This window comes from Eumetopias jubatus, unplaced genomic scaffold (genome assembly GCF_037043125.1).
Source record: "Eumetopias jubatus isolate StellerSeaLion01/CBP00866 unplaced genomic scaffold, mEumJub1_p1.0 scaffold_8, whole genome shotgun sequence".
NCBI lineage: Eukaryota > Metazoa > Chordata > Mammalia > Carnivora > Otariidae > Eumetopias > Eumetopias jubatus.
In genome coordinates this window covers 82,817,067-82,927,156 of record NW_028274814.1, presented here as the reverse complement: position 1 = coordinate 82,927,156, position 110,090 = coordinate 82,817,067, and the positions used below count along the sequence as shown (strand labels likewise).

Sequence of the window (110,090 nt, the reverse complement as noted above, 5' to 3'; positions counted from 1 at the left end):
CGTTTCACCGCGGTCTAGTACTAGGGAAAAGGTAAAGAATCGCCTGTTAACAGTTTGGTACGAAGGAGACTTCAGTGGACATGGCTGAATGATGAAGCTATGGATTCCAGTGTTCTAAATCTACTGTAATTAATCTTTTTGCCCCCAGAGTTTAGGGTGGCTTTCCATAAGTTGCTGAATCTGGCGCTGATTGTTTCTCTAAGCACCCTAAAATCAAGGAACATAATACTTGGTTCTTCCTTCCAAAAGTCTTATTTTTTATTAAAAAAAAGTGTGAAGTAACTATGTATACGTAAAACTTGTCAAAAGGAAGGTCAGAATTTCTTAATCCAGATATGAAAAAAATTTTTTTACAAGTTTCGTTAGTAAATGTCATTAACAAATGGGCTGTGGAGCAAATTACCAAACTAGAGTTCCAGCTGATCACTTGTGTTTCTTACCATAGATTCCAAGGCTGCTTATGTCATAGAATGGGGGGAAGGGGTGTGGAACTGTATGAAGGGCCAAAGGAAAGCTTGCTTTAGAGGCAACACCTGTAAATCTAGCTAATTGTCAGAAGTTTCCTATGAGAATGGTTTCATATAAATTTATTTTCCCATAATGATTAGTTTATTTAATCACAGTGTTAAATAGGGAGAGATCTTTGGTAGAAGAGGATTCAAACCACAGAATCATTTCTTGTTTTAATCTTCCACATTTCTGTTGTTCTTTTTTTACTGTGTTATCCATAAAATGGATATTTCTTAAATCCTAACAATCAGAAGTTTTCCCTCAGTGCTTAGAGGGAGTGAGTACTAACTAGAGAGACTTAACCGAGTCTATCCATTTTAGTATAGGGGATTGGTGGAGGAGAGGGGAGGTGAAGCATCACTGGACTAAGTGTGACACTTCCTGATCATGTTTAGAAAAGTCATAGAAATAGTAAGCTAGGGGCCCCTGGGTGGCTCAGTCAGGCGACTGCCTTCGGCCCAGGTTATGATCTAAGAGTCCTGGGATGGGGCCCTGCATCAGGCTCCCTGCTCAGCTGGGAGTCTGCTTCTCCCTCTCCCTCTGCCTCCTCCCCCCTGCTCATGCTCTCACTCGCTCTCAAATAAATAAATAAAATCTTTTTTTAAAAAAATAGTAAGCTAGAATGTCTCTAGGCTTATGGGATGGATTAAGTGCATACTGGTGGACCTAGACTTTCAGTATTCCCAGGTCCCAGGGGAGAGCAAGACTGGCAGCCTGCCCATCCTGTATTTTTAAGAACTTGAGAGCTTTAAAATAGTACCCTATTCTTATGTTTATCCTAAAGTTTAAATAGTAGTACTCTTGTGGTCTTGACTTGCCCCCTTTAATGTTAAATAGCATCGAACCCTAATGGATGGTAAACAGTGACAGGTTGTTGAAATGGCACTTAAAGTAGACTATCTTATCACCTGAATACACTTTAAATTAGTAGTCCTGTTTACTGAACCACTGCTTTTTTTCCCCCCCCTCAGCGCTTGGATTCAGCTGCTTCATTTCCAACATGGAAGAAACTTACAGTACGTATTTCTTACTGCTTTTAGAGAATAAGTTAAATTCTTTACATATAGTTTTATGTCTGACAAGACCTTTAGTGTTTTGGGAAAGATTCACATTTCTCCCTCAACTGCTGAGGATGTCTGTGTGGTAGTAGAGAAGTTCCCAAATTTGAAATAAGACACTTGAAATTTATCAAGCTTTGAAAAGGCTACAGTTGGGACATCTGTGTTAAACTATATTTTTATTAAATGAAACATAATTTCGCAGGACTTCAGTTTCTCCTATTAAGGACAAGGGGATAGTAACCTCTGTTTTCTATTTTGAGAGACAATATGATATTCATAATAATGCTGATATACATTGAGTTCTTGGGGTTAAAGAAATCCTAGGAAGAATTCTTATTTCTCAAGTGATCCAGGAATATTTAATGGCCCAAGAAGTCGGAACGGAGCTAGCATCTAGAATCATAGAAATGTAGAAACAAAAGAAACCCCAAAAATCATTTCATTTAACGTTTGGATTTTACATGGTAGAAAATAGAACCTAGATTAACTGATTTGCCCAAGGTTACATAGTTACAGAGTCATATGTTGTTCGTATGTAATGCCACACTTGATACCATAAGGCACTATGGTTTTTAGGCCCTGACCAAGTTTAAGGAACATCTGCATCAATGAGTGGATGAAACTTATCAACAGGGCCTACTTTGTTTCTTACTTTGCTATATTGTTCAGAGTCTCTTTGGAGTTAATTCCAACTAAAGGATATTTTTTGTCCCATTCTACCTTCAAGGGAGGGTCCAATAGAATCTTAATCACCGATATATAGAAACTACATGGAAATAGTTTCATTAAATATCTATATCAGAGGTTCTCAAACTTGAGCATGCAGCAGGATCACCCAGGGAGCTCATTAAAATTCAGGTTGCTGGACTTACCCCAGAATTTCTTTTTGTTTGTTTGGTTTGGGGGGGGGCTTTTTTGTGTTTTGTTGTTGTTGTTTACCCCCAGAATTTCTGATTCAGAAGGTCTGGGACCCAAGAATTTGCAATTCTAATATGTTCTCAGTTGAGGCTGCTGATCTGAGGACCACACTTTGAGAATCATTGATCTAGAAGACTGATTCCCCTTGGTCTTCCTTAGGGCTCTCTCCCCTACTTCCTTAATTTTTTTTTTTAAGATAATGTAGGAGTGCCTGGGTGGCTCAGTTGTTTAGGTATCTGCCTTCAGCTCAGGTCATGATCCCCGAGGATCCCCTGGGATTGAGCCCCACGTTGGGTTCTCTGCTTGGTGGAGAGCCTGCTTCTCCCTCTCCGTCTGCCCCTCTGTGTGCTCTCTCTCTCAAATAAATAAATAAAATATTTTTTTAAGATTATTTATTTGAGAGAGAGAGAATGAGAGACAGAGAGCATGAGAGGGAGGAAGGTCAGAGGGAGAAGCAGACTCCCTGCCGAGCAGGGAGCCCGATGTAGGACTCGATCCCAGGACTCCAGGATCATGACCTGAGCCACCCAGGCGCCCAATAAAATATTTTTTTAAAAGATATTTTAATGTAAATCTGGAATTCCATGTGAAATAGGTAGATTTATATTGATTCTTGGAAGCTTACTACTCTCTATTAAATTAGAAAGCAACAACTCCTGTATATGTCTCTCATTCTTTACTTTTTTCAGCCATAATTTTTTGCTTAGAAAAAAAAATCACCTGGGAGTTGTTATAAATGCACAATCTCTGGGCCCCATCCCAGACCTATTGAATCAGAATCTGCATTTTAACACGGTCCCCAAGTAATTTAACACTGCCTTAGGATATACTTGACCTTCTTCCCAAATTGGCCTTAAACTATAACCTTAATCTGATCTAAAGATCTCCAGCTTCTGTTTGGGGCTGTACCTCTTAACTGATGATACTTTTGTCAGGTCTAGTTCCCTATTTCTATGAAGTTTCCTCCATTTCTCACCATGGGTTTCAGTACCCAGGCGTGAGAAACATCTGGGTGTTATGCTAAACGAAATAAGTCAATCAGAGAAAGACACGTATCATATGATCTCACTGATATGAGGAATTCTTAATCTCAGGAAACAAACTGAGGGTTGCTGGAATGGTGGGGGTTGGGAGAGATGGGGTGGCTGGGTGATAGACATTGGGGAGGGTATGTGCTATGGTGAGCTCTGTGAGTTGTGTAAGACTGTTGAATCACAAACCTGTACCTCTGAAACAAATAATACATTATATGTTAAAAAAAAAAAGAAGATAGCAGTAAGGGAAGAATGAAGGGAGGGAAATCGGAGGGGGAGATGAACCATGAGAGACTATGGACTCTGAGAAACAAACTGAGGGTTCTAGAGGGGAGGGGGGTGGGGGGATGGGTTAACCTGGTGATGGGTATTAAAGAGGGCACGTACTGCGTGGAGCACGGGGTGTTATACGCAAACAATGAATCATGGAACACTACATCAAAAACTAATGATGTAATGTACGGTGATTAACATAACATAATAAAAAAGAATAGTTTGGAAAAAAAAAAAAGAAACATCCAAGTCTATGGTTTTGGAGAGAGCTTGTCCACAGGGCCTACTCTGTTTTCCAAACTAAGTTATATTCCCAAAAAGCCAGATAGAATTTTTGATGAGCAGTTTGATAGTATTTATTACAAGTGTAAAGTATTTGTTACTTTAAATGTGCATATACTTCAATGCAGCACTTAGGTATCTGCCCAAGTGAAATACTCCTCGTACACAAAGAAGTATATACCAGATTGTTAGTCACAGCATTTTATATAATAATAAAAAACTGGAGATGACCTAAACGTCCATCAGTAAGAGAAATGATTAAGAATCTGTGGCAGGGCATTAGCTCGGGCGGCAGGAGGAGCGGTAGCGGCCAGGCAGCCCAGCTTCGCGAAGGGTCTCGGCGTGCCGCGCGCGGCCCGCAGGCACCCGGCACGCGCCCGCCCCGCCGCCACCATGCCCAAGAGGAAGGTCAGCTCCGCCGAGGGGGCGTCGAAGGAGGAGCCCAAGAGGAGGTCGGCGAGGTTGTCAGCTAAACCTGCTCCTGCAAAAGTGGAAACGAAGCCAAAAAAGGCGGCAGGAAAGGATAAATCTTCAGACAAAAAAGTGCAAACAAAGGGGAAAAGGGGAGCAAGGGGAAAACAGGCTGAAGTGGCTAACCAAGAAACGAAAGAAGACTTACCTGCAGAAAACGGAGAAACTAAAAATGAGGAGAGTCCAGCCTCCGATGAAGCAGGAGAGAAAGAAGCCAAGTCTGATTAATACCATAAACCATGTCTTATCAGTGGTCCCTGTTGCCCTTCTTGTACAATCCAGAGGAATATTTTTATCAACTATTTTGTAAATGCAAGTTTTTTAGTAGCTCTAGAAACATTTTTAAGAAGGAGGGAATCCCACCTCATCCCATTTTTTAAGTGTAAATGCTTTTTTTTAAGAGGTGAAATCATTTGCTGGTTGTTTATTTTTTGGTACAACCAGGAAATAGTGGGATATTGAATGTGGGAGGCTTTGATTGTCTTGGGTGTCAGCTCAACATTCCATAGCTGGGGTAGTTTTTATATTTTATAATAATACCAAGCACACTAAATGGCAATTTGGAGTCGGTCGTGCATTTACTATGTCTTGAATATTTTAAATTACTTCTATTCCCATGTTGTTTTTGGTAGAATTGTTTCCTAAAGAAAACCACTCCTAGATCTTGGCTCTCCCGGTCAGAGTTCTGGTGCACTCTGTAACATCTTGGTCGTGGTAGTCCGGTTTTCCTAGTAACTCTGTTAATGTGCTGTGCAAGATTGAGAATTTGAGTATGTAGTATATATGATATTAAATTGTGAATTAATGGGACTTAACAATGTAACAGTGTATCAGCATTTGAAGATCTTGGTACTTGATAATACTGTTAAGGAAAATTTGCCTCCAAATTTTAAGCTGGAAGGTCACTGGAATAACTTTTAGAAAAGAATCACAACTACGTGGTTTTTTTAGATTTTCGGTACATATGTTAAGAATTGTGTACAAATTGAAACGTCTGTACTGATCCTCAAAACAACCAATAAAAAATTAAGAATTTTGTGAAGCACATAAAAAAAAAAAAAACCTATGGCAGGGGTGCCTGGGTGGCTCAGATGGTTAAGTGTCTGCCTTCAGCTCAGGTCATGATCCCCCCTGGGATCGAGCCCCACGTCGGGCTCCCTGCTTCTCCTCCTCCCTCTGCTTCTCCCCCTGCTCATGCTCTCTCTCTCTCTCTCTCTGTACCTCTGTGTCTCAAATGAATAAATTTAAAAAAAACTTAAAGGGCGCTGGGTGACTCAGTTGGTTAAGCGACTGCCTTCAGCTCAGGTCATGATCCTGGAGTCCCGGGATCGAGTTCCGCATCGGGGTCCCTGCTCCACGAGGAGCCTGCTTCTCCCTCTGACCCTCTCCCCTCTCATGTACTCTCTCTCTTTCTCACTCTCTCAAATAAATCTTTAAAAAAAAATTAAATAAATAAATAAAATCTATGGCAAATCCGTATGCAGCACTGAAATATTCCTATTTGGGTTTGATTTGCTTTTATTTTGTTTGTTTTTATATTCTTTTTATATCCTGACATAGAAGGAGCTCCAGGATATATTAAGTTAAAAAAAAGAAAAAACAAGTGGGGCACCTGCCTGGCTCAGGTGGAAGAGCATACAACTCTTGATCTTAGGGTCATGAGTTCAAGCCTCACATTGGGGGTAGAGATTACTAAAAAATATAAATAAAAACTTAAATAGCAAAATAGGCACAGGAAATCCTGTCACATGCTACAATATGGATGAACCTTGAGAACATTATGCTAAATGAAATGTCAGTCAAAAAAAGACTATGATTTTACTTATATGAAGTATCTGGAATAGTCAGACTCATAGAAACAAGAAGTAGAATTAGTGATTGCCAGGGATTGGGAAGAGGAGAGAATGGGGAATTATTGCTTAATGGGTATCGAGTTTCAGTTTTGCAAGATGAAAAATTCTGGAAACTGGTTGCATAACAATGTGAATATACTTAACACTACCTAACTATACACTTAAAATTGGTTAAGGTGGTAAATTTTATGTTATATATTTTTATCACCATTAGAACTTTTTTAATTAAAAGTAAAATAAAAATTTTTAAATCTAGAAAACCAGTTTAGAGCTAACCTAAGTTACCAGAGGCCAGGAAGTAAAACATTGTGATAGGAAGTCATTATCAACTCTGATATATGTCACTGTATAGGCAGTGTAATGTGTATGAATCATAAGGTATGTCTAGTCTGTCAGCTGCTGACATGGCCTAACATTTGCTTCATTTAATAATGAAGGGAAGCTAATAAGAATTTTATCTGTAAACCCTGGGTGTCCTGAAGCTTCAGAAATATGAAAAGATGCTGGTCAGGATGAGCCTGGTTGGCATAATAAACTTGCCTGTCCTCTAAGACTTTTCCTTCCTATTCATTCTGTCCTTCAAGTCACCTTTCTGGCTCATTTGCATCACGATCATGGTTAGCAATTTTTTCCATGTTTACCACTCTTCCAGTGAAACTGTCTGTTTCAATTCCCCACTGGCTTCTGATTTTCATAGCAGTCTCCTGGTTTATAAGCTCCTTATCAAATGTGAATTGTTTATCTTATTTCACTTTTATCATCGCCTTCAGTGATGGTAACAGCATTTTATTAGGTTGCCCCTTGTCCTCCTTATAATACACTCAGAATGTGCTTAACCCTTTTAGTTTCCCTTCATTAACCAAGCTTGCTAAAATTTGTAAAGCCTACAGGTAGCTTTACACATTTAGAGAAACTTCTTTAGTAACTATGTAGAGATGATTCCTTAAAGTATAGTCTTTTTTTTTTTTTTTTTTTAATTTGACAGCGAGCACAAGCAGGGGAAGTGGCAGAGGGAAGGGGAGAAGCAGACTCCTCACGGAGCAGGGGGAGCCCGATGTGGGACTCGATCTCAGGACTCCGGGATCATGACCTGAGCCGAAAGTAGTCGCTTAACCGACTGAGCCACCCAGGCGCCTGAAAATACAGTCTTCTAAGAGAAATTTTAAATGGCATGATCTAGGGCGCCTGGGTGGCTCAGTCGGTTAAGCGACTGCCTTCGGCTCAGGTCATGATCCTGGAGTCCCGGGATCGAGTCCCACATCGGGCTCCCTGCTCAGCAGGGAGTCTGCTTCTCCCTCTGACCCTCTTCCCTCTCGTGCTCTCTATCTCTCATTCTCTCTCTCTCTCAAATAAATAAATAAATAAATAATCTTTAAATAGCATGATCTAGGGTAGGGGCTTTCTTTCACAGAGTAGCTCCATATGTCTGCAGTTGTCTTAAATTTAGGACATTCTGTTTTTGCAGATTATTTTTTTTATCTGCCCAATTTGATAATCACTAGATTAAAGAATTCTCTGATTTTTTTTCATCTGTGTGTCAAACTATGAAAAGTAAAACCACCTATCTGATAAAGATACTGGTTTCTTTTGAGAGGTATCTAGAGTAACCAAGATCAGGAACTACTTATAGTAGTAAGTCCAAGGAGACAGATGAAAAAGAAATCATCTATCAAGCTTCCATAGAGCTTATAACTGATCTAGAGCAGTCCTTATGAACTTTTTTCATGTCATAACATACTAGTAAATAGGCAAGAATGCTGGCAAAGGGGAGTAACTGCCCTCAACTTGCCCTAGAAGTGACTGGTAGGGGATGGGGGGGCATGTGCAGAAGTACCCCGCACCAGAATATTGGCACACCATCCATTTTAACTTTAGCATACTGGTTGAGAGGCTTTGCTTAGGTTAGCTAGAGATAAGAATGACCCTGAATTAGCACGTCTAGAAGGGAAAAGAGGGTATCGTTTCATTTAACTTTATTGTTGTTTTCATTGTTGGTTACCCTTAGTATAAAACAAATTTTAAATGTTTAGTCACCCTTTTTTTTTTAATTCCAAGTTCTTGTTAGACTGTCACATTCTATTCTTATAGATTCTGTTTAAAAATCCAGTGTGCCTGGACTACTGTAGTTTTACAAAGGCTTAAAGCTTAAGCTTTATATTTATCCTACTCTTCTCTCTTTCAGTCGATTCCCTGGACCCTGAAAAGCTATTACAATGCCCCTATGATAAAAACCACCAGATCAGGGCCTGCAGGTTTCCTTATCATCTTATCAAGTGCAGAAAGGTAAGGCATTATTTTCATAATTTGCCTTGTAATGACCTCTTGAGTTCTTTTAAAAAGCCAAATTTTGTAAATATCATATAATTTTAGCAAAAATGTTTTAATTTAATGCCAGACTTGTTTTAGTAATCTGCTTTTGTGTTAAATACCAACATTTATAGAAAGGAGTTTACTTCTTGAGTACATAGCTTTTTCTTGTTTTTTTTTCTTCTCCCTAACTAGTGACAAAGCGCCCTCTATCTACTCTTCTCACACTTCATAAAACAGAGGAAAAACTAATTTTTGCTAGCAATGCGAAATTCCTCTTGCCTTGTGAATTTGATGTGTTCATTGTCCTGATAAGGATTGAGTGCCATAATACTTAATTCTGATTTCTTTTTGTTTGGAAATTTTAGAGAAGTTAAACAGCTAGAGGTTAGCCTAAGAAAAGATTATTCCTAAAAATAACGGTTTCTGCAAGTTTCAGTCTTTGGTTGAAGCATCTTTTGGTGGGGGACAACTTACCAGAGTTTGAGTTTTTTTCTCTGGTCACTTTTTTGTAGTCTTAGATATAAACTACTTTAATGCTGGCATACTAATTGAGGCACTTTGAAAGGATTGTTAGAATACAGTTGTCGGATACAAAGGCCAAAGGTCTTTGGGATTCATGCTTGGACAGCATTTTTGGTATTTAATCCAAACTGCACACAATTCATGTATGCATTAACATCCTTTAAAGGGTGTTTCTGTTGCAGTCCTCATGGCATGATTATCATGCCTTTGTTGATCATTTCTGCAGCTCTTTTAAATCTCTAGAGCAAAGGGGCGCCTGGGTGGCTCAGATGGTTAAGCGTCTGCCTTCGGCTCAGGTCATGATCCTGGGGTCCTGGGATCAAGCCCTGCATCGGGCTCCCTGCTCGGCGGGGAGTCTGCTTCTCCCCCTGCTCATGCTCTCTCTCTATCTCTGTGTCTCGAATGAATACATAAAAAAAAAAAATCTTTAAATCTCTAGATTTAAAGTTGACTTGGATAATGTGGACCAGCAGATACTACCACGACTTCCTTCCCTAGGATTGCAAACATGTCCCTAAGGATAAAGGTTGGGAAAGGAAACTAAGCAATAAAAAGACATTGTCTTTAACTCCCTTTTTTTTTTTTTAAGAGAGTGAGAAAGCACCTGCACTAGGGGAAGAGGGGGGGGCGGGGGCGGGGGGGGGGAGGGGGAGAGAGATAATCTTAAGCAGTCTCCATGCCCAGGTCAGAGCCCAACCCAGGGCTCCATCTCACGACCCTGAGATCCTGACCTGAGCTGAAATCAGGAGTCAGACGTTTAACCAACTGAGCCACCCAAGCACCCCTTTAACTCCCCTCTTCTAATGCTCTTAATCTTTGACCACAGAAATCTTTGCATTGGAATGCTCAGTATCCCTTATGAAAATCATGGAGATAATTGCCCTCATAATTTTCTTCATCCTCTATTTTTTCTTAGCATCCTTCCACTTCACATTATTTTTACTTTTTTGAATATTATTTGTGATAAATTTTTTGCTTCTAATAAATCAGCTTCTTAATTCCTGGTATGCTAACTATAGGATTTGATATATGATAAACACTTTGGGTTTTTTGTTTTGTTTTAAAATAAAAAACTTGATCAGCAGAGTAGACTCTCTCATTTAGACTTTTCCATAGTGAAATAGCTGAAATAAAGGCCCAATTGTTCACAGCCTCATTTCAGGCATCGTTACTTGAAATAAGCGCTCCTGTGTTAATCTGAAAACTCACTGGTCAGCTTCTTCTGCGGCTCCCTCCCCGCCGCTGTTTTCCAGCACTACTGCATGGCAATAGCAGGCGCACTACTGCAGTGCAGACTAAGAGTATGTTTTCGTGTTACTGTTTCCTGAATATCACCCTTCAGAGACATCCAGAGAGCTCCACCATTACAGGCTGTGCTGCCAGTCTTGGGACCCTGAGAAATATGGTTCAAATACCCAATCCTAAATTCACTGTTTACTCCCCTATAAGCCACTGTAAACCCAGTATCTGTGTTGTCAGCCTCTACGAGCATAAGAAAGCAGCTTACATTTTGATGAGTTTGAGGTCATCTGTACAGTCTGTGTGAGTGAGAAATAATTCATTCCCTCTTAATTTTCTACCATGAGTTTACCTACCATAGTTAAGCCACAAGTTTATTGAGAGATTTTAGAGGAGTCATTTATAGAATAAGGCTAAGCCACTCCCTTTGAACCTGAAGAGAATCAAAGAATTGATAGACCTCTTAATTTTTGTTCCACAGAATCATCCTGATGTCGCAAACAAATTGGCTACTTGTCCCTTCAATGCTCGCCACCAGGTTCCTCGGGCTGAAATCAGTCATCATATCTCAAGCTGTGATGATAAAAGTTGTATTGAGCAGGATGTTGGTAAGACTAGCTAAAAGGTTTCAGTCCTAGAGGTTAGTCCCTTCAGATTTGTATTATGCCCCATTGTCACCTTGATATTTGGCTTTCATCATTTCAGAAGAATAGTACCTTTCTGCCCTTGAGTATTTTATCTCATCAATAAAAGGTTGTCAGGCTGTGTTTATCAGACTGCTTTCTCTTCTGAACAACCTGATCCATCTTACCAATAATTCATCTAAAAATAAAAAGCCTTTTATTGTCATAAATATGGTAAACATCTTTGTTTCAGCTTCTTTTTCTTCTGCAAGGGGATAAGACCTCTGCTTAGCTTTCGTAGCATCTGTTTTTCAAAAACAAAGATGTATTAGGCTACCCTGAAACATTTTTTTTTTAAAGATTTTATTTATTCAGAAGAGACAAAGAGAGACAGGCAGAAGGAGAAGCAGGCTCCCCGCTGAGCAGGGAGCCTGATGCGGGACTCGATCCCAGGCCCGTGGGATCATGACCTGAGCCAAAGGCAGACGCTCAACGACTGAGCCACCCAGGCGCCCTACCCTGAAACATTTTTAAGCCACTTAACCCCTTTAAACATAATAACCTGATGATGTCCCCTTTTTACATCAGAATCTTTGTTATCTTGCAGTCAACCAAGGCAGGAACCTTGGACAAGAGACTCTGGCTGAGAGCACATGGCAGTGCCCTCCTTGCGATGAGGACTGGGATAAAGGTGAAGTGTCTGTACCTCTTTCTTCACAATGTCTAAATCACAAGTCATTTGCTTTAGACAGAAGGAAGGTTTTCCTTTTTTAGGAACATACCATGTTGTTCGGAACGCCTTATTATTTTTATTGGGCCCCAAAATGAATACATTTGTATCACTGTGCAGACACATGGAACAGCCTATCCCTCTTGATTGGAAAAAGCACTTCTTTACATCTGTTTTTTTCCATAAATTATGTTGTACCATCTGTGTTTGGTTGTTACTGGGCACGTTTATTATTATTTATATTGCTTGTGTTTATATCCTTCAATTAAATTCCCGCTACTGTGTCACTTCAGCAGGGTACTTGATCAATTTTTAAATTTCTCTAAACTTAGGTGTATTATTTCCCACCTTACAGATTCAGCTAGCCTAAACTGGTGTTTTACCTAGGAGTGTCACAAACCGTGTTCTTTCTTTGGCAGATCTATGGGAACAGACCAGCACCCCATTTGTCTGGGGCACAGCCAACTACTGTGGCAACAACAGGTAAATGAAATGGGCTCATTCCCAGCACTGCCTCCCAAAATCCAGGTGACCTGTTACCAAAAGAAGCCACCAAAGCATGATTTGATCTCTTTCCTTAATGATGTTACTTGGTGGTAACTTAGTCTAGATAGTTTTGATGGGTTATTTTCCTTATTTATTCCTCGATTCATAAAAAGGTCACATGCTTTGTGTTAATCACTATGGAAACACAAAAATACTAGCTTATAGTCTAGCAAGAGAGACAGTGATACCAGACATTCTTATGTCTAAGTTGGGGTTTTTTGCTGAGCTGGCATTATTTTAATACTTTGAAAAAATTCACCAGCGACACCACTCTGGGTAATTAGTGTCTAAGGAAAAATAATCCTGAAAGTTCTTGATTTGAAAATGGGCAAGCCAGAGTACCTATTGGGTAGGGAAGAAAATGCACCTCTTCTTTCCACTGATTTTGTATCTAATTTGTATCTAAGTGTGGGGCTTGAACTCATAACCCTGAGATCAAAACCTGAGCTGAGATCAAGAGTCAGATGCTTAACCACTTAACCGACCAAGCCACCCAGGCACCCCTTTATCTAATTTAAATCTATGAGATTTCTCATTACTGCTTCATCTTCAAACCTTACAAGATCAAGTTTCAGATATTCAGCAATAAGAATATTTATGGATTAGAAAATGAAGGAATGAGATGCCAGACTTCATTTTTCCCCAAATAGAACGCTTATCAATTTTTCTTAGCTCCTAAGATAAGTTAGTAATTGTACATGTACCTTATTTTGTGTGTGCACTAAAATAGAAAAACTTAAAAGATGAATTTTAAGAGTACAATTTTAATTTTACCTTAGTTCTATGAGATATGTTGCCTTTGGTTTGGTTGTCTTGGCATTTTATTTTATCTCTTAACATTTATTGAGTGAGTTGATGAGCCTGTCATATAACTGAATAGTAGATGGCATTGCTGTTTATCTCAATTTCTGGAAAATGAAAATGGTTAGTCCCATCTTAATGCTTGTACAGAACAGTGAGCTTTTCAGAGAAGTAGTAATCATTCTAATTGCAAGAATGTTTTGATGGAAATGTGTTTACATTTCAGAATGTAGTTTGCTGTTTTCCCCCAAATTACAAAAAACACATTTTGATTGTCTTGTGTGTGCCTGCCTGAAGAATACAGATATGCTGGCATAGGCAAATTTGTCTTTGTTTTTGCAGCCCTGCAAGCAATATAGTTATGGAACATAAGAGTAACCTGGCTTCAGGCATGCGTGTTCCCAAGTCTCTGCCGTATGTTCTGCCATGGAAAAACAGTAAGTGAAATAAAGGCAAAATGCTTTTACTCTTTTCATTGTGCTAAATACAGTTGGTCTTGATTATTCAAAGACATAGTCAGTGTGAACACATTGCACTCACATGACCCTGAGAGTGAGTGCCTCCTTAAATTTTGCATTCTGAGCACCTCGGGCGGCCCTGGTTAGTAACAGGTGTAACAGGAAATTATGAATAAGAAAATAGAAGATCGCAGAAACAAAAGAATATTTTCACGTTGGGATGACCACTGACATCAAATACCTTGGGTAAATTTGGAGACCAATAAAAAGGCTACTGATAACTGGGTAGGAGGAAGTCATCCCTGACACTCAAGGCATAATATCAGTAGAAATTGGGATTAGAAATTGGATTGCAGAGACCTAAAAGGAAATGAGTAGAAAGAAAATGAAAGTAATAAGTTATAGGAACTAGCAGAAGAATAGTATTCTGATGTCTTCCCTAGACATCAGAAGCTGTGCCAAGTAAATAGGTACTAAATTCATATCATATCACCCTGATAAATTCCCACATATGGAACACCCAAGATACTATCATTTTTATTTAATACAAACTTTCCTAATGTTGCCCCCAAATTCAGATTCCCTTGATGTCAGTCTTTGCTACTATTTGAGCTAATTTTTTAGGTGGCTAGAGGATTCCCTTTAAAACATTTCCCTTTGGATACTTGCATTTCCCCAAAAAAATGAGTTCACCACATCATATGCCTAACGGCTAGAAAGGTAATATACTATTCTTTTCCCATGCTCTTGAATAGAATCCGATCACTAATTTTAAATTCTTCCACTTTTATATTGTAATTCAGTATACCCCAAGAATAAGTCATTTGTGTTTAGTAAGAATAGGGGAAGGAGTGAATTTCAATTGTCATGGTGTATTTATTTTGAAATATTTCTACTCTATAGATGGAAATGCACAGTAACTGAATATCTCATCAAGTAAGTGTTTCAGTTTTATTTCACTATCTCTTCAGATGGTAGCAAGATTTAACTGGACATAAAGCAATTTGGGTCCAATTTTCTTTCAGATTATGGTACCAAATTAAAGCTTTGTGTGTGCCTGTGTTTTTTAAGTATATAGCTTCTGTTATGGCTCTACACGCTAATGAATAGGCATTTACTAGTTAAATTAGAATTCTGTTAACATGCCATGTTGCTTTCCCTAACGTTACTACACATTGCCTTTTTCCTTTTCCTTTTTCTTTTTTTTTTTTTATCAAAGTTGCATTCTAGATCTATCATGTCTTTTTAATGGACTGAGATTAATCAGACAGCTGTGCTTCACTGCTCTGCAATTCTTTCCCTGTGCAGTACAGTTTAACACTCAGCAAAAAATTCATACTCTTTTTAATGAGCAGTTAAAAGTTTGGGGTCTCTAAGAAGCTTGCACTGTTGATCTTATCTGAATATATGATTTACCAGAATCTCAGAAAATCTCTATGAAGAGACTAAAATATTTTACTTTTTACAGATGAAGCCTTTCCTGAGGTAACCCTATATGCCTATGGCAGAGCCAAATTTGATTTTTTTTTTTTTTAAGATTTTATTTATTTGACAGAGAGAGACACAGCGAGAGAGGGAACACAAGCAGGGGGAGTAGGAGAGGGAGAAGCAGGCTTCCCACCGAGCAGGGAGCCCGATATGGGGCTTGAACCCAGGACCCTGGAATCATGACCTGTGCTGAAGGCAGACGCTTAACGACTGAGCCACCCAGGTGCCCCGCCAAATTTGATTCTTCAAATGCTGTTTTGGCTGAGGTTGCCCAGTTCCTGCCAAAAGGAATATTATTAGGCTAGGAATGAGACTATATCCCCACTGTCTTGCAGATAGTAGGCCCTCTGTGAATATTTATTTAAGAGTGAGTAATTGGCCTTTTGCCTTCCAGTTCATTCACTTCCTCTGGACAGTGAAGCAGATGGATCTCCTGTGAGTTAGGGTTCATTTTGTGCCAAAACTGATGTTTTTTCTGGTCAGCAGCAGAAAAGAAATTCCAAAAGCAAATACCCCTTAGCTATGGACGATAATATTTATGTGTTGCTTCTAGGTGCTAGCCATTTTTCTTGGTAAGTTTTTGCTTTGTTTTTTTTTTTTAAGATTTTATTTATTTATTTGACAGAGAGAGACACAGTGAGAGAGGGAACACAAGCAGGGGGAGTGGGAGAGGGAGAAGCAGGCTTCCCACCGAGCAGGGAGCCCGATATGGGGCTTGAACTCAGGGTCCTGGGATCATGACCTGAGCCGAAGGCAGACGCTTAACGACTGAGCCACCCAGGCGCCCCTCTTGGTAGGTTTTGATGTCAAATTGTTAAATACATGTGGAAACGAGAAAATTGGATTTGGCCTCAGAAGAGAATGAGACACAACAGCACTGGGGTGTGTCAGGAAAACACGCACCACCTGGATGAATGGTGAACTCGAATCCTTCTCTGACACACTGCGCAAGATGCTTGGTTCTCATATAGTACGGACTGCTACATAATAAAAATGGTCCAGGGGCATCTGGCTGGCTCAGTTGGGAGAGCATGCGACTCTTGAACTTGGGATCATGAGTTTGAGCCCCACATTGGGTGTAGAGATTACAAGAAAAAAAAAAAGTTACTCTAGGTGGCTCAGTCAATTAAACAGCCAGCTCTTGATTTTGGCTCAGGTCATGGTCTCAGAGTCCTGGGATCACCCCGCTTCAGGCTCCCTGCTCAGCGGGGAGTCAGCTTCCCTCTCCCTCTGCCGCTCGCATGTGTGTGCATGGTCTCTCTTTCTCTCTCTCTCTCTCAAATAAATAAATATTTTTTAAAAAATTAAGGTGAAAACCTAGGAGAAGCTTCTATCTCTAACACCTAAGACTAGATACCTTCTCTCCTTGGGAACTTAACTCTTTGCTATTAAACCCCTTACATGCTAAAAATGTATTTTTCTTTATAACCCCTGAGGAATCAGGAGAGAAAAATTATCCTAGGTTAGGTAACAATCCTTAAACAGCCACAAACCTTTTTATCTTCTTAATAAAGTATCATTTTATGAATGCTGGTTGTTACAGAATTCTCTAGCTTCTTTGGAAAGAAACAAAAGAAATAGAAGATAGGACTTATCCCCTTAAGGAACTTAAGTATGGGTGGAGATTTTCTTTTTTTCTTTTTAAGATTTTATTTATTTATTTGAGAGAGAATGAGAGATAGCACGAGAGGGAAGAGGGTCAGAGGGAGAAGCAGACTCCCTGCTGAGCAGGGAGCCCGATGCGGGACTCGATCCAGGGACTCCAAGATCATGACCTGAGCCGAAGGCAGTCGCTTAACCAACTGAGTGGGTGGAGATTTTCTTGAATGCACATACATGAAGAGGGTTTGTTCACCTTGCACTTGATATGCTTTATCTCGTGTTTTTATCAACAAATCTACTTTTTACTAGATAAGTGTCTCAGAGCAGGTGATATCATATTAATTTTTATTCCCCTAATGTATGTTGTAACAGCTCAAAAAATATTACTGAATTAATGGATAGAACATATGAGAAGAGAAAAAGATCAATATAAGTTAATTGAAATTAATCCAGAATTGTCTGGAGATGTCAATTGTATGGATAGTCAATTCTGATTTTCTTCTCATTCATGAAACTGTTGACACAAGCAGTGTACAGTGATCTCTGTGTAGAATGTTTTTGATTCAATTAACAAGTTTCTGTGTGCTTAGTGGTACTAAAGAGCTAAGGGTCAGAAGGTACTTGGTGTTCTACTATTGACAATATCAGATTCTTCCAGCTGACCAAGAGATGTTAATCGGGTTGTAGTTGTGTGGCCTATTATCAGATGTAGTTGGTGTTTTTATCAGTGAAAGGAACTAAGAACTCTTTTTTTTCTCTCATTTCCTTGCAGATGCCAGACCCTAGAAGACTCTTGCTTCTTCCTGCTACCGATGGGTTCTTCGTGGTTTTTTCCTCCTAATCTAATTATAGAAAGATAAACTGTGACTTTCAAACTGACAAGTACCTTTTTTTTTTTCCTCCCTGCTCTGAGTTTTCACTCATTTGATGCAAGAAAGAACCGTCAAACTCAGAACTGTTTCAAATAAAGCATCAACGTAGATAGCTTGATAGTTTGGTTAAGTACCTGCAGCCCCAAGATCAGAAATCACATCCCATTTCACATAATGAAACATAATTATTTAAAGTTATCTTAAAGGATCCAGCTAAAGCAGGCAAGAAACTTGGGTTGGAAAAAGTAACTGTGTTTTTGTGTTCTCTGATACACATAGATCAGATTCCTTTTAAAATTTATAGGAATGTCCTTTTTTGATCAGTGCATCTCCTTATCCAGAGTCTTAAAGACATTGATAGCATTTAGATAGCAAAACACCCCATTCTTGTTTAGAATCTGTAGAACACCTTGCTCCCTGAATATTTCCAACCTAGAGTAGGTTTCTTTTGTTTCTCTCCCACATTCCAGCTAGAAATTGTACTAGCTGTCAAACCAGGTGTAGATTATGTAGGAGTGAAGATTGGAATGGAGAGGAACAATTGTATGTGTGGAGAAGAGATAGGCTTTCCACCTATGTGAAATTTGATTAAGCTTCAAAGCTTAAATGTGTGATGGCCCTGCTGACTCTCCTGGAATGTGTATATAAGAAGTTAGATTTCTGAAACACCCAAGGCTCTGGCTAGCCTAGCATTTTGTTGGCCCTTACAAGGAAACTTCATAATCTCCCCAGGCCAGTTTTTTGTTTATTTGGATTATCTGTGTGTTTTTTTGTGTGTTTTTGTTGGTTGGTTGGTTTTTTTCAGGTTTGGTTTGGTTTGGTTCTAAATCTGTCTGGCAGGGAGAGGGATTGGGGATCTGGTATAGATAAGGACTTGGATGAAGCATAGTGATAATTTCAAAAATGATCTATCTAGCATTTTTTGTGAGTAACAGATAAGGAAGAGTGGGCTCTTGTGGAATGCCTTCTTTCATGATATTTACACAAAACAGGATTCTCTCCTAATAGAAGCAGAGCTGTTTATTTAGTTGCAGTCCCTAAAAATGGGTCCAGGATAGCCCCAGTACAATGGTATTTCTGCTTCTAGCTGTGTGATCTTAAGAGAATAACTAGACCATTTCCTCTGGAGAGGGTGATAATGTATTGAAGGGGGGAAAACACCCATTATGCCACTAATTCTGGTTATTTGTGTATCAATCAATACCTCACACCAACTTAAGGTTATTTAATAGTCTTATTACTAGAAAATACAAAACCCTTTTGATTTCATTTGGGTGATAACAGAACAAAACTGTTATACTACACTTGTAACCCAGAACTCCTACCTAGTTTAGGGAAAACAAGCAAGATTGTGAGTCTCATTGCAAAGAATTAGCTGCTTGAATACAACTCAAAGAAATCAAATAGAAACCACAAAAATCACAAAACATCTGACCATTTTGAGTATGAATAAGAGAATGCCTGCCTGTGTTAATTTTGTTAGCTCACAAAATAAATCCTGTGGTTTCTTCAGTAAACTAATGATTAAAGCAGCCAATTTGTCTGGTCCAAGAGCTTTGTGAGACTACTTAGGGTGTTTATTGGGCCTAGAATTCACTAGTCTGGATTTAGTTTGCTGGTGATTTTTGGAGATTCCCAAAAACTAGAATAAAAAAGTGACTATTTATAGGTCCGTCAGAATTGGGGAGGAGAAGCTTACCTGTGAGACCCTTTTTTTCAGAGAATGCCCTCCCTTTGGAATGCGGATAGGTAAGCAGCTGAATATTCTGCTTTAATTTCACTTAAAGTCAAGTGTTAATGGTAAAGGTTAAAAGCAGAGGTGTTTCAAAGCTTAGCCCAGAGAGCCTTTGAGGCCTGCATTTCCATCTTATCCAGGGCCTCCCTACTCTACCCCAAGGAGAGGATTTGCCTTTTTGGAAGATTGCCTTTCTCTGTAGGGGTTCTGGAAGTGCCATTGTGATTTGCAAATATTCTCACCAGGAATAAACACATGTAGATTAAAATGATGCTGAGCTCTCCTGGTAGCTGTACCTGAGCTAAACACGGAGAGTATCTGGATTTAATTTCAAATAATGCACTGCAGTATTCTTTCATTGTGGAGGCAGAGTGGTAGCTTCTTGTGTTAGTCCTAATGTCAAACAAAATGGATATACATATATTGGCATTCTTGGGGTCCTGTAGTTTTTACTGTGCCCAGCTCATATTAAGCTCCAAAGTAGGCAGAAACTGGGGAGATAACATTATGCTTATTATTGCCATTTTTAAAGAGGCAGGTTATAAAAATCAAGGTGATTTGTATACCAAATTTTAAATGATTGAAGCAGGACTGGCCTTGGAAAGGAAACCTTTAAGAAAATATTTGTTTTCTTGTGCCAATTCCGTGGGTAGAATAAGGAAAACTACCTATATACCATGAGAAAAATACTGTAGTGACTGCTTATTCTTTTGATCACGGTCTTCCTGGTACCATTAAGGTTCAGAACATATTCACATCCTACTTTACAGCCATGGCCTCTTGAGAGGCCACTGAAGACACATGAACCTGTTACCCATACCCACAGCCTTAGGTGACTTGTTATTCCAGCCATACCGAGGTCTGATAAATGCAGACCTGTGTATGAACAGGGCATTTGCTCTTTACACAGCAGTTCCACTGCCTGGTCCAACTCACTTATAAACTTGGTAACTGGTGAAACAAATATAAAAGTTCAAATTGTTTATAGCTAGGAAAAATAGCATCCTAAGGCCGACAGTAACCCTGGAGATCAACCATATGGTCAGCAGGTTTGCATTTGTGTTTACCTCATTTAAAGATTGTTTTATAGGGGCGCCTGGGTGGCTCAGTCGTTAAGCGTCTGCCTTCGGCTCAGGTCATGATCCCAGGGTCCTGGGATCGAGCCCCAGGGCTCCCTGTTCGGCGGGAGGCCTGCTTCTCCCTCTCCCACTCTGCCTGCTTGTGTTCCCTCTCTCACTGTGTCTCTCTCTGTCAAATAAATAAATAAAATCTTTAAAAAAAAGATTGTTTTATATAAAAACAAATAGCGAAAGAATCTTTGAGGAAACATGAAGAAGACAAGTTTAGTTTTATTTTATACATGCACACACACAATTGTATGGAGGAAATAAATCCAGGTTGTATGAAAAATTGCATATGAACCCAGCTGTGCCTCCTCATTTTTATTAAAATACTTGTCACTGAAATAAATATGTTTTCCTAGTTCAACTGTTTCAGATCTATTTCCTCAGGCTTGGGTTTCAGGTTTTCACTGGACAGGGTCAGGGGCTTAGCTTATTTAGCTCCTTGTGTTGGTTTTCTCCAGAGTAGAACTTTCTAGCAGAGGTGCAAATTGAAAGTGATGGAAAGTCTTGATCTTGAGATTAGAAACTCCATTGAGATACCCTTTTGTTGAATTGGAGATTTCAACAGAAGAGTGAGTGTTTTAGCTCTATAAAACCCTTGAAAAATAAGCATTTATTATATGGTTCCACTAGGTATGTAACTTTGATGCCCATCATATCTCATATACCTTTGGAGCTGAAAGGGAGCTTAGAGAGCACATGATCCAAAGCTTCATCTTAACATATGAAGAAACAGGCCCTACTCTGGAAAACATTATGGAGGTTCCTTAAAAAGTTGAAAATAGAACTACCCTACAACACAGCAAGTGCACTACTGGGTATTTACCCCAAAGATACAAATGTAGTGATCCGAAGGGGCACGTGCACCCCAATATTTATAACAGCAATGTCCACAACAGCCAAACTATGGAAAGAGCCTAGATGTCCATCAGCAGATGAATGGAGAAAGAAGATGTGATATATACATACAATGGAATATTATGCAGCCATCAAAAAATGAAATCTTGCCATTTGCAACGACATGGATGGAACTAGAAGGTATTATGCTAAGCGAAATAAGTCAATCAGAGAAAGACAAGTATCATATGATCTCACTGATTTGAGGAATTTGAGAAACAAGACAGAGGATCATAGGGGAAGGGAGGGAAAAATGAAACAAGATGAAACCAGAGAGGGAGACAAACCATAAGAGGCTCTTAACCTCAAGAAACAAAACTGAGGGTTGCTGGAGTGGAGGGGGGTGGGAGGGATGGGGTGGCTGGGTGATAGACATTGGGGAGGGTATGTACTATGGTAAGCACTGTGAATTGTGTAAGACTGATGAATCACAGACCTGTAGCCTTGAAACAAATAATACATTATATGTTAAAAAAAAATTAGAAGAAAAACAGGCCCTGTACAAATGTGAGACATAACATTAAAAAAAAAGAAAATCATAAACGCAAAATTCAAGACAGTGGTTACCTTCAGGGGAGAAGCCGGGGGGATGGGACCAGGAAAAAACATAGTGTATTAATATTCTGTTCAGTAAGTTGGATGGTAGCTTTCATGGTATTTATCCTTTTTTTTAAAGATTTTATTTGACAGCACACAAGCAGGCAGAGGGAGAGGGAGAAGCAGGCTCCCTGCTGAGCAGAGAGCCCAGCACGGAGACCCAATCCCAGGACCCTGGGATCATGACCCAAGCTGAAAGCAGTCGCTTAACTGACTAAGCCACCCAGGCGCCCCTCCTGGTATTTATCTTATTATGCTTCATATGTGTGTATTAAATAGTATATAATTTTAAAACAGCAACAATTATTATATAGTTACAGAGTGCTTACTGTATGCAAGCCACTGTTCTTACTTGGCATTTTACATACTTTAACAAATTTTTTTTTTTAAGATTTTTTTTATTTATTTGAGAGAGAGAGAATGAGAGAGAGAGAGCACAAGAGGGGAGAGGGTCAGAGGGAGAAGCAGACTCCCTGCTGAGCAGGGAGCCCGATGCGGGACTCGATCCCGGGACTCCAGGATCATGACCTGAGCCGAAGGCAGTCGCTTAACCAACTGAGCCACCCAGGCGCCCCGGCATTTTACATACTTTAACCCAGGGTGGAGGAAAGAGGCCTCAAAAATGTTATCTTTGCTGAGGATCCATGGCTTGTTAATATTGGCTGTGGCCTTATCCTGGGACTTCTAATTTCTAATTTACTGCTTTTGGCTTCTAGACCCATCCTGCTTCCCTAAATGGTAATTTGCACTCTCTCTCTCATTCTCCCAGGCTATGAGTTTCCTCCTGAACTCATTTCCATGTCTGTCAGCTTAGACTTCATGGTCAGTCACTTCAGTGGCCTAAATCAGCACCCTGAGTTTTCTTGACCCCATTGTTCTTTTACTATCTCTGCTTCACCAATTCCCAAGTCAAGTGAAATCCACCATCTCTTATACTCGAATTCTTCTAGGTTGTTGAGCGTGGTGGTAGAAAATCACATAAGTATGCCAACTGACTCCACTGCAGATGTATGATTTCTTAACTCAGATACTCCTTCCTGTTTGGCTTTTTCAGATTTACCTGAGGTGCAGATGACCACTGTACCCTTTTTATTATTCTCAACTTTATAGTCCCTACTTCCCATCCTTACTTTCAGCAGATAGCTTTGTCTCTTATTCTCTAGGGAAAATACTGGTCATCAAACTTAACTTCCTCTTTTTCCCATCCCTAGACTAAGTTCTTAGAGCATCCACTTTCTCTTTATTTCAGGGGTACGCTTCCTCTCCAAGGCTACCCTCATCCTCATTACCTGTGCTGTACCCCAGTGTACTAGTTATCTGTTGATGCATAACAAATTTCCCCAAAGCCTAGTGGATTAAAACAATAATAAACATCTGTTACCCTGACAGTTTCTGTGGGTAAGGAATTCGGGAGTGACTTAGGTGGGTAATCCTGGCTTGGGGTTTTCATGTGATTGCAGTCAAAATGTCAGCTAGTGCTGCAGTTTTCTGTAGACTTGCCTGAGGCTGGAGGATTTGCTTCTAAGGTGGCTCACTTGCTTGGCCTATCAGTGTTGGTTGTTGGCAGAAATTCCAGTGTCTTCACAACATGTCAACTGCCTTCCTCCAGAGTAAGTTAAGAGCAAGATGGAAACTGTAAATTCTTTTGTGACCTAACTTCAGAAGTCATATGACATCATTTCCACAATATGCTTTTGGTTACACAGCTGAGCCCTTTTCAGTGTGGGAGGGGATTTCACAGGAGCGTGAATACCGGGAGGCAAGGATCACTGGGGGGCTATCTTGGAGGCTGGCTATCACACCACTTCTAACCTCCACTATCTTCCATAAGTTATTTGCTCTTTTCTCTTTACCTTAATTTTATTTCTCCTTACTCTTCTATGTGTTATACTTTTCATTAATAGTCTTTAATCTTGAACTGTTTAAGCTACAAAAATAAGGTTACATTTGTTCTTTAAAACATATACCCTTTCCTAGCCCCATGCACCAAATAAATGAATAAATTTAAAAATAGGGGTGTCTGGCTGGCTCAGTCAGTGGAGCATGCGACTCTTGATCACGGGGTTGTGGGTTTGAGCCCCACACTGGGTGTAGAGATTACTTAAAATCTTTAAAAATATATCAATAAAAATAAACACACACTCTGTCCCCCCATATTGATCCAGGCTTGGTTGTAGAAAATACCCACTGAGCTAGTCTAAGCAGGAAGGGACTTATTTCGGATCACAGAGTCATTGGGAAGGCTAAAGAAACAAACTCTAGACTGGACTTCCAGAAGTGGCTCCCAAAGACTACTCCGAAGTCTTTGCTGCTTCTGCAGTCATTAGGAAGCCGCCAGTACAGCTGCTGCCAGTTCAAGAAGTAACACTGTTATGGCTCCTACACACACGCATCACAAGAAACAACCCACTGCTCCCTGAATGAGTAAGGGAGTAGAATTAAAGAATTATTAAGGCCACTTTCCTCAGACAGGCCTTGGACTTGGAGATGCTGAGAGCCTTGAGCTTCAGCTACCACCTAGACCCGTTCTTCCTCATACGTGACTAATCTAGGTTAATGATCTTTTCAGGACTCCTCAAATTCAGTTAGTCCCCAAATCCCGGCATTTCAGTACCAGAGATGACTTCTGACACCCACCAGTTCCTTGTCTCTCCACCACCACTGCCTCATTTCCCGTTCTCATCCGTGCCTGGACTTTCACAGCAGCCTCTTAGTCGTCTTAGTATACTTAGCCAGGGGGCTTTCTCCATTTCAGTCTATCCTCCACCTGCCTTAGCACAGCATTCAAGATATTTAGTAATCTGTTCCCAGTTTACCTACTGATAATAGCAAAAGCTTTTTGAGCACTTGATACATGCCAAATGCTGGACAAAAAGTACATTATATGCATTCTCATACTTAATTCCACATAACCCCATGAAGTAGATATTATTAGGTCCCCATTTGGTAGATAAAGAAACTGAGAATCATAGAATATATGAGATTTGACCAGAGTTACTTAACTGCTATGCGGAGGAGCCAGAATTGGAGTCAGGTCTGCTACCCCTACAGGCAGTATTCCTAATCCTACTGCATTTTACACTTGTTCCAGCCCCGCTCCCTGCTGACCCTGCTCAGAATTGAGCCATAGTGATCTCACCATCTCTCTAACACCATGCTCTTTCACTGTACCTTGGTACATCTTGTTTTCTAAAATACACTTGTTTCCTCCCTGTCCCAACACTCTTCTGCTTAGCATATTCCACCTTCAACTTCCAATTCAAATGTTAGCTCCTTGGGTAACTACTCCAGGCTCTCTGATCTAGGCTCCTACTGTCCTCTGTTCATACTATTTTTAATCGCATTTATTGAGTTCTGTTGTAATTATCTTCTAAATGCCTGTATCAGTAAAGGTCTAGAACAGGATACAAACCACTCTCAATATTTTTAAGCAAAAGAAACCATATGGAGCATTATTAAGTACTTACAAAATCATTTGAATTGCTGGAGAAGCAGACAAATGTGGCACCTCTAGGAATGATTCACAGAACACTACTGAACTAACCCACCAAGGGAACTGCAGTCTCTGATGGCCTCTGGAATACTGAGTTTGAGAACATAGCGTGGTAGCTACAATCCAGGAATCAGGAAGCTGCCACAAACAATCCCACAATATATATAGTATCAGATTTTTACAGAGCTACTGACCAATGTAAATATCCAAATGCATGGTCAGCAGTGGTAGGAAAAAGTAAACTAGATAATCAGTACCTGAAGTATTGAGAGTTTGCTCTAGGGTGTGTTGAAGTTTTGAATAAGATTAGGTCAATCTTTTTTTTTTTTTTTTAAGGAAATCAGTTACTTTCAAGTTTAAAGAAAAAATTTCCACATGCCAACCTGCCCCCTCTTAAAAAAAAATAGTTAAAATGTGTTGCTATGGTATTGAGTACTAAGTGGGCAGGGGCAGGCAAAAACTCCTTGAGAACAGTGGCTGTGAAAGCAGTTGAGAGAGGTAACGTTGACCTAAGAGTCAGTACAAACTTATCTTCCATCTAAGACCAGCCCTGCAACCTTGGACACATCAGTTAAACTTTCTGGGCCTCATTCCTGTCTCCCATAAAGTAAAATTGAACTAGATGACCTCCAAGTTTCGGTCCAACCCTACAGTTTTTTTTCTTTGTTATTCAGTTGAAAAACATGTTTAAAGAGGAAGATTATACAAGCATTTCTAGGGCTTGCTTTACTTTTGATTATTCTCTAAAATGTTCCTGTCAACCTTAAAATATTCTCTGAGGCCATCTAGCTGAGGCTAGAGAAGCAGTGGGAAGAAAGTAACATAAAAAGTGAAGCCTTTTTCCCTTCACCATACTGAATCACATATAGTGTGTAAAAACCACACCAGAGGGGCACCTGGGTGGCTCAGTCGTGAAGCATCTGCCTTTGGCTCAGGTCATGATCCCAGGGTCCTGGGATGGAGCCCCGCATCGGACTCCCTGCTCAGCGGGAAGCCTGCTTCTCCCTCTCCCACTCCCCCTGCTTGTGTTCCCTCTCTTGCTGTGTCTTTCTCTGTCAAATAAATAAATAAAATCTTAAAAAAAAAAAAAAAAAAACACCAGAGCAACTCGGGAGTTCCCTAATTTCCCAATTTGGAGTTTGGGTTAATCTGCCCCCAGGTGTCAAGGGGAAAAGAAATTATTTTTTTCTAACCTTGAACATCATCTCTTTATTTCTTTTTTTTAATTCAATTAGCCAACATATAGTACATCATTAGTTTTTGATGTAGTGTTCATTTGGCGTTTGATTAGTTGCGTATAACACCCAGTGCTCATCACATCACGTGCCCTCCTTAATGCCCATCATGCAGTTACCCCATCCCCCACCCACCTCCCCTCCAGCAACCCTCAGTTTAAGTCAGTCAGAGAAAGACAATTATATGATTTCACTCATATGTGGAAGATAAGAAATAGTGCAGAGAATCATAGGGGAAGGGAGGGAAAACTGAATGGGAAGGAATCAGAGAGGGAGACAAACCATGACAGACTCATGACTCTGGGAAAAGAAATTCTTTAAAGAAACATCATTCATTCTAGGAGCTAGAAAGAGTCATCACAACCTCCAAAACCAGGCTTGTTATAAAAAGGGTTTGAAAAGCGGCCTCTAGGCTGCGTCAGGTAGGCCAGAGATTAAATAGAGCTTTCCCCACGTCCCTGCAACCTCCTTGGGGCTATTTGAGGAGCTTGCTGTCGTTTTTGGCCTACTTTTTTTTACTTTAAGACTTGCCCTTCATTCTCTTGCTTCTCTGATGTAAACTTCTTTTCAGAACACAATTTCCAGGCAAACCTTCAGATGGTAGCCAAGGGTGGGTTTGCCAGTACTGTTTTTAGTTACTTCCTTCAAAATAGGAGACACCCGGCAGCGACTGGTGCTGTCTTTCTTCAGAGAATGCTGTGTTGTTACAGGCTCCGCGTGCAGCCCTTCATTTCTCCCCTGCTAATGTGCTTTCTTAGTTTGCTTCAAAGCTTGTTTACCAACCCAGCTTAGTCCCTGGGCTCTCCTCCCTTCACCCCGCTCCCCTGCGTTGTGCATTTCAAAATGTAGAGAAAAATGACAGCTTCTTCTCAGGCCTCTCAAGTGAAGACTGCAGAATCACCAGGGCCAGTATGTCAAAGTATACAGCCTTCACCAAACCTCTGCCCAGAGAGATTTCAGATAAGCAAAAGAAAAAGCCTCTTAACGTATAACACAGCCTCTTTTCCAAGGGCATCCAACAGGGAGGCTGCAGGGCTGCCTCTCCTTGGAGCAGAAAATAAGTGAGATGAGCATGAGTGAGCAGAGTTTAGTCCATAGCCAAGGATGATACAAACTTCCATGTCACATCTATTGCTACATGCAGCAAATTAAATGGGATGTACACATGAAGATTTGTTATAGTTACAGCCCTATCCTCGAGCCATTTATAGTCAAAGGCACTGTTTCTCAAAGCATAATCCAAATATCACCTACATCATAATTACTTGGGTGCTTATTTTAAAATGCAGATTCCTGGGCTTTGGTCCAGACTTCCTGAATCAGAATATCTGGAAGGAGCACTCAGGAACCTATTTTTCACAATACACCTCATATCATTCTTAAGTACAATAAAGTTTCTCAAACCACATAGTGCCTTGAATAAAGGCTTTTTAGGAATTTACAAGGAAGATAATGACACTATTTGAGTTTTTAAGGACCCAGGTCCTTAATGGATCCTTAAAACTCCACACGCTAATCACAAAGTAAAGAGTATAGCATGGTAACGATTAAGAATATGAAGATAGTAAAGGAACAGCACCTGAATCATAAGATCATCTAAAGGTATAAATGGGGAAAAATGCACTAAAGTTTTTAGCAGTGTTAACAGTAAGCACTTAATGCATTTTAGCTGTAATAACTAAACTGAGGGTACCTAATACACAGATGACATGAAGTACAGGCAGCACAAGATTATCTCCATACATTGTGTTTTCTCCTTGATTTCTTCCTTTTAAATGTTTTTTAAAGATTTTATTTATTGGGGTGCCTAGGTGGTTCGGTAGGTTAAGCATCTGCCTTCGGCTCAGGTCATGGTCCCAGGGTCCTGGGATCGAGTCCCGCATCGGGCTCCCTGCTCAGCAGGGAGTCTGCTTCTCCCTCTCCCTCTGCCTGCCGCTCCCCCTCCTTGTGCTCCCGCTTTGTCAAATAAATAATTTTTATTTATTTGGCAAAGAGAGAACACGGGGCAGTGGGAGGAGGTGCAAAAGGGGAAGGAGAGGGAGAGAAACTCAAGCAGACTCTGTGCTGAGCGTGGAACCCAATGGGGGGCTCATCACATGACCCTGAGACCAGGACCTGAGCTGAAACCAAGAGTCCCACACTTAACCAACTATGCCACCCAGGTGCCCTGATTTCTAACTTTTAATAAATTTGAGGGGTGCCTGAGTGGCTCAGTTGGTTAAGCATTGGACTCTTGGTTTCAGCTCAGGTCATGATATCAAAGTCATATGATGAGACCTCCATCAGGCTCCATGCTCAGTGCAGAGCCTACTTGAGATTCTTTCCCTCTGCCCCTCTCCCATCACCACCCCCACCAGCTCATGCGCACCCACACACACTCTTTCTCTAAAAAAAAAAAATCTGAAAGACAAAGGGCACCCTTTCAGTCAAGGTCAGACATCCAAAAAATGAAAAAGAAATGACTGCTTTTTACTTAATCTGGGTAGAGCACAATGTAGTTAGGAAAGGAGAGTAGATTTCTGGATCTGATGTCGTTTGTTTTCCTAGCCCTATACCCTCCATGGATTGATATTATTATTGTATGTCCTAATCAGTTTTAAGGGTATTTATTGACATTGTCCCATTTCACCAATAAAGGAACCATTTGAGAGCCGTCACTACTTATAAATGACCTTCACTTCTGAAGATATAGCCCAGGTACTCCAACACGGACTGAAGGATCACTAATGGGTTTGAAAGGAGTTGTCTTTGCTAGTGAGCATGGGAAGAAGAGAACAGCCATGAGTATGAAGAGAACAGTAGAGAGGAAACACACAGACACACACATCCATATCTCAATCAGGTAGAGGACATGGAGACAAATAAGGGCAGTTCTTTATATTTCCTTCTCCCTGCCCCTAAGGCCTAACAGGGACCGTGTGATCTTGGCCTAAGTATAACCCCACCTATCTACTGCTTTCTGTTTGTGGGCATAGTTAACAGGTGTGAAGAAGAGCATAGATTTCAACCACCCCACACCTAGGACAACTGATGCAAGGAGGGGATGCTCTTCATCCAGCCTCTGAGAGATTTTTTGATAGGGAGAGGACAGCGAATGGGGGAAATTGTACCCAGCTCTCCCTAGAATCCAGTCTTCTGAAAAGACAGTCTTCCAAGAGAGAAAAATGTGGCCTCAACAGATTCTGAGAAGGAAGAATTTTTTTTTAAGATTTTATTTATCTATTTGAGAGAGAGAATGAGAGATAGAGAGCACGAGAGGGAAGAGGGTCAGAGGGAGAAGCAGACTCCCAGGCGCCCGAGAAGGAAGAATTTAATCTTGGAATAAAAGTGGAGTATTAGTGAAGTTTTAGTATGTTGTAAAGAAAAAGCTGAGACAGGGTTGTTGATCTCCTTGGTGTCCAGCAGGTGGGGATACAGTCTAAGGCTCTCTGGGACCGCAGTGGAAAATACTGGGCAATAGGTAGCTTCCAGAGTCTTCTGAAGCCTGAGGGAGAGAATAAGTAAGGTACCTTTGCTGCTTCCCAGTCCCCACCTACCCTAACCTATTTACACCCCCTTTTTCTTCCTTCCCTTTCTTGGAGACTTTGACTTCAGACCTGTCGGCTTCTTTTTTTTTTTTTAAGTTTGTTTGGTTGTTTGTTTATTTTTAAAGATTTTATTTATTTATTTGAGAGAGAGAGAGTGAGGGAGGGAGTGGAGGGAGGGGCAGAGGGGGAGGGAGAAAGAGAAGAGGGAGAGAGAGAGAGAATCCTGAGCATGGAGCCCAACTCAGGGCTTGATCCCAGGACCCTGAGGTCATGACCTGAGCTGGTACAAAACCAAGAGTATTGGGGCGCCTGGGTGGCTCAGTTGGTTGAGCGACTGCCTTCGGCTCAGGTCATGATCCCGGAGTCCCGGGATCGAGTCCCACATCGGGCTCCCTGCTCGGCAGGGAGTCTGCTCCTCCCTCTGACCCTCTTCCCTCTCGTGCTCTCTATCTCTCATTCTCTCTCTCTCAAATAAATAAATAAAATCTTTAAAAAAAAAAAAAAACCAAGAGTATTGGCTGAGCCAGCCAGGCACCCCTTATTTACTTATTTTATGTAATCTCTACATCCAACATGAGGCTTGGACTCACAATCCTGAGATCAAGAGTAGCACACTCATCTCACTGAGCCAGCCAGGCCCCCAAGAGCTATCAGCTTCTGATACGAGGCTAGGAAGGGGGGATACAAAAAACTCTACGGTGGAGGAAAGATAGGAAAAGGTGAATCACAGAGACATTTGAAGGAGTTTTCTGAAGTCCAGGTCTGTGCTGTTTAGCTCAGATTCTAGGTTGGCGGTGAGGTGTCCTTCCTGCCAATCTGGAGATGCCAGTATCTTAAATCCATAGAGAGACCACCCTTGTAAAATTCCCACACATCTACAAATCTAAAAATGACACAAACCAGGACCAGCAGACCACGGAAGATGCAACATAGGTATCCAGCTAGCCATCTGGCGTCTCTGGATGCCAGGCACCAAGTTAATGTATGGGTGGGCACCCTCCCTGCCAGTGGGCACTAGGCCATGACCACCAGTTGGATACAATCAGCCTGCCAAGGTAGAGGGCATCCCAGGGCATTATGCCCATCAGCTTCCCTTGCCACAAACTGAATGGAGCCCAGAACTTCTGAGAGCCCTCCTGGATATGGAGAAATAGACTCAGTTCCTCACTGAAAGCAACAGGAGAAAGGGAGACAGGGAAAAGGGATAAGACTCTAAGAGCAGTAGCAGAAGCTCTTCATCTTCACCCCTCCACTGGAAAAAAAAAAAAGTATGGAAGTGGACCTTTCCGAATATGACCCAGCACTTGCAGTTGGGAGTTAGTAGGATAAATGGGAATTAGCAGAGTGAAGGCCAATGTGGCATGATGGAAAGACCGTAGTATAAAGATACCTGGATTCTATCCCACATTAGCTGTATGACCTTGGGCAAATCATTTCATATCTCTGGGCCTCAGTTTCCTTATCTGTAAAATAAGGACATTGGGCTAGATGGTATCTAGAATATCTTCCTCCTTCAGTATCTGCTCTTTAATTTTGAGAAGTGATTGACTTTCCCTTGTTGAGGGTGACCAGTATCGCACCCACAGAACCCTGTGTGATCCCAGGCATAAGCTTTGTCTAAACAAGGGAACCATGTACTAGAAGAGGTGGGGAAGTGAAAGTTCTGAGTTCCCAGTGTCCCTACTCCTGCTAACTCTATTCCCACACTGGGCATCCACCACCACAGGGATTTGAAGATCATAGGTCCAGAAATCCTAATCTGTGTACCTAGAAGGCTGGAGGCTCTAGTCAACCTTGTAACTAAAAGAATCTAAAACTATTGTGTCAAAAATAAAGTGATGCTCATGTGGGGGACATATATTGTACAGTAGCCCCTCCCCCACCCCTGCTTGTCTGCAGTTTCACTTTCAGCAGTTTGAGTTATTTGCGGTCAACCACGGTCCAGAAGCAGATGAGTGTCTCACAATATGTCAGGAGGTCAGTAGTAACATATGTCATTCACCTCACTTCATCTCATCATGGAGGCATTTTATTGCCTCACATCATCATAAGAAGGGTGAGTATGGTACAGTAAGATATTTTGAGAGAGAGGCCACACTTATAACCTTTATTACAGTATATTGTTATAATTGTCCTATTTTAAGACTGTTGTTAATCTCTTACTGTGCCTAATTTTTTTTTAAGATTTTATTTATTTATTTATTTATTTATTTGACAGAGACACAGCGAGAGAGGGAACACAAGCACGGGGGAGAGGGAGAAGCAGGCTTCCCACCCAGTAGAGAGCCTGATGCGGAGCTTGATCCCAGGACCATGGGATCATGACCTGAGCCAAAGGCAGACGCCTAATGACTGAGCCACCCAGTCGCCCCTTACTGTGCCTAATTTAAAAGTTCAACTTTATCGTTGGTGTGTATGTATAGGAAAAAATACAGTATATAGGGCTCAGTACCATCTTGGTTTCAGGTATCCAGTGGGGGTTCTTGGAATGTGTCTCCCACAGATGAAGGGGGACTACTGTATTAAACACATTGAGTTTGGGTCTAATGCAGATCTGTCTCCGATCGATTGCTGTATTGCCCACAGAGCTGCCCTTCCTCACTCAGGCCCACTCCTGCCCATTCAGATTCACAGTGGGCTGAGTCTGTTGGTTCTGGCTATCTGTGCAGTGTTCCCCTGGTTCCTGGGAAAGAATCTGTGCCTGAATTTATCCTGTGAAGAGAGGCAACCCTTTCCTTTCCCTCCAGGCATTGTCTTACTTCCTTTGTCCAGGTGAGTTTCCACAAGATACTGGAAACTCCCCATTTACCAAAGCCTCCCTATATACCCAGGCATAAGAACATATTCCACTTAAGAATTGAGAACAGAGGGGCACCTGGGTGGCTCAGTTGGTTAAGCGACTGCCTTCGGCTCGGGTCATGATCCTGGAGTCCCGGGATCGAGTCCTGCCCGCATCGGGCTCCCTGCTCGGCGGGGAGTCTGCTTCTCCCTCTCCCGCTCCCCGCTCTTGTGCGCTTTCTCTCTCTCAAATGAATAAATAAAATCTTTAAAAGTTTTTATTTATTCGTTTGAGACACAGAGATACAGAGAGAGAGAGAGAGCATGAGCAGGGAGAGAGGCAGAGGGAGAGGGAGAAGCAGACTCCCTGCTGAGCCAGGAGCCCGAAGTGGGGCTTGATCCCAGGACCCTGGGATCATGACCTGAGCCGAAGGCAGATGCTTAACCATCTGAGCCACCCAGGCGCCCCTGAATAAATAAAATCTTAAAAAAAAAAAATTGAGAACAGAGAATCTGGGGAGATTCCAGAATGACAAATACCAATACTCGCCCTGAGACCTGAGTTCTACTCCTTTGTCCTCACCTCCACTCTGGGGGATCCTAAATACCCTCAGAAAATTAAAAATGGTCAAAATAGATTGACTAACATCTTGTTTTTCCTCATTCAAATTTATTATGCTGAGTTTCAAGGGGAATGTCATTTCACCTCTCACATTTCACCAGATATTTTAGTATGCTCTAATCTCCAAGGTGGAAGTAGGGAGGTAGTTCATGCAGTAACTTGAAGTAAAATAGGTTTAACTCATAAATCCGACTTTCCAGGAATTTATAATCTACATTGGATGTCTATTATAACAAATTATACCTAACAAATTATATCTATTATAACAAATTGTCCCCAAAATGTAATGACTTAAATAAACATTTATTGTCTCACGGTTTCTGTGGGTCAGGAACTCAAGAGCAGCTCAGACAGATGGCTCTGGCTTGATGTCTCTCTTGAAGTTGCAGTCAAGATGCCAACTGGGACTGCAGTTTTCTAAAAGCTTGGCTCTGCTTGGCCACCTTGTACTGGGAGGTGACTCACATGAATGAACTCAAAGTCTGGCAAGTCAATGCTGGCTTTTGGGGAGGGCCCAAGTTAATCACCACAGAGCTGCTTGGAGTATCCCCATGACCTGCAACTGGCTTCCCTCAGAGCAAGTGATCCAAGAGATAGACCAAGTTGGAAACTGCAACGTCTTTTTATGACTTAGCCTTGGAGGTTACACACGTCACTTCTGCAGTACTGTGTTGCTCACACAGGCCAGCCATGATTTATGTAGGAAGGGGACACAGCATGGGCCTGAACACCGTGAGATGAAGATCACTACACCATCTCGGAGGCTGACTACCCCATAATCCATCTAGGATTTCAAAGTTATCATAAATAATATATTATGCGAAATAGAAGACGTAGGATGTTTATACACCTGCAAGAAATTTGAATATGCTCATGATAGAGCAAATTCCATAGTTTTTCACAAAATGCCATTAAATAAACTAGATGTCAGCAGATTCTATTTTCTTTGAAATTGGTTCAATTTTATTTTGGAACTTCTTGAAAACATTCTTCAACGTAGGCTGAGATTTCATGATTTCATGGTGATCTTAATCTTTTTTCTTTTTTCTTTAAAGATTTAATTCATTTATTTGAAAGACAGTGTACCAGCTGGGGGGCAGGGCAGAAGGAGAGGGAAAAGCAGACTCCCCACTGAGCAGGGAGCCCAACGTGGAGCTCGATCCCAGGACCCTGAGATCATGACCTGAGCCGAAGGCAACCCCTTAACCGACTGAGCCACCCAGACACCCTTAATCTTTTTTCAAAGAATGTAGGCCATGCTGCTATAACAAAGACACCCACAAACAGAATAGTTCAAATAAAGGAATAGACCAGAAGGACATGTATAGACAGTCCTTGACTGATGGAGAAGGCTTGTATGGCTTGGTCAAAAGTAGCTGTTTGGTTTGTCACCATGTCCCAGCAAGCAAAAGGAAGAAGGAGGAAGTAGAGGGCAATCAGCTTTCCTTTTTAAGAACATGACCCGGAAGTTACACACATTGCTTCATTCATATTCCATTAAACAGAACTCAGTTATGTGGCCACCACTACTATAAGAGAGGCTGGACAGAGTAGTATCTAGCTGGCAGCCGTGTACTGTGCTAAAATTCAGTGTGTGGGTGGCAGGGGGAGGGGTCATATTACTAAAAGAAAGAAGAGGAAAGTGGATGCTGAGCGACAGTGGTCTCTGCCACACCTACAAAATATGGTTCTGTCAGGTGAACAAAGTTAACCAGCAGTAGGACCATGTCTCCAGATACATTTCAAGATTTGCATGTACATCGGGGCACCTGGGTGACTCAAGTCATTAAGCGTCTGCCTTCAGCTCCAGTCATGATCCCAGGGTCCTGGGATCGAGTCCCATATTGGGCTCCCTGCTCAGCGGGAAGCCTGCTTCTCCCTCTCCCACTCCCCCTGCTTGTGTTCCCTCTCTAGCTGTGTTTCTCTCTGTCAAATAAATAAATAAAAACTTAAAAAAAAAAAGAATTGCATGTACATCAAAAGCACGATAGCAAAAAGTGTTATCTTGCTATAAGATTATCTTTTTTTTTAAAGATTTTATTTATTTGAGAGGGAGAGAATGAGAGATAGAGAGCACGAGAGGGAAGAGGGTCAGAGGGAGAAGCAGACTCCCTGCTGAGCAAGGAGCCTGATGTGGGACTCGATCCCGGGACTCCAGGATCACGACCCGAGCCGAAGGCAGTCGCTTAACCAACTGAGCCACCCAGGCACCCTTGCTATAAGATTATCTTATTAAAAAAATTGTCAGAGACTTCAGAAATTAATTATGTTTACTATTGCTCTTTTTTTTTTTTTAAATAAACTCTACCTCCAGTGTGGGACTCAACTCACTCCACTGAGCTCAAGAGTCATATGCTCTACCTACTGAGCCAGCCAGGTGCCCCCACCATTGATTTTTTTTAAAAGGCTTAATTTATTCCAATAATATTTAAATGTGCTAGGCGATGGAAAAACTGACGTTAACAAGACCTTTATCTCACAGAGCTGAGCCTAGTGCAGGAGACAATTAAACAAGAAGATACAGTGCAGTGACTAGACCTGAGAAACTGGGTGGGGAATTAAGGAAAGCTTCTTGGAAATAGAGCTACCCTACGACCCAGCAATTGTACTACTGGGTATTTACCCCAAAGATAGAAATGTAGTGATCCAAAGGGGCACATGCACCCCAATATTTACAGCAGCAATGTCCACAATAGCCAAACTATGGAAAGAGCCTGGATGTCCATCAACAGATGAATGGAGAAAGAAGATGTGGTATATATTTACACACACACACACACACACACACACACACACACACACACACACACACTGGACTATTATGCAGCCATCAAAAAAAAAGGAATCTTGCCATTTGCAACGATGTGGATGGAACTAGAGGGTATTAATTATGCTAAGCAAAATAAGTCAATCAGAGAAAGATAAGTATCTTATGATCTCACTGATAGGAGGAATTTGAGGAACAAGACAGAGGATCATAGGGGAAGAGAGGGAACAATGAAACAAGATGAAACCAGAGAGAGAGACAAACCATAAGAGACTTTTTTTTTTTTTTTTAGATTTTATTTATTTGACAGAGAGAGACACAGCGAGAGAGGGAACACAAGCAAGGGGAGTGGGAGAGGGAGAAGCAGGCTTCCTGCTGAGCTGGGAGCCCCATGCAGGGCTCGATCCCAGGACCCTGGGATCATGACCTGAGCTGAAGGCAGATGCTTAACGACTGAGCCACCCAGGCACCCCAACATAAGAGACTCTTAATCTCAGGAAACAAACTGAGGGTTGCTGAAGGGGAGGGGAGTGGGGGGATGGGGTGGCTGGGTGATGGACATTGGGGAGGGTATGTGCTATGGTGAGCACTGTGAATTGTGTAAGACTGATGAATTACAGACATGGACCCCTGAAATAAAAAATACATTTTATGTGAATAAAAAATAAATACAATTACAAGAAAAAAAGGGAAAGTTTCTTGGAGGAAGTAACGTCTGTGCTGAGAACTGACCAATAAAATACATTCCGTTTCATTCAAAGAGCTTATCAGACTGAATAGATTTCAGATTCATCAGCTGGACTGAATGGAGTTTTACTATTTGCAGTCAAGCACTGTGGCAGGTAATTGTACAAACACTGTATTCATTTCATTCTCCCAACAAATCAAGGAAGGTATGAACTCTGCTTTACGGATGAAGGTACTGGGACTCAGGGATGTTAAGGAACTTGCCAAGGTCACATAACTGTTACGTGAGAGAGGCAGCATTCAAACCCAGGTCATCTTTCCAGTATAACATATACCTTTCCTGTGCAGATTAGAAGGACATTAACAAAAAGCAAACATTAGCATTAAAAATTCTATGGAATATGCTTTCATAAGATATTTACAGTTGCTTCTATCATATATACATCCAAATATATTCACTCTCTAAACTGCACAAGGGCTTTATAAATGCCCTGCATCATTAAGTGCTAGACTGTGTAAGTTCATACTGTGAGTGCAAGAATTCAGAAGAGTGGGGCATTGCTGAGAGTTAGAATAAGCTGGGGGAAGTGCATGCAGGCCTTGACGAATGATACAGAGGACAGTGCATCCCAAACCCTAAAATCACAGGAAAAAAAACTAAAGATAAATTGGGCACATAGTGAAACAACACTGAATCACTGAGCTTCAAGTGACTGACAGAGGTTGTATTGGGAAGAGGCTTTTTCTGCTCCTCACAGGTCAGGGAGGAAGGAAGCTTTAATGTCAATTTATCCCTCATTTAAGTGCCCTGGTAGCTGTGGCCTCACCCCATCCCCTTTTCTAGGAAAAAATATATTCCAGGGGCACCTGGGTGGCTCAGTCTGTTGAGCATCTGCAGTTGGCTCAGGTCATGATCCCCGGGTCCTGGGATCAAGCCCCATGACCACTCTCTGCTCAGCAGGGAGTCTGCTTCTCCCTCTCCCTCTGCCTGCCGCTCCCCCTGCTTGTGCTCTCTCTCTCTCTCTCTGACAAATAAATAAATAAATAATCTTTAAAAAGAAAGAAAATGTTGCATGCTCTACTGACTGAGCCAGCTAGGCACCTCATAATAGTTCCCCTTAGATGTATGCTACACCATAGAGGGGTAATGGCAAACTCCTTTACATGGAAGAGAACACCAGGCATGGATGGGAAGGTCCCAGGCTGGACAAGGTTACTTATACCCCCAAATCCCTCATCAATCCAGTACAGTCACCTGGAAAAGGGCTGACAGAAGGGAAAAGGCCCTTCCTCTCATGGAACTCTGCCTCTCCTATCTCCCCCCACAAATGAGCACTGTGTGGAAAGCTGACCAAAGGAAGAGGTAGGAGGTGCTCTTAGAGTCAGAAAGAACCCAGCAACCTGGCCCCCATCCAGTGGAAAACATCATTGTCTCAGTTACTTTCTCAACTTCCTGCCCTCAAACATCTACCTCACCTAAGAGGCATACTCAGGGTCAGGTCTCCTGCTCTACCTCCTGGTTTGGAGGCACTGCATACCAAGAGGACAAGAGACCCCAAGGTTCTCCTAAAGTGAGAGGGAAGATCAGCCAGACCTGTCCCCTGTGGGGAAGGGCCAAAGAGATGAGAAACACAGGCCTTTGAATCACTAGAGGAGGATGTTTCCAGATCTTAATGAAGATCTAGGATACTCTTATCTCTCTCACCCCCTACTTCTTTCTCCTAGTGCAGTTCACCGGAAGATCTGGGGTTTTCTGACAAAAGTGAGAAACAGCTGGATGGGAAAAGAGTGGGGGTGGGTCTAAGTAGGTGTCTGTGCCTTGAGCCACGTCACAATTTTTGGTTTGTGGGAGAGGAGAATTCAGAAGATTGGGTGTGGCTGTGGGTGTGTCCCAAGTAGAATGAGGGTTCTACAACCCAGTTCTGTTAAAGTCTCCAGGCTCCCTGCCCTACCAGCCCTCACGATGAGACCAGATGCTCATTCCCAGCTGACTCCCATTCCCAGCCACTGACTCCCAGCTCCGTGGTCCCTCCCCCATCCCCACACTCCATCTCCTCTGGCAGGATAGCTGGGCTTTTGGCTGGGAACCGAGCTCAAAGCGGAAATGGGCAGTTGGGAGGTGTGATTTATGTCTCTGAGTTCACCCCAGGCTGGAGCCCAACACATGGACCCTCCCCTCAAAGTGCCCTTTTGGCAAATTTCCTCCTCTTCCTCAGAAATCTCAGGCTCTTCTAACTGGTCAGAGGTCATCTAGGGGAACCACTCCATCTCCACTACCATCCCCCCCCTTCTCCACCACCACTACCACTCATACCCCCACCTCCTGCTGACTGGTGATGGAAGAATCTATTAACTTTACAATCACCCACAGGAGGCAAGATTCCGCCATCAACCCAAACAATAGGGAAGTCCCTCTGTATATCTAATTTCCTTCTATCCTGCTATTGAGGCAGTAGCTGGTCAAACAAAGGGCAGCTACTTTACTCAGAATTCAGCCTCTGGCCTCTCAAGCTCCTTTGCCAGATTTAAAGTAATTCCCCAACTCTATGATTGTTTCTATCTCTAAAGACTTCTTAAGAACAAATCTAAGGTATCAGGGTGCAATTTTCTCATTCCTAACCAGTAACATATCAGGTGACATTGGTGCATAACCCCATCTCCTGCCTGTCAAGGACTGGAAAGTGCACCCCACCTTCTTTCAGCTAAATCAATCCTGAAACCCAGAGTAGAAAAGATCTTCACAGGAAGTGAGAATCCCCATAACTCCTTCCAGGGTGTCCCACCTTTACCAGTTAGAAAAGTCCTATTAGAAATCTCATTTCGCCTTTTCCTGCTTTTTCAGATTCCTCATCAGTCAAATGGCTTTGTAAACTTTAGAGGGTTATTAGGAAGATGAAATAGGGAAAGGGATTTGAAAGATATAAAGTGCTGCCTCTTCAGATTATTTTGAGGTTAAATGAGGTAATATATACATAATGCTTAGATCTGTACCTGGTACTTGGTAACTTAGCCAATTTTTCCCACGATACCTCAAAAATTGGGGAGGAACCTGAAAGTTTGCCCTTCCCGGACATTTAGAGCTCCTAGTCTCATTATAGCCTCCTTGGATGGGAAGCTCAGATTCCTAGGTTTTAATTTCTGAAGGTACATGGTTGAATGAATGAGTGAGTCCATTTTCCATTCACTTTTCTGGGGTCTGGCCTTGCCTGGCCTGGCTTCCTTCCCATCACCCCCTGCAGAGCCTTTCCCTCAGAGCCCTGAGCTCATCCTAGTTACCAAGTGTTTGTTTTGTCCTGCCCACCCCCCACCCACACACACAGAAGGACTCCAGCCCCCACGCTGGTTTTCCCCAGTGAGTTCTTTTTTTTCCCCCACTGAGTTCTTACATAGGAATCTGAATGTGTTGGAGATGGAAACTCAGGGACCATCTCATTCAATTCCTTCTGTTTGGGAAAGACAAAACTGAGAGCCAGAGAAGGGCAGGGTCGTACTCAAGCCGGAACTTACAAGTCAAATACCTGGATCCATCCCAGGGGGTCCCCTGTCTGCTGTCAGGGCTAGAAGAATTCTCAGCCTCCTCTTCTTTTCACCACCTCAGTAGGTAGAATAATTCACTATTTTTAAATGCCTGGAACATAAGCAAGGGCTGGAAAAGGGCTCAAGAAGGTCCCTCCACACACACCCTGTGGCTTCCTCTTCATTACTCCATCTTAACCCTAGCTCTTATTTCCGGCCCCTTTTTGCATCCCCACCACCACCATCCCCCCAACCCTTCAGTTACACTTATTTGGCTTCTGTGCTAACCCGCATATCATTTGTGTGTCACTCAACAAATACATTTTTTGGGTTTTGGTTTTTGGGTTTTTTTAATGGACCAGTGGCTCTCTGGGAGTGTTTAGTCTGAATCCATGCAAATACCCAAGGGTCCATAACGGGTCACATTTGACTGGCAGCTTCTGTGAGCATCACCACCCCAGAAGCCACTTGGGCATTCCTTATGCCCCTGCCAGTGAGGCTCAAGTATTCCACGGACAAAGCCAGTGGGTTGGTTTCTCCTAAAGTGAAGCCAGATTGCTTGAATTTGAATCCCAGCTCTTCCAGGGACATTGGAACTAGTGACTTAAACTCTCTGTGCCTCAGTTCCCTCATCTTTTTTAAAAAATTTTTTATTGTTATGTTAATCACCATACATTACATCATTAGTTTTGGTGTAGTGTTCCATGATTCATTGTTCGTGCATAACACCCAGTGCTCCACGCAGAACGTGCCCTCTTTAATACCCATCACCAGGCTAACCCATCCCCCCACCCTCCTCCCCTAGTTTGTTTTTCAGAGTCCATCGTCTCTCATGGTTCGTCTCCCCCTCCGATTTACTCCCCTTCATTCTTCCCCTCCTGCTATCTTCTTCTTTCTTTTTTTTAACATATATTGCATTATTTGTTTCAGAGGTACAGATCTGTGATTCAAGTCTTGCACAATTCACAGCGCTCACCATAGCACATACCCTACCCAATGTCTATCACGTAGCCACCCCATCCCTCCCACCCCCCACCACTCCAGTAACACTCAGTTTGTTCCTGAGATTAAGAATTCCTCGTATCAGTGAGATCATATGATACATGTCTTTCTCTGATTGTTAGTTCCCTCATCTTAACAGATAGATCTACAGCAGCTCCCTCATATGGTGCAGTACCAAGTAAATGAATTCATACATGTAAAGCTCTCAGAATACATAGTGTGTATTATGATATGTATAATCGTATATAGTATATATAATAATACCATAGGCTATTATTATAAGAAAAGACAACTCCAGGAAGCTGCGTCTCTACCCCCACCCTCTGTATATACCTGGGTCATGTGGCCTGATTCCGCTCTTTTCCTGCAATCCCATTACCCTTCTCCAAAACTGTTCGCCTGGCCCCCAGGCAGTCCTTACCCTTCCCTAGCCCCCTCCTCTCCCCTGGGGCCCAAACCTGGATGGAGGGGGGAGGGAAGGAGGAAAGGAGAGAAAAACGTGGCCATTTTAGGGCAGAGGAGCTGTTAGAGGGGAGAGGGAGTGGGGGCAGCAAGGGAGTAGACCCAGAGTTGGGAGGTTCCTTATTGGGAAAGGCCCCTGTCTGATTCTGGGTGACAGAGGCCAGGCCTGGGCACTCGGCCAAGTCCAAAGAGCGGGCCCCAGGCCCTCTCCTGGCCCCGAAGCCAGCACCGGTGAAGAGACTAGATGCTCAGTTGCTTTGGGCCCTTCTCCACACAGTCACAGCACACAGGCCCCTACCCCCAGCCTACCCCTTCTGCCTAAACCCCCGTGGCCATTAAAGTGACCAGAGCCAGGAGGATGACCTCCCTGCACGTGTGTGTTGGGGAGAGGGAGAGGCTCCTGCTTTGGCCGTCTCTAGGACACTGCACTGCCCACCACCCACCACCCCCCACCCCCACTGCCTCCGTTCCTTGTCCAACACTGTGAGCTCCTCCTACAGGAATTCAGCCAGTTCTGGGGAGACCACTGCCAGTGAGGGGGGGCCCAAGGGTGAGTAACGGTTCCCGCGGGGATCGGGGTGCCCATGACTAATCAATGAGAGAGTGAGAGAGGAAACTTACATTCCTTGACTTGTAGGGCAGTGGATGGAGGTGGGAGGTGGGGCAGGGCAGACTGAGGCAAGGACAGCCAAGTAGGGACACAGAGAAGGAAGCTAGGCTGCAGTGGGGGTGGGGTGTCTCTTCATCCCTGCTCTCTCCACATCCCAGGTTACAGGAGGGGCAGGCCCCAGGTAACCAAATACCTGGGTCCCTGCTCTGTTCAGAGGCTCCCCATCTTCTGGCCAATGAGCCCCTCCCACCGTTCATTCACGTGGGGCTACTGACCTTGAACGTGTTGAGAGAGGGACAGACTGGCACCCCATTTGCATTCCTTAGCCCCTATTCCACTTATCTAGGGGTTCCCATTCCCAGAAGTCTCCACTTGGAAAAACTCCACTGGGCCAGGCTGAGAGCTAAGGCATAAGAGAGGAAATGAGCTGGGAGCCAAGGTGCCCCGGTGAGGAAGGAAGCCAGTCTGCCGCCACAAAGGAGTCCGGAAAGAGAGGGAACAAACAGCCAAGTTCTTCCTGCCCACTCTCTTTCCTACCTCCCCACCAGCCTCCTCCAGACGGTCCTAACATCCCAGGGCCTGAGGGAGAAGGAGGAAAGGGGTGCGGAGACCTACGCTGGATGCCACCTACTGCTTCCAGCTCAGCAGCCTTCATGGCAGGGGCGCCAGGGGCTACTCTCATGGCAACCTCCACATCCACTGCTGAACGATCACCCCCACCTCAGCCAGTCCCTGAAGCTCCTCGCCCCAATTTCTTTCACTGGGGAAGAAAGTGACCCGTTCCTCTTTCTGTTTTATGGCTTGCTTTCTCTGGCCCTCCAGTTATCTGTGATTGAAAGAGAAGTCCGTTGGCTAGAGAAGGGATGGAATGGTGGGGAAAGCAGGCAGCCCTCATTCCTCAAGCCCCTAGCTCACCAGCCCCCAACCCCGCAGTGGCAAGAGATCACGCCCCAACTGTGGCCTGTTGACCACTCAGGACACAGATGCCCACCCCCGCCCTTGCATCTGTGCACACCGACACAAGCACGTTCAGGTGCTCAGACCACACACACACATACACACACACACACACACCCACACACACAGAGGTTTTCACCTCCCATAAACATTCACAGCACACAGGACCTTTTCCCAGCCCAACCGGCACAAATGGTGAACACTCATGCAGGGATACAAAAACCTGGGCCAACTTGGGCCCAAAATCTATCCCAGCTTTGACTCTTCTCCAGGCCGATTTCTCCTCTGGTCTTGGTTCTCCCCCAGGTCTTTCCCTACAGAGCACAGCAGAAGTGGGGTGGAGGCACCTGAGGGTGCTCTGTCCCCAAGTCTGCCTGTTGTGAAACTCAGTCAGCTCTGTCTGGGTTTCTGGAACCCAGCCCCCATCCCTGAGGTGATCACATGGAAAACGTCCAGCTGTGGTTGCTTGGAGAGATGAGCTCAGCCCGTCTGAGTGGGGCTGGGGGCCTGGACTCAGCGTCAGACTTTCCATCTCGGACCTTACCCCTCCTCCTACCCCCAAATACCACTCCAGGGATTCAGGAGCAGGAAAGGGGCCAAAGGGACTTCTGACACAAATGTCTCAGGCCAGGACAGATTTGGCAGAGGAGGGGAGACACTGAGTGGAAAGCAGACCAGAGCTGGAAGCACCTCTGGGTCTGCTTTACCCCTGCCCACCCACTTCAGGGAAAGAAACCCAGAGAAGAGGGACACAGGAGACTGGCCTGCTGTGTGATGAGTGCAGAGGAAGTTGACTTCAGAAATCAGTACCCAAGAGGTAGGGGTGAGGAGGACAGGGAGCCAGTGAAAGAATAGTCAATTCAAGGACCCCAAAATGGCAAGGGACAGAGAAAGCTTGGTCCTAAATGGGAAGCAGGTGAGGAGCAGACCAGGCAGCCTGCGGGCTTCCTGCCCACTCCAAAGTGCCTCTTGGGGGCCAGCAGAGTTCCCGACCCAGCAGGAGGAAAGGATAGCCCCCCAGTTCTATCATCTCCTACTTACCATGCCTCCATATGCCTCCCTCCACATCCTCCCTCCTCCCCCTGCTTCCTTCCTTCCTGGTCCTTTCCCCTCCCCTCCCTCTCACCCATCTCTCCAGGACCCTCCCTCCTGCTGCCTCCACCCCTTCCCTTTCATCCTCCTGGCTCTGCCTCCTGAATCACTCCGCCTTTTCTCTCTTTATGTGGCCTCTCTGTCCACCCCTTTGCTCCTTTCTATCCCCATCATAGCCCGATGCCCCCTCCTTCTTCTCCCTTCTTATTCCTCCCAGCATGGCCCACTGAACTTTGTACATAGTTAGCACTCAAAATGTACACTGATGTGGGTCAACCATACTTCTGTGTGTCTTGCATGGTTCTCAGCACTTTTCGAGTAGACAGATCTCTACTGGTTAAAAGGCTGGAGCCATGGAAGGTTTTGAGGGAGGGGCGAAGTAGCATCATGAGAGCTTCGGTTTAAGATTAATTTGCCTGCAGTGGGTAGGGCAAATTGCAGGGGGAATGAGACCCTCTTTTCTCCTTTCCCCTCTCCCTCTCCAACTGTTTCCTTCTGACTTCCTCATCTTCACAGGCTTCCCCATGTGACCACAATGTCTCCCTCTCTCCCTTCCAAGAATCTCCCCTCCTTTCTTCAGTTTTCCTTCTCTGCACCCCCATCCACCCAAGCTCCTTCCAACCCCCCCCCTTTTCGTGGCACATCTGTAAGCAATTGGCTTGTGGAGGGGGGTAGGGTTGTGATCTCTTCCCCGCCAGCTGTGGGGGTGTGGCCAGCTGTGCCACGGCAGGCTGGGTGTGAGGGTGTGGTCTGAAGGAAGGGTTGATCTCCCTGAGGTGAAAGCTTAGAGCTTCGTCCCACCTTTTCCTCCCCCAGCCATTCAGCCACCTACCAAACCCCATTTCCCTTCTTCCCAGGTCAATCTCCATCACATATCCCTCTATCTTAAAGACCTGAGGGCCTTAGCCCCCCACCCCACAGTTCTGTCTGCTGGGACCCCCTAGCCAAGCCTAGATCAGAGATGGGGACAGGGAGGTCTCTGGTGCCCAGCCTCTGAGCTGCTGGATAGCTATTGAAAGGGATCTGAGCCAAGAGGTCAGGGAACACCTCCTCTTGGCTTCTCCCCTGGGGCTTTGAAGTCCAGTCAAGGGTTGAGGCCAGAGGTGAGAAGGGGTGGAGGCTCAAAGGGCAAAGCCCATTCAATCTTTGCTGCAGGTAAGTCAGGAAGACCCCCATATATTTTTGCACTCAAAAATTGTATACAACACTACATTAGTAGCCCTCTCTCAGTAAGCCACAACCTTGGAGTCCAGAGGCTGTTTAAGAATCTTTCCAGGTTTGGTTCCCCATCAAGCTGTAGGAGAAAGGGAGAGGGCTCTACTCCCCAGGAGTGCTCCGTATCACTGAACTCCTGAGTCTTGGCCCCAGAGACTTTCCATTTTACCCTTAGGGGCTGGCTGCTGGCAATACCTGGACCCCTTGCAGGGGTCACTGTACACCCCATTTACCTCCAAATTCAACCCTGACAGGTTAGATTTCCCCGAGGGGAAGGGCAAGGGGATAGACCTATTCTTAGCCCTGTACATGGTCCCTGGAAAACAAATGTGCTCATTACAAGGTGACGATGGACAGGGAGGAATTTGCAGCCAAGGACGGAGTGTGTGTGCGTTTGTTTGAGGGTGGAGAGGTGAGGAGTGCAAAAGGTCCAGAGACTCATGGGCAGGACTTCTGTCCTTTCATGAGAAGCAAGCAGGGGGGACATGCTGACCCCCATCCCTAATCTCATGCCAGGGCAAATTTATTATTTTGTTAAGAACAAATGGCATACCTATGCTATACACACAGACACACACACAAACCCTGATTCCCTCCTGATCAGAGATGTCATCTCTATACAGCCAGAAGGAGCTGAAGCTAATGAAACCGTCTGTCTGGGTTTGGGTGCAATCCCTGTGATCTCTTGCCCTGCTCCCAGCCCCTTCCAATGCCCTAACTTCCTGTCTGGGATTGGTAATCCTTCCCAGGAGAGGGCTAGAAATGGCAGGCAAATTTATGGGGGTGGGAGGGAATGCCTGGCTCATCTTCAGCCCCTCACAGCCCCAGTCGGATGTGTATTGGGAATCCTGGTGTTCCAGGTCCCTCCCTGATGGGCTCCAGATGTGCTTACATCTGGGAAGGCCATCCCAGGAAACTGATGCTCCCGCCCACAGCTCCCACCCCGGATGGATCTCTCCTCCAGCCCCCAGGTTTTTGAGCACAGAAGCTTCAGGCACTCCTTTGCTCTCCAGAGGTAGTTCCAAGGCAGCAAGGGGGAGAAAAAGGATGGAAAGTAATGGGGGTGGGGTGGGTGAGCAAATAAAATGAGGTCAACGTTTAGAACACCCCAGAGAATCATATTTCCCTTTTAACTTCCTATCTGGGGTTGTTACATTTTGCTGTAGAATTCTGTTCCAGAAAAAAAGAACAGAAAAACTGAAGAGGTTTTGGAAGCAAAGACTCTAGCTGGGATGGAGGAAATTCCTTCCCATTGATCTGCTTGTTTTGCACCCCTGGGTCTTATATTTTTTTCACCCTAGCGTCTCCTTAGCCCTGCCCCTCTCCCATCAGTGTCCTTCCCCTGATTCCTGTCCCTCTGTCTCTCCCTTACCTAGCCCAGCTTGGGAAATCTCCCAGGTTTGGTTCCTTACAGAGCTATCTGGTCACAGTCTCAACCCCTAGGTTCAGAGCCCTGGAGCACCAAGAGAACTCAAGCATCCTATCCCCCAGGACTGGTCTTGTCACCCTAGCAAACGTCATCCACCCCTTCTGTGCTCTGAGCAAAGTGGGTGGGGAAAGGGGAGGGTAGTCTGGGTTTACTTTAGGTCTAGGGCATGGGGGAGGGGGTTCTTCCCACCAGACGGGGAGTGGGGGTGGTGGGTGGTGACTCACAGATGATGGAGCCATCAGTTCCTCTAGGCTGAGACCTGAGTCAGGGCAGTGACAGAGCCCAAGGGTTCAGATGGCTTGCTCCTGTACTTTCCAATTACTCTTTCTTAGACACACACACTCAGAGCCATGTCTCAGCGTTACCAGGCTCTGGACCCAGACTCCTGGGATAACCGGGCTCTTACTCTGTTTCCAGAGATCCACCCCCCACCCCACCGCAGCTCCATAAGTTTCCTAAGTATATCCCTCCTTCTTTCCCTCTCTGAGGAGGACTCCCACTCATCACCCCACCACAGGGCAGAGGGAGTGGGACCCCCAGGCCAAAGCCAGGAGCCACAGACCACCTAACCCCTCTGGCCCCTTTGTCCAGCAAGCTCTTCCCAGTCTTGTTTGTATCAAGTGACATTAAGAACATGGTATTTGCACAGTCCCCCACAGTAAGCAAGAGCCACCAGCCTGGGGTTTCTGGCAGTTCCAGGTGTCTCTAGACGACAAGGGTTGAGGGGATCGGTAACTGTCTCAGCACACCTACAACCACCAGTGAGGAAGTTTTATTTCATGAAGACCTCACTCAGCCCAAACCACCCAACCAGGCTTCTTACAGACCTGACAAGGCTTGAGTCTATTCCTTGAAATCAGGACATCCAGCCTCAATGTTCGTAGAATTTCCAGGCATTTGAGACTCTAAAAGAAACAACCGGGTCTCACCCCAGAGGAATCACATGCATACACACAAGAACTTCCATCCAGTTTCAGAGGACTAATGGATTGTGCACCCAGTGTTCGCACCACCCCACCCTGAGGACAGTGGACCTAGGTTAAAGATCCCTGCTCCAGAATCTTCCCCCTATAGAAACCCAGCCCAGTTTAGAGGGCTAAACTGACAGTACAGTGGGAAAAGCAATGACTTTGTTATCAGTTGGGATTGAATTTGGATTCTACCTCAGCCCCTTTCTTTCTCTCTTTCTTTTTTTAAAGATTTTACTTATTTATTTGACAGAGACACAGCGAGAGAGGGAACACAAGCAGGGAGAGTGGGAGAGGGAGAAGCAGGCTTCCCACTGAGCAGGGAGCCCCACGCGGGGCTCAATCCTGAGATCATGACATGAGCCGAAGGCAGATGCTTACCGGCTGAGCCACCCAGGTGCCCCTCAGCCCCTTTCTTTCTGTTGCTCTTGGCTCAGTCGCTTCACTCGTTGGGCCTCAGTTTCTTGACAGTAAAATGAAGAATATGGTACATTCAAATGCTGGATAGTTGGGAAGATTAAATGGGATAAAGGCAGGTTAAAAGTCAAGTGCAGGACCAGACACATAGCACATGGGAAATAAACCATTAATACTGCTCATCCCTCTCCCACCCTATTGAAACTAAGCGTGGTCCCTGGCTTTAGAACTTACACCTCTACCCTGACCATCTCTGAAAATTTCCTCTTCTTGTTTTAAGGCTCCAGCCTTCAGGGCGGGCAGGCTGGTGACAGCAGGAGCCTGGTGAGTGTCCTGCCCTTGCCCTTCACTCCTGCCCCTCCGTCAAGCGGACTGTGATTCATAATAGTCAGTCATCACAGCAAATCATTCCTGCTGAGCATTGAAGGGACAGAGAGTACCAGAGAGGTCAGATCTGAGAGACAAAACAGAGACACTTGGAGACATACAGGCTGGGCCAGAGACAAGCTGAGAGATACACAGAAGAGAGAAAGCTGAGAGAAGACAGAGCATTTAGAGGTCAGCTGGCTAAGAAGAAAGGGCATTGGGTTTAGAGTCAAAACACCACTGACTGCCTAGCCCTGTGACCTTGGATAAGTCACTTCATCTGTCTACACCCATTTCCTCTTCTGAAAGAGAGGGTTGGCTGATAACCTCTAGGTTAACCCCCTCCTGGCAGACCTTTTAGGCCCCTCCTAGGCTGACCTTCCAGACCTGGAGGGCTGTACAGAAGCAGCTCCAACTAGGAGGGAACCCTAAGCCAGGCCTGACCCGGAAGCAGAGGAAAGCAGAGCCAAGCAAAGGCAGACATGGTGAGAGGAAAGGCAGGAGGAGGTGTTGGGGCCACTGGGAGAGGACTTATAAGGGCAGAGAGAGCCAAGAGAGGAGGGATATTGGGGAGAGTAGAAAAGCCAGCCAGAGAATGACTAAGGGGCTCCCGGTATAAACAGGAGCGGGGAATGGACAGGGAGGGGGCCTGTTTGAGTTGGCCAAGGCTGGGGGTGTGGAGTGAGGAGGAGGACTGGGGCAGGACACTCTGTCCCCTGTCCCCCACCAAAGCTCCTGGGAGGAGCTGAGTCACACACCTCCCTCCCTATGCCCCTCCCCACCCCCACCCCAAGCTCCCAAATCCTGGGAAAATCTAAGAGTTTATGCCTGGGCTGAAAAAAACGAGAGAGCTGGGTTCATACACTTGTGCTTTGCTGGGCTACACAGCAGTCAGGCCACAGCCCCTCTCCTGCCAAAAGGGGTTCTCAGCCCTTGGCTTGAGCAGTTTTCACCTAGAGGTTACCTTTGAGGCAGTGGCATGCTTAGATTCTGACCCAGAGATTCCTTGGGTTCCTCACCTAAGAAAGGCTCAGGACCTACAGATGTGAGAGTGGGATGGGGGCCAGCATCACCCCACAGTCTGACCAGCTGGCCTCTCCCTTGGGCTGCACTGGCTCTGGAGAGGGGCTTTTTAAAAAACAGCTGGGTGATTTGGGACAGGAAGGAGAGTAGCAGAATGAGGAGGAAGACTCCGTGTGGAAGGAAAAAGCATTGATTCTGGGGCACTTTCATTCTGAGTACCCCAGGCCAGAGTGGGGCAGGGGCCTGGGGAAGAGAAGGGGCGGGGTTTGATTTGGGGGATTATTATTCTGGAAGGGGGAGAAGTCCTGGGGGAAAAAAGGCAGGAAGGGGGCTGGGAAGGAAAGGTTAGGAGAGAATCTAGGCCCCTTGGTCCCCCTCCCCCAGACTAAGATAAAGACTAGAATCCTGAAAGGTGATCTCATCACACAGAGCCAGGGCTGGGGGAAGGGGTGGGCAGGGGGTCACTGCCTTCCCTTGCTAAAGAGTCCTTTCCTCTACATCCACAGGGGATCAGGGGATAGTGGGGTCCTGGGTTCCAGCTCCCAGACCCAACCTAAAGGTTGGGTCCCTTTGCAAGACACCACCACCACCCTACCCCACTCTACAAATCTTCAAGTTTGTAGGAATCTGGCCAGTTTGATCAAGAAGACACTGAGGGGCCAAAGCACCCCCCCTCCCAACCACTCCCAGGCTCTTGGTCAACTGCCAGATTCTAGGGAGGGTCTCAACAGAGGTTTCCATACCCTACAACCAAGAAGGGGGTGACCTGGAACAGAATCACCTGGTGAGTGATCCCAAACTCCTGGGTTTTCAATTCTAGCAGCTTGGAGGGAGGGGGTGAGGGGGCAGGAGAACTAGAGGAGCCGCAGGCAGATCTTCCATCAGATCAGGCTGCCTGGGCGGGCTCTGTACCTGAACTCCTGAATCCCAAATCCAGCTGGCCGGAACCCAGGCACCCGGTGGCCCCGGAAGGCAAGGGGGAATCCCAGTTGGCTAGATGCCAGAGGTGTCTCCTATCTCTTTAGACCCCAAAGTCTCCTTCCCGAAGGAATGAGGGAGACCCCCACACCCATATACAGGCTCCCTCCTCCTTCCAGAGGTGATTCCTTTCCTCATTAGGAAATTCTCCGCTCCCTTTTTCCGACTCCTTTTCCGAGCGTTTACGTTGTACATCTGGAAAGGAGGGGGAGGAAGGAGGCGAAAGCAGAGAGGAGGGGGAAGAGCCCAAACCCGCTCAGTCTGACCCAGTCCAGACAACCGGCCTCCAGCTGGGGCTAGGGAGAGGGGAGTGGAGAGGTGCGGGGGCCCCCCCCACGCCCCTTCGGGGTGGGGGGCACGGGCTCAGCGTTCCAAGGACCCAGGAATGCCCCCCCGCCCGCCCCCCCGGCAGGCGGGGCGAGGGCTCAGCCGGGAGTTTGGCAAACTCCTCCCCGCGTTGAGTCATTCGCCTCTGGGAGGTTTAGGAAGCGGCTCCGGGTCGGTGGCCCCAGGACAGGGAAGAGCGGGCGCTATGGGGAGCCGGGCACCAGGGTTCCCTCTCCACGCCGTGCAGCTGCGCTGGGGCCCCCGGCGCCGACCCCCGCTGCTGCTGCTGCTGCTGCTGCCGCCGCTGCTGCTGCTGCAGCCGCCACCCAGGGTCGGGGGCTTCAACTTAGACGCCGAGGCCCCAGCTGTGCTCTCTGGGCCCCCGGGCTCCTTCTTCGGCTTCTCGGTGGAGTTTTACCGGCCGGGATCAGACGGGTGAGTAAGGAGAGTTGGCGGCGGGATGGGGGGTGGGGGGTTGGAGACTGGGGGCGCGGCTGGAGTATGGAGGGGACCAAGGCTTGAGTTTGGGAGGCGGAGTTTGGAAGGACTAGGGCTGGAGTTGGGGGCCCGCGCGGGAGTAGGGAGGGGACAGTGGCCGGCGCGGAGTGGGCGCCTGGAGTTTGAGATCAGTGGGGAGACATGTGTGGGGTGGGGAGAGCACACGAAGCTGGAAGCTGGAGAGGTCTGGGCAAGGGTCTCGGGGCAAAGGGAAAGGAGGACGCGCGAACCGAGAGCAGCGGGTCTCTGGCTGAGATCTGTGAGCTGCCGGGACCCGAGGCGGATGCTGGCGAGAGGGGGCGCGGAGGCCGGGAAGGGCTTTTTGGAGCCCTGGGGGACCTTGGGACCCCTGAGGGCCATTGTGCGGAAGGAAGACGGGTCGAAGCAGAATGAGCTGTGTGTAGCAAGAGGGAAGTCGGGGACTGAGGGGGTCCGGAGGTTAAATGGGGACCAGCTTCATCCTCCCCTCCCCCCCTCCGCTCAGACTGGGTAAGACCCGGGAGGGGGATGGCGGCTCCCTCCCCTTTCTCCTCGGGCTCCTACTCCGCCCTCCACCCCCAATCTCCGTTCGGACGAGGGGACCCGAGAAGTTGGGGAGAGTCCCGGGACCCGGGCCCTGGGGGCGCCAGCGCTGGGGCGGGCTTGGCCAAGGGCGGGTGCTCGGATGTGTCGGGAGGGGTGTGTGTGTGCGCGCGTGAAGGGGGGTGGGCGGTTTCCCTCTTCCTCTAGCTCTTGGGAGGAAGAGAAATGCCGATTTCCTGTAGCTTGTAGGCTGGAGCTGAACTGAGACCGGACTCCAGGGCTGGGGTCGGAAGCTGGGGAGACGCGGGCTCGCTGGGCCCAAGAGCGTCATAACACAGGACATCAAGGACTGGGGAAGTCTCAAAGGAGGGTCCTCATTCCCAGCTCAGCAGGGTGACAAGCAGACCGGACCCTGAGTGCCTGGATAGTGGGGATCCCACAGACTTGGGAAACCGGAGTTAGAGCTGAGGCAACATTGGAACAAGGGTATTTGTTTAAATGTGGGGGGTTGGGAAGCAAGAGAAGGTAGCTGCTCCTGGGCCAAGCCAGGGACTCCCAGTTTCAGATTCCTGATCCTCCACAATAACTGGGAAATCCTCCTTCTCCTCGTCTCTGGGCACTGGGCTTCCCACTGGTGCCGACCACCACCACCCCAACCCCTAGTGTCTCGGGGTTTGATAGGACCTCTGTCAGAGGTGAGCTGTTTTTATACATGATACATTTAACTTAGCTCTACTCATTTTCTTTAGTTTTTGGAGAAAAGGGGTTAATCTAGCTAATTCATTGGGGGGGGGGCAGCAAATTTCTCCTTTGTCTGAAATGGGAAAAAAGAAAGATGGTTAGGCCCCAGCTGTTGGTTCTGCGCTATTCAAGGTCCCCACCCAACCCCCACCCCACCCCCCTGGCCTCCTGCCCAAACCCCATTGCATCACCCTGGCCTGGAGCCTCTGCCAGGCCTGGCCTCCCCCAGGCCCCCTCAAACTGCTTACCACAACCCTAATGGAGTAGAGAAGAGGGAGGCAGGGAGGGGATGGGATCTGGCCCCGTATCAGGGTAAATCCAGTGGTCTGGCTCTTAACCTTCCTCACAGCCCACCCCCACGCCCACCTAGCCAAAGTGTCATCTCCCTTTTAAAAGACTCCTTTAAAACATCTGGACTTTCACACACTCCCATTCCCTAGGTGTCTGGCCCCTGGGCTGATCCTATAGTCCCTAAAGCAGTCTTCTCAACCAGGACCCAACCTTCTCATGCCTCCTCCACCCCCTCTGCTCGTCACTCCTCCCAAGAGAACCCAGGTGTCCAACTTGCACTCCCCCCCTCTCATTTTCTCTTACGATACACCCTTAGAGTAGGGCTCTGAACAGTCCACCTCCCCAGTGACCTCCCTCCCACCACAGCTGGGCCTTCAACCCCCTCCTGCCCACAGGGGACAAAAGTCGCTCCCAACCTGGGGCCATCGCTGGAGAGGGCAGGCCTCAGTGTTCGTGTTGTCCCTGAAACATCTCTCACAGGGGCACTGAGACAGCATCAAAGGGCAGGGTGAGGCCGAGAGCGGTTACATGGTAAGAAAGGGCCATGCTTGGAGTCAGACAGTGCTGGGGGTGCATCCTGGCCCCACCACTTTGTTCTTTGTGTGACCTGGGGCGAGTTACTTTTGCTCCGTGTTTCCTGGTGTTTCATGAAAATCAGACACCTAATGGATGAGGCTGTTCTGAGGACTGAGTGAGACAATAGATACAAAACCACCTGGTCCAGAGAGGGTGATCAGTACATGGGAGGCAGGATTTTTCCAGGGTAGCTGTTTTCTATCTCTGGTTTTCTCCTCCCTGGATTATCACCTGGTTCTTTGTCTAACTTTTTCCCCATTTCTTACTTTGCTTCTAGTAGTGATAGTAATAATGGTCCTTCACATTCCTTAGCACTGTCCTATCAATTTTTCCATTGGATTGTTAACAAAAACCCTTGCATTAGGTATAGGAAACACTACTGTGTCGTTTTATATATACATATAAACGGAAACTTCAGGAATCATAGAAATTGGCTTAGGGACCATTCAAGGGCAACCCGTCATTTTATGGGGAGAGAATCCAGAGCTTTGGAGAGAAGTGACTTGGCCCAGGTCACAAGCTGGAAAGGCATCCAGACTTCTTAGCCCGGCTCCTTCTTCCGTTCTGGTACCGGGCGCTGCCACAAGTGGAGGCGACTCTTCCCCGCCAGCCAGCCGGGCATTTCTCTTGGGAATACACTGGGGGATCTAGAATGTCTTCCTCTGACCTGGCCAGGGCAGCGGTAGGACCTGCAGGAGCTGGGCCCTGGTCCACTTGCTACTCCCCACCCCCGACCTTGCCAGGCCAACAGAGTCAAACAGTAACCATGTATTGAACAGGAACTTGGTTAATCAGAAGCCTGGCTGGGGAGATAGTAGAGGGGAGAGAAGGGGATAAGTTGGCAGCAGGGTAGACCAGAACACTGGCCTAGGAAAGAGGGTTCTTAGCTTCTGGTCCTTGTGTCAGGAAGGATTCTGAGTGACCTTGGACATGTTACTTAACCTCTCTGGGACTTAGTTTTCCCATCTGTAAAATGAGAACATGGGACTAGGTCAGCAATTTTTTAAGTAAAACTTTTTCTTTATTTCCTTTATTTTTGTTTAAATTCAAACGATGGCTTACCAGAGCATTCTATATAAAACCGGGAAAAAAGGTTGCTCTAAAAGAAGATGGGGAGGACTGTCAGGACCAAACGGGCCTCCCCAAACTTCCATGTGGCTGGCCTGAGGCATCTACAGGACAGTCTTCAAACTAGTGGCACCTCGAAGCTGTGGTAGCCTGTGTCTCCACGAGCCAACTCTAGAATTTCGGGGAGCTGAGGCTTCAAAAGTAATTATGGCAATTATTTCTTCCCGTGAACTCCACATTTTAGAAGAGTTTATCTACCAAACTGCATTTAGTAAGGCATAATTAATTCCTTTTTCCTGTTTTTTATCAACTAGAAGTTAGAACAAGAAGACAGCTATAGCTGCCAATCAGAGCTTCTGACCAATACGTGATAACCAGCTTCCCCAAATGTTGATATAATTTTAGCCAAAAGCAAATACACTTGAGGTTTTAATTAGCCCAGCCACCTTATCAGGTGAATGCATGATTTCCATTAGGCTTTCTGAAATATTGAAAATAGCCCAAGGTCCCTCCATTGTTACCTTCGTGGACCCCTAAGAGGGCCCAACTGCTGCAGGATTTAGGAAGCAAGAACTAGGAGTGGGGGAACAAGGATAGACTATGTGATGGGGCTACCCTGACACCAGGCACTTTGCTTGGCACCTGGGGAAGGGCGCTATTTATTGGGATGCAAGGGCCACTGCAACCGCAGGTATCAGTCACGGGGTGGGGGTCTGGGTCTGTGTCCCTTGCCTGCTTGCCAGATCTCCTGATCTCTCGCACAGCCACAACGTATATGCCCCCCAGCCCATGAGCCTGTGGGCTTCACAGGCTTTGTGAGGCCTCACTCACCTTCCAACCCTGCCAAACTCCAAGCTTCTTCTCCAAGCCATCCTAAGAGCCCTTGGGCTCAGTTCATCATCAAGAGCAGGGGTTGTTGGAAAACTCGGAGTGGGAGCAGGGTCTCTTGGCTGCCGCCTTGTGCCCTCCTGGAAATGGAGAGCTCCAGGAGACTCTCAGGTAAACTATTCAACCTCTTCACCTAGAGAGAGAGGGAAACGGTATCGCCCAAGTCCACACTGAGCTAGAGCCTGACCCAGAGCTCCTGACTCCTAGTCCAGTGCTCTTTTCACTGCCTCCTGTACCACAGCTATTCTCTGGAGCTGCGCCTGCTAAAGGAGGCTTGCACCCCTCTCTCCTCACCCAGTCCTGGGACAGTGCAGCCTCTGCCCCCCACCAGCCTCACCTACTGGGCCTGGCAACTGACTGGATCACTGTGCCTTCCAAGTAGCCAGCTCCCACCCCCCAACTGGATGTAATGCCTGAGTGAGAGGGGTGGGGCCCCGGGCCAGGCCAGCGGGTGGGAGACAAACGGAGAAGTGAGAGGTTGGAAACAGACAGGAAGCCACAGGCAGTAAACATTTCCTGTCCCCAGGGTAACCAGGGCTCACACCCCACCCCCCTTCACTCCAGGAACTCTCCCTCCCTGGCCCCCTCCTATTCCTCTGGACCCTGCCTTCTCCCTCCTCTGTTCTCATCCTCCAGCCCTCCCTGCCCACTCCACACTCCCCACTTCAGTCCCGTGGCCCTGCCGCCTTATTCTCCCCATCCCCTGTTCTTCTTGAACCCCACCCCTCTCACCCCTGCCCCACCTGGTCCTCTTGGAAGACACCCTTAGCTTTTGGGACCTCTACCATACTTACCCACTTGGGCTCTTTCCTGGTAAGGAAGGCTAGGGAACATACCCAAATATCAGGGAAAAGATGGTACAGGGAATGTTGAAAGCTAAAAGAGGCCAGAAACCAGTAGAGATGGAAGAACCCAAGATCTGAGATGGAGAGAGGGACAGATGACTCAAAAAACCGAAACGAAGAAGGCAAGTAGTCACAGGGGCAAAGAGACAGAGAGACTGAGAAGCAGTGCCAGAGCAGATATGGGAGGAGAATAGAGGCCAGCCTGGCAGGGACACTGGCCCAGGGGCTGGGTCCAGTTGCCCCAGGCTGCCAGATGCAGTCCTTGTGGGAGACCCTGGAGGAGAAAACCAACAGGGCTGATGGCTACACAGAGGCCTTGGAGCCAAGGGACCTCAAAGACTGTGGTAGAGGCAGAGCCGAAGGCAGGAAAGATTGTCCAGGACCTTAACCATGACCCCACCCCGTTACATAGGACCCCCCAGCAAAGGCAACTTTCCTCCTCATTGTCTCAAAGCACCATGTTCAGAATCAAGACCCAGTAGAGCAAGATCTGAATTCAGACTCCTAGGGATGGTGTGTGGGGAAGGGGTTCAGGGCTGAGCAGAAACCTAGCCAAGATGGGGAGGTCTACCCCAGAGCCCAGGGGCAGGCAGGCCCAAGCCCAAGGGAATCTGTCTTCACCATCCTCCAAGCTCCTCTCTCCACTTCTACTGACTGATTTCCAAGACTCACATTTTCCTCCTACACGCCCCAAGGCTGGGCAGCCGGATGCCTGGGTCTTGGCCCAGAGAAGGGCTTTGGCTTGGGACAAGAGGGTAGAGGTTAGGTGAGAGGACCCTGGAGCTCCAGGGGCTGCGTGTCCAATCCTGGCAATCCACAGGGGAGACGGAGAAGCTGGGGTCCAGGCCCTCTGGCTCCTGTTCCCTTCCCAGAACTGACTCTCGTCCTCCTCTCTAATAACAAGGGAAGATGGTGAAGGGGGGTGGTTGTGTTAGTGACAGCGGCACATGGGGACCACCTGACTCCAGCCTGTGCCTCTGGCATCTGTGGCATCTTCTGGGATCTAAATACAACCCAGGGGGCATCTACCCCACCCCACCCCCACCCCCCGCCAGCCCCTGGCCCAGAAGGCTGGGGGAGACTGGAGGAGAGCTAGCAGTCATTCTGAACCACCTCTCCTTTCCCCTCCACAGGGTCAGCGTGCTGGTGGGAGCGCCCAAGGCTAACACCAGCCAGCCGGGAGTGCTGCAGGGTGGTGCTGTCTACCTCTGTCCCTGGGGCGCCAGCCCGGTACAGTGCACACCCATTGAATTTGACAGTAAAGGTAACCCCCTTGGATAGGCTGGGAAGCTCAGAAAGTGACTGGGGGTGGTGCGACAGTGTGGGGGCGGGCCCTGCGGCGCCCAGAGCGAGGGGTGGAGCCGGCCCCCGTTCTGTGGCCACGTGCCGTGCTCCGGCGCTCTGAGCTCCAGCGCCGTGGGGCAGCGGCGCAGCGGCTCCCCGTGGCACTCATACCACGTTCCCAGTCCAGCCCAGCCCAAGGAGGGCGGGCATGATTCAGAAACATGTGGCTCTCATTTCCCCTGAATCACCCACAACTCTGGGAGGCCGGGGCAGTAACACAGACAAAGACAGGGAGAGTCACACAGACTTTTCAGTGCATCCAACTAAGCACTGACTAAGTGACAGTGCATGGCAGGCACTGTGCCGGTGCTGCGGGGACTGGTGCGTGATGAAACCACTGCGGGCAAGGAGCTCCAGGTCTGGAGTAGATGCAGAGGTGAATGGGAGCGAGGCACCGGGAGACAGACCGAGAGATAGACAGATAGACAGAAGTAACGGCTGACACATTCAGAGCACTTGCTCACTGTTGCGAGCACTTTGCATACCTTAACTTGCTTAATCTTTTCAACCCCAGGGTGAGGTATTATTCCCATCTCATAGATGAGAAAACGGAGGTCAAGTAACTTGTCCAAGGTCATGCAGCTAGTAGTATATGGTGGATAAGGGACATGAACTTGAACAGTCTGACTCCAGAGATAAAGACTGGGGTGAGGGGACAAAAAGAGGAGAGATAAAAAGATGGAGACAATGGCAGGGGCAGGGAGAAGATCATGAAACAGACTGACTTTTTTTTTTTTTTTTAACTTGAAAGACATGAGAATCAAAGGAAAGAAAAAAACCGTCCTATAGAGGGCAGAGATAAGACTTAGACAGACAAATGAAGGGAGAGAGAGAGAGAGAGAGACATAAGGGGACAGAAACCCAGATAAGAAAGGGGATGGAACAAGGTGCTGTTAGAGACACAGACCCAGGTACAGAGAAGTGGAGCCAGAGGACCACCCTCGAGGGAAATAGCCTTTCTTCCCCACCACCCTCCTGCCTCCCCCTTATCGCAGGCATCCCTGTCCCAGCCAGGTGAGGAGGCATGGGGATGAGGAGAAGGCAGCTCTAGAAAGCCTAGGTTCTGTGCGTGTGCATGTGCGTGTGTGTGTGTGCGCACACGCATACGTGTGTCTGGGGAAGGGGTGAGTCAGGCTGCACAAAGCAGACCCTAAAGACCCTTTCCCACTCGTCCGAGTGAGTCATGGAGCTCGAGGTTTGCAAGTGCCTGGGCGCTCCCAGGCCGGGGGTGAGGTCCGCTCGAGGGATCAGCCATCCACAGCCCAGCATGACTGCCTTTCTCACTTCTCCAAGGCTCTCGGATCCTGGAGTCCTTAGTGTCCAGCCCAGAGGGACAGGAGCCTGTGGAGTACAAGTCCTTGCAGTGGTTCGGAGCAACAGTTCGAGCCCACGGCTCCTCCATCTTGGTGAGGGCCCGGCAGGCTCAGTGGTGTGGCGACTAGGGGATGGGCAGTGGTTGAATATAGTGCAGCACAGGCCCTCTCCCACGGAGGGAGAGAGGAGAGGCCCCGTCGGACTGACCTGAAGCCCCCTCCTCCCGGGCCCTGCCAGGCCTGTGCTCCTCTATACAGCTGGCGCACAGAGAAGGAGCCGCTGAGCGACCCCGTGGGCACCTGCTACCTCTCCACAGGCAATTTCACCCGAATTCTGGAGTATGCACCTTGCCGCTCAGGTAGGGCAAGAGGGGGCATGTGCCCCACGTCTGCCCTCACTCTTTGAGTCCTCACCCCACCCCAGTTAGCCTTTCTGATCACTGTCAGGTCCAGGGAGGTCCTTTCTCTGATGCCCCCTCCCCCCCCTCCCCAAGCTCTCTCTCCTTTCCTGCGAGACCCATCTGTGCTGGGCTCCTTCCCACCACCTTCTCCCCCTCACAGATTTCAGCTGGGCAGCAGGACAGGGTTACTGCCAAGGGGGCTTCAGTGCTGAGTTCACCAAGGTGAGAGGGTGGTCTGGGAGGGAAGTGGCTGTGGGTGGCGTCACACGGGAGTCAGGACCAGATGTGGACTCCTCTCCTTCCCCCTATAGACTGGGCGTGTGGTCCTGGGTGGACCAGGGAGCTATTTCTGGCAAGGTAAGTCCTTCCTCTGCTGTCTCTTTGTCCCCTGGCACACAGCCTCTCGTCCCTCTTCCTGCCTGACATCACCATCCTTCCCTCTTCTGCCCCCATCCCGATTCTCCTCTCCCTTCCTTGAGATGTATGTATCCTTTTCCTCCACCCTCCACACGCTTCTCTTCCCTGAACCAGACTTCTGCAATGCCACCCCGTCGGCTCCCAGTGCCCCCCTCCTTGCCACCTCCTCCTCCGTCCATCCAACTCCTCGTCCCCTTCCCCAGGCCAGATCCTGTCTGCCACCCAGGAACAGATTGCAGAATCCTATTACCCTGAGTACCTGATCAACCTGGTGCAGGGGCAGCTGCAGACCCGCCAGGCCAGTTCCATTTACGATGACAGTTACCTGGGTGAGTGAGCGATGGGGGGGGATCTACAGGGAGAGAACCTCAGGTGCTCTTGCCCCAACTCCCCCCACTTCTCTTCTCCCACTCAGGCATCCCCAGTCCCTCTGCCATACTTGTGTGCAGGCTGCATATGAAGGCCCAGTAGGGGTGGGGAAGAAACTGGAGGATGGGCCACAGCAGAGGGGTCCCCACAGAAGTACTAATATCCACTCACCCTGTCCCCAGGATACTCTGTGGCTGTGGGTGAATTCAGTGGTGACGACACAGAAGGTGAGTGTGTCCCCCAGGCTGGGTCCAAGGGAGAGGGATGGATGGAGGAGACCCAGGACCTGGGGCTACAGGAACCGAGACCCCATTCTGGTCTGATGCCCCTTTCCCCACGCTTAACCCACAACCTTCTCTTCACTTTGCAGACTTTATTGCTGGCGTGCCCAAAGGGAACCTCACCTATGGTTATGTAAGACGAAGCTTGACCCTCCCTCCCTCCCTCCCTCCCTCCCTTCCCTTCCCCTCCCCTGGCTAATCACAAAGAACCATATGCACAGCAGTTTGTGAGGGTTCAAAAAGTGGATCAGAACACGGGCTTGGGAGGCAGACCTGGGTTCAAGTACTGGCGCTTACTCTGGATGAATCATTCTGTTATTTATTCATACCCCACTTCATTCCATAAAATCCTTAAACCTACTTAGCCTCTCTGAGCCTCATTCTTCTCTGTATAATGGGATAATAATAGTTCTGACCTCACAAGGCTCTTGTAAGGATGAAATGAGATAATGCCAGTGAAAGTACTTAGTGAACTCTTAGGCAGTGTACAACTGGTAGCTGTTATTATTAGACCGTGACAAGTGCTTTAAAAAGGACATAGATAAGAATGCCACAAGAGTTCATTCAATTGACAGCATTTATTAGGGCAAGGTAAGAGATGAGAAGATGAATAAGACACTGTACCCCATCTCATAAGGTGCTTCTAATCGAAGATGTAAGATAAGACACAGGTACAGTTATAATCTCGGGTGCAGCAACTTCCTGCACCCCTCGGTGCAGCAGGCTCTGCCCACTCATGATCCCAGGGTCCTGGGATCAAGCCCCACATCGGGTTCCCTGCTCGGCGGGGAGCCTGCTTCTCCCTCTCCCTCTGCTGCTCCCCCTGCTTGTGCGCTCTCTCTCAAATAAATAAATAAATAAATAAAATCTTAAAAAAAAAAAAGGATATAGCAGTTTAGTTGAGGAACGAACGGATCAGAGAAGGTTCTGTGAAGGATCCTTGGAGATGAGGCAAGAGGGCATCTGGGACAGGAGCATGAAAAGCATGGAAGAAGAGGAAAAGAAAGTCAGGCCATTGTAGCAGACTCGTGGGCTGATTGAAGATGAGGAGAATAAGGAAAGGTTGAAGAAAAACAGATAGGTTGGGGCCAGATTCTCCAGGGCCTCAGAAGAGGCCAAGAAGTTGAGAATTTGGGCAATGGCTCCAGGGAATCCCTGTGGATTTCCAAGCCAGAAGTGTCCCTCCTGGATCCGCTCTGGGACCATCAGTCCATCTGCTGCAGCAGAGGCAGGGTGCCAAGAGGCGGCGGGGGGTGGGAGCGGGGGCAGCCAGGGGGCCGTCCCGCAGTCCTGGGAGAGGACTCACACCAGAGGAATAGCAGTGAGAGTGAGGAAGAGGGCAAGGAGTCAAGGGCCAGTGGCTAAGCGCGGACAGAGGGGAGCCAGGAGTGCTGGTGGTTTGGGAGGGCTGGGGGATGAGGAATGACTGAGGTCTCAGCTTGCATTCATCATTCAACTAATGATTATGGTCTGCTGCACTATTGAAGCACTACTTCAGGCTTCGGGGAGAAAGCAAAGAACAAACCCAAACTCCTGCCCTCACTGATCTTACATTCTAGTGGGTAGAGATGGACAACGGACAGATAAATATAAAGTCCGTCAGTAGTTGATCAGTGATACGGAGAAAACTAGTGACGTTGCCATGTAGTGGAGCCACCTGGCATAGAGATGGGAACACGAAAGCAAAGCCTGGAGGGAATTAGGAGACAAGTGGTCTGTGTCTCTAACAAATGCCTCCCCCCGGGGAATCCCATACCCATTTGTCCTCCACCCATGGGATGGTCTGGGAATCCACGACCAATGGGTGTATCTCGTCATCCCCAGGTCACCATCCTTAATGGCTCAGATGTCCAATCCCTCTACAACTTCTCAGGGGAACAGGTGAGGACACCCCCACACACGACCCAGCTTGGCCCTCTGCCAACCAAGTCCCAGCCCTAACCCAGTAAGCTCAGCCCAACTTTTCAGGCTCCCTGGAGTCTCTGACCTCCCCCAACAGTTCCTGTTGATCTTGTCGAGTGACCCCCCTAGTTCTGACCCAGTGCTGACTTTTGTCGACCCCTACCTCAGATGGCCTCCTACTTCGGCTATGCAGTGGCTGCCACAGACATCAACGGGGACGGGTGAGTAGTGGTAAAGGGGCCCAGCACGATGCCCTTCCCAGATCCAGGACTGAAGAGTGGGAGTGGGACAGATAAATACAAGGAAGATTTTTCTCCAGGCTTTTTCTCTGGATTCTCCCCCAGTGCCTGCCTTCCCCTTGCTCAGAAGCAAGGAGAGAGCTGAGAGCTAAAGACCTCAAGTCTTCTGGGTTGGGTGGGAGGGAGCCTGGGATCCAGGATGCCTGGGATTTCCTGGCAGTGGGCCTGGGGAGGGGAAGTGGCAAGGCAGGGTATCAGGACACCTAGGTTTTCCCCCCTCCCCTCAGGCTGGATGACTTGCTGGTGGGGGCACCTCTGCTCATGGAGCGGACCGCTGATGGGCAGCCTCAGGAGGTGGGCAGGGTCTATGTCTACCTGCAGCACCCAACTGGCATGGAGGCCACACCTGCCCTGACCCTCACCGGCCATGATGAGTTTGGCCGATTTGGCAGCTCCTTGACGCCCCTGGGGGACCTGGACCAGGATGGCTACAATGGTAAGTGCCATGGGCCCCAGGAGCTGAGGCGTCTGGGACCTGAGTCAGAAGGAATTTGGGGAGACGGTGGCTGTCAGCGAAGATACTCAGACCCCCAGTGACTCCCCAAGGAGGTGGTGTAAACTTTAATCCTGATGTCTAGGTCTTGGGACTTGAAGAGATTAGAAAACTGGGAATGACAGATGGGAAAGAGAGGATCCTGGGTTCTGGGATCTGGTGGTAAGAGATTCAGACTCCTGCCTTCCCGGTCCTCTGACTGGTGTGTGTTGTGTGTCTTGCAGATGTAGCCATTGGAGCTCCCTTTGGTGGAGAGACCCAGCAGGGAGTAGTGTTTATATTCCCTGGGGGTCCAGGGGGGCTGGGCTCTAAGCCATCCCAGGTTCTGCTGCCCCTGTGGGCAGCTGGCCACACGCCGGACTTCTTTGGTTCTGCGCTTCGAGGAGGCCGAGACCTGGATGGCAACGGATACCCTGGTGAGTAGTGGCTGAGGCCCCTTTCACCTTAGAATTCTCCAGGTCACAGACCTCTCCCCCTCCTCCTCCGCACTTTCCTGAGCTCCTGGGTACAGTTCTAGAATAATGCCACCAGATGGCGCTGTTCCCTCACTCTTGCCTCCTTGGAGCAATGCCCTAGAAGAGGATTAGGAAGGAAGGATCTTGATTTGGGGCTTGCTGTAAGGGGTAGTTTCTTGACTTCTTGCAGATCTGATTGTGGGGTCCTTCGGTGTGGACAAGGCTGTGGTGTACAGGTATGAATTCGAGGGGGGCAGCCTGGGAAAAGAAAAGTAGGAACTGGGGAATTTCTCATTAGGGCTGAGGTTGGGAAAGTGTGCAAAGGACACCGGCTACCTGGGGCTTGCACATCAGCTTCCTGTGCCCAGATTCCAGCAAAGTCTTAGTTCTATTGACCCCATATCCACTCTTGGCAGGGGCCGCCCCATTGTCTCTACCAGTGCCTCCCTCACCATCTTCCCTGCCATGTTCAACCCAGAGGAGCGCAGCTGCAGCTTGGAGGGGAACCCTGTGGCTTGGTGAGCTGGGGCCCAGGAGTTGACAGGGAAGGTGTCTGAAATACCTCAGTCTGTGCCTGGGAGTGGGCAGAGAAACCAAGTCTGTGGTAGGGGACAAATGCAGGTGTCCCAGTCCGGGTCTGTCTGGGAGGTAGGTGGAGGATGGGATGCCTGTTCATTGGATACACCAGCTTTCCTCTTGGTCTTCCTCCAGCATCAACCTTAGCTTCTGCCTCAATGCTTCTGGAAAACATGTTCCTGACTCCATTGGTGAGGGAAACTGCCTGAATCTCGTAGGCCTTGGGATAGGGGATGGAGGGGCCGGGGACTTTGGCACCTCCCTTCTCTCTGAATAGGTTAGGAGGGAGAGACAGATTCTCCTGAACATATGTCCCTGGCTGCAGGCTTCACAGTGGAGCTCCAGTTGGACTGGCAGAAGCAGAAGGGGGGCGTACGGCGGGCACTGTTCCTGGCCTCCAGACAGGCAACCCTGACCCAGACGCTGCTCATCCAGAATGGGGCTCGGGAGGACTGCAGAGAGATGAAGATCTACCTCAGGGTATGGCCCCAAGGGCGGAGAACAGACTGGCCTAGGGAGGGTGTCACATAGAACTGGGGCCCGTCTTGAAAGAAAAGAGATTGGGGGCGCCTGGGTGGCTCAGATGGTTGGGCGTCTGCCTTCGGCTCAGGTCATGATCCCAGGTCCTGGGATCGAGTCCCGCATCGGGCTTCCTGCTCCTTGGGAGCCTGTTTCTCCCTCTGCTTCTCTCTCTGTCTCTCATGAATAAGTAAATAAAATCTAAAAAAAAAAAAAAAAAAGAAAAAAAAAAAAGAAAAGAGATTGGGAGATCCCAGAGAGAGGCTTGGGACTTTGTGGGCTGAGGAAAGGGGTCCTTCTGTCTGAGGAACTGGGAACCAGGCTGTTGGGGCCTCGGAAGTAAAGAGAATGGTCAAATTTGGACACCTGGATTCTTGAGCGCCCTGAGTGGACAAAGAGAGATGTGTCCCCTGACACAGTGAACTCTCTCCTCCCCCACCCCCCCCAGAATGAGTCAGAGTTCCGAGACAAGCTCTCCCCGATTCATATCGCCCTCAACTTCTCCCTGGACCCCCAATCCCCTGTGGACAGCCATGGCCTCCGGCCAGTCTTACATTACCAGAGCAAGAGCCGCATAGAGGACAAGGTGAGGAGAGGGGTGAGAGATGAGACCCGGGAGAAGAGAACCCTGGGCACCCGGGGCAGGGCCCTGGAGGGGGGAGCCTTCAGCCCAGGAGGAGGTCTAAACTCCCCCTCTCAATGCTATCCTGATCCGCAGGCTCAGATCTTGCTGGACTGTGGAGAAGACAACATCTGTGTGCCGGACCTACAGCTGGAAGTGTTTGGGTAAGTGAAGGCCAACGTCAAGCTGGGGGATTCCAGATGCTAAGATCTCATAGCAGGACATGTGGAGTTTGGAAGCACCTGGCACCTGAAAAGATAGACTAGGGACATACTAGCAAGCTGTGTGACCTTAGGAAGTTATTCAGCTTCTCTGAGCTTCAGCTTCATCTGTAGAGTAGGAATGATAGCATCAATTTCTCAGCCTTTTTGGAAGGACTAAGTGAAATAATCTACATAAAGCATCTGGTTAGGAGGACGCCTGGGTGGCTCAGTTGGTTAAGCATCTGCCTTCGGCTCAGTTCGCGATCCTAGGGTCCTAGACTCAAGCCCCACCTCGGGCTCCTTGCTCAGCGGGGAGCCTGCTTCTCCCTCTGCCTGCTGCACCCTCTGCTTGTGCTCTCTCTCTCTCTCTCTCTCTAACAAATAAATTAAAATCTTAAAAAATAAAAATAAAAAATAAAATAAAAATTTGGGGCGCCTGGATGGCTCAGTTGGTTAAGCATCTGCCTTCGGCTCAGGTCATGATCCCAGGGTCCTAGAATCAAGTCCCACATCAGGCTCCTTCCTCAGCAGGGAGCCTGCTTCTCCCTCTGCCTGCCCCTCCCCCTGCTTGTGCTCTCTCTCTCTCTCTGACAAATAAACAAATAAAATATTAAAAAAAAAAATAAATCATCTGGCCTAGTTATCCATAGAGTTGGAACTCAGTAAATGGTACCTATTATTATTGTATTATTATTATGGCTCATTGTCCTAGTTTGGGGATTAATTTCCCAGTGTCCCTTACCCTGTGTTTCCCCTCCAGGGAGCAGAACCACGTGTACCTGGGCGACAAGAATTCCCTGAACCTAACTTTCCACGCCCAGAATGTGGGTGAGGGCGGTGCCTATGAGGCCGAGCTTCGGGTCACAGCCCCTCCAGAGGCCGAGTACTCCGGACTCGTCAGAAACCCAGGGGTGAGAGGGGACTCTCGGGCTTGGCTTGGGAGGGGTCTGCCAGAGGGGCACCAAAACCTTACCCATACCCACCCCACCTCCAGAACTTCTCCAGCCTGAGTTGTGACTACTCTGCTGTCAACCAGAGCCGCCTGCTGGTGTGTGACCTGGGCAACCCCATGAAGGCAGGAGCGAGTGTAAGTCTGGCACAGGAGAGAGGAGCCGAGAGGGCAGTGACCAGCTTATCCAGAGCACAGCTGTGGAATAGGGAAGGGGGCTGGAATTGGGGTGAGGCAAATGCCCAATCTAACAGGATCCTTTGTCCTCCCTCCTTGCCCCACAGATCTGGGGTGGACTTCGGTTCACAGTCCCTCACCTCCGGGACACAAAGAAAACCATCCAGTTTGACTTCCAGATTCTCAGGTAGGGAGTTGCAGGGGGTGGAGCCTGGTGCAGGGGGGCATTCTCCCTGGCTGGGCTCCAGCACTGCCTCAGTCTCTCCTCCATCCTGCAGCAAGAATCTCAACAACTCACAAAGCGAAGTGGTTTCCTTCCGGCTCTCGGTGGAGGCTCACGCCCAGGTCTCCCTTAACGGGTAAGTGCCCAGGCACACTGGGGCCTTTCTGGGAGGGGGGACACTTCTAGGAAAGGATGCATAGAGGATCCCTTCCACTGTCCTCTAAACCACCCTCCTCCTTAGTGTCTCCAAACCTGAGGCAGTGCTATTCCCAGTGAGTGACTGGCATCCCCGAGACGAACCTCAGGAGGAGGGAGACGTGGGCCCTGCTGTCCACCATGTCTATGAGGTGAGGAATGGTAGAGGGGCTAGGTTCAGGGCAGGCTGCTGGGAGTGGAGGGGCTAGAAAGTATTTCATCTGCACCTATTGATTTCCTCCTTCACCTCTGAGATAGGAGACATGCAGCAGGGGATACTGGGCCATGGTGACCCACGGTCTCAGGAGGGCAGAAGCCCTCCCTACTTCTCAGGATGGTTGTGTTCCCCTCTCCTCAGCTCATCAACCAAGGCCCCAGCTCCATTAGCCAGGGCATGCTGGAGCTCAGCTGTCCCCGGACTCTGGAAGGTCAGCAGCTTTTCTACATGACCAGGGTGACAGGACTTGGCAACTGCACCACCAGTCACCCCTCCAACCCACAGAACCTGGAGGTGAGAGGCCTGGAGACTGATATGGGAGGAGGGCCCACGGCTGGGGAGGTTAGGGAAGGTCACTGGAGGCCTGGAAGACCCCAAAGGAGTGCCTGAAGCTAAGACTGGAAGAGGGGCAGAAGAACCATAGACACCTCAAGGCCGTGGAGGGAGAAAAACTCTTTTATACACTGCCTGAAATATCCTTCCCTTACTCGCCCTGGCATACTTCTAGGGCCCATCTCTGTCCCACCTTCTCTGGGAAGCCATCTTCAGACCTGTTTCCCTGGGCCCTAATGCCTGGTTTAAAGTTTGTTTACTCATTGGCAACATTTAAGCAAATGAATGTCCTATACTGAACACTGTTATAGGCTCAGGAAATATCTCACTCAACCAAACTAACAAGGTCCCCACTCTCATGGAGCTTACGTTTTAGTAGAGAATAATAGACAATTAAAATTGAAAGGGGAGGGGCGCCTGGGTAGCTCAAGTCAGTTAAGCGTCTGCCTTTAGTTTAGGTCATGATCCCAGGTCCTGGGATCTAGCCCCAGAGCCCCACATCGGGCTCCCTGCTCAGCGGGGAGCCTGCTTCTCCCTCTCGCTCTGCGCCACTCCCCCTGCTTGTGCTCTCTCTCTCTCTGTCAAATAAATAAATAAAATCTTTAGAAAAAAGAGAAAGAGAGAGAGAGGGAGCAGGTTGGAGCTGCTCTGGAACCCAGTTGCTGGCTGACTTGGATGCTGTGATGAGGTGGAAGAGGCAGCTAACGGTCTCTTCCTTCTTCCAGTTGGATCCAGAGGGTTCCCAGCACCACCGGCTACAAAGACGGGAAGCTCCAGGCCGGAGTCCGGCCTCCTCAGGACCTCAGATCCTGGTAAGTCATACTGGGACTTGGGTTCTTAGAGCCTCCGGAAGGGCAGAACTCTGGATTCAAGCCTCTTCTTTCTTCCCAGAAATGCCCCGAGGTGGAGTGTTTCAGGCTGCGTTGTGAGCTCGGGCCACTGCACCGACAAGAAAGCCGAAGTCTGCAACTGCATTTCCGAGTCTGGGCCAAGACCTTCCTGCAAGTGAGGGAGCCTTACCTCCACCCTGACCCTTGACTTTCAGGCCGGCCTGATCATACCCTCCCTTTCCCTACTGCCCCAGCCACCTCCTTTGGTGAAGGGGACCCAGACACTCCAGCTCCCCTCCCTCACCCTTGTTTAGACCAGGCTGTGTGTCCTTTGTGCCACCTAGTGGCCACTCTGGGAGTGACAGCTTCCCTCTCCAGGCCCATGCAGAGAAGGGAGAACTGGAGGGAGACCAGCATGCAGAGAATGATAAAAAAAACAGATGGAAGATGAATCCATAGTGGAGAGGCAAGCAGATGTAGGAATAGTAAAGAGCAGTCATTTATTGAGCAAACGCTGTGGGCCAGGCGGTGTCCTGGGTGCTTGACCCACATTAATGACTCAAAAAATTTTTTTTACTGAACATGTAGCCATCTAATCATACATTATTTAGTTATAAGTATTTAATTGCACATTTGTTATCTCATATAAGGAACACAGATATTCAGGAGAGAATGAGTCCAGAATAGGGAAAGATCACAACCTGAGCCAGATCGTGGGAAGCCCTCTGTCCTCTAGATCCCAAGAGGGGCTGCCCTGAGCACCTCTTCCCCACCCACAGCGGGAACACCAGCCATTTAGCCTGCAGTGTGACGCTGTATATGAAGCCTTGAAGATGCCCTACCGAATCCTGCCCCAGCAGCTTCCCCGAAAGGAACTTCAGGTGAACCTGGGCCAGAGGTCTGGGCCAAGGAAGCTAAGGCTCAGAGTACTGGGCCTGGCACAAGGACGGGGATGGGGGTGGGGGCTGGCCTTGTTATTGTAAAAAATATGTCTTGAGCATTCCTGTGTGCCAGGGCCTGTGCTGGGTCCTGGGGATATAACAATGAGCAAGATGAACAGAGTCTCTTCACTCTTGTAGTTCACAGGCTAGCGGGCAATGAGAACACAGTGTGACAAGTGCCAGGATATTTATGGGAACACATCAGAGGGACACTTAAACTCAGTCTTGCAGTGTAGGAAAGGCTGCCTGGAAGAAGTAATGTTTCAGCTGAGACCTGAAGAATAAATAGGAACTATGGGGCTAATCAGTCAGGAAAGGTATATTCTCTGGGGAGAGGAAATTAGCAGGTGTGAAGACTCAAAAGTACAAGATAATAATGCACATCTTGGGTATTTAAATTTTGAAGTTCAGAATTCTGTTAGCCCAACCTGGGAGGTGAGAGGTGGTCTAGGTCCGATAGCCAGTGGGAGCCAAGTGGTGGGTGGGGAGAACTAATGGCTTTTCAGTGACCTCTCCTGACTTGCTCCCTAGGTGGCCACGGCTGTGCAGTGGACCAAGGCAGAAGGCAGCCACAGCGTCCCACTGTGGATCATTATCCTAGCCATCCTCATTGGCCTCCTGCTCCTAGGGCTGCTCATCTATATCCTCTACAAGGTCAGCCACATCCTACCTGTGACTTGGCCACTCCCTCATCAGGTTCTGCCCTTAACCCAACATAGTCCCAAGCATCTACCTCCAGACCAGGTCTCCAGCCACATGCCCCCTCCTCTGCCCTGGCCACGTGCATGCTATCCTGACCCTGCCTGTAGGATCCTTCCCTTCATTCCACAGCCCCTAGCTTAGAAAGAGTCTCTTGACTCAAGCTGAGAAGTTTGCCTAGACTTGCAAAATCAGTGACACTCACAAGTGGCAAATATGTGGCATTTGTGTTATTATCACTTCCCCCCAAAACTAATGGCAGCCGTCACTAATTGGCCGTACCCTGGAAGTGGTCTCAGAATCCTTCTCAAGAGGCAGCCACTACTAAGCATTCAGACGTAGAACTTGAATTCAAATCTGATTGCCATCCCTGGCCTAACTGGGGGCAATTTTACAGCACTGATGAAAGAACCCCTTATACCAAAAGCACTCCCAGCTTTAGCCCTCCTGGCCCATTGGACCTATTGGAGAGGTAGTCTTAACAGCCAGGATTTAGGCCACTTTTGCAAAATGCGGAGATTGGAAGTACTAGAATCCTCTTCATTTCCTCTTGGGATAAGATATGGGGAGAAATGGAAGCCAGAATATCTAAACTCTCCCTCCTTACCCCCTCAATTAGCTCGGATTCTTCAAACGCTCCCTCCCATACGGCACCGCCATGGAAAAAGCTCAACTCAAGCCACCAGCCACCTCTGATGCTTGACTCCTCCCGATTCCAGACTCCCAATCCTCAAGGCTCAGTCCCCCCACCCTCAGTCTACTGACAGGGAGGGGGCTGGGCACTTCCTGAAGGTGCTGAGGGCCAGGGAGAAGCTCCTCTCCCCAGCCTAGAGACATACTTGAAGGGCCAGAGCCGGGAGTTGAGGAGCTGGGGATCCCCTCCCCCCATGCACTGTGAAGGACCCTCGTTTACACATGCCCTCCTCATGGATAGGGGAACTCAGATCCAGGGATAGAGGCCCCAGCCTCCCTGTAGCCTTTGCATTTTGGAGAAAGTTTCCTGAAAACAACTTGGAACCAGCCCTGGGAAATCCGATCCCAGTTCTCTGGGCCAGATGTGCCACCAGGACTTCCTGTCCAGCTCCAGCCTGCAAAGATCTATCCTCAGTCTTGCCAGAGATCCACAGGAAGCCCCCAGCTAAGAACCTGGAACCCGGGGAGTGAGACCTGGAAGCTCTGGACAGCCCTCACCCTGGTGGGCCAACAAGGAACACTAACTGTGGATGGTGCCCCAGGCCCAGCTCAGGACAGATCCCAAACAAGGATCATGCTGGCTCAGAACCAGCTCCAAGGGGATTCAGAACTCTAATGGGGCCAGATCGAACCTGGGGCCTGGGGTTGATCTGGGACCCAGACTCAGACGTTGGTAAACTAACCAGGCAGATCCAGGACTACATTTGAGCCTGTTCCAGACCTGAGCCTGGAGGCCCAATCCACCTCTGACTCGGGAGAAGTCAGGAATTGCCCAGGACCCTGAAGGGGCCATGATGGTAACAGATCTGGAACCTCAGCCTGGCCAGGAGCAGGCCCTCCCAGTCCCCCAGAAAAAGGGGAGCCCACTGTCCTGGGCCTGCGGGATTTGGGTTCTGCCCACTAGCTGCACTGACGCTGCCCCTTTCTCCCTTCCCAACCTCCCCTCACCTCAGCTCCGGACATCCGGGACTTATTTAAACTCTGTTGCAAGTGCAATAAACCCGGCCCGGTGCCCCCACTGACCAGAGCTGGAATTTGTGTCCTAACCTACTCTTTCCAAACCCATCCTGGAACCAGATGGCTTGATGCATAGGAAATGTCTGTTCACTCTTGGAGTCAAGAGTATGACCCCCAGGAACTATGGAACTACTTTTTGGGTTTTAGATGAAAGAGATGAAGGAAGGGGTGAAAAGAAGACTTGACTCCTCCCCATCACCCAGCCCCACCAGATCTGGTTCCCAGCACCTCCCAGAGAGAAGAAAAAGAATCCCCCTTCTCCTTGGGTTTAAGCATTAAGGGAAGAATGCAAAGCAGGAGGTCCAAGTTGAAGGTGGGGGAAGATGGTCCGGAAGACTCACCTGGCCTTGTCTAAATCAGAATAATGAAATGGCTTGAGAGAAAAAGCCACAAAATGAAATCAGAAGAAAGCCAGTTAGGTTTTTGTTTTGTTTTTATTGCTCATTATACACTGGTAGTTAGAGAGGGTGTTAAATAGTTTACATACGTTATCTCATTTAATTTCTCTATCAATAATCCTGTGAAGTAGGTACAATTAACCCCATTGACACAAGGGAAGATTGAGGTCCAGAAAGGTTATATAACTTGCCCAAGGTCACCCAGTGAGTGCCAGAGCAGAGTCGAATCCAGCCTTGTCTGACCGTGAAAGCCCTCATTCTTAACCAACATACCCCTAGGGTTTAGGTCTTTGAAGAGAAATCTAAGTGAGGGAGCCCCTCGGGGTCCTCTGTCTTTCCAAGGCCAGTCCTAATGCGGCGCCACAAGAGGAAGGAGAGGGTGCTGAAATTCTAATGTTGGAGGTAAAGATGGCCATGTCATGCTAGACCAGAATTCAGCCACCAGAGGGCACCATAGCCACAAATTTATGGGAATTTTGGGCGGGGGAATGCCTGAAGTCCATCTCCTCTTTCCTCCGCCACCCAGGCTATTCTTATTAACTTAGGCTTCTGCCTAGCAGTTCCTGCATCACCTTAAACATATCTCTCCTGGGAGATCAAAGCTGCTGCACACTCCCATCTGTGACTTCTTGATAATTGTACCTCAGAACTTCTTTCCAGAACCTGTAAATGAAGAGGGACCGATAAGGAGGAAGAGACCTAGTAAGGCCAAGAGCCACCCAGTATTTCCAAGGATGGCAGCTGATGCATAACAAGGCACTGGGAATTCTCAAGGAAGGAAATCTCATATTCCCCTCCTTGGGGAAGGGGTGGGATTGGCCTCAGCCAAATTCCAGGGGCCAGATCTGAGATTTCTTACAGGGACAGGAGGAAATGAGGAAGGGAAGTGAGCTGTGTGGGGTATTGGGCTGGTGTCATGGGTGTGTCTATATAGTGCCTGTAACTGATTTTCAGAGTGACAAGGTCTCTTCTGAGGGTATACAATATGAGAAAGGAATTCCTTGGCCTCAGAAAGGCCACGGTTGCATCTAGCACCTGCCTTCCTGCCCCTGAACTGTACTTCTCAGGCTCTGGTCTGTTTCCCCTTCCAAATCTCCCAGCCCCTCCAGAGGATGTCTGCCTCTCATCCTGAGACTTGAGCCATCCAGAGGGACAGGAGGGTAGAGGGCTAGGAGGCCTGAGCCCTTTCCTCATCTGTTTGTGCAGAGATGGGAAGGAGGCCCAGAGAAGGGAACAGAGCAGCTGGGGGTGCAGGGAGGGGGAGGGGGCTCAGAAGAGGCAGCTGGCAGGCGGGAAGCTGATCTGGGGGTCTCAAGTTTCTTGACATCAATTAGAGCAACCGGCCTGGGCTCATTAGTAGCCTGGGGTGCAGGACTCATCAATAATGAATTCACCCCGCACACTGCCCCCCCACCCCCCACCCCTAGCTGCCTGCAAGGTCACCCCGCCCTCCAGCCAGCTACCTCACCTTGGTAAGTTAAGCAACCCCTCTTCCGAGACCTCCCTAACTCAGAGTCCCGGGGGCAGTGTGGGAGGGTTGACAAGGCGGAGGGCAAAGGGGTCTCTATCACCAATCAACCACACCTACTGTTGATTCTTGTTTGTTCTGAGTCCACCAAGGAGGGGAAAAAATGGGAAGAGGCCAAAAAGTTGAGGGTGGGGGGCAGTGCAGGAGGTAGGATGGATAACAGGGCCTGGGGAGAAGCAGGCTTTGTGATACTAGGGTTGAACAACATGGTAGCAGTGTGGAGCTGGAGTAAGAGGACCTCCTCTGACTGGCAAGGAGGATCCCCTACATTCTCTCCCAAGGCCAGATTTGGGCAGCAAGGTCACAGTCCCCTGAGATCTCTGGGCCTCTGGATCAGAACAAGACCAAGGTATTGGAACCCCCAGCATTCTCTTGCCATTGAGCTGGGACATCTTTTCTTCAAGCCAGATCAGTGGGGTAAAGGCAAGAGATTGCTGAAGTCCAGAATCAGGAACTTGAACTTCTGGTACCTTAATTAGCCATCTAGTCCCACTTCCCTGCTGAACCCAGGAATGCCAGTCCTCAATCCCCCTTCCCCGACTGTTCCAAGACTCCAGTCCCGCCACCCTTCACCAACCTCTTCCTCCCTGCCTCCACCCTCCTTAAATCCCAAGTGTTCTAGTTCCCAGTCACACCTCCTTTCCCTCTGGCTGGGACTGGCCTGAAGCTGGCTGCGTGGCATTCTGGGAAGTCCTCCTGCCGCCCTCCCTCTTGGGGCAGGTATAGACAGGTCCAGGCTGTAGCAGCTGCATCTTCCCCAGACCCTTCACAGACTCCCAGACTCCAGCCTCATGCTGGGGTCCCAGTTGCTCATCTCTAATCAAGTCCCCCTGTTAGTCCTTAAAATACATCCAATGTCCTGCACAGCCCCCTGACGCTCCCCGCAGCCCATACATTCTGACCTATTCCCCATCTTCCCTGCACCTCACCAAACACCCCCACTAGTCCTCTTCAATCCAAGGTCACCTTAATGGGGAAGGCCCCAGGTTTGGGCCCCGACGCCTGATGGATGCTCCTATCCCCACCCCAATTCAGGTCATCTGTATAGGATTGAGCCTCAGTTCTGGATTTTGTATCATCTTCTGGTTGCCCTAATGATCACAGTTGCAAGCTTCTTTTTCCACCTCATTGATTGCAATCTCTTCACTCAGAACTTCCCTAAGGACCTAGGCATTTGAACCCCAGCCAGAGATCAACCTGGGATCCATCTTCAGCCCCACATTTCACCTCTGAAACCCAGCCCCCAAACATCTTGCTCCAAAGTCAGAGAAACAAAGGACCTTAACATTCTCTGCACTCCCCCACACGGACCCTGCCCAGCCTATCACTCTGAAGAGGACCCAGGTGTCCCACCCAACCCAGGCCCCATCCCTCCCCAGAGTACTTAGGCATCCCTCACCCCATATCAGCTCATGACCAGACTTCCTGCCCTCAGACTCAGCCCTTCCCGGGAACCCAGGCATCTTAGTTCCCAGCTTCCTCCATCACTTCACACCGCCTTGTAGATGTGTTCCCCCAGCCCTGGCTGCAGTGACACCGTAAATCCAGGAGACCCGGGGCAGCAAGTGGGAGAGAAAGCGGGAGGGGCAAGGAGCCGCCAAGACGTCCCCTCATTGAGCCCAGGGTGCCCGGGTTCCCCCTCCTCCCGTCTTCACCTGCTGCGGGCTCCGCCCCCGCTCCGCCTGGGCCGGCCTCTGCTCCTCCCCCGACTCCTCCCCCCGTACCCCCAGCCCGGCCAGAACGGCCCCCGGGACAGAGCGACGCGGAACCCCGGGCGCCTGGGTCCCCAGCATGATCCTCGGTGAGTGGGCTCTGCGGCTCTGGGCTCCGGGGCTCCTGGGTCCCTCTCAGTAGGTCACCCCCCCAACCTCCCGGCACCGCGGTGACTGCGGCCGCCAGTCAGCAACCGGTTCCCCCTCCCCCTTCATCTGGCTTCACATCTGGGGGTCTCCTCTTCCCCTTTTCCCCAAGCTGCCGCTTCTCTGGGTAATTTAGGGATCAGTGAAGGGGAAAGCAGAGCCGAGTGAGACCCCCGCCCCATAATGAGGACATTGCGTATTCATGAGGCTCATGAATATTATATGACGGTCTACGAGAGGTTGGGGGAGAGGGCTGATCTTGGCCTGGTGGAGTTGAGGGAAAGGTTCTGACCCGTCCCCCCCCACACACACACACGCCCTCCCCCACCCTTAGCTCAGACACTCCGACGTCCTTCTGGGCCCAGGATAAGAGGGAAAGGAGGAAGTGGGGGGCGGGCGGGGAAAAGATGGTGGGTGTAGCTTCGAGGTGTGTGTGGTGGGAGGTGGGAACCTGAGGGCCGGAGATAAGGGGGCTGGGGAGAAGCAGGGGTGGGAAGCTGTCCATCCCAGGGCCCCTGCGGCTCCGATCCTGCCTCCGCAGCCATCCTGCCCCAACACGCCGGGACCTGCCCCGCTCTCTCCTTGCTCTGGCTGCCTGGGCCCTTCCTTCCTGGCTTCCTTCTTTCTTCCCCCACCCCCACCCCTGCCTTGGGCCGGGGGCACCAGGGGACAAGGGGCAATGGAGAGAGTAAGGAGGGGGAGGGGAGCCCCCGCGGGGCTCTGACAACCCTTCAGCCACAGCCACCCCATCCTCATGACCTACATCGGAAGGGAGCCCCGGGTTGGGGGAGGAGAGGGACTAGCTGTGCGCCTGGACTCCTCCTCAGCTCCAAGGGCTCCAGGCCCCTGCCTCCACAATAGGCTCAGTTCTGCTCTGTCCTCTGACCTCTGACCCCTGCCCTGGTTAGGCCGGTTCCTGGGCCCTGCTTATGGTGGGAGACCCCACCACCACCACCCACAGCAGGACCTCACACTCTTTACCTCCCACTGGGGACACCTGGCTCCATGCTGGTGCCCCAGGGCTTGCCTGGCTCCTGTCTCAGCCCTCTGCTGGGTCCCTCTGCTGTTTGCCTCCTTGGCTCTTTTGCTTCCCTTCTTTCCTTTGACCCCTGTTGACTTCCCACTCGTGGTCTTTCTCCCCTTCTGCCCTCCTTTCTCCATCTCTTTCTCTCCCCTTCCTGTATCTCATCCCTCTCTCATCATGTCACACACTCCATCATAGTTATTCAATGAATGAGGGAACAGAGGCATGAATGACTGGTTGACTGCCTCCCTCCCACGAGTATCTCCAGCAAAGAAAAAACTCCTCACCCAAGTCTGAAGACTATCCCCACCCGAAAGTGACCCTCACCAACACATCTTGGACTCAGGCCCCCAGAGCATGGGCTCCACATTCCTCCAACCTGTGCGATCCCTGCATGTGGGCTCCACCCTGGGCTCGGGCCCCACCCTGGGCCTGGGCCCCAGGGGCAGCATCATGCTTATCCAGAATAGGCTAGTGTGAGCAGCACTTCCCTTGGTCTGTAGGCTCGAAAGACCACCTCAGGGACCTGCTCAAACCTGACCAAGACCCCACCACAGGAAAAATGCCTGGGTCCACCAATTTCACCCCCACCGTATCTCCTGGAGGACCCTCTAGTTAACTCCCTCCTTATGCCCGCCTACAGAGGGGCGGGAAGGGAAGCTTGCCAGCCAGGGCTCAGGCCCCACCCCCAGGGCCCATAGTAAGGTTTTCTGTTCCAAATGCTGAGGTCTACTGAATCCATGTACATGGTGGCCCTGACCAGCAGGTGGGGCGCCGCCTACCTGCTCAAGATCTAGACCGTGGGCCTAGGTTTAAGCAGATGGTGGTTCTGGGCTCAATTCCCTGTTCCAGGCCTTTCTTACTGTCCTCTCCAACTAGGCCCTTGCAGGGAGGGGGCATTGAAGGAGGCCCTTTCCTGTCAGATAGGGAAGATTTCCCAAGGATCTTCTCTCTCTCTTCCCTTCCTGGCCACCTCCTCCCTTTAACCCTGCCCTGCCTACATCCACCCTAGGGTTATTAAGGATGATGTTTTAAGTAGTTGTTCATAATCATCCCCTGTTGCTTTCATCTTTGACTTCAAAGCTTTTCCAGCCCTCAGCCTGCCTCCTGTCCAGATGGGAGAAGTTGAGGCAGAAGGGAACAGATACATGGAATTTGGTCAAGAAGTCAAGATGCAGGGGTTCGAGGTCTCCCCTCAATCCCCAATTTTAGGCATTGCTGGGGCTGGGGACGGAGAAGAGGCCCAAAGTCCTGAAGAGAAAGTTGGGTTAGAGATGAGAACCCAGTCCAGACCCCAATCTAGCTCCTCCCTTGGCCCCAGAGTTTAATTCCCATCTTAACCCAGGGCTGACCCCATGCTTTTCACCACCTTAGGTTAGGGCCCTAATACTACTTGCAACCCTAATCCCAATAGCTCTCTCTCATCTCACTCTCATCCTGGCACAACCTTCAGAACCAACACTAACTCACAGCCCTACCCTAACACCTTTCCTGACTCCTGTTCCTACCAGACATGACCACTCCCTGAGCCAGCTCATGGCAGACACTCCCATTCTTTACCACAAGGGCTTGAGGCCCCAGGCCTGACCTAAGACAGCCAAGGGGCTGGGACTCTGACCTGACCAGAATTTCTGGGGCAGGGAGAAAGGAAAAGACCAGACCTCAGTGGGATGGAAGGAGTTAGATGTGGCTTGGTTGTGGCTCGGTGCTAGAGAGGAAACCTGAGCAGGATCAAAGTGCCTAGGGCTAGGTAGGACATAGAAAGGGACAGATGGATATCCATCCAAGGGTCTGAGAGTTCACCCCCTCTAAAGTGCATTGGCAACTGTCTTTAATAAAGCATTTGGCAATTCCCACAGAGCTGGGTGGGGCTCTATCTGTTGGAGGTAATTACTCTAATGAGCTTCTCTCTGGAGTGGCCTGCCCCAGCCAGGCCCCAGCTCCTCCCTGCCCTGCCTGACTTGTGCGCCATGCATGCACACACTCCAGTTCGCTCTCCTCCCCCCTCCAAATCTGCCTGAAGCCCTCACCTAGCCAGATGTCAGAAGCCCTGGATTTCCTACCTCATTTCCTGCTTCCCCAGCCCTCACTATGTTCCTGCCCTTCCCCACCCCCATACGCCATCCCTAGTCTACCCACAAAAGTGTGGTGCTTGAAAGCCCTGTCTCTGGAGCCAGACAGACAGGTTCAAGTCCCTCACTAGCTGTGTGACCTTGGTCAAGTAACTCCCCTTCTCAGAGCTGATTGTCATCATCGATAAGATGAGGACTCATTTATTTAGCAAACATTTATTGAGCTCCCTTTGTAGCATGCCAGCTATTTCCATGGATTCGTTCAATCCTCTCAACAACTCCTTGAGGCAGTACTGTTGTTCTCTTTTGCCAAATGAGCTAGTCACCCAGCTCCTGAGCATTGGAGCCATCTTCAGGGAGATCCCAGTGCCTGGCAGATAGTAAGCCCTCAAAAAGTGGCCACTATTATTATTCTCAGAGAAGGGGAGAGGCGACTGAGGTTTGAGCCACCTGAAACGCGAGCCCTGCTTCTGCCCACTCTGCCCATGAGCTGCCATCAGTCCCTCTCCCCATCTCATAGCGCAGTAGACCCAAAAATCGGGAATCGGGAAGGAGACAGATGAACCTCTAGTCGCCCACTTTGCTTCCTTGCCTCACTCCATCCTCATTTCAGCCCTTGCTCCCACTTCCCTCTCCTCCCTTCTTCCCTCCAGGGCTCCTGTCAGTGGAAAAGATGAGTTGCTGGCCATAGGAAACTGAATCACTGCTGTTTGTTTTCCTCCAACCCCAGGAAGTGCAGGGATCTTGCTCTCCCCTTCCTCTCCTTGAGCAAGATGGAAGCCTGTGCTTGGATCTCCATGCCTTCCAAGTGAGACTAGAGTCCTCCGGGGGTTATGTAGCTGCAAAAGAATTTGCTACAGAGTTCGACAGATCTTGGTTTAAATCCCAGCCCTGATACTTACAGGCTATGTAACATCAGCCAAGGTTTTTAAGTTCTCTGAGCCTCAGTTTCCTCATATGTCAAATGGGGGAAATAGTATCAGCTACCTCCATAGAATCATAGCTGCCCCGGAGATTAAATGTGATAATACTCAGAACTCATTGCCTGGCACATAGTGGCTCCACACTACATTTTTTTTTCTATTGCCTTTTCCAGAACTCATCTCTGTCTTCTGAGATGGGTGTTTGAGTGGTGGGGGCTTCAGAGAGTCTAGAGTTGGGGAAAGGGTCAAGGAGCTGAGCTGCTCTGGGGCAGGGCAAGTGCCAGCCCCAAACCAGCTGCTAGGGGTGGGTGCTGGGTGCCTGGGACTCTGGGAGCGCTCAGGTTTCTCTCACCATTCCTGATGCTGCCCGGGGCTCATTAAGGCTGCCCTGGTCTGGTGTGCCAGGCTGGGAGGGGGTGCACACAGAGGGGAGCAGCCCTGAGGGGACAGACCAGGAAAGGGAGGTAGTCAAACTGCACCTCAGACGTCTGTCTGTCGCTTCTCTCTCCCATTCTTGCTCTCCCTGCTCTCTTTCAGTCTTTCTACCCTGGTCTCTAGCTCTGTGTCCAGTTTTTCAGCAGAGTCTCTTTTTTTCTCTCTCATTTCACTCTCTTCTCTCTGTTGTTCAGTATCCTTTTCTCTCTCAGTATCTATGTCTTTTTTCTCAATCACTTACTCCTGCTTCTGTCATTCTTTCCCATTCTCTCTCATTTGCTTTTGTCTGTCTGTCTGTCTGTCTCTCCTCTCCCCCGTCCCATCCCAACTCTGAGGTGGCAGAGGAGGGAATACACACAGGGTTTACAGACCCCCAGCTGCCCAAGGGCCAAAGCCAAGCATCCTGCCATTTCCTTCAACCCTAAGCCGTCTAGAGCCCAAGCTCCCAGCAGCCTTGACCTCAAGTACTCTGGCCACCCACCCTGGCAGAAGAGACAGACCCCTCCAGACCTTTCTGGACCAGCTCCCTGCCCCCAGCTGTGCCTGAGCCCTCCCCACACCCTCCCTCTCGCCTCTGATTCCCTAATCCCTGCTCCCCCGCCCTCCCCTCTGCCCCACTTTTCCAGGACTCTGATTGGCTGATTCTACTGACTGGACTGGGGGGGAGGGGGCTGGCAAGGGAGGGGGCAGGGGGCAGAACCAAGGGAAGGGGACGCTGTCAGGCCCAGGCCCCCGGGGGGCCAGGGCCAGGCCACTGCCTGGGGGCAGCAGGCACCAGAATCTGAAGGTATGCAAAGGGGCAGTCTCTATGGAGGGAGCAGGAAAGGATCCCGGGGTACCCTCTGCCCCAGTAAGGTCAAGGGAGGACGGGGCCAAGCTTGCAGGCTCCTAGCTTTGCCTTTGTTCCTGGGAACCCCTGTTGTTGGCAGGGGGTTGCTAGAGCAGTGAAGGGCAGCCAGAATTCCCTGACTGGTGGACAGCTAGGTCGCAGAAGGGAGCTGGGCTAGCGGAAGCCCAGAGGGGTCCTGAGGGCCTTTGGCCCACCCCCTTTGGAGACTGGCAAGGTTCCTCCCATGGCTCTGGAGGGAGGAGAAAAAGGTTTCAGGGGTGGGTGGGTAGTGGAGTGGCTAGCCTGGACTTTCATTTCCCCCTTGGGGTCAGACCCAGGCATTCCCCTCCCAGAGGCCAGGGTGGCGGTTCCTCCTGCCAGGCTGGAGCTGAACGCTCCCAGTGAGACAAAGGGGCACGGGGGAAGACAGGAAGGTTGGGGAAAAGGGGCTCTGAGAATAGACCCAGGCAGTCCACCTCCCAGAGGAAATGCCACTCACCTATTACCTACCCCCAGAGATGTCGACAATGAACTAGGATTTATGACTGAGACAAATCACAGCTCTTCGGGCAGCCTGACTCAGTAGCCCTCCTCCAAATCTAGGCCTCAATATTCCCCTCTGGGCAGTGGGATGAATCACCCACCTGACTCTGTTCTCCCTGGGGTGAGACCTAGCCTTTGGGATTCCTTGGGGGAAAACAAAACCAGAAGAAGGGAGTGACCAGAGCCATGGGGCTCTTGAGTCCTGCTGATCCAGCAGAGAAGGTCTGTGCTCTTCCTGGGTCTGTAAAATGCCTAAAGGTCTTGGGGGAGGGAGGCTGGAGAAGGGGGAAGTGAAAAACACCCAGAAGGGAAGGGCTGGTCTGCACCTTCTCCTGGGCCCACGGGGCACTGTGCTCCGTTGCGCTGGAGACAGCAAGCAGGGGAAGTGTGTGTGCACCACGGGGGTCACACTTCTGAGTGTGGGGGCCCCAGCTGGGGAGTGGGACTGACAGGTTTGGGTGGGGCTCCCAAGCTTCAATCTTCCTGCCCCATGTAATGTTTTCTCTGCCCTTCAGGCAGCCTGAGCCGGGCAGGGCCCCTCCCTCTGCTTCGGCAGCCCCCCATCATGCAGCCCCCACTGGACCTCAAGCAGATCCTGCCCTTCCCACTGGAGCCGGCCCCTACCCTGGGCCTCTTCAGCAACTACAACACTGTGAGTAGCAGCCAGCCTGCCTGCCCTACCCTCCTGAGACCCTGGCTCCTTCTTTCCCTCCGACTCACCCCTGCCCTCTTCTCTTGTATCTAATTCCTTATCTCCTCTTAGGACACCATCTCCCTGACTTCTAGCTGGTTACGAGCATTGTTGGCTATCTGGTAGACTATTAACAACAATAACAACAATAGCTAATATCTGCTGAGGTCTCACTATCTATGAGCCAGACCCTGTGCTACATGTTTTATATGAATCCTCTCATTGAGCCCACTATCTAGAGAAGAAATGAGACCTAGGGTGGTGACTGTGACTACAGGGCGGTGGAAGCGGGGACAGGTGCTGAATCCAGAAGCAGGGAATAAGCAGGGCCACAAGCCTGCCTGTTTATAAATTCTGGCTCTCTGGAACCCACACCTAGGTGGGTAAGGTCAATGGGGTAGGGCTTAGAGGGCTAGCAAAGTTGACTAAATTTAATACAGTATGAAATAGGGAGCCATTATGCATTCCTGAGCAGAAAAGTGACTTGGTAAGAGCAGAGTTTGAGGAAGGTGGGTGGGACAGCTGGATGAAAGGGAGCAGAGCCTGAAGGAGGCTGTCCCACCAAGGCAGGCCTGCACGGAAGCCTGGAAGTCCAGACTGGGCCAGTGGTAGGGGCAGTGTGAGTATATAGGAAGGGGGAGAGGCAAGGTGTTTCCAAGGAAGTGTTCATAGGCCATGGTGACCAACTGGTATTTGGGGGTTGGGGAGAAGAGAGAGGATGAATAAAGGCTAACTTCAGGATTCAAACCTCTGTGACTGAATGAAGTCAACTTGACGGGGGCAGGGGTTTGGAGGAGGAAGCTGGTCTGGGGTGAGGCTACTGAGCTCACTTTAGGACATGGTGAGTTGGTATACAAGTGGGACATTAAGCCAGAAGTGTCCAGCAGACAGTTGGAATTTGGGTCCTGGAGAGTGGGCTCGAGCTAAAGGTTTGGGGGAAGTCAACTTTATTCAGCTCAAATAACCCACCATCAAATCATATTCAGCTACAAACATGGACTGCGTTATCAACTACGCGCCGCGCACTGCAGTAGGTGTTTCCATACCTGATCTCACTTCATCTTCACCACAACCCAACAAAGAGGACAGTATTATTCCTGCTTCACATATGGCAAGGCAGAAACTAAAGCTCAGAAGGGTTTTTTAGTAATTTACCTCAGTTGACACAGTATGTGCTGAAGGTATGATTCAACCCTATAGGGAAGCTGTTGTTTTATCCCTGTTTTACAGATGAGAAAATTGAGTACTGACTATAAGCAAGGCACTGTTCTAGACACAATGGAGATGTGAGGGTAAACGTGATAAGGTCCAATCTTGAAAGACCTTATATACAGGGGAGAAATATCAACATCTATGCAGCAATCTATAACACAAAACAGAGCAAGAGTTATAAATATTGTGACAGAGACACTGACAATGGTTCAAGTGAACAAAAAATATTTTTTGAGCACCTACCATGTACTGGGCACTGTACCAGGTATCAGGGAGAAGGGACTCAGTCTGTGCCCTTGGGGAGAGCCCATGCTTAGTAGGAAAGATAACAAGTTAGAGAGGTTAAGTGACTTGCCCAAGGTCACAAAGCTAGTCAATTCACATGGATAGTTCAGGCTTTCTGACTCCCACAGGGTTCATGGCTCCACTGCCTCTAGTAGGGACTAGCTATTTAAAGCCATGAGAGCTGATAAGCTTGGAGAGTGCAGCAGAGTGTTGAGCAGCAACAACTTTGACTGGCAGGATTTGAATTAACATTCCAAAAGTACTGGCTGTGTGACCTTAGGCAAATTGCTTCACTTCTCTGAACCTGAATTTTACCATCTGTAAAACAAGATAGTAATAGTACCAACACACAAGGCTGTTGTGAAAATTGTATTGCGTAATCATAATGCCTAGCCAAAGTAAGTGTTCAGTGTTAGCTGCTATGATTATTATGTTATTGCTATTATTTTTATTTAAGAGAGGATCAGAGAGAGAAGGGTAGTATGGCCAAGGCCTCAGCCTTTTGGAATAAGCAGAATTAGGCAGCAGGAACAGGAGGAGGCGCGAGCAAAGGAAATGGAGGAGCCACTGGAGGGGGGTGGGGATGCAACCTGGTTCCTGTAGAGTTAGAGAAGCCAAGGGAGAGAGTGTGGCGGGCTGCATCAATAGTGTCAAATTCTGCAGGGGAATGAGGACTGCAGAAAAGCTGCAGACAGGCCTTTGGCAGTACTGTGCAGCAGTTAAGTACATGGCTTTAGAGTCAGGCTGCCCAGGTTTAAATTCCCAAATCCCAGTTCAGCCACTTACTAGCTTATGACCTTGGGCAAATTATTTAACCTCTCTAAACCTCAGTTCCCTCATCTATAAAGTGAAGATAATAATAGTACTTATTTTGAATAGTGGTTGTGAAGATTAAATTAGATAATCCATGCAAAGAGCTCAGTACCGAGGGTGGCACATTCCAAGGGCTCAATCAACATTAGGTGGTGGTGGTGGTGGTTTTATTATTCATCGCAGAGTCTCCCCTTCCCTGGACTAAGACCTCCAGATCTCTTTCCTACGGGGGCAGTTCCTATCTCTTAGACCCCTTGCCACATTATGCTTTCCTCTGCCCTTGGACATCCCTCATTGTCTCCCAAAGACAACCTCTACCTCCAGTCCCCTGCTTCACTCATCTCTCTGTCCTAGGTGGAATGAGAGAGGGTGAGATCCAGAGATGAGAGAGCAGGAAACCTAAGACCTGTCCAGAGAAGGATGAGGAGGTGTCTGGGGCAGTGGGTTGCTCTGCCCTCCTGCCCCTCAGCCCCCAGTGCTGCCCCTACTTCACCGCCAGAGGGCAGCAAGTGCACGAAACATAAGCTCTTTGGGACCCTGGTTGTCCAGCAGGTGGCGGGCGAGGGGAGGAGGTGGGAAGAGGTTAGGGACCATGTCCCCATTCTGAGGTCGCTTCTGCTCTGGGCGCCCCCGAGCTCCACCGTTCAGAGGAGTCGCTAAGAGAGCAGTGCCTGACACCTAGATTCCTGGGCTCGATTTCCTCTCCCTAGCAGGGGAAGTGACATGTAAAAAGGGCAAGGGGGTCGTGTGCAGAGGGAAGAGGAGAAGAGTCGTCTGGGGACCTGGAAGAGAGGCTGTGAGCAAAGGAGCGAGGGCCAGGGCGGAGGGGATGGAAGAAAGGAGAAACGTCCGAGCTAGAGAAACAGAGACGTCCATAGGATTGATGGGGACACTGGACCCAGCAAGTGTCCTCAGTGGAGGAAGCCGAGGTCGTTTGGTCAATACCCGGTCGCCGGGCCGAGCGACCCCTCGCCAGGACAAGGTCTACCCTGGAACGAGTATCTGGATACGGACACCCCCTCCCCTCCTCTTTTCACCCTAGCCCCACTTCATCTCTCGCTGGCTCCCTAGCCCCGCCCCCGTCCGCGGCCCGCCCTCGGCCCCGCCTCCGGGGCGGGCTCCGGTCCCAGCCGGCACCGCCTCCCCTTCTCGGGCCGGCCCGGCCGCACAGCCCGAGCCACCCGGGCAACGAGCGCCGCGTCCCCGGCCTGCCCGGCCCGGCCAGGCTCGGGTACCCCGCCCGGGTCCGCCGCCCCGGGCCATGGAGTCGCGGTCCCCGGGGTCCCGCAGGGTAAGCCACCCGGCCCCTCCTCTCTCCCTGGCTCCCGCCGCTGCCGCAGCGCCCCCCCACCCCATCCCCGCCCGCCCCTGGCGGGCGGGCTACCTCTCCTTTCGCTTGGTCCTCGGGTTATCTGGCCCATCCCCCATAACAGGCGCGGTCCCAACCAATCTCTGGATCCCGGCTGGCACCCCCAGACTACTGCCACCATACTGGATACCCCCACCTCTGCTTCTCAGATCCTTTGAGCCCCCCAGATCTTCAGACTTCCCATCAGGTCTTACATGTACCCTCAGATTACCACGCCGCTTAGATCCCTCTTACCCCATCCCGGCATCTCTCCCCTTCCCAAGCATCCCTCCCCCACCAGCTTCCACCTGCTTTTTAGACACCCCCTAGCTCGCTCTCTTTCCTATTTCAGTTCTTCCTGTCCCTCAGGTCTTCCCATCCCTGAGATGCCACCCTCCTTCCCTTTTCACCTTTATGTGGGGGAAGGGGGAGGAGGGGGAAGTGAGGTGGTCAAACAAGGGGCAGCGGTTTCCATCAGATAAAGGGCAATGGAAGGAAATATAATCATGCCCCCCCTCGTGTTCCTGATCTGGTTTCCTCCCTTCCCTCCCCCTTGCCCTTCCTGATTCATTTTGCCCCAGCTTTAGGGAGCGATTCCCCTTCATGTCTGCTGTTGGAGGGCAGGTGGGAGAGGAATGTTTTGTGGACCCTTCCAGGCAGTGTCTAGGCCAAAATCCCAGGGAAGGGGCTCCGGAGTGGAATGGGCTGTGGGAGATGTTGGCCTCCACCCCTCCCCAGAGAGCCCTCATCTAGGTCACTAGGGCCTCTTGACCTTGGCCTGGAGCGGCACTTCAGTGGCTCACATTCCACCTGCGCAGGGATTGGGCCCAGGAGCCTTCACCTTCAGCCTGGTGTCTCCTCAGTTCCTGGAGGAGAGGGTGGGAAGGACCCACCGCCCCAGGTTGGTGCCCTCTTCCCGGTGCTCCCCACCCCTAGTCGGTGTTTATGGACTTAAACCTGAGGAGAGGTGTGTACAAAAGAAAAGGCTCTCACCCTGGAGGAGGGACACAAGTGGGACAGGGACCATGCTCCTGGGATGGATTTGGGGATGGTCAGCCCACAGGTCGTCCTCAGGGCACTCTGGGGAGCAGGCTGGGGCAGACACAGAACTGGGGCCTCTGCTGTCCCCTCTCCAGCCCACTCCTCTCTCCCTACTGCTGTCATCGACTTAGGTTTCCTGGCCCAGATTGGGTTTCTGTTTGGGCTGAATTCCATTCCCCACCCAGCATGTGAGGAAGCCCAGGGGCTGAGGAGAACCCTGGGGCAGAGGGCGGCAGGGCGGAGGAGGGGGTTGTCTCTGGATAGGGAGGACTGACGCCTAGAGACTGGGAGCTGAGAGCAGTCTTCTGTCTCCCCCTTCTGATTTAAAGCCTGTCTCCAACTTGGTCTGTCTTTCTTTCTGCCAAACACATCATACATTCACACAGATAAACACACAGCTGAAGATTACACAACCTGACCATTCATGGCGTTGGCAAAGCCCCCGACACAGAAATGTTGATACATAAATGATGTACACACAGCACATGACACTCCTTCACACTCCACCCATGCACAGATTGATCACAGCCTGCCTAGACACACAGTCACACCCATTCTTCCCTTGTTTGGCTTTTCTTTGAATAGGACCTGGGTTTCCAGGAGGTGAAACGTGAGCTACTGAAAGGGGCTGCTTCCAGCCAAGGACAGACCAAGTGATGGGACACTTGTCAGTCAGACCAGTCATCTGAACTTGGTCATGATTCCTGCCTCTACTACTACCAAATGAGGCAGCCCATTTCACAGGGATCTAAAAGCCCCCTTCCTGACATTACCCCCAACCAGCCAGTGAGACTACTGGGGAGAGCGAGGATATGTGGACTTTGCAGATTCCAACCACCTTCTTCCCCCTGCTTCATGTTCCTGTCTCTCACCGGAGTCTTACTGGGAACCATGAAGACCTGGGCACAGGAAAGGGACTCAGCTAAGGAGCTAAGGAACCCCAAGTCCCAGCAACTATTTTTCATTTGATCCTTCCACCTAGAAGACAAGGCTTCAACTCGAATTTGGTTCCATCCTTATGAGAGGTCCCAGCCATCACTCGATCCTCCTCAGCCTCGGCTACATTCCAGTCTTGCCTCTCCCTGGCCGCCTAGGGGCCAGAAGAGAGGAGGACTGTGCAGGGAGGCAGTTTTCATGCCTCTCGGCCCCTGACTTCATCCCGATAGCTGAAGTCCTCAGAGAGAAACTCCCATCCTCTCCCCTCCTCATGTGAACTCTTGGCAGGAGACTGCAAAGACATCTGCTGACCCAGGGTGGGGGCAGATACTGTTCCTAATCACGCCCAGCCCCACAGCCCTGCCCCAGAGAAAGAGTTCAGAAGATCTCTTGCTGCCTCAGGCCAACCCAGCTTCTTAGTTCCTCCCCACTAATTCCCCTTTATTCACTACAGCCACATACTCTCTCCTGAGTTCTATTACTCCCTTTTAGACCTGCTGCCTTAAAGAGGTAGTCTAGGGAGTGTGTTAGGGCAACCCGGGGCCCAATGGGAAGCTAGGAATGTCTGTCTCCTGGGACCAGAAGCTTGACTTGGTAGACATCTTGCCCCAGAGTGGGGCCAAAAGAGTTCAAAGGCCTCAGCTGAAGGCCCTAGGATCTGGGGTGCTTTGGGACTTCCCATCGGTGGGCTTCTGGTGGACTGGCCTAACTGTAGGTCAAAAAGAGATGGATCATCATGGTGTGATGAACTGAGACAGCAGTTCACGTGCAAGTAGCAGCTCTGCTATTAACTCATCGTGTGACCTTGGGCAAACCACTTCTACTTTCTGTCAGATGCGAGCATGGGGCCAGTTGATCCCTCAGGTCCCTTCAAGTGCTGTGAAGATTGGGCTGGGAGGGAATCAAGGGACTGAAGCTCAGAGCCCTCAGGCAAACTGAGGGATAGAGGGGAGGTTCTGGGGATTTGGGTTCAACCCAGCTGCTACCAATGTGGGGGATGATGGACATGAGATTGTGCTGGGGTTCCTGGCTCACCCCAGCCTGCCTCCATAGATGGACCCCGTGCAGAAGGCTGTACTCTCCCACACTTTCGGGGGACCCTTGCTCAAGACCAAGCGGCCCATCATTTCCTGTAATGTCTGTCAGATCCGCTTCAATTCTCAGGTAAGAAGCCTAACTGCTCAAGTGATTGGGGCAGCAATAGCCAGGGGATCTCAGGGGAGGGCAGAGGCTGGGAGCTCTGGTGGGGGGCAAAGATTAAGGGGATATCGGAAAGAGCAAGGAATGGGGATGCTGCAGGAGGGGCAGGGGCGGATGGAAGGCACTTGAGAGGGAAAGAGGTGTATATTTCAACATGAAGTAGGCCAGTCATCTATGGTTGACCCCTCTCTCCCTTGGCAACCGAGGCCTCCCTGGTTCAGAACTTCTTAGAACACAGGTAGCCATCATGTGTGGGTGGGAGAGTGGCCTCTGGCCCACTAGTCCTTGGGCACTGGGCTGAGTTAGGTCATTGACTCCCCTACAGAGCCTGTGCCTTCCCGTGGCCTCTGCTAAACTCCTCCCCTGGCCCACCCACTTCACTCTTAACCTCCTGGCTTCCTCCTCTCTCTCCCCTCTCCCATGGGACTTTCCCATGGAGAGAAGGCACCCCAAACGCAGAACCTAGGTGTCAGGCCTCCCAGCTGTCCTCCCTCTGTGGCTCCCCTTGGACTTCTGTGTGGGTCTAGAGGGGACTTTGTGGGGTGCAAGTTCTGAGAGCTTTTGGAGAAAAACAGCAGAGCCTCATTCTGCTGAGTAGGGGGAAATAAAGCATGTTCTGTTTCTCTACCCAGTCCACACACACACACACACACACACACACACCATGATGCCAGGCTCCACACACCACTGCCCCACCCCTGGGCTGTCAATCTTCTTCTCCTGCCCATCCACACTTTTTATTTCTACTCTGTCCCTGTCTGAGTGACCTTGTGGCTCCAGGATTGTATGTTCTTAGCAGGAGGTGCACATGGGAGTGGGGGTAGAGCCAGGACCAACCCCGCTTTAGGTCTTTCCTTTACCTTAATCCCAGGCATCCTTTCTCCCAACCCTGGCTCCACTCACTAGTGGAGGGTAGAGGACTAGAGGGGCAGGGGGCCAATAGTAGACAGCCCTCCCCTCTTTTGCCCTCCCCTTCCCTCCCCCACCAAGTGGCTCTGTTTTGACAGCTGTCTCTGCTGCTGTCTCTATCTCCAGAGCTGGGCTTGGGGCCAGGGTCCTCCAGGGTGTCCACAGAGGCTTCAGGAAAAAATGAGAACCAGGGGTGAGTAGTCAGGATAGAGCCCAGACCTCAGAGCTCTTTGGGAATCCCAGCCTGAGTGTAGAAAGAGTGAAGGCTGAATCCCAGTGCCAGGAGACATAGGCAAAGAAGGCCAGGGGGCGAAGAGATTGCTGGCTGGCTGAATTGCTAGGACCCTCCCATTTAGGATTCTGTTATAGGTTGGGGTAACCTCCCTCACCCAGAACTAGGTGAGAAGCCTGAGTCAGCAGCCAGGCCCTGCGTGTGGTGGTAGGGGGGAGCCTGGGCTAGGTGAGGATCCAGGTTTCCATCTACTCAAGCTTAAGAAGCTAGTCTGAACCCCAGGAATAACCAGCACTCCTTGGTATGGGGCTTTACATCTCACTGGTACAGTGAGAGATTCACTGCAGCCTGCTGAGACCACCCCAGGACCTGAAAAGGAGCTCTGTAGGGAGAATGGTCAGATGAAAGGTGATCTCAGATTCCATATTCTTCCTTCATCCCTAAAGAGCCAGGCTGAGGCACACTACAAGGGTAATCGCCACGCCCGAAGAGTCAAAGGCATCGAGGCTGCCAAGACCCGAGGCAGGGAGCCTGGCGTCCGGGAACCTGGAGACCCAGCTCCCCCAGGCAGCACCCCCCCAAAGGGGGATGGTGTGGCCCCCCGTCCAGGTGTGTCTGAATCCCCCCCCACACACATTGTTCAACTGATCTTGTCTCCTCTGTTCTTTCCCCACGTCTTAGAATTCTCCTCTGCTTTCATCTCTCTCTTCCTTAGCCCCTACCCCACCACGACCCAAGGTGAGTCCTGGAGCCAAGCACAGTGATACAAAATTTCCATCCTGTCACCTCCACTCCCACCCCAGCTCCTCTTGACAGAGTACCCACTGTCTGTCCTCCCCACTGCCTAGTGACTCAGAGAGGGGCTAGGGTAAGGTAACCTGGCAAACTTCCTCAAGAAAAAAGGAACCATCAAATCCAGGGAGAGCCTCCTCCATCTTGGGGAGAGGGGTAGGGAGGGAATCAGGACCCCTTAGGGCCTGCCCACTGGGGTTCCCCTTAGGGAGGACTGAGACCTCAGGAAACTCAAGCAACTCCCTGGTGATCTTGATTGATCTTTTGACTTCACTGGGCCAGAGTTTTCTTTCCTGGGAGTGAGACTTAAGATGTTTTAGGTCTTTTCCAGGTTCACAAAAAGCAGCTCTGAGATTCTTTCTCCCTCATGGCTGGTGGCCGTCTTCAATCATACTCCCAAGAAATCGGAAGGAAGGAGTATCAAGAAAGGAAGATATGAGCCACCCCCATCCTGGGATTACCACATCAGATAGCAGTCATAACCAACTCCAGAGAGAATGAATATCCCCATTTCCTCTTATCCTTGCCTGTCCTTTCTGCCCCACCCCAAGTAGAATGAGAACCAGGCATCTGCATCACCAGCTTGGGAACCAGGACCCCACTCTCCACACACACACACACACACACACACACACACACACACACACACACACACACCCTCAGGGAGGCACAGATAGGGCAGGCAGGTGAGCTGAGTTACAATTATGCTCTGGCTGCTGCTTAGCCTGATCATCGGTTTTTAACTTGGCAACATCTCTGTAAAATGGGGATGATGATGATAGTGGTGGTGGTAGCTAACATTTCTTGAATATCACTGTTCTAGGTGCTTTATGTATATCACCTCATTTCATTAGTTCCAATGATATATCTCTAAGGAGATCATGATACCTGCCCTACTTTTATAAATCATGAAGCCCTGTCCAGATTGAGGTGAGTGTGCTATCTGGATTGAAATGGAGGTAGTGGGTGACAAAAATGAGCAAGAGAAATAAAGGGAAAGATGACAGGATGGACAAGCAGATGCACACCTGCAGGGGTCAGGAGGTCCCTTCTTACCAGTGCCCCACCCCCACTGCCAGCCTCCCCACAACCCGGAAACTGGATCGGCCGCTGGAGCAAGAATGGGAGTGCTAGAGTTTCCCCTGTACAGAGGCCAGAACCCAGCGCTGAGAGCTGGAGCCTGTGCATCTTTAATCAAGCCATGAATTATAGAGCAGCCTGCATCCCTGTTCCCTCTCCGGTTCTGCTGTTTCTGTTTCCCTTTTGCCATGTCTGTAACTGTTTCTCCCGACCTCTCCTCGTGCTGCCTCTTCCCCTTCCTAAAGCTCTTTGGCATGCCTCCCTGGAGACTGGGCAGAACTCTGGGAAGGGGCTGGCCAGGCAGGAAGCCCAGGCTGGCTGGTAGGCCATTGAGGGGTGAATCCTTGTTCCATGCCTCTCCCCATGGCTAGGCTGGGTGCCAGCTTCACCCTCAAGAGGAGGCCATTGGGGCTGGACCCCTCAACTATTCCCAGCTTCTGGAGAATGAGCCAGGCATTGGAGCCTCACACCCAGACTACAGCAGCTAGACCACATCTGGCTCTGGCCCAGGGCATGAGAGCATGCATGTTGTCACAGGGTGGGGACTCCTGGGCCCTTGCCCTCCAGGAAATGGGGGTGGGTTTCCTCCACATAAAGAATCTTCTCCAAAAACCATCTGGGGTGACCCCTATGTTTCTCCCCTAACAACAGTTTCCATGGAAAATGGACTGGGTCCAGCTCCAGGATCCCCAGAGAAACAGCCTGGCTCCCCATCCCCTCCCAGCATTCCGGAGACTGGTCAGGGTACAACCAAGGGTGAAGGGGGGACTCCAGCCCCAGCTTCCCTGCCTGGGGGCAGCAAGGAAGAGGAGGAAAAGGCCAAGCGGCTGCTCTACTGTGCTCTGTGCAAGGTGGCAGTGAATTCCCTGTCCCAGCTTGAGGCTCATAACAAAGGTATGGACTCTCCTACCCCCACCCCTACCCCTGTCCTCAGCCCACTCCTGCTCCCTACCTCCTAATTCCCCTGGTTTCCAACACCCTGGACCCTCCAGGACTTATCAGCCTATCTCCCTCCCAAATCATATCCCCCCCTTCCTTAGCCAGTTTCCCCTACACCTAACTTCTTCACCTGTGACTCTTCCCTGACCCACCTTGTGTCTGGGGGCATCCCAAGGGGCTTGGAAAACCCCCACACTTGATGCTCCCCCATATTTTAATTGGGAGTGTATTTGTCACCTACTGGGCCTGGAAAATTTTTCCTCCACCCCTTACCTCTGCCCTCTGTGGGCTCCAGGTACTAAGCACAAGACAATTCTGGAGGCCCGAAGTGGGCTGGGCCCCATCAAAGCTTACCCTCGTCTGGGGCCTCCCACTCCTGGGGAACCAGAGGCCCCTGCCCAGGACCGAACCTTCCACTGTGAGATCTGCAATGTCAAGGTCAACTCGGAGGTCCAACTGAAACAGGTGGGTCCAAGGCCTTTCCCAGGAACTCTAGGGAGCTCAACTCACTAAGTGGGGAAGAGAACGGGGAGCTTGGGTGAGGGCTCTTCCTTGGTGCCACAGAAAGGGCGGAGCCAGGTGTTTGGGGTGTGCCTACGGGCCTATCGGTTGCCCCTTTCCCCGCGGCTCACAGCCCTCTATCCGCTCGCCCCCACAGCACATTTCCAGCCGGCGGCACAGAGACGGCGTGGCCGGGAAGCCCAACCCGCTACTGAGCCGTCACAAGAAGCCTAGGGGCTCCGGGGAGCTAGCGGTGAGGCCTGGGCGCTGGAGAATTCGGCCACGGGGAGACCGGAACTGGGAGGAGGAGGGGACGCGGGGCTGGCCCGGGGAGAGGTGGGGTGTGTGCGCCGCAGAATGACTTCTCTCTTTCCCCGCCCTTCTCCCCCCTGCAGGGCACGCTGACTTTCTCCAAGGAGCTGCCCAAGTCCCTGGCCGGTGGCCTGCTCCCCAGCCCCCTGGCGGTGGCTGCGGTGATGGCAGCGGCAGCAGGCTCCCCGCTGTCCCTGCGCCCGGCCCCAGCCGCACCTCTTCTCCAGGGACCGCCCATCACCCACCCCTTGCTCCACCCGGCCCCCGGGCCCATCCGAACTGCGCACGGACCCATCCTTTTCTCCCCCTACTGACCTGAACCCCAAACCCCCTCCCATTCAAACCCCCCCCCCCGCCACCTCCAGCCGGGACCCAGGCCTCCAGGCTCCAAGCCTGCCCTTACTCCCGGCACTCCCTGAATGATCTCTCTCCTTACCCCCCACCCCGAGGTACGGGGTTCCAGGAAAGGGGAGGGGTAGCGGGGGAGGGGGGCTTCAGAAGGGGGGGAACACCCCAGATCTCAGGGAACCCCGCCCCCTGCCCTTCCCTCTCCCCTAGAAAGGGGGGGCCGTCTCACCCCCGAGCCCCCTTGGAGACACCCCCCCTCCCAAAAGCCATGTCCATTCAGCCCTTCCCCCCCAAACCTAGCACAAAACGGGGTTCACAAGCCATGGTCGGAGTCCGGGGGGCAGAAATGGATTTTCTTGGCAATAAGCGGACTCTGGGACTCCGGCCCCCTGCCTCCAAACTGAAGCGCTTCCGTGAACACCCCCGTCCTCCGCAGGGGGAGGGGAGCAGGCGGGATCCTGGGTCCCTCAAAAGCACTTTGGTTTTACCGCCTGCAACCTCACTGTGCCCGCCCCGCACCATGCCCCAGCCCCAGGTCTAGCTGGGCCCATCGCGGGGGGCAGCACTTGGGGGCATCTCTGGCACTTGGGTGGGACCAAGTAGATGCCCCTACAGACCCTTCCCTCACTTTCTTCCTCCCCAGTCTGGATTCCATTCTTTTCACCAGCACCCATCGCCCAAGGGGTACCGAGGGGGGCAAGGGGTGTCCAGTTCAAGCCCACCCCCGCCTCGCCTTCCGCAAAACTGTGAGCAAAAAGCAATAGAAGCCTCGCCCCCGCCCCTCCCCTTTCTGCAGGATTCGCTGAGTCTGTAGCCTCCCCCGTCCCAGCTCCTAGACCTCATGGCTGTCCCTCCCACCAAACACCTCGACTGCACAACTCGGGCGGGGGCGTGACCTCCCTCCCTCCCTCTGTGGTTTCCGTATCGTCAGCCCTTACAGCAACCGACCGGGAGGGGGACGGGCCCCCACTGGCCTTCCCGTCCCCATCAACTCTTTATGCTTGACGATGTAGCAACCCCGGCCCCCCACCCACGTCTTCCCTTTTCCCTCTCCCTGACAATAAAGTCTGGATTCGTTGCCCTCTGTCCCCCAGACTCAGACTCTCAATCTTGGCCCCCTGATACGGGAGCTGTTACAACGCGAGATGGATCTGTATGGTGAGGGGGACCGGCACACGGGAAAGGGGGCCAGGAGGAGGGGGACGGAAAGATCCGAGGCTTGTAGAAAGCGAGCAGAGGCTCCCAATCCCACTCACCCCCACTCCCGCCCAGCCCAAATGTAAACTTGGCCCTGGGGAACCATTTCTGAGTCCAGGTCTCGGATTGTAGACGCAGCTGTTGAGAATTCTCCACAACTCCACCAGGCGGCGCCAACGACATGAAAAAGGAGTCCCCCTAAGTGTGTCTCACGATTCTGGGAAACAGGTCTAGATCCAGTCTCAGACAAAGGAAAGAATCCAGGCTTTTGTGCCTCTCTCTGGTGGGAAACCCACGCCAGCAACACGCAAGGAATGGAGAGAAGTCGGGGCAGGGACTAGGAATCTCAACTCCAGGCACTGCTGGGCCTCATATAAATAGTGACCTTGAGTTAGTCCTTCCCCTCTCTGGACCTCAGTTTCCCCCGTATGCAAAATGAGCAGATTTGGGTCTCTTAAAAGTTCACTGAGCCTTCATGTTCCAAGACTAAAGAACTGGGACTGTGCCATTTACAGATAGGCAGATAGACTAGAATCCCTTCTCTTCTGGTCCCCTAAATGGTCTGTGGGACAGAGAAGCACACTCTGTTCAGCTGCCTCCCACATGATGTGGGGGAAGGCACTCCTCATTATCTCCAGAATTCAGTTCAACCAAACACTCCCAAGAGCTGTATTGACTCTGTGATGCCGTCCCTCTAGCCCTGCTGAGTGGCAAGAAAGTAAAACAAGGCCAGACCAGAACCCAGCATCTCCCCATGTCCCCATGAATTGCATCCCCTTTGCTCACTTCCCCCTCTCCACCCACTTCCCAGTTTTTCAGAGGAAAGGGGGAGGAAAGGTGAGATGATGATTGTTAAAGAGGAAGGAGAGGGAAATAGAGGCCTCCTGGGTTTGTCAAGTATGAATTTGGGGGTAGGAGTTCACTGAGGGTTTAGAAATCGAACGCAACAAGGAGTTTGGGAGTGGTTGGATTTTTGTTCTTTGTTTTTTCAGATCTAGCTAAAAAAAATGCAGAGACTGGAGATCCAGAATTCTGAGGAGCAAGAGTGGCCCTCTAGGAGAGAGGGTGGTGAGAAGCAGGGGTTACATGAGGGGATAGAGATAGCAGCTAGAAGAAACTGGAGTGAGAGGGGCTGGGATACATACCTCCAACCTGGTTTAAAAAGGAATTCATGATACACCCCATTCCCTAAGCCTGCTGCTCTGACCATTCCCTATCTTAGTGATGCAGAACACCACCACCCACTGGGAAAACTGGGAGTCATCCTAGTCGTCCCTCTTCCTAAAACTTCATCCAATGCATCATTAGATAAATACTATTTCTTTTCTTTTTTTTAAAGATTTTATTTATTTATTTGACAGTGAGAGACACAGCGAGAGAGGGAACACAAGCAGGGGGAGTGGGAGAGGGAGAAGCAGGCTTCCCGCAGAGCAGGGAGCCCGATGCGGGACTCGATCCCAGGACCCTGGGATCATGACCTGAGCCAGAGGCAGTTGCTTAACCACTGAGCCACCCAGGTGTCCCTAAAAATAAATTAATTAATTAAAAAAAAAACTGATGGCGGCCCCAGATTTGGTCCGTAAGCCAAAGTTTGCTGACCCCTACTTTAGAGAATCAATTAAACATGTATATATTTACATATCTTATATTTACATATCTATGTCCCCTGCTAGGCTATGTGTAAGCCCATGTACATTACCTTCTTGTATCCCCAGTGTCTAGCTCAGAGTCCAGTGCATAGTAGGCACTCAACACGCGTTAGTTGAGTGAACAGATGAATGAATGTTTGAACAGTGGCCTGCGCCCCTGTGTGGAGTGAAGCCAGAATCCTGGATGCTTCTTTTCCCACCTTTCTTCATCTGGCTCCTTTTATCAGATGTGTTAGGGTATCACATGCCCCCCATCCCCGATTTGAACCATCTCTGAGTCCCAGAGAGAAAAAAGGCAGTGCTCCCTCCTAACAAACTCAAGGCTTCTAGGGTGTCCACAGCTGCTCCTGAAACTTGGTTTTCTCTTTGGCCCCTAGAGAAGTGGCCCAGATATTCTGATGGTCTGTCTGTCTCCACGTCTGGATAATTCTTGGCAATGAACTTATAAGCGTCCTGCTTTGCAAAGAGGGGAAGGAAACAGAGGTTAGGTCTTTAGGAAGGAGTGAAACAGCCTTGGTGTTAGTACCAGTGGATTTTCGACAGAGAGGCCCAGATTGCACTAGCCAAAGCAAAGGGAGGTAAGGGAGGAAGTGGCCGAGGTTGGGTAACTAGGGGATTTCTTATTCAGTTTAGTATAAGACCATGTCTCGAAACCTGACAGTCCACCAGAAAGAAAAGACTGCTCTTCAAATGAGTTGGACTTCTCTCCACTAGAGTGAGAATTGAAGACTGGGAGACCCAGGTGAGTACTTTTTGTGGTGGGTGTACCTTTACTTTCTCTGTCTCCTCTTCTCCCAGGTGATAAAAATAGGAAAACAAAACAAAACACCTGAGGCCTGTGTGTGTGTAACAGACAAGGGCAGGGGGGACTATAGTAGCATCCTGAATAGAGAGGGGGGACTCCTGGGTGGTCTTAGGGGAAAGGGAAAAGATTAGAAAGTCAGAGGGTGTTAGGGTTACTGAGAATATCTGGATGGATATTGAAGAGGCCTGAAGTTTGGAATGGACAGACACAGAGATATTTAGATAAGAATTTGGGGAAATTAGAGAGAATCTGTGAGAATGGGAAAGGACTAAGGAGCCTAAGGAGAGGACTGGGAATCTCAGCAAGGGTTGAGGATGCAGAGGCCTGGCAATGGCTCAGGAGGCTGGTGAGCTTCTAAAACAGTTCAGGTGTCCAGGGGCCCAGAACTGTTCAAGAGATCTAAGTCCAAGGCCAGGTTCTGACTCCTTCTTCCCCTTACTCTTTTTTTTTTTTCTTCCCCTTACTCTTTCCGCCTCTTTAGCCTCCATCATGCAGAACAACTCCGTCACCAACTTCTCCTGCTACCATGAGTCTGTATTGGGCTATCGTTATGTTGCAGTTAGCTGGGGGGTGGTGGTAGCTGTGACAGGCACCGTGGGCAACGGGCTCACCCTGCTGGCCTTGGCCATCCTGCCCAAGCTCCGTACCCGCTTCAACCTGCTCATCGCCAACCTCACAGTGGCTGATCTGTTGTACTGCACCCTTCTCCAGCCCTTCTCTGTGGACACCTACCTCCACCTGCAGTGGCGCACTGGTGCCACCTTCTGCAGAATCTTTGGGTTCCTCCTCTTTGCATCCAATGCTGTCTCCATCCTCACCCTCTGCCTTATTGCCCTGGCACGTTACCTCCTTATTGCCCACCCTATGCTCTTTCCCCAAGTTTTCAGTGCCAAGGGGATGCTGCTGGCATTGGTGAGCACCTGGGTGGTGGGCATGGCCAGCTTTGCCCCTCTCTGGCCTATCTATACGTTGGTGCCTGTAGTCTGCACCTGCAGTTTTGACCGCAGCCGAGGCCGGCCCTACACCACCATCCTCATGGGCATCTACTTTGTGCTGGGGCTCAGCAGTGTTGGCATCTTCTATTGCCTCATCCATCGCCAGGTGCAGCGAGCAGCACAGGCGCTGGATCAGTACAAGCAGTCCAGTGTCCAGTCCAACCACGTGGCTGAGACAGAGGCTATACCCAGTCATTTCCAGGAGCTGGACAACAAGCTGGCCTCAGAAAGGCCCAGTGAGGGGATTTCGTCAGAGCCAGTCAGTTCTGCCACCACCCAGACCATGGAATGGGACTCATCAGAAGTGGGGAACCAGCACAGCAGGGAGGTAGCTAAGCACATGGCAGAGAAAAGCCATCCAGAAGCACCAGCCGAGACCAGGCCAACTAAAAGAGCCCAGAGAACTCAGGAACCCCCATCAGAGTTTGGGAAGGTGACTCGGATGTGTTTTGCTGTGTTCCTCTGTTTTGCCCTGAGCTACATCCCCTTCTTGCTGCTCAACATCCTGGACGCCAACACCGCCGCTCCTCGTGTTGTCCACATGCTCGCTGCCAATCTCACCTGGCTCAATGGTTGCATCAACCCCGTGCTCTATGCAGCCATGAACCGTCAGTTCCGCCAAGCCTATGGCTCCCTCCTAAAACGAAGGCCCCAGAGTTTCCGTAGGCTCCATTAGAACTGTGTCCCCAGTCACCAGAATCCAAGAATGACGCCTCCAGAACTAAAGTGGCCAGCTGGTAGGGAGTAGGTGAAAGTAAGACCTGTGGGCATTTTCACAGACAACTTTCCCCCCACTCTCAAACCAGGCTTCTCCATCCCTTGATCAATGCTTCAGCTCTAGATTGCCCAAGGTGCATTATTATTAATAAATGAATTCTATCCTTTTAATGCTCAGGTGTGGTCTTTGGGGAATAATAGGCCAGCACTGGTTGCAGCTGGAACCTAACAGTTGAGAGTTTGGGGGGTACCTATGTCATAGCAGGGTTAGGAAGCACAGCCTTCAACTGAGGGGTTTCCAAGTATAAAACATGAGTTGGTTTAAGAGGATCCACCTGTCTTTTTGTTTAACTTCCCAGAAACGGCCTCTGCCCCTAACGACTGCTGCCAAGATCACCCCATCCAAGCAAACAGTTTTATTGAACTCAGAAAAGTTTTGTAATCCAGCTTTGATAGCCACTCCAATGAGTCCAGACCCCCAGCCCTTGCCCTATCCAAAGAGAATGGTCTTGGAAGAAGGATGCCTTGCTCTGTGGAAATGAGCTGAGCTAAGCTGAGGCAATGGCAGACAGGGAGGGGTTCCAGCTACCCTAGCATTCACAACGGTCAGAGCTAAATCAGCTGAAGTCCTGGCCCCTCACTTTCCCCAGACTTGTTCTTGTTATCCTGGGTTATGAGAGCAGAACAGAGACTCTAGTTAAGAGAGTTCAGGGGTCCAGCTGAGGGGAGACCATATCATTCCCTTCCTCTAGCATGACCCACATCCTGTCAGCCCAGCCACCCACATGTGTGAACTTAAAGATAAGTACCTGTGTCCACCAGGTGACGCTGGTTCTCTGTGTTTCCTTTTTGGTGTCCCTGTTGAGGACAGAAGGTGTCAGAGGGACTGGGAGCCCACAGACCACCTCCCACTCAGCCAGCAACGGTGATGACCCAGAGATCCGCACCTCTCTCTTTTCCCCAAAGCTTAGGGGGAAAAGTAATGAATTAGACATTTATTATTCATGAAATATTTATTGTCTATTTAGTTGGGGTTGGGGGAGCAGGGTGGGCACTGCGCAGGCACTGAAATGTGAGAGTCATCATGACAGTAATGCTGCTCTGGCCACATGCTATCCCCTCCCTGCTCCCAAGTCCATGTTTTGAGGGAAACAAAGTGAAGACCAGAGAGATTCAGACAAGGACAGAGACAAGCAGAGTCGGGGTGGACAGATCAATGTCTTCACATTCAACACACTTCCAAGTCCCAGGAACCCTGTGTCCTAATCCAGAACATGTATTTCTGAGAGTTCTTCCACAAAAATCACAGCAGCCTAAACTGAGTCAAGTTCAGGCTGCTGAGGCAGGGGCCCAGACAGGTGGGGTGAACAGCAGAACCAATAAAGAACATTAGCCAGAGAGCGTAGAGACAAGAGTTCCAGTCAAGGCTTTCCGATAATTAGCTCTGTGAATCTGAGCAGGATCCTGGACCATCTGGGCCACAGGTTTTATCATATGTACAAAGTTCGGGGTGGGGTGCAGTCTTACCATGTGCCCAGTGCTGTCCTAAACCCTATATATTATTTCATGTAATTCTTACAAAATTTACCATGAAGTATTTATTATAATCACATTTCTACAAATGAAAAAATTGAAGCACAAAGAGGTCAAGGAGTTTGTCCAAAGTGGAAGAACTAACAAATGGTATGACCATGATTTGAGGGCAGAGTATCACTTCAGCCCACATGTCTAACCACCACAGGACACCTGCCTTTCTAAAACTAGAATCAAGTTGACAGATAATCTCTAAAAGTCCTTCCTGCTTAGCCCTTCTTAGATTCTGAAAGTTGACAATTCTCTGAGGGGCTGTAAAAGGGCTCGCTTTTCATATTCCTTGGAGGCAAGTAGAAAGGAGCAGCAATAGAGATTGAAGTTAGACCTAAGGGGGGACTTCCCAATTATCGATCGCTGGAAAAAATGACTCACGGGACACAGGAGGAAACTCGGGAGTCTGAGACCAGAGAGGCCAGATCTTAGCAAAAAAAAAACAACCCCCTCCCCTCTCACCCTCCACGGCCCACGCACACACACCGCCTCTAATTTCGATAAAAACCTAGGAAAAAGAGGCGGAAGAAAAGCAAGGTTCTCAGGCTCCCTCCTGTCGGTGTGCATGGCGCGTCTGTGTCCACGCACGAGGTCTCTCACGGTGCGGCGCTCACGCGTGTCTCGGGGAAGTGTCTGTATTTGGGGGCCCTCGTGAGTGTGAGTCAGTGTCTGTCTCTCTTTGTCTTTTTATCTCTGTCAGTCTCCCGCGCGAGCCCGGGCTCTATCGCTGACTTTCTGACGCTATCTCTCAGAGCTTCTCTTTGTCTCTCTCCATCTGTCCGTCTCTCCTGTAGGCTGTCTTCATCTCTTGTACCTCTGTTATCGCCTTTTTTCTCCTCAACTCCTCTCTCCCTCCTCCCCACCTCCCCTCCCCGCTCTCCCCGCGTCCCCTCCCCAGTCCCCCGCCCCGGCCGTTCTTGCTCGCTCGCACGCTCTCTCTCTTTCGCTGTCTCTCACAGGCAGATTTATGGTCAGCCCAGGGCTTCTCATTGGTCAAATGCTGACAGCACTTGATTTAACGCCTCCTCTCATTGGCTGAGCTTGACAGGCCGATTTACGAGTCACTCTACCATTGGCCAAACAGCCTTGGCCCTGATTTATGGCTCAGTGGCTGCGGGGAAGGGGGGGCGCAGCTGGGGAGTGAGGATGCCCCTCCCCTCGCCACCGCTTCCGTCTCCGTCTCCCCTGCTTTCTCCTCTTTCTCTCCCTCCCCTCAAGGAACCGCACTCACTGTACCTGTTCCTCAGCCCCCTCCTCCCTTCTCTTTTATCCCTCGGGAGGAGAATTGGGGTGTGGTGGTGGTGGGGATCCGAAGCAGAGGATGGGAACTGGGGGGGTAAACATGGGTGGGGGAGATCTGAGGGGTAGGGGTGGGGTGACAGTAGAGTAGGGAGAGAAGATTGAAGAGGGAGAGAGAATGAACTGAAAAGCGAAGGTGAAACTGAGGGGATCAAAGGGGGTGACGGGAAAAAAGGAAGGCTAAGGAGAAAAGAGAGACTGAGGGACAGGAAGAAGGGGATCTGAGGAGAAGAAAGGAGAGACTGAAAAGACAGGGCGCATTTGAAGGGGCAAATGGGCTGAAGCGAGGGGAGATCCGGGAACTGGGAGACTTCTTTTCAAACCTCACTATCCAGACTGAATAAGAGACTGAAATTTCCCTTCAGACAATGGCTCTGAAGAGGAAGAGGCTTAGAGGAGCAAAGGCGCAATAGAGAGGTCAGAGAGAGGGGCAGGGAAGGAGAACTGGAAAGTAATGGCGAAGAAAAGGGGGAGAAGGATGGAGAACTAAAGGAGAAGACAGAACTAAGGTTGGGGGGGGCATGTAGTGAGAAAAGACTAATCCCCACAGGAACTACTGAGAGAAATAACGCCTACTCCTCCTAAGAAGACCTATAGGCGCCTGCATGGGGTCAAGTCCGGCGCCCCCCCTTACCCCCCCATGTTCTACTTCAAGGCTGCGGTGGGCTCCCTTCTCTCTACACGTCACTCCTCCCCCTTGCCCACCTCCCCAGTTAAATTTATGAGTTCAGGGCTGGCCTTCAGGAATTAGGAATATTTATGCTTCTTTGAGAGTGAGGTTTGGAAGGTGATAAATAAGGGGCCATGGTGGGGGGGGTGCAGCTGGGGGCTCCTATTTTTAGCGTGACCACTTTCCCAAGGCCCCCACCCACCAGTTCCCTCTCATCCTGAGCCAGAGGAGGTATCGCTGAGGGAGGTGGGGAATGGGTTTCAGATATCAGGAAGGGGGTTTGACTACCCTGGGGAACCCCTCAGAGGACTGCAGATCTTTGCAGCAGAAAGGATTGAAGGCAGATGGGGGAGGAACTTTCCAAGTATCCTGGCATTCTTACAGCCCCTAGAGTGCAGTTACAGCATTTCTGCAGAAGATGGAGAGAAATGGGGAGAAGCCAGTTTCCCCTCTGCTCCCCTAAGCTCAGTTGCTGAGAAATAGGGGAGAAGAGCCAGGAAATTCAGAGGCAGGATCTCTGGCATGTCACCTCCCTCATAGGGAGAGGAAGATTTGAAATCCCCCACCCCCCACAGACCACTACCTGGGTCCCTGGGAAAGAAGGCTAGGAATGTGGGGCTCGGGGCATCTCCTAGGAGTCTCAGCCTCCAACCTGTCCACCCCCACTGCTGGCTGAGAATTAAAAACAGCCAGTAGTTCTTGATACTCCCTGCCCTGGGCCTCCAGGAAATGAGGGAGGGAGAGGATCTATTCCATGATCCACATGCCTTCTCCAGCCCTCAGCTCCCAGAACCATGCGTTTGTGACCCCCACCCCAGTCAGAGGGCTTGCTCTGGGCTTGGGTAGGTAGTGAACAAAGATAGGGATTAGTGGGATGGTGGGGGGGGGGGTGTCTAAAGAGAAGAAAGAGAGCTGGAGAAGAGCTGCCCCCTCCCCACACACTGTGCCGTCCATTCACTATGGCTTTAGCAAGGATGGCCAAGGTGCCTGCATGCAAGCACACACACCAGACTCTGCTGCCTGGAGTGGGAGAAGGGAGGGAGAGAAGGGTCTAGACTGGCCCTTTAAGAGCCACTTAGGGTCAGAAAGCCTGGGCTACAGAGAGGGGAAAGGAGCTGATGTCAGAAGACGGATGGGCAGCAAGATGGGGATTGATGCTAATGGGGGAGTTAAAGCTAAGTACTCAGACACTCAGAGGGCAGAACTGCAGATCTGTCTTCCTTATGCTCACCCCCCCACACACACCAAACCAAGGCTGTAAATCTGCCTTCTCAATTGGGGGAAGGGGGAGCGAGGAAAAACGAGATGCTCTTTTCCCTTTTCCTGTTTTTTCCTTAACCTGTGCCATCCCCCACCCCAATTCCTTTGTCCTCTCCCAATCTATGACCCTTCTCCCCTAAAATTTCCAATTTTTTACTTTCCATCAGGAATTGAGGTAGTAATTTCAGCTTGTAGAAGGAAACCACAAGAAGGTCTCCTTCGCCAAATACTGGGTGGGAAGGGGTTGGTGGGATTGTGGTGAGAAGCCAGTAAGCTGGAAGCTGGAAGCTCCCAGTTGCCTCAGTTTCTCTTCCTTCCACCCTCCTTTCACTTGGAGGTAACTCTAGCAGCCTTCTCCCAGGACAGTAGAGGAAAGGCAGGATGTGGGATGTTGGGCGCCAGGAGTTGGAATGAGTGTGAGAGCTTCAGAGTGGCTTTGTGGAGCCCTCTGACATACTGAGATGCTAGAGGGGCTAGTGGGCCTCCAAGGGCAGGTAGGGAAGCTGCAGGAGCTGTCCACAGAAAGATATACGGTCTGGTTTCTCGGAAACTCCTGGATCATACTGTTCCTTCTCCTTGACCACGTACCCTGCCTGCTGAGTAGAGACAATTTCAGGCCAATAGTCTTTTTATTGTAAGGGCAGGGTCCAGCTGCTCCTCATACCTCTCAGGAGGCAGTTGGGGATCTCAGGGAGGAAGGCCCTCTCAGAAGGGTTGGAGCTAGTAACCCTTGGGGAATTCCATGTCTTCTTTTACTTTCCAGTAAGTCTTTCAGTATCCATAATGACATTTCTCTTTCTCTACTGGCACTCAGGGCCTATTCTGGAGAAGTCCTTCTATATTAGAGGAAGTCCCTCTCCATTTCATCTGTCACAGTGCTAAACCTGAACTCCTTTCTAGTCCTGGAAACAACTGCTGCCTGATTGCTCCCTGGTTTCCAAATCCTCCTCAGTATCCATAAGAGAAAGACCCTCTCTTCCCTCTTCCCAGGTTTTCCTTCAGAGGCCTAAAATCACCTCGAGGCCATCCCCTCTCTGTTTCCTAAGTCTTCAGGGACTAGGGAGAGAGCAAAGTTGGGAGTGAGAAAAGTTGGAGGTTGTGAGCCAGAGCCACTGGAACCCAGGCTCCCAGCCTCCCAGCATCTGGCCAAGTACTCCCTCCCATCCCAGGGAGGTCAACCATTGCCCTCAGCCCTGGTCTCTGGCTGCTTCTCTGTCCTGATGATAAATCCTGTCTTTGTCTCCCACTCAAACCAGGGGCCCCAGGCGGCTGGGGGTCAGAGGCTGGGGGAGGGGTCAGCATGGAGGGTGGAGTGGGGGGAGACACAAGGAAAGTGGGAGGAGAAGATGGACAGGAGCAGCTGGTGAGCAGGCACTGGGGGTGGGCAGCGAGGGGATGGGGCCTCTTGATTCTACAGATCCTGACTACACATTCCAGCAGGCCAACATTCCCAGTAAGCAAGCCAGGATTCTTATGATGTGGAAGTACCTTGGGAATGACCCCTGGGAAATCAGAAATACTGGGAGATGGGGGTTGGTGTGGGGTGCCTCAAGGAAGGAAGCTACTGGAAGAAATGGGTGAATGAGAATATTGTGAGAATCAAACTTATCCCCCCCCAGACCCCTACACAAATGTGCTGTGCACAAACACTGAGACAGACAGACAGACACACATGCATGCACACATCCAAGATTTATGGCCCATCAGCATGAGGGAGCCCAGGAGAGCCAGCCTGCCCCTGGGCTGGCCCCTTCCCAGCTGCCTTCTCTTGCTGTGACTTTCCCATCTCCATCTCTCCACTCTTTTCTCTTCCCAGATTTGCTGCTCTTTACTTGTGTCAGTTTCTCTTACTCTCCCAGTTCATTACGCTGGCTTTCTGCTTACTCTCAGTCTCTGCCTCTTTGTCTTTCAGTCACTTTTTCTCTCTCACTGTGCTTCTCTACCTTACTCCCCCCTCTCCTGTTTCCTTGGACCCTCCATCTGTCCTGACTCTGCTGCTCTTCAGCCCAAGAATTCCCCAGTACCTCAACTGCCACCCAGCCTCAGAGTGATAGGAAGGAGAAAAGAGGCTCTGAATGAGGCCCTGCTTTGGTGGGAGGTCTGGGACCATAATGTGTTATGATATGGGATGGAAGGGGGGACAGGGAAGCCAGATGACCAGGAGAGAAGCTCAACTAAGGGAGAAAAGATGAAAGGATGGAAGAGAGAAAAGACACAAAGAGCAAACACTAAGGAGAGGAGGGTAAAAACTAAAGGTTCCCTTTAAGTGTATTTTGGGTCAGTCTGAATGGGAGGAGCTGAGGGGCATCTACTGAGTCATTGTGAGACCCAGATCCAGCAAGAGCATCTGGAGACCCAGCCAGAGAAACAAAGATGTGATGTCCACCAGGCAGCCACAGTTCTGGGCTCTCTCGCCTACCTGAGTTCTCACAGACCTTTCTCCTCTGCAGACAATCTTGGAGTGCTGGTTCCCTCCCCACCCACCTCCTCCTCCCCTAACACCTCCCCTCACCACCAGTGCAAATGACATCAGCTCTGATGGCCACTGTCCTCAGCCCTGCTGATGTACTCTCTCACAGGTGAAAGAGGCCAATCACCTCTGCCCCATCCATTCATTCTCCAGCCCAGGAGCTGGGGCTTATACATGCCAGCACCCCAGGGTGGAGTAGGAGGTGGCTGTACCAGGAAGCCATCTGCAGGACACGGTGGAAAAAAAAGGGGAGCCTGGGCACCAGGGGAAGGGAGAGGAGCTGGAAGGGGGCACTTGAGGAAGAGGGGATGCAGCACTAAATCACCCTGTGGGGGGGCTTGCTCTGCCTGAGCTCAGTGGGGTGGGTAAAGGATAGACATTTGGGGAGGGGGAAAGAAGAATGGGGAATCGCCACATCTGGCAGGCAGGTGTCTGGCACTGTTCAGGCTGCAGTCACTTTCCTATCCAAAGGGGAGGAAGGGGCGAGGGGAGGAGGGGCTTCCCAGGGTCTCCTGTGGAAGAGGGAAAAGCTTACAAACAGAGACCCAGAGGCCCAGAATCAGACAGAGACCAATGGAGGGAGATAATCAGACCCTGCTCCCCAGTTTCTGCTTTAGTTAGTGCTGAAGAAGGTTTGCTCATAGTCCTGAAAGAAAATTGCTGGCCAAAGGACTGGATAGGCCAGGGCCCCAGAGTTCCATTCCTCGTGGGAAACAGAGAAGGCAGGAAAAGTTAAACCAGGCCAGGCTGGGGAAACAAGCTCAGAGAATTTCAAGTTTGGGAACTGGTTAGAACTCCATTCTCCACACTCTCACTGATCAGCAACACCCCCCAACTCTCACATTGACATGCCTTCCCCACCCAGGGTCAATGCTGGGTGATAAGTGGACGGTAAGGCTGGACACTGCTTCCCCCCTCAGACAGGCAAAAACAAAGATACCTAGCCCTCATCCAGCCCCCTGTACCCCAACTTTCAATGCTGGACTACAGGGATGATAACCCAAGCATTCTTTTTTTTCTACCTGCTGAGGGGGATTCCAGGCAGAGGTGCCCCACAGTTGCTGAGCTTAATTGCCAGGTTCTCATACAGCAGGAAAGACTGGACAACTCAATTTCAGGTCTTGATGCTGGAGAGGCTCTTCCCACTCCCATTACCTTCCTTCCCTCATCCTTTCCTGAGGTCCTAATGTGGTCTCTCCTGCTTACTCCTGGAATTGCAGGCCCATCTTATGAGCTGTAGAGGTGACTGAGAAGGAGACCCTTCAAAACTGCAGTGCAGAGGAGGGCTCCCCACACTCCCCCCTCCTTAAAATCCTGCAGAGGAAGGGGGAAAGAAAACCAAAGCATTCTCCTGTCGCCGCGGCAACCATAAAACCCCAGCTAAATCCATCTTGTGAGCTCACCGCCCCATTAAGATGCAGGGCCAGGCTCTGCGCCAGCCCAGCCACATTCATTTGTTCGAATAAAGGTGGAGGAGGGGGAGGGGAGCAGGCTCTGGAGGGACGGGGAAATGGCGAGAAGAGGTTATTTACACCACCGTCCTGACCTTCTGGAGCAGCGCTGGCTCCGATAAATAACCCGCTCAGCGCCATTTCAGAGCAGGAGTGGGAGGTGCAGGAAGGGAGCAGGGGCTGAGGAGAGCCCCCACGCAGGTGCGCGTCTCCGGGTTACTAATGGCTGAGGCGGGAGCAGGCAGCTGGCTTTGGGGGTAGTTGTGGGGAGCAGTCAGTTCCCTGGGACTCCCACTGAGAAAATACCACCCCCACCCCACCCCTGGCGCCAATTTCCTGGCGAGGGGACGGAGAGATGCCAAGGAGGCAAACAGCCCCGTAAATTAGGGATGGGAGGGGGGTGGAATGCTGGGGAGTCTCTGAGGTAGGAGGGAAGAAATATTATAAGATGGGGAGTGATGGGGGGGCGGTGCGCTGGAGGAATAGAAGCAGCTGCCAAAAAGAGAGGAAGAGGAACAGAAACATCACACAAAGGCAGTTTGGAAAAAGAAATCTGTTTTATTCCTCTTTGCACAGAGCAGTATATGAAGGTGGCTATCTCCTGACTCCATACATCTCTGACACAAAAGTGCCCCATCAAATATGCCCAGTTATTCACCCCACTTCAGTCTTGGAGAACTGGCAGTTAGTGGGTGGGACAGAAGGCGTAAGTCTCAGGAAGGTTTTTTTTGAGACATTTTTGTGGGAAGTTTTGGGTCAAGGGGAAAGATTAGACCTCCATCTTCCTGGGGAAATCCAAATCCCAAAGGTTTTCTGAAGAAAGGCACCTCTCTCAGCGACCTAGGGAGGGAAAGAGCCCAGACCTACTGCCTGGATGTAAGGCTGAGGCAGAGAGAAGACAGGGTTAAGCAGCAGAGACTGCAGACCCAGGGCAGAGGAGTGAAATGCATGTGGGGGAGGAAAGGGGACAGAGCCCAGAGGCCCAAGTCATAAATCCCACCCCCTCCCCAGTTCTGAGCAAAAACTCTTCTTCCCAAGACTAAAATGGAGTTTTAGTTCAGGGACTGGCTTTGCTCCAGGGCACAGTGAGGACAAGCCAGGCAAAGATCCCATGGGTAGGGAAGGTGGAGAGTCAAGGTAGTGGACCAAGAGACAGACACTCCTACAATGAACACTCACAGACCATAGCGGTTTTGAAGCTATAAGCCAGGATCAGGGTAAAGAATGCAGCTGTGACTGAAATACAGAATTTTATAAGCCCTATCCAATAAAATTTAAATCCCTGCTTCTTCCACTCTGTCCCCTACCCATGAGCTGTTCCCAATCTTTTTTCCAAGGCTGGAGGACAGGGCAGTTAAGAAGAGATGGGAAGAAATGCTGAGGCCAATAAGTGGGGCTGTGGCTGAGACTGGATATGCCACCCCCACTC

The 110,090-nt window shown here is 49.5% G+C and overlaps 4 protein-coding genes and 1 pseudogene across 5 annotated transcripts; all 5 read left to right on the top strand.

Annotated features, from left to right (window-relative positions):
• The first annotated feature begins 1,510 nt into the window (after window positions 1–1,510).
• GTSF1 (gametocyte specific factor 1) lies at window positions 1,511–13,618 on the top strand. Its single transcript, XM_028125562.2, has 6 exons — window positions 1,511–1,526; window positions 8,585–8,685; window positions 10,955–11,081; window positions 11,704–11,787; window positions 12,246–12,309; window positions 13,516–13,618. The coding sequence occupies exons 1-6, from the start codon at window positions 1,511–1,513 to the stop codon at window positions 13,616–13,618; spliced, it is 495 nt and encodes a 164-aa protein (XP_027981363.2).
• Window positions 4,435–5,068, top strand: LOC114225793 (non-histone chromosomal protein HMG-14 pseudogene; annotated as a pseudogene).
• A 37,842-nt stretch (window positions 13,619–51,460) lies between the features above and the next one.
• ITGA5 (integrin subunit alpha 5) lies at window positions 51,461–72,324 on the top strand. The gene is made up of 30 exons (XM_028125474.2): window positions 51,461–51,852; window positions 57,980–58,110; window positions 59,484–59,596; window positions 59,742–59,862; window positions 60,065–60,126; window positions 60,216–60,261; window positions 60,525–60,650; window positions 60,873–60,917; window positions 61,061–61,104; window positions 62,796–62,852; window positions 63,042–63,094; window positions 63,400–63,608; window positions 63,890–64,081; window positions 64,311–64,356; window positions 64,537–64,638; window positions 64,832–64,887; window positions 65,022–65,176; window positions 65,664–65,801; window positions 65,934–66,001; window positions 66,801–66,951; window positions 67,035–67,127; window positions 67,274–67,353; window positions 67,445–67,525; window positions 67,631–67,736; window positions 67,943–68,095; window positions 68,860–68,946; window positions 69,026–69,139; window positions 69,744–69,845; window positions 70,437–70,559; window positions 71,224–72,324. The coding sequence occupies exons 1-30, from the start codon at window positions 51,476–51,478 to the stop codon at window positions 71,305–71,307; spliced, it is 3,315 nt and encodes a 1,104-aa protein (XP_027981275.2). The 5' UTR covers window positions 51,461–51,475; the 3' UTR covers window positions 71,308–72,324.
• Window positions 72,325–75,970: 3,646 nt separating this feature from the next.
• On the top strand, window positions 75,971–94,557 carry ZNF385A (zinc finger protein 385A). Of its 2 annotated transcripts, XM_028125641.2 has the most exons (8): window positions 75,971–76,041; window positions 82,441–82,577; window positions 89,305–89,415; window positions 91,039–91,201; window positions 93,116–93,358; window positions 93,699–93,868; window positions 94,062–94,157; window positions 94,300–94,557. In XM_028125641.2, exons 1-8 carry the CDS (start codon window positions 76,032–76,034, stop codon window positions 94,528–94,530), a joined length of 1,161 nt encoding a protein of 386 aa, XP_027981442.1. In that variant the 5' UTR covers window positions 75,971–76,031; the 3' UTR covers window positions 94,531–94,557. The 2 variants fall into 2 exon arrangements, with proteins under 2 accessions (XP_027981442.1, XP_027981443.1); XM_028125642.2 differs by lacking the exon at window positions 75,971–76,041 and having other exon boundaries at window positions 82,498–82,577; window positions 89,292–89,415.
• Window positions 94,558–98,049: 3,492 nt separating this feature from the next.
• On the top strand, window positions 98,050–100,098 carry GPR84 (G protein-coupled receptor 84). Its single transcript, XM_028125577.2, has 2 exons — window positions 98,050–98,152; window positions 98,697–100,098. The coding sequence occupies exon 2, from the start codon at window positions 98,705–98,707 to the stop codon at window positions 99,884–99,886; it is 1,182 nt and encodes a 393-aa protein (XP_027981378.1). The 5' UTR covers window positions 98,050–98,152; window positions 98,697–98,704; the 3' UTR covers window positions 99,887–100,098.
• Window positions 100,099–110,090: the final 9,992 nt, after the last annotated feature.

Excerpts from the sequence above, each read along its gene's own strand:
- GTSF1 (XM_028125562.2), top strand. Across the intron at positions 8,686-10,954 it reads ATCTTATCAAGTGCAGAAAG|AATCATCCTGATGTCGCAAA; the intron begins GTAAGGCATTAT and ends TTTGTTCCACAG. Across the intron at positions 12,310-13,515 it reads AACTACTGTGGCAACAACAG|CCCTGCAAGCAATATAGTTA; the intron begins GTAAATGAAATG and ends TTGTTTTTGCAG.
- ITGA5 (XM_028125474.2), top strand. The coding sequence starts at position 51,476 with ATGCCCCCCCGCCCGCCCCCCCGGCAGGCGGGGCGAGGGCTCAGCCGG. Across the intron at positions 60,262-60,524 it reads AGGGAGCTATTTCTGGCAAG|GCCAGATCCTGTCTGCCACC; the intron begins GTAAGTCCTTCC and ends CCCCTTCCCCAG. Across the intron at positions 60,918-61,060 it reads CAGTGGTGACGACACAGAAG|ACTTTATTGCTGGCGTGCCC; the intron begins GTGAGTGTGTCC and ends TTCACTTTGCAG.
- ZNF385A (XM_028125641.2), top strand. Across the intron at positions 82,578-89,304 it reads TCTTCAGCAACTACAACACT|ATGGACCCCGTGCAGAAGGC; the intron begins GTGAGTAGCAGC and ends CTGCCTCCATAG. Across the intron at positions 91,202-93,115 it reads TGGTGTGGCCCCCCGTCCAG|TTTCCATGGAAAATGGACTG; the intron begins GTGTGTCTGAAT and ends CCCTAACAACAG.
- GPR84 (XM_028125577.2), top strand. The coding sequence starts at position 98,705 with ATGCAGAACAACTCCGTCACCAACTTCTCCTGCTACCATGAGTCTGTA.